At 37.1% G+C, this 108609-nt stretch overlaps 1 protein-coding gene across 9 annotated transcripts; it reads right to left on the bottom strand.

Annotated features, from left to right (window-relative positions):
• Positions 1-7540: 7540 nt before the first annotated feature.
• pcbp3 (poly(rC) binding protein 3) lies at positions 7541-102105 on the bottom strand. Of its 9 annotated transcripts, none has more exons than XM_053496926.1 (16): positions 101841-102105; positions 69493-69566; positions 69299-69409; positions 64755-64886; positions 34826-34999; positions 34482-34505; positions 34345-34377; positions 33903-34019; positions 30159-30290; positions 26486-26614; positions 24127-24201; positions 21789-21830; positions 17678-17753; positions 13108-13160; positions 11489-11658; positions 7541-8913 (listed from the first exon to the last, which is right to left on the bottom strand). In XM_053496926.1, exons 5-16 carry the CDS (start codon positions 34898-34900, stop codon positions 8877-8879), a joined length of 963 nt encoding a protein of 320 aa, XP_053352901.1. In that variant the 5' UTR covers positions 34901-34999; positions 64755-64886; positions 69299-69409; positions 69493-69566; positions 101841-102105; the 3' UTR covers positions 7541-8876. The 9 variants fall into 9 exon arrangements, with proteins under 9 accessions (XP_053352901.1, XP_053352900.1, XP_053352897.1 ...); XM_053496925.1 differs by having other exon boundaries at positions 17678-17756; XM_053496922.1 differs by having other exon boundaries at positions 24058-24201.
• Between the last annotated feature and the right edge of the window lie 6504 nt (positions 102106-108609).

Here is a 108609-nt window from a genome sequence, read left to right on the forward strand (position 1 = left end):
GGGACAGGCTCCAGGTCCCCACGACCCTGAATCCTGACCTGTCCGATGTCTGTCCTGACCTGTCATACGTCTGATGTTAATGCAAAAAGGTAGTCTTCAGAAACCATGAAATGTGGGTGCCATCTTTTATGAGATCATGTTCTGTGATGTAAACAATAGCTTTGATCTTATCAGGACCTGTAGCAGTACTTCACTACTCACATGAAAGTGTCATAAAATGACTCTTCTTTTGAGAAAGTTTCAAATTGTGTGACTAAATTCTCTGGAATACCATCTCCAGTCTGTCAAGGGAATCTATTTATCAGGGGTGAAAACACGGACGTCATCAAGATAACACAGCATGGTCATAAAATTCTAAACACCTAATATGCTTATTATCATCCTCATGAATGTTGCAGGGATGTTGCATAGTCCTTGAGGAAGCCTGTTATGGGTAAAAAGACCAAATGGTGTAGTACAATCCATGAATCTCTTGTCATCCTCATGCACCTCCACGTTATAATATCTTGATGTTAACTCCATAGTGGAAAAAAATGCATTACAAAAGAGGGTGTCATCCTTAACAGTATGCGCAATTACCAAGTGGAAGTCTGTGCACAGCCTCAGATCACTATTCCTTTTCCAGATTAACACCAGAGGCGATGCATAGTCAATTAGTTGACTTAGTTGACTTTCTGATTATATCACGCTCCTCCTTGTCATCCAGGGCCTCACGCAGTTTGTCGTAGAGTGATAGTGACAATCGTCTGTAGGGAAGTCTGAAAGCTATATTATTGCTTGATTTTATGAACAAAGCCTTCAGCTATGCCACAGTCCAGTCCTTGACATGAAAATATCGATTTATACTTAAACAACACTTCTGCTAACCTTCCTTTTCAGTAAGGTGTCAAAAAGTTTAAGCCGATGTCAATATCCTCGAGCCTCAGGCTAGAGAGTGCTGAGCTAGTAGGACCTTGTGGCATGCAGTTTTGCCATGTCTCGCACAGTTCACTGCTACAATTTGTCTGGCTTTTAGTGTTTACTTCATTATTCTGAAAATCTTTTGTTTAATGCAAAGACATGACAAGACAGTCAACATCAAAGTCTCCAAAGGTATACACAAGTGTACACATCAGCTAGCGTACAGTTGAATTTTAGACAGACATCCTTGCTTGATGAGTTGATGACTCTTACTGGTGTACTTCTGCCCCCCAACAAGGACACAACTATCCTATTCACCAACACATTTCTTGGTGCAGTATGTGGTGTTCTGGTCTCCAGACTTTTGTTACTGTCCAGCTTTTTCCCCCCAGTAGATGTTCTTTCATGGGCTCCAAAGTTACAGTGTGCCTAAGTTTTACTGTACCTATTTTAAAGGGTGGATCTGTCCCTTACATAATTTAACATCACACAAAAATTGGTTTAAAGCTTCTGTATTAGAATTCTTGTCTACTGAATTTGATGATCTCCTCCAAAAGTCACTTAATATTTTCATGTCATAAATGAGATGTGTTATTTACATTACTTCCTAGGATTAGGTCAGCATCCTGTCCATTAACAATTAAGATAGGTACACAAAAAGAATAGTTATACACTTTCATATGTACTGTACATCACCCATTCCCATTGGGCTTGTGCTCCAATCACCACAGTCAATCAGTGTGAGCATTGCTGGGACTATTTCGTTTGAGGTGAGTCCTTTCACATCCATTGTGTAGTCATAGTACAGTACAGGCCACAGAACTGCATGCCTTGAAGTAAAACAATATTCTATACTATAATCATTTGTGTTAAGTTTCTGCACATTCAAAAAAAACACTTTTGTTTTGTTTTCAACATTATTGCAAAACTAGATAAAACTAGATACATAGATGCCACACTGATATCTTCACTAAGTTAGGTTAATCCTTTTTTAATTTAAGCCTTTCACTACTGAAATAGTGAAAGTGAAATTCTTTATTCTTCGCATATCCCAGCTTATTGTTAGTAGGCAGGGGTCAAAGCAAAGGGTCAGCCATTGTACGGCACCCCTGGAGCAGGCAGGGTTAAGGGCCTTGCTCAAGGGCCCAACAGCGGCAACCTGGCAGAGCTGGGGCTCGAACCCTCGATCCTCTGATTTATAAGCCCTAACACGCTGAGCCACCACTGCTCCAAACTACTAGGGGGCAATACACAAAAAACCTTGACTAAGCATGGCATACAATGCCACTCACATGTGCATTAGACTTAGACACTGTTACTGACTTGGACCCTTACTGAGGTCAATCAGTGGGTTACTTCTCAGCCCAACCTTCACTACATCACATGCTCACATTCTTATTGAAAGTTGAATCACTTTCTCTGTTTTAGCCAAAAATCCCAGATTCAAGACAAGTGACAATGTTCTTGCCAATTACATCTCATAGCATTCAATGTTACACAACAATATACCAGATTCTGTAAATGAATAAATAAATGAACTTAAGGTGTTTGGAATAGATTCGTATTAGCTAAGGCCCGCTATTTTGTTACACGTTTACTTCACTTTGCCATTTTAGGACCTAAAAAGGGAAACCACAAACCTAGAGAAGATGAACTAAGAAACATAAAAAAAAAAAAAAACAACATTATATCTAATTAGTGGGGTTGTGTGTGTGTGTGTGTGTGTGTGTGTGTGTGTGTGAACTCATACTATAAACAGAAAGCTTTATGCTGTTTATGCTATATCCATGTCAGTTGGAAGAGATAATACAATAAACCCTGCTACATTGGCATGTTTATCTTGCTTTTTAGTTTATTTTTGTTTTTTCATATGTAATCTATTTATTTTTTCTGGTGGAAGGGATTCAGACAAGCAAATGCTTTTGGGGACTTTTGGAAAGCAATCAGTGGCTGCCTTATCTTATTTCCAGCCAAGAGCAAACTCGATTGGAGAAGGAACAGAGGCAGGCTGGTTGTGACCTCAGCTCTCCCTGGAGCAATGGTGCTAATTTGAAAACACAATGGTTCACTGGGACTGTTACTCCAAGCACAGTGCTATTCCCTGTGGATATGAGATTTGGTCAAGCAAGGAAACCACAATCTGATTGAACTGAAAATGCTGACATTCTAAATGTAGCTCTTCTAATGCAACAATATCATCTAATCTTATAAGATATGACACTGTCCTAAGATAACTACGTTCATACTTTTCCACAAATGAATTACATTTAATAAAATTTTATTTGTTTAGTGTTTATGATAAACATTATGACAATACAATGTAGCTGTATATTAAAATCAGCGGCAAGGGGAATCTCGCCTTAAAATAAAAGGGGTATGAACCTTGAAGGGAACCCGACTCTAAAGGGTATCCATATTCTTTTGTATGACACTGGATAGTGGAATTATAAAACATTATAAAGGCTGTCTGATAGAGCCGTGTGTGTGAGCGCGACTGTCTGTCTGTGTGTGTATCTTTGCCTTGCTGACAAGCAAAATAATACCCACTGCCCCATACTGATAAACTGCTTGACTGTTGGGTTCAGCTCATTTTTATTCAATGCTGGATTCACATGCTGCCTATTTAGATGTTACAATAACGTCATCCATAGTAATGATAGGCAGTGGCATGTACAATACATCAGGGCTCTCCTGAGGTTGCTGAGGCAGGTGGGATTTAAAAAATATCTTTGGCTGGTTGGAAATATGTTTTTTGGATTTCCACTTGGGACATGTGCAGGTGCATCCGCAAACTAAAAGACCAGGTGATTTTAACAGGTAAAAGCAGTTTTATGTGGGGGCCTGGACCTATGATTACCCTTACCAATAACATCTTACTGCCATGCAGCCTAAACATAATTACTGAAGAAGAATTAAAGAAATCTACAGTACAGATCAGCCATCAATAGCAAGAGCATGCAAAAAGCATGCTGATCAATAACAAAATCAAAAGCATATAAAAACAGTCAGGTTAGTGAATTCTCCATAGAGAATTCTATATACTGTAGATCTTGACTATCAATATATTCTGAATGTGGTATCAAGGCTACAGTACATAGCACAGGAGGAGAGCAAGAGACGGAAATCGTCGTTATAGCAGCTCAATACTAGATACTGAATACTCATTACAATCAGCGAGCAATTTTGAAACAAAACTTTGACGGCATGTGTGGAACAGTGCCACCAGCATGAGGAGCACTTGAGGTGAATAATTGCAGGGTGCCCTGTGCCTGCACTGACAAAATACAAACATGACACAACACAAGAAGACTGCCAGCTACCTGCAGTGGCCAGTGCTGAGAGAGCAAAGATTGAAACCATTTAAGAAGTGGTAAAAGCATGAGCCAGGGAAACACTGACAACTTTATTATCATGTGTGACATGACAGCTCAAATGAAACATACAACTGGGGTAAATTGTACAGACATAATTTTCAACAAATGACTCAAAAGCAGTGTCTGTAGGGTTGGGTATGTTTATGTTTTTACGATACTAGTGCCAAATCTATACTTTTAAAACAGTACTGGTGCCTAAACTGTGCCTGATAAGTATATATAAATATAAGTAAATACAAATCTACCCAATCCGACCACAATAATTTAACAGCAGTAACAGCAAAGTGTTTTGCTTGGAATTCATGGTACTGAATGCTACAAAACGGCTTCAAATTTCAGCAGTTATTTTGCAGAAATATGACCACAATTGTCTTATCTGTCATTAATCTTAATGTCAATAATAATAATAATAATAATAATAATAAAGGATTAAATGATGGAATGCATTATGTAATAACAGCTGGGGCTACTATATAATCATGGAGTTATAGCTCTGAGTTTAGATATGGGTTTTAAGTTGAATGAGAAAATTGAGGATTTGATTTTTCTGAGGCTGTGGCAGTAAAGTAATTTGGATGACTTTAGACCTAAGATAACCTTAACTTATGGGTGTAAGTATCAGAACCTAATAGTTCAGACGAACAATTTAACAAGTACCATATACTACAGTAAGAGGAAATTATACATTGGTTTCTATTTGTTTACCATACAGTAGTCATAGCCATTGTTTTGTGCGTTGATTTAATCGCTACAAAAAGCACATGATGGTTCAAGGGCGCCCATGACTATGTATAGTCCAAAGCATCATAGAACTTTCACCTTTAGAAATCCAATACGCTTCATCTCTCGCCCTGACCTAGAGAAAAAAAATCCAGCTATTTATTTTGAAGTGCTTTTTTAATTACCCTTTTCTATGCTGGCCCAGGGCCATTACTGGTACTGAGTTTCAGGGAGATGCAATCAATTAGTTAATATTGTGAGGTAATTACTGCAATTTGATTACATTGTACAAGTGCAGCCATGTTAGACTGGGTTCATTAAGCTGCTGTGTAACATTCAGAGCCCTCTAGTGGAAGGGAAGGGTTGATCACATATACTTTACTTGCTGCATATAGCAGTTTTACGAAAAGAAACCTGTTTATTGAACAAAAGCATTAAGTGTATAGATACTGTATGCGGACAAGATTAGTAAAAAAGATAAGAAAATATAATAGAGGTAAAGTTTTACACCTACAGCATTAGTTAACATTTTAAATGAGAAGTCTAGCATTAATAAATCTATGATACAAAGTAACATTGTAATTAATATATTATAATAACTATATTAATACTGTAATTAATATAGTATAGTTTTAATACACATTGGTTTATATGTTAAATAAACTCACCAGGTGCCCTGAGCTAGAGTGGCTTATATAAATAAAATCACATGCACGGAAGACTAGAAATATTTACAGTCTAATTGGCCGTATATATTAGTTTTAGCACATTTGAGATCCTCGTACAACTCCAGTTGCATAAAAGACAAATACAAAATCGTCATATTTTAATTCTGTGCACCTCTAGCTGACCAGTTTAAACAGAGGTTCTTTAAGAAGTCTACAATTTGTCATAGAACCCAACTATAGTCTGTAGGTAAAATAATCTTTATATTAGTGATTATGCCAATATCATCACTAAAGTAAAGAGACACACACACATAGAATATCAAGGGGAAAAAAAACTAAACTTTATTTCTTTTACAAAACATTTCAAAGGTAACCTAACCTCAATCTTTTAAAACTAATACAGACCTGCAAGCAGCGAATTATGCAATGTTAAATTACTTCAAACAGCATAATTTACAGAAGCACAAAGAGGAAAACGGCCCTTGTTTTTTTTGTTTTTTTTTTGTTTTTTGGCTGCTCTAGTACAACAAAACCTTTGTATGGCAAATGATAAATGACTGAAGACAGATTTGTCTGTTACATTTGACTATCATTTAAGTTAATAAGTCAGTAGGTGTCACAAAACATACCATCCAGTGATTTTAATGAAAACATGAAAATGCAATGTGATAAAAAAAAAAAGAAAAAACATGATGGTAGTGTATGACTTATTGATTTAATAAATCATGGAATACTGATTTATTGCATTTTTGTTAGAGGTTGTGATAATAATAACAATAATAATCATGATGCAATGTCTAAAACGTAAGAATATTATGCTTGTGTATAATGAGCTACAGCACGGCACATTATATACTCAAAACATAAAGAACATTCCATATGAATAATACAAGACACAGTCTTGCTGAAACTTACAATCTAAATAAATGTTTAAATACAGCCTAAGACACTCACAAAAACATTTCAACTCAGTGCAAAATATAATGTATGTGACATTTAATAAAATAATCTCTAACATACTATTACTGACACAAACATTAATAAAACTTTTATGAAATTTCATTTAATGTAACTAAATTAAAGCAACAACATTACATTATCTCAGTCATGTGTAGCATGCCGCTGGCCCCAGATGACTGTGTGCATACTTTTTTTGTGTCACAGCTATAAATAATTTGCGAATAAACTTCAGATTTTTGTATAATTACATTTGAGAATGTTGCAAAGTGGTATAACATTCAGTTGCATATACTGTAACCAGGTTGTTTAATTGTCTTCCTCACACCAAATGTGACATATGAGTACTTTTCTGTTTTAAACATGATCACAATTGCTTTTATGGTTTCATAAGTGTTCTTTCCAGACTCAGATTAAGTCTTTTCAATAGGGAATGTCCACAAATTCTTATCTACTTTACTGTCCTTAATCTGAGTCTTGAAAATGTAGTCAGGTTGTGGTCCTTTTGATTTGAAGAACATTTTTTTGGGGAAAGAAGAAGACTGTGTAGAAGTGAGTGCGAAGCCTCCTTTTAAAAATTGTTGATACAAGATCTACATTCAACGCAGCCTCAGGATCAAATCTTTTAGCTTGTCACTGAGACACACGTGTTTCATTTGAGATTTAAACACCAAGTTGAAAAATCTGTAAAGTAACCACAAAATAGTTTGTTTTTATCAACTGAAGTTATGTGCGCATGACAGGGCTTTATGGTTCAGAATTGTCTTTTTTTTTTTTTTTCTTTTAAAGAAGAAGAATGACCAGAGCTCAGAGCGGCCAAATGAAGTCAAAGATTTAGCAAATTGCTACACATTTGGCTTTGAAAGGGTCTCAAAATAACTCCAGATTACACACACAGAGTAGCACAGAAGAATACTGGAGGTTACAGGCTTTTTTAACACTAATGGTAATTATGCTAAGAAATAGCCAAAACAAATGGAAAACAAAGCGCCAGAAAATGAAAGAAAGAAAATAGAGGTCTGGACTGCACTCAGGGAACCATGGGAAGCCTATTTATGGTGGTTTAAATTAAAGCTGAATGCCAAAAATGACTTCTTGATGAATTGTAAAGGTAGACACCCAGGGCCAAATCTGTGCCTAAGGATTATTTTATTTTTCTTGCTACAATACTTTGCTTTACCTCAGGCCAGACTTATCCTAAAACCTTTCCTTTTATACAAACCTATTAAAACGATCATTAATTATCTTCACACAATGTTCCTGAATCTTGCTGATATCAGACCTGAGAAACATATTGCTGTGTATAAACTGCAGATTGGGTGGCTACATGTTTAAAAAGCTCTGAGAAGACTGCAGGCTTTTTACCTGTATTAGCTACCCATGTACAGGTAAAAAGATGTTTGCTGTCCATTAAACTCGATTTCGCTAAAAAGCCTAAAAAACTAATTGTAAATGAAATCAGTTTTATACTTGCAAAGATATTAGCAAACCACTTTTTCTTGTAAGATACTGACTACGTTATACAGTATATACACACTATAGTACTATAGAGGCTGTGTATGAAAATGTGCTATAGAGTAATGGTCTTACTTGATGTGAGTACTTTAAATACACTGGCTCATTTCCATGTAACTCCTTTGTGTGCTGTTACTATTTCTATGTGTTTATTTATGTTTTCAGCAGCATTGTGTCTGAGTGTGATTGCAGAAATCAGGCTTGTAACGGACAATGTGTGTTTTGTCATGTTGAAAAGAAAGAATTTAAAAAACACAGCATTTTCTTGATCTCTAGGTCTGTTCCTGGTATTAGCTGGTGTGTGAGGTGAACGTCGGAGTACTTGTGAGCTACTGACTATTTATTCATTTTTAAATACATGAATTTTTTAAACCAGCGGTGCAGATCCAGCAGCACAGCAGAATTTGATTTGAAACAAACAAACAAACAAAAAAACAACATGAATGACTCACAGTGGAAATATATGATGACATGGCAGGTACTAGAGTGTCAAAAAAGTGAAGTGTACTTTAAAATCAAGAGGTTAGGGGGAAAAGGGAGCATTTAGATAACAAAGCAGGTGCGGTAGGAGCAACACTGAACTGGAGATTTTGAATAAATACAGATTATAGAATCTAAAATTGTTCTAATAATTTAAAATTCAGGGTGGACTAGTACAGAGGAAGAGGATAAAAATAATAACCAAGGTGTAATGCCATTGGCTTAAGGGTCATGTGATGCAGTGAAGGATGATGGGTAGAAATTAGAGAGTGCCCATTCCAGTGACTTCAGACGTCAGCCTAAAACAGTCAGGGGAAAAGGGACAGGAGAGGACAGGGGTAGGGTGGTGAGGAGAGACAGAAAAGTAGAGAAAATAAAATAATTTTGAATTATTTCGAAACTTTATTTTACTACTAGTGCGCAGCATTAAAAAGAAAATTATAATTACCTGCATAAGAGTCATGCATTTCTATTTAGTGTGGCAATCAACAAGAAAAACTGCAAAGCACATGATTAAATGGAAATTAAATCTTCTTCTGCATACAATTTTTTTCTTTTTTAATTAAATGAAAAGAATGGCCACATCTGTCTCATGGTATTTGACAACAGCAAGTGATCAAATATCAGAGCTACTGAATCTGAGAGAAACAGACTGTATTCAAATCTTGCTTAGCAAAATGTGCTGCCAAATACCACCTTCTTATCGTTTCCGTTCTCTCTCTTTCTCTCTCTGTGGCCCTTTCTGCATTTTTAACTACATGACTGAATACATAACTATAATTTATGGAAGCCCTGAACTGCAACATGCTATGTTATTGTGAAATTATTTTACTCTACCATACCATTATTTCCATCTTTTACTTATTATTATTTAATATCTGAAATTGTCATTATTTTAACATATTATTTCAATATTTTGATTTAGTGTAATATCTTATTATTTTGACTTAACCTATTGTGAGATATTATGCTCTTATTTAAAAATATGTTGCCTACATTTAACTGCATTATATCATCACAAGATGTGACACAGAAACAAAGACTATGTTATGCCATATCGTATTATTATAAAATAATGAGCTTAAAATAATGAGTGTAAGTATTCAAGATAATACTGAAAATAACAAGGATGCATTGAAGTATCCTGAAATTTCAACATGAAGAAATTGTAATATTAAATTCATGTAGCAACTAAAATACAAGCGGGGGGTTAAGTGAACTAGGAACTTTGCAAAATAACAGAATGCAGTAATCAGAGTAAAAACTATCTTAACTTCTATACAGTATATAATCTCCTGCTACACTAAAGCACTTATGTATACTACTACTGTATGAGTCTTATCACTGTCCTTAAAGTTGTTTTTACACCTTTAATCACAAGAACTTTGACTTGAACATCCTATGTATTAAGATCTTTAAATATCTGAAAGATCAAGACTGTGAAATAACCAAAAAAGATCAATATCCTAAAATAAGGAGACACTAATTACATAAATGATCAAAATCTTCAGCTAAAAAGACCATATTAACAAAAAGATAAAAAGAGTAATTTAGTCAAATTTAAGTTGTAGGCTCCGGCATGATGCAGTCCAGGGATTTCATAATATTTGACTAATTTATTAACCAAAAAGAAAAAAAAAGACAATCCAGAAGAATTATTCATCATGCTAAAAACACTACTGAAAACACAAAATAGCATAGGATGTTCCTGTTCTGTAACAGGTAGAGGCTTGGGGAAGGCTGGGAAAGTTAGGGAAGTCTGGTATGTAAAGTTAATAGGGGAAAAGACTGCTGTTTGCTTCAGATAATGAGAGCAGATTTGGGGCTTCAGGATGTAGTCATTGATGAGGGGTCAATCCACATGGCTGCCACATCTCTGAACCTGTCAGCGGAATTATGGGAAAGCAATATCCATTAGTACATCCCGCACTGCTAACCTGCAAGGCCTACCGTCACTCACACATATATACAGTTAAGCATGCTCATGCATGACACGATATTCTGTGGTGGGCAAAAGTATTACGACAACATATGCCATGTACAGTATTATAGTTCTCCTTGTGCACAAAGCAGGTGATGTAGTTAAATATTTCTTGCCTACAGTATGTGGCAGAACTTTTACTTTCTAAAGGCCGAGTGTCCACCTATGCAGAAAAATGGCTAAAACTAGCGCATTTTCATGTGAGTTGTGAACTTATATGATATATTTCTGTAAATGAATTTGTAAATGTTCAGGGTGTACCCCGCCTTCTGCCCTAAGTCTCCTGGGATAGGCCCCAGATGCCCGCCAACCCTGAAAACAGGATAAAATGGTATAGACGATGAGTGAGTGAATGAGTGAGTGAGTGATCAAGCAGACATGGATTGAGTAAGTGACACCAGTCTATTGCAGACTTTTTAGCCTGATCCAACAGGTCTTGAAAAATAGAGGACTTTTGGGTATCAATTTCATTGCATAAAATAACAAATAATTTTTCTTATTTCTGATTTTATTGGGAACATCATTAAAGCACTGAGTTTCACTTTCTTCTTAACACTTTTGCCCACCACCATGTACACTTCTTAAAAGCTTCTGGTCTTTTAATTCCTTTTAAGGCCTTGATAACTGACACAATGAATTTGTCAAAGAATTTTAAAATATCTGATATCAAATGCATCTTCTTCTAAAATATTTGAAAGACGTAAATACATTGACCTTTTGGAAGCACATACCCTACCACATACCTTTTTAGCTTAGGTTCAAGTCCTGCGGCTTACACTGTAACAAATAGGTTTTGTGCAATTGTTGTTGGTTTTTTTTTTTTGCTTTATAAGACTGAAGGAGAGCTTTGATACTTTGACTCAGCATGGTCTTGGCAGGGCCTAGTTGATTACCTTGCATTAATGAGGTACTGGGCAAGGCTGATGTTGGCGGGGGTTCCTGTGATGGTGATCTGGCGCTCTGATGACCCTTCCATGGCATTAGCAATTTTTATCTGTGCTCCAGACATCTGACGGATCTCGTTGATTTTGGTTCCCTGGCGCCCAATTATACAGCCTATTAGCTGGGGAAAAACAATTGCAAAGGCTATTAAAATGCAAAATCATGTTCTGAGATAAAGACCTGGAGAGTTCTCTAGTGGACAAAAAATTATTTGGTTGAAATGCTATGCAAATTTGTCTTGATAAAAAGAAAAATTTAATAATATAGACTCGCCTCCACTTCATTAAGTACACCTGTTCAACTTCTTGTTAGCGCAAATCACATGGCAGCAACTCAATTCATTTAGGTATGCAGACATGAATAGAAAAAAAGATCTGATTTAAGTGACTTTGTATGTGGCATGATTTTGGTTCTGATGGGGGGACCTAAGTATCTTCGAAATTGTTGATTATCTAGGATTTTCATGCACAACCATCGCTAGGGTTTATAGAAAATCGTCTAAAAAAGAAAAAATGTCTAATAAGCAGCAGTTCTCTGGGCAAAAATGCCTTGTTGATGACAGAAGTCAGAGGAGAATGGCCAAACTCGTTCAAGCTGTTGGAAAGATAACCGTAACTCAAATAATACTCCATTACAACTGAGGTATGCCGAAGAGCATCTCTGAACACACAACATATTGAACCATAAAGGACATGAGCTACAGCAGCAGAAGACCACACTGGATGCCTCTTCTGTTAGCTAAGAACAGGAAACTAAGGCTACAATTTGTTTGGGCTCAATAAAATTGCACAATATGAGATAGGAAAAACGTTTTCTGGTCTAATGAGTGTCAATTTCTGCTGTGAGATTCAGATGGTAGGGTCAAAATTTGGCATAAAATCATGAAACCATGAAGGCAAGTTCAGGCTGATGTCAATATAAACCAAAATGTCTAATAAATGTTTCCAACACCATGTTGAATTTATACCATGAAGAAATAAGGCAGTTCTGAAGGCAAAAGGGGGACCAGTACATTACTAATAAAGTGGTATAGAGTGTATATCTCAAATATTTCCACAGTGTTGCAGAATATTACATATTTCCAGTATTTACAAGTCTGCACACTCTTAGTGGTATAATTTACTCTTACATCAGTAATACTAGAGGTTCTCTCTATCGATCTAATCTATCCATACATATTGTATATGCACCAACCCATCTATCTACACTGTCAGTCTAATTCAACTATCACATAAATAATAAGACACGTATATCTCTTAGACTAGCCTCATGAAAATCTCAATACTTACCTCAATGCTTGGTACCAAAATAATCTACATAGTACAGATTTATTCCCTTTAGGCCACAGCAATTTGCTTACACTGAATAACTGTAAAGCTGGAAAGTCATTAGTCCTCAAGACATTCCTGAATTGAACAACTTAAAGCTATAGCATTATATCTGACAGGTATAAAGCAATCACCCTGGAGAATCCTTCCAAAATTCCTAAACAAATGTGCCCTTGCACATATTTTACTTAATATATCAAATATCCATAAGACTAGTGTATTGTGTGTCTGTTTGTACTCACATCATTGGGAATGGTGAGTTCATGAGTACTGGCCGGGGGACTGGCATCCAGACCTGAGACAGAGAGCAGGTGAGGGTTTGGGGAGAGGCCACAATAAAACACCTCACACACACAAATCTGCTGGCAATTCAGGGAAATATCGACAACAAGTTCAAAATGTAAATCCGTACTTCATTCCAAGTATCTAATTTTCTTAACAGTGTTATCTTTTTTTCCAAAAATAAAAAATGACATGCATAAGTGACCATGACCATAACAGTTTGAGTGATCATGCCATAATCTCTCTCTCTCTCTCTCACTCATATATATACACACACACACACACACACACACACACACACACGGCAGACAAAATTTTATTTTTACGCTGCCTAATGTATCACCCACCCACTAATTGTATGGCCTTATGTTTTCTTTTGAGGCAATAGGGGAGTTTGCAACTGCAGTTTCCTGGAGTGTTGCATTAGACATATTTTTAGAGATGCCAGTTTTTAAAAATGTGACCTTTGAAGGATACAGGGAATGATGTATGATAATGTTCCTTTTTTTCAAAAAGTTCCTTTTATCTTTGTCAGTGCTTGGAAGTCTAACTAGCCCTTCTCTTTCTTTGCCCAGAGTAAGGTACACAGTGGTGCTAAATGAAGTATTGTGCAACAGAGCTAAATATATTTCTTTCTCTATCAGGTAAACGCAGGGCCTTATTGAGGAAATGTTGCATGGATTGCAGAAAAACAAAGAATTGAACGTGACGCCCAAACAAACCAGTCAGATCTGCACACATGTGCCAGGGTTAACTCCCACTTAGCTTGCCCATTAATCTCCCTTCCTTTAGATACTGTAATGGTTTATTAATACACCCACATGCATAGGAGTTTGGGAAAACCTGTCAAATGTCACTGTGGATAAAATCTGTTGTGGCAATTATATACTTTGACATCGCTATTTTAAGAAATCAAATATATTTTACCATAACATGAAGTACTTTTTTTAATTTAGGCTTCAATCTAACCTTGCTTCTGCTGTCTGCCTGCAAGATTACATTATACTGTATAAGGAGCCAATTTATAATGCAGTGGTAAAAACAGTCAGTCTCTTACTGTATGATCCTAATACTAGTGCTAGTAAAGCTAGCTATGCTATGCTAGTTAAGTGTGTTTTTATCAAGTAATAAATGTTGCGATTTTAATTAGCTATATGCTGTAGTGAAATAGGTATAAGCCTAATGACATCAGTTTATACTTATATTGGCATCAAATCTCTGCGATGCTTCAGCACTGCCACATCAACAGAAAAGAATGTCTATATGTCAGATAAACAAAGAGCACATCGTAATGGTATTGTATGGATTTTGCATATTCATTTTCATCTAATCAATTTTCATTTTAAAATGACAAGCTAAAACAGATGAATCACCCAGAACTGAGGCAATACAGTCATGTTAAAAAGTTAATACTTCTTATTTTGATTAAAAGTTTTTTTGTGTAAAAACATACTAAAAACCATCTGATTGTAGCAGGTCTAAATATTAGGCAAACACAATCTTAGATAATCAATGACATAACTTTTTTCACCTTCACTAAAAAAAAAAAAAAAAAAAAAACGTACATGTACAGTAAGTACCCAGATGATTCAATATCTTGTAAATCCACCTTTAACAACAATAACTTGAAGTAAACATTTCCTGTTTCTCTCACATCATTACGGATAAATTCTGGACCATTCATCTTCACATTGCCTTAGTTCATTAAGATTGTTGGGCATTTGCTTATTCACAGTTCTCATTATGGCATTCCAGGTCTGGACTTTGACTAGACCATTCCAAAGCCGCAATTCTTTCATTTTTCAGCCATTAAGTAGTAGTAGTAGTAGTAGTAGTAGTAGAAGTAGTACAGTAGTATTAGTATAACACATGGTTTCCACACCTTGAATAGTGCAATAGCTGTCCATTGTTATTTAGCTGAGACTATTCTATAGTGCAATAAGTGTAGACATAAAAAAAATATTTACAGGTCTGTTAATTCTTGCACCTGCAAGAACTTGAAACTTCTTTTACCTCTTATTACATGCCCTAAAGTATGCCATCTGGTCAGTCTATCTGGCTTGCAACTACTTGCATCTAATTCTCCAACATACTGTACTTATTACTTATATATGTAAAGGCATTGATTGAATCCATTTTAAATTTCATTTGATTAATTCCCTCATATACATTTAATTGGGATTGAACCAAAAGTTTTTTTTCTGTGAGTTTTAAGCATCCATTTTATGCAATACTCCCAATTTATTTCCCTAAACACACAAGAAAGGGCCTAATGACAAAAAAAATATGCTTTGATTGTTCTGCTTTTATCATGTTTAGAGAAGATGATAAAAAGCAACCTTTAAAGCACTACCTCAAGAGTATAAGTGGACCAGATCTAAAATCATACACATGGCCATATCAAATTTATTTATTAAATTTTTTAAAATACCAATGTATGTATGGAAAATGACATGGTTACGCTGAGTATTTTAAGATGTGTTTTGTCTTAAAATTAAAAACATTTTTATAAATGAGACCTCAGGTTACTAAAAGATTAATTTTAAAGCTTTGTTGTGCTCACTGCCGTCAGAAAGATTAAACTTTTAGTTATTTATTTCCCAATTTTTATGATTAAACCAACAATCACACATGCACACACACACACTGCACACTCATGCGCACACACACATTTTTTTTTTTAATGGGTGATGCTAAAATTTCATTTCCCATCTGTACTGTATTATTTTCTTTTTGCTAGTAGTAAGCTACAGTCTTATGTAAAAGTTTGGACACCCCTTGATAAATAACAGATTTTGGTGCTTTTTTAATTGTTGTTAACACAGTCTCTCTTAGAAATGAAAAACATGTATAATGGTTACTTCTTATGCCATAACTAAAACAAAAATAAAAAATAAAAGCATTATTATGGCACTGTGCAAAGGTTTGGGCACCCTAAGAGTTCCAGTGTCTCAGTTTCTTTTTATAAGGTTTCAGACACTAATCAGCTCGTTAGATCTGATGCATGGCAACAGTTGTCATTAGTAAATGCCAATTTTAAAGTTTTACAAATACTTTGACTCTTCAAACCTTGTGCACACACTTGCGGACACTAAACAATTGTGGGTTTCTCTAAGCAGTTGTGTAAGATTTTGAAAATTAAAGTTATTGATGCCCACAATGCAGGAGAAGGCTACAAGAAGATAGCAATTTCATTGCTGTCAGCTTGCAGTTTCCATAGTGAGAAATGTTATTAAGAGATGGTACTGTAGTTTAGGGGAACTGTGGAGGTCAAGATGAGATCTGGAAGACCCAAAAAACTCCCAGAGAGAACTGCTCATATGCTGGTCAGAAAGACAAATCAAAACATCCATTTGATTGCAAAAAACCTGCAGGAAGATTTAGCAAACTCAGGAGTGGTGGTGCACCGTTCCACAAGATCTTCATGGAAGAGTCAGCAGAAGAAAACCATACCTGCATTCCCATCATAAAATTCAATGTCAGAAGTATGCAACAGAAAATTTACAGAAGCCTTGTCTTGAAAACAAGTGCTGTGGACTGATGAAGTTAAAATAGAATTTTTGGGCTATAAGCATCAAAGGCATGTTTGGAGAAAACAAAGAAGCGGGCATTGAACATGACAAAAACACCTTGCCAAGCATGGGGGTGGATCTATCATGCTTTTGTGTTGTGTTGCAGCCAGTGGCACTGGAAACATTGCACAGGTAAGAATGGATTCCACTAAATACCATCAAATTCTGAAAGAAAACATCACACCATCTGTAAAAAAGGTGAAGCTGTAAAGAGGATAACTTCTACAACAAAACAATGATTCTAAACATACAGTACCTCGAAATCCACTAGGGAATACCTCAAGAGACACAAGCTGAAGTTTCACTTCAGAAAGTCCCCTGATTTAAACATATTAAGAGTTTGTGGGTAGATCTTAAAAGAGCTGTGCATGCAAGACGACCGAAGAATATTACAGAACTAGAAGCCTTTTGCAAGGAAGAATGGGAGAAAATCCCAAGTACAAGAATTGAAAAACTTTTATTTGGCTATAAAAAGTATTTGCAAGCTGTGCTATCTGCCAGAGGAGGTGTTACCAAGTACTGATTATGTAGGGTGTCCAAACAATGCACAGTGCCACAATAATATTTTTATTTTTTATCTTTGTTTAATTTATGACATAAAAATGTTTGCGGAAAATACTGTGCATTTTATTCCCATTTTCAAGAGAGACTGTTACCATCTTTTTAATAAAAAATAAAAAAAATCACCAAAATCAGTTATTTATCAAGGGGTGCCCAAACCTTTGCATAAGACTATAATAGTAAAGGCAGTATTCAAGCAAATAAAATACAAATATATATAAAAGCAAAAAAAAAAAAAAAAGTCCCAGCAAAGAGAAGAGCAACCACCAGGGGCATGTCAAGAAGCGTGACATTAAGAGAAGAGGAAACATAAAACAGAGTGAAAAAAAATGACAAAAAAGAGTGTTTCTACAGGTACAAAGAGAAGGAGACTCTGAAAGGGCTTGTGGGTACGTACCGGGGAAAGCAGGGGTGGTCTGTCCGAGGGGGGTAAAGGGGGTTTGCTGCATAGCCAACTGGTGGAGCTTGGTCAACTGCTGAGGGGTAGGAGGGACAGTAGAACTAAGAGGTTATTATTATAACACAGGTCACATTGAGAAAATCAAGAAACAGAAACTAGCATAAAGAGAAAACAAGGAGAAGAAGCTTTGACACGGTGGTGAAACCAAAGCGCAAGAAAGTGAGAAAGAGAGCAAAAAGTGAGATCAACTTGAGGAGGACTTGGCCTGACACTGTGAGAGAAAGTCTCAGGCTTGGTTTAAACTGTGTGTGTTTGTGCGTCCATGTTTGTTTAGAGGAGCAGAGGCCTTACAAGTGGCATTGTTTACATACTTGCCTGAATACTTTATGTACATCAGTAAGATTTAAAGCAATGTCCATGTGATGGTATGCCAAGGCCAGAACAGACCTGTTGTTCTGAAAATTCAGCTGTTGTCATGAGAAGTTATTATTTTTCTCTTATATTTTAAAGCATTTATAAATCTAGAAGTTTTTTTTTTATTATTATTCTAACAATAACCATTATGGATAAACTGATTGTTACTGTAGTAACAATCAGTTGGCATTCATCAAATGGCTACAACTGTACATAAAAATATAAGGTATGGTTATGACTCCGCCGTTCCTCATAATCCGAGATTGATGCTTAATGTTGCATTTGTCCTCTAAATTTGGGTTTTAAAGCAGGTAGTATTTTAGCTTGAGTTTCGTTTGAGTGATTGTAATGTCCTCCACTTTCTCCCTAAGCATCCATCAGTGCCTAAGTGCACTGAGAAGGACTGACACACACTGATGTCACTGCATGTGATTACTATTGAGACGGATTCATTCTGATTATAAATGAAGACGATGATGAGGCTCAAGGGGACAGAGGAGGCGTCGGCTGTTTGCTTATGTAACTCGGTCTGTTTAATCAGTTTTATATTGTTTATCTTGAGAGTCATTGACAGATCATTAGCATTTATAAAGAGCTAGTTCAGTGACAGATAATAATATGGGTAACAATGAAATGATTAAAATGAATAAACTACAGCAATTGCCTAGCTTGTTTTTTTTTTTATTACAGGGCTAAATCAAATGTAATATAAAAATAGCATTGTGAAAATGGTAATACTATAGTGGTGCTATGCTATGGTTTAAATTGTTTCTTAGATTCAAAATTCATCCCCAAGCTCAGTTTAAAGTCTGTGTGGAGATCATGAACAAGTAAGTTATGATCGTACATTTGTGTACCTGTAATACACCATGACACCACTACAATTTAATGTTCTACTATAGGTATGCACAATATGAACAAAAACTTGATTATATTGTAAATATTTCAATGCCACAGCTTGTAAAGAAAAATCCATTTGAAATTAGAGTGCACCAAACCACCACATCATTGATAATTTTTCTATAACAGCATTTCCTCAGGTGTTTTATTCCTTAAATAACAAAGTAACTCTAACCATCCATCCATCTAGGAGCCAACAACCGTGGTAGGACCTCCTGTCAACATTCACATGCACATTCACACACTACGGGCAATTTGGGAGCGACAAGTAGCCAAATAAGCATGTCTTTTCACTGTGGAAGGAAACTGGAGCACCTGGAGGAAATCCACCAAGCAAGGGGAGAACATGCAAACTACATGCAAATACATATTTTAGATATTTGTTTTAATGCTAACTATTTGCATCAGTTATAATTTATGCATATAATAAAAAAAAAAATTAAAGTTAATGTGTCTGTACATTGAATATAATTTTGGAATTTTTGTCAGTCTGTTTATCTGTTTGTTTGTGCATGCATTACATTAAACCTATCAAATGGATTTTAATATGGTTGTCACAGGTGTATTTTATCAAGCTTGAGGTAACATATAGGCTTTGTTTCATCGCAATCGGCTGATGGGAAGAGAAAACACTGTATGCTCATTTAAAATTTAAATGGAAAACAGCCCTCATACTGTATATGTAATCTTACACCTTTATTCTGCACAATTCATGATAACACATAAGAAATTTTAGTTGTACATTTAAATTCCACATCAACAAAATCGTGGGCACATCTAGTCAAGAATAATTTTATATAAATTAAATTGTATCCAATTAAAGCATGGGCAGATTTTTGAACAACATCCCTGGGTGTAAAGAGAAACAGGACTAAGCATTTGACCTCGCAAACATTGCCGATTAAACACTGAAAGCATATTAAATAAAAGATTTGCTCATGGGCCTGTTATTTATTTAAGGATGGAATTTATTTTATATAATATATATAATTCCACAGCTCAGCATTTATTGCCATCATTTCCTCCACACTCACCAACAAGCTGGAGCACCTGGGACTCATCTCTATGCCAGTGGATCTCTAATTTCCTACCTGGCAGACCACAGGCAGTAAAGATGGGTGGACATGTCTCAGCCTCCCTCACTCTTAGCACTGGAGCCCCCCATGGTTGTGTTCTAAGCCCTCTGCTGTACCTTTTATACACGCATGACTTTGTACACGCATGACTGTGTGGCCACTACCAACTCCACCAACATCATTAAGTTGAGACACCGCTGTGGTGGGCCTGATCTCTGACAACAATGAGTCAGCCTACTTGAAGGAGATTGGGAATCTGGAGAACTGGAAACAACCTTTTTCTAAACATCAGTAAGACAAAGGAGTTAATAGTGGACTTCAGCACTAAGCAGGTGAGGAACTACCAGACGCCCATCATCAACGAGAGCCCAGTGGAGAGAGTGAACAGCTTCAGATACATTGGTGTTCACATCACGCAGGACCTGTCATGGTCCTGTCACATCAACACCGTGGTAAAAAAGGCCTGGTTGCGTCTCTACCACCTCAGGCACTTGAGAGACTTTAGACTGCCCTCCAAGGTGCTCAGAAACTTTTACTCCTGCACCATAGAGAGCATCCTGACAGAAACATCACAACCTGGTTCGGGAACAGCACCATGCAGGACAGATGAGCATCTTTCGCATCAAGCTCCCTGACCTGCACTTGATCTACAGCAAGCGGTGCTGGACCAAGGCCAGGAAGGTCGTGAAGGACCTCAGCCACCCCAGCAATGAACTGTTCTCTTTGTTGCGGTCAGGAAAGCGCTTCCTCCCCCTGAAGGCCAATACATACAGTAGAGAATGAGGAGGAGCTTCTTCCCGCATGCCATACGGTCTCTAAACCAGATCAATACACTGGACTAATCATCTCTGCGTTTTTGCACACGCACAGAAATGGACACTTATGGACATAATGTATCTGTTCATTCATGCACAAATGCACATACCCTGTTACGCTGTAGACCGGACACTCATGGACATTGCACATTTGCACATACATTGCCCATTTGCACACTTTCTGCACATTTCCATTTATTTCCATTTTTATTTTCATTTAACTTGGTATCTTGTTCTTTGTACAGATAGGTTTTTATATTTCTTATATATTATTTGTTATATATATTTTTAAAAATATATATATTTTTGATATATTTTAAAAAAAAAATAATATTTTGTTCTATTTTCTTAAAGTTTTAGCTATTTATATTCCTATTACTTGTTAATTGTTTTTAACATTTTTAAGGTCACGGGCAGTTGTGTAAGCATTTTACTGCATATCGTACTGTGTATGACTGTATGTGAGAAAAATTCATTAGAGAGATGTTTATACAAACAACAAGCTTATGTGAAATCAGTATCGCAAAGGATTAATATCCCAATAACAACTGACTAACAATGTATTGTTTAGCCATACTCCATATTTAATATTCTGCTTAGAGGCTAATAAAAACTCGATTACAAAACCCAGAATGTAAAAAAGACCTCTAAAAAATGACAAGTCCTGTGATTGTATCATTTTCAATGTGACAGGCCAAGTCCTAATAAGTCAGGCCCACACCTCGGAGGGCTCATGTCGTGAACAATTTCAGATTGTAATGCAACAAAAATTACACATCAGAAATGTCATATTAATATTATTTCTTAATATTAATAGAAATGCATGTTGCAAAGCTAAAGAACCATGCGGATAGAAAGATAGGAAGTGGGGACAGGGGAACAGGAGAGCTGTTAGGAACTCACATCTGGATGTGGAATAGCATACTGTCCCTGAATAGTGTAAGCCTGTGAGAGAAGAGGAGAAAATGGAAAGAGGGGAAAATAAATTAAAAATGAACCCTTTGAAAAAATGTAAAAAAAGCAACAAATTAAACAACAAACAACTGATGCATAATCACTAAAGCTCTTGTTAACACCCAATACTTTCATGTCTAGGCTTGAAATATGCATCCAAGCAAAAATACTTTAAAAGTAAATCAGATTAGACCTTTCTCATCTTATGATCACACACATTATCTTTGTCAGTCAGACATTTTTCTTTTATTTATTTATTTTTAAATATAACTGTCTTTAAAATTTGTTATTTATTTATTGTGACTTGTATTTGGGATTAATTGGCATTAATGGTTCCTGCTTTGAGTTCAGACTCCATCCAAAAGGCCAGTTATAATTAATTAACAGTTGTACACAATGGGCATTAATAAGGTTTAAGTAAGTGGAATGTTAAGAAGGCAAATTTGTCCTCATTTAGCTTTCAATAGAACACTATTGAGAATACATTAAAAGCACACTGCACTGTGAGTCATGTTAAGAAATGAGTTGGAATGACTGTTAAACTTGCCTAATAAAATATCCCTTTAATATTTCTGCCTTCATTGGTGCTTAGTATATTTCAGATCACATGTCAATTTTGATTACAGCCTATAACATTTTTAACCCTTAACTTATTGTGGAAACTATTTGTTTATGATTGATGTAATGATTTAAGGCATATTAAAAGGATATCTTATTTAAAGGGAGAGAAGAGAAGCACTTGACAGAAGCGTCAGATGTTAAAATCAATCTTGAGATGTTATGTCAAGTACAACACATTTTTGTTCTCTAAACTGTAGACTGACATGTTGAATATATGCTAGGGGTTGCATAGAATATTTAACTATAACAGCGTTCAGGGCATTGATGGCTTAATGGTAGGCTTCTTGTCTGCCATGTGGTTTCTCAGGCCCTGGGGCTCCATCCACATCCCGGGTAAAAATGGGAGGGTTGTGTCAGAAAACCTGTCCTGAATATGTGGATTAAATGATCCACTGTGGTGACTTCTGAAGGAAGCAACGAAAAGAACAACTACCTCATATGCACAACATTTTTCCCATAGAGAAGGCTACAGCTAGTCAGGGTGGTGGGAAAGAATTGAGGAAATTGCAATAAATATATTTTGACTACTGTATATAAAGCAAGTTCTACAGTTAACTGCACTTTATGGAAAAGGGTTTTCAATTGTTTTGTGATCAAACGTTAACATAATTTTGTAGTATAGTGGTGTGTGTTTTTTCCCCCATCTTTCTATAGTTATTTATATTTTTCCAGTAAATTCCATGATACTGTACCTCACACTTTGTGAAAGGGAACAACACCCTCCAAGTTGGACATCACTATACTTTACTTGCTAGTTTGTTAAACATGGAGGTTCAATGCCTGCATCATTCTTAACCTAATAAAATATTCCAGATTTTTATTTTTCGAGTCTATAAGAGCTATAAGCTATATCTCAGACCCTAAAAAGGTTAAATACAATGTAAGACAGATTTATTATTTTCCCCATTTATTTCATTACAGGGAGTAGAGGTGGATCACATGGTTGAGGCTCTGGGTCGTTGACTGGAGAGTCAGGGGTTCGGGTCCCGGCACTGTCAGGCTGGTACTGTTGGGCCCTTAACAAACCCCTTAACCCTATGCCCCGTAGAAAATTGCTGGTCCCAATGCCCGGTGAGAACGGAGCAGGGTAGAGCATCGGGCTAGCAAAAACCACCATTACTACAGAAACAACAAAACTCATGACCCAATGTGCTCAACAGCATGGGGGAAAAATACATTAGGGATTTTGTTGTTTTTGTGTTATTGTGGCCTAAAGAAGCATAAAAAGCTAAAAAGGTATTTTTTACCTTGTAATTTGTATGACTCTTAACTAAAATTCTTTTCAGCACTTGAATTGAAAAATGTTGAATATGGCAAATATAGCTAGCGGACTAGTGTATTAAAATACCGGTTGACTAGTAAAAATGAATAATCATGCAACCCCTAACATAAAGAACCAGATAATATAACACATCCATCTAAATATTATAAGACTGTAATAACCAGTGCCATCATGCTCAGGACATATCTATCAGCAAGTCCTGTTTCTCGTGCTCTCTCTCTTTCTCTCCCTCACATAGTATCTGTCCCTGGGCAGTAGGGACTATAGCCGTAGGTAGCATGCATGTGAAAAGGTGAGAAACCTGAGTGCACTAACAGGCAGTGGCTGGTGCTGCAGTAAAAGGCTGAGATTGGCTGCGGACGCCGCCAGCGGGTCGGCTCTTACCTGGCCACCTGAAAAAATGACCGGGGTGGAGGCAGGCTTTGGGCGATAGGGGATGGTGGCACCTTTCGGTGGGGACTAGCAGAGGGAAAAGGGGAAGAGGTGGAGACAGTGTTAGACCTGGGAAAACACAGTGTGTACACAGGTTTGTGTGCAAACATATGAGTATGTACATCATTGTGAAAGTTTGTGCTTGGTGTGTGTGTTATATGTGCTTGTGTTGTGACAATTTATATTAAAATAAAATAAACAAATAAATAACTGAGATGTGGAAGCAAAATATTTCCATGCCACAAGTATCATCCATGAGAGTGCATCTTCTAAACAGATATAAACAGGACTCCTGTCGCTACCACTTTCTCTCTTTGCCTTTTCATCTTTCCCTCCTATTTTCCAGTCACTCTGTCTCTTCAACTCTTGTCGAGCCATCTGTGATGTATGATGTGTTGTTGGCTGTAAAAATGACCATTGTATGTTTAGATTTTAATTTGGTCATGTCATGAATTTTTTGTCAATTGAATGTATAATCAGAACTGCATACAGTTCCTAAAAAAATAAAAAATAAAAACATACCACAGTCCCAGTTATAATTGAGGCACAGATTACGTTCATGAATATAAATTGATAATTTTTTTAATAGGCACATTATGCAAATATTGTCATAATGTGTGGTGCTCTGGGAAAAACCTGTTGTATATCGCTGTGGACAAACTTCTTCCACAGGACAGAAAAACTTAAAAGAAAAAGTTTTTCGATCAAAATACCTAGAATTGAAATTTGCTCTTATCCAGAGTAATTTACATTTTTATTTTATAAATCTGAGCAGTTTAGGGGTTAAGAGCCTTGCTTAAGGGCCCAATGGTGGCAACTTGGTGGTGCTAGGGTTTGAACTGGAGATCTTCCAATCAGAAGTCCAACACCTTAACCACTAAGCTACCCATACCCAAAAAAATCATTTAAATACATTTACTTTACTTATGATTGAAATACATAAAAAAAAAACACACAGTATTTCAGTAAAGTCTGAAGAAGAAATTTATGTTGTTTTATACAACTTTGTTAGTTTTAGATTCAAGTGTCATAAAGTTTAGAACTATAACAAAATGACGAATTTAAGAATTCGAAGGTGAACAAAAGTTGCAATGCTTCCCCAAATTCCCCTTCATTTTCCCAGCTACCATTTCAGACTTAAATGTAGCTTATGTTGCATCACGCATTCTGAGGAAATCTCTACTTGCCCTACCTCATACACATGCTCACAGTTGCCTAGGATACTCTAGTATCACTTTGAATTGATAAGACTATACAATAACTCGCACCCAGAGACCATGGCTAGTTTTGTTCTTTTGTCGCTTCGGCACATTTGGCTGTGAACATTTTGAATAGATGATATCCCCAAAATAGGTTTGTCTACGGTCTGTTCCATCATGGGTTAAGCCCAAACTGGACAAAAAAAAAAATAGCAAACAACTTTAACTATGCTTTATGGTATACATGGGGACTCTATGAAATAATTTTTCATCATATTATCACTACTTCTCTGTATATTTGATTTTATTAAATAAATACACCACTAAGCTGGCCATCAAAATCCAGACTGCACACAACAGTGCTGCTTTGAAAAACTGAAATCCATTTGTACCTTTTTAATTCTTGACCTGTACAAAAAACAAACAAACAAAAAAACCCAGCATGATTCCTGAGCTCATGGGATCCCAAGGGAGTAATCGCATATGTACATTTGTTTGTTTGTTTTAGCAATATTTTTGTCACGAATCACATAAATATCGTTATGGTACTTCTTTCGCTTCATGGTTATTATGAACTGAAGATAATTTTTTGTTAGTAATTTTAATGGATAGGAACATTGCATGGTAATGTCTATTTGCACTATTTAGGTGCTGAAGTGTGTAGTTTATGTGCTTTATTATCAGGTTTTATCACATGAAAAATATCAACTGAAAAACAAAAGAGGGCTAGAAAGAGTGAACTTGATTAGAGAGCAATAGAGCATGTGCATCAAAGAAAAAACAAAGCTGTACTTCTGCCAGGGAACTAAAAATGGTGGCAGAAGAGGAGCAGAGAATTAAAGTATTTCAGTTCTGTCCTATAAAAGCAAAGAGAAAGCCATGTGTGTGTCTCATCAAAGGGAAGGTAAATGAAAAAAATATTGCAAGGCTTTCTCTCTCTCTCTCTCTCTCTCTCTCTGTCTTAAAGTTTTGTGTGACAGGAAAGTTTCTAAGCAAATGTGCTCTACTCGAAGGTAGGGTGTGTTTAGCTGAGTTTGTGCTGCATATACTATATTGGTGTGTTTGAGTTTTCTCATGGCCTTGGTTCAAGCTCACTGCTCACTGCATTGTACCTCCAGCATGACCACACATATTTGTTTGACACACTGGATGATGGCGTCCGGGGTGCCAGAGATTGTCACAGCGCGCTCTGTGGAGTTGGGCAGCATGTCCCCGGCCACTTGCACCTGAGCTCCTGTGGACTGGAGAGAGACTGAGAATATAACACATGCACAAACAAATTAAAGAAAAAAACAAATGATGACAGATCTTTTCATTTTTTCATAGAATGAAAAAAACACACATTAGTAATGTGCTCTAAAGTACAGTTAAAGATAGATAGATATAAATTTATAAGACAGTTTTATATATAATTAGTGTGTATACAGTTTATATGCACCTATGCTAAAAATTGTCTACAATTGGTCTACAATTTTCAGCAAAGGTGCATATATATACTGTATACAGTATATATATTATGGCAAGCTGTTCAGGAAAATATTCATAAGAGAATCTAATGAAAACTCTATATACTGTATATTGAATGAAAAGTCTGAATATATTGAATGGATTCTTAATATATTGAATGGATTCTGAATATATTTAATGAAACTCGATATATATTGAATGAAACTTGATATATATTGAATGGATTCTGAATATATTAAATGAAAAGTCTGAATATATTAAATAAAACTCGATATATATTGAATGGTTTCTAAATATATTGAATAAAACTCGATATATATTGAATGAAACATGACGTCATCGAAACACAGCGCCATCTTTACCAGGAATAAACGAGTCAGCGAGAAACTTGGTTGCTGCGATTCTGAGAAATGAAGAGATGGTCAACACGTTAGTGAGTGCGTATACGGCCCAAAGTCCATTTCCTTCTTCTTTCCCCGTCCGAGTACTTACACTAGTGTTGTATAAGTGATGTTTGGTAGCGAGAGTGAAGATGGTTACACTCACTGATTCGTATTCAAGCCAAAAACAAAGGCAATCAAGCCGAAGCAGTTAAGAGTCCAGTTGATGTGCAAACAACAGAATTAGGCATAAGGCGAGCTCGTAGCCAAGAACATTCACAGAGGGCGAAATTAATTAGAGCAAGCCACAAAGAAACTGAGCGTAACAGCCTACTTCACGACGAAACTCTGGGCTTAAATACAACGCAAATTAACTGGGAAAACCAAACGCAGCTGTGACACATTAGGGAGGAAAAAGTAATAAAAACTCATGTCGTTTAAACATATTCGAATGTGGAAATCTGATATTGAGTGCGGCTTACAGCACCACTTTGGGCCGTACACGCACTCACTAACGTGTTGACCATCTCTTCATTCAATTCTCTCATGAATATTTTCCTAAACGGCTTGCCATTTTATATATATATATATATATATATATATATATATATATATATATATATATACACACAGTGAGGTCTGTGATTTTGCAAGTTCTCTTACTTTTTTTTAAATTTTTTTACAATTTTCAGCATAGGTGCATTTCCACTGTAAGAGACAGAATCCAGAAAAATCCGGAAATCACGTTGTATGATTTTTTAACAATTTATTTGTGAATTACTGTGTCAAATAAGTATTTGATCACTTGAGTCAAAAATAATATTTGGTACAGAAGTCTTTAACAATTGCAGAGGTCAAACATTTCCTGTAGTTCTTCACCAGGTTTGCACACACTGCAGGAGGGATTTTGGCCCACTCCTCCATACAGATCTGTCAACACGGAGTTTCAGCTCCCTCCAAAGATTTTCTATTGGATTTAGGTCTGGAAACTGGCTAGGCCACTCCAGAACCTTGATATGCTTTTTACGGAGCCACTCCTTGGTTTTCCTGGCTGTGTGCTTTGGGTCATTGTCATGTTGGAAGACCCAGCCACGACCCATCTTCAATGCTCTGACTGAGGAAAGGAGGTTTTTGCCCAATATGTCACAATAGTTGGCCCCGTTCATACTCTCCTTAATATAGTGCAGTCGTCCTGTCCACTGTGCAGAAAAACACCCCCAGAGCATAATGCTTCCAGCCCCATGCTTCACTGTAGGTATGGTATTATTGGGATGATACTCTTCGTTCTTCTTCCTCCAAACACGGCAAATGGAGTTAAGACCAAAAAGTTCCTGACCAAAACAAATCTGACCACAGAACTTTCTCCCATTTATCTTTATCCAGATGGTCCCTGGCAAACTTCAGACAGGCCTGGACATGGGCTGACTTAAGCAGGGAACCTTTCCGTGCAATAAAAGATGTTCAACCATGACGTCTTAGTGTATTACTGATGGTAGCCTTGGAAACAATGGTCCCAGCTCTCTTCACGGCATTGACCAGCTCCTCCTGTGTAGTTCTGGGCTGATTATTCACCATTCTTAGCATCATTGATACCCTATGAGAAGAGACTGGGGCCCCAGTCTGATGGACATTGACAGTCATTATTAGCCTACTCCATTTTCTGACATTTTCTCCAACAGTTGTTCTTTTTCACAAAGCTGCTTGGCAATTGCCCCGTAGCCATTTCCAGCTTTGTGAAGGTCTACAGTTTTGTCTCTTGTGTCTTTTGACAGCTCTTTGGTTTTGTCCATGTATCTACTTAGACTTTGACTGATTGTGGGGTGCACAGGTGTCTTTATGACAGCTAACGACCTCAAACAGATGCTACTAATTTAGAATCATGAGCAGCGTGTAGCTGGACTATTTAAAAGCAAAATAACAGGTCTTTGAGGGTCAGAAATCTGGCTGATAAGCAAGTGATCAAATACTAATTTGACACAGTAATTCACAAATAAATTGTTAAAAAATCATACAATGTGATTTCCGGATGTTTCTGTTTAGGTTCTGTCTCTCACAGTGGAAATGCTCCACTATTTCCTCCATGATTTCTAAGTAAGAGAATGTGCAAAATCACAGGGTGATCAAATACTTATTGACCTTACTGTGTGTGTATATATATATATATATATATATATATATATATATATATATATATATATATATAAAGAGATAGATAAATAGATATATAGATAGATAGATAGATAGATAGATAGATAGATAGATAGATAAAATCTGTTAAAATAGGTTAAAGCCTTAGAACTCTTGTACTATTCAATAATACACTTTACATCCTGTCAAATAGGGGACGAGTAGGGGTCACATCTCTCCTCATCCCACAGTGCTACTGCATTCTTGGTGGTCGTGAGGCAAATAACAGGTTTATATCAATGTGATTTTCACTGCACTTTACCATTTTCTAAGTAATGACTCACACAGAGACTTGTATGATAAACATACACTAATCCTGATAATAAATGGATTTCAAAATGTTGCTTAAAAAAATTATATAATACTTGATGTAATGCGGCCCATAAGTAGACATTTATATAACATTAACAGAATGAGACTGCTGTGTGAAAGGTCAGTAAGATTTTCACCACAGGGAAAAAAACTTTACATAATATTCTTTAATTAATTCAAATTTGTAATTGTCAAAGGTTTGTGATAAGAGGCTTTAAACACTTTAGGACTTGTACAACTTCAATTTTAGAGTAGGAATAGTAAGTCTGCTTTGTGGCAGTCTGCTTCACACCACTCCACCAGCTTTATTCTTTCATCATTTCTGGTTGTGTTTATCCACATGAGAGTAAAACTGTCAGCAGGGGGGCAGAACTGACTGGCCATGCTGGCCGTTTACTCATTTTCAATCTCTCAGCAGGATTGGAAAAACACACTCTACCTCTCTCATTTCCTTGATCTTAGAGCCTCCTTTGCCAATGAGAGAGCCACACTGGCTGGCTGGGACGACCAGCCGCAAGGTGACAGGGGGCTTGCTGGTGGCTGGGCTGTTGCTCATGGAGTTAATTATATCCTGAGAAAGCATGTAAAAGAGAACCAGAGTCAAAACTTTAAACAGCTGCAAAACTCTAATTCATACATTTTAACGTCTTAGAATACTGTCTGATTATCTTATAAAGAGTATCTTGAAGGATGTTCTTCAATAACTATGATAAATTATTCAGTATCTACTGTACAGGTAAACTGAAAAATAAATATACAGTCATAGTTAAAAGTCTATAGTCATAATTCTACTTGTGCACAAAGCAGATTATGTCACTAATTATTTCTAGCCTATCTAGTTAAAGAGTTGTGCTATTTAGCTAAAAGACTAATGAAACATTGGCTATGTGACTATGGTATTTAGCTTCTGGAGCCATGGCCTCAATACCTACTGTAAAACCACTGAAAAACTGTTGTACAATAGTGAAGAAGGCAGCAGCAGTCAATAACCTGTCCTCTGTACCCGATGTTCAAGAATCAAATAGGCATGAATTGAGAGAGTGATGCCAGAGTACTTAAAGGCATCTTTTTGACTCTATGCTCAGAAGGATCCAGCAGGTTTTGAAGAAAATAAGACTTCATAGTAAATATTGATTGATGTATAGCAATTTCACTGCATAAAATTACAAATAATTCTTATCTAATAATATTATCTATAATTGTCATTGTTTAAAAAAAATAAGAATGTCATTAAAACACTGAATTTCCCTTTTGTCACAGTACATTTGGCCACCACTATAGATATAAGAATGAGTAATTTAAGATGCTAATTAGTCGGCAACCCGATTTTTCTTGGTAATTGTAAAATAAACTTAAAATGCTCCATAATTTTTTCGATCATATACATAATAATATTAACAAAACATTGTCTCTCACTCACTCCTTTTCAGTCTATACCGCTTAGGAGACTTAGGGCATGAGGCAGGGTAGACCCTGGACAGTGTGCCAATCCATCACAGGGCACATACACACACAAAAACACACTATGGGCAGTTAAATAGAACCTTGCCGGGAATCGAACCTGGACCCTGGAGATGCAAGACGACAGTGCTAACTGCTACACCCCGTGCCATCCTAACAAAACATTGTGCTTTTGTGAAATAAAGGAAATAAATAGGGCGCGCTTTCAGCCGTCTCAGTCTTTGCTAATATATTTACGCGTCATTGAAATGAACTGAAACTCTGCAAATAATTTACACCAAGAAATGGAAAATATATCTACAGTATATAATGCTTAGAGTGTCCACTTAAATGAGTAAAGTGTTTACTTAAATAAAGCAAAAATAAAATATACTGAGTTTATGTAATTTATATAAATCCAACGAGAAGTTGCAGGCATTCCGTCTTACTTTATTATCTAATAATGACCTCAGACAGGACACGGCCATGCGCTATTTACAGGGAAACAGTCGCACACACAGATTCAGTAAGTTTTCTGTGCATGTGAAAGATGTCATGTGTTGTACAGGTTTCTAAAGCTCTTGGACAGTGGGAAAAGTTTAGCCTAAGAATAAGAGACTCACTGAGACTCTGACAGAGAATGGATGTGTTTTGAAAAGTGAATTACTGCAGCCAAGAAGAAGAATCCACCAAGTTGTTACCATGGGTAAAATAATAAGTCTTATATAATCCTTAGTGTGAGAATATAAAAACTAATATAATTTTGGCTAGCTTTGGCCAGCTTATATAAAACATTGCCTTTCATTGTCCCTTACATAGTTTAATTAAGTTAACATGTAGATAACACTGCTAATCATGCTAATAATCTTGCTTAATTTAGCTTCGCAAAAACATGTTAGCTCACGGTGGCTAAGCTATGCCTTATGTAGCTTACAGATGTTCATGAATATCAGCTGTGGTGTAAATGTTATAATGTATTTGACCCTATACCTTTTTATTTTTATAAACATTTGTGAGAGTAAAAATGATCAGCCACCTGCTCAATAGAAATTAAATCTGTCCACACCTGTGACTGCATTCAACCAGCGCATAGACTGACCTCGGGTGACAGAAAAGTTGCCACTGCTGGTCACAGGGTCTGTGCATTGCAAAGCAGTGTATGGTGAGCAGCAAAAAACACCATGGAAATACAAGTGTTCACTTATATCTTTACTGTAGGTACTAAACAGGAACTGCTTTTTAAGAGTGTAAGAGTGGGATTTTACAAATCTAACACCCTTTTTTCATCATGCACTGTTTCTGTTTGCACTTATTTATCCTGAATGTCTGTTTTTTCATGGCCATACTTAATTATGCCATAAATGTGCCTTCTGTGTACGATATCATCTGTGTCCCTCTTCACTTCTGGACATTGTCTTTGCACTATGTGAGTAAGTAGGTTATGGACAGGGTGTAAGAGTGAGCTTTTTTGCCCGAGTTATTTTGCCTGTCAGTTAACTGTAGTCTAAATAAACTACAAAAGAAAATGTTTTTTTGTCCCCAAATTCTTTTTTTGTAGTGCTTCACTCTGTCACAAACCTGACTGAAAGGCTCATTATGCTGGTCTTTGTCTTCTCTGGTGTGAATTACAGCATTATTCATGATCATTTACATCTTCTCGCATATGGCTTTTTTAAACGAAAAGTGTCTTAGAAAAATTAAATGAATATTGTTTTCCGTGAACAGAACAGAAAAGTGAGCAGGATGATTGTCACATCATTTTCAAGCAAAAACTCTAGGCTACAAGATCCAGTTTACAAAAGTCTTGTACACAAATGTGATGAATGTGGTTTGTGGCCATATTTCAGTGACTTATTTTTAGTTGTTTTCAATATCCATGAATAACTGTTATTTTCGCCAAAATACAAACTTGTACATATATGCTGCCCACATATTACTGTAGCACAGTTTGTGCTAAATACTGTACAGTGTAATCAGACTTTTGCCTTTTATATGTTTATACTGTAAGTAACTAAAAAATACACTGTCTGGCCATAATGCTAGAACTACTTTAGCGCCCCAAAACACCTGCAGATCTCTAAGGAATAAATCTGAATAGAAGTGATAGTAGTTTTCAGTCTAATCTTTTGTATAGTGCTTTCAGCAATAGACTTTGTCACAAATCAGCTTAACAGAAAATATTTAGCCTTGTAATCAGATTCCTAATAAGCTAATCAGAGGCAAGAGCAAACTCCTGATGATGACATAGGGGAGAAATCCTGCGAGGAAAAGCACACCAAAGGTGCAAACCTCCAGTATCTATGTTAGCGTAACCATTGAATTAAGGGTGAATCACGTCTAGTCATTTTAAAGACCTTCCCAGAAAATGCAAACCATCTTTAAAGAATAAAGCAGCCATCTGAATGAATCTCTGCGCTGTTATTGAAGTACCAGCTGCAGTGATTGCTGACTGGAGCTTTAATTTCGATGAGATTTTACAGCTTGAGAAGCCGCTAGCACTTATCACTGACATGACTCAGTTCTGCTCAGGACAAGCTAAGTGCAATGTAATGTACAGTACAGTATTTTAAAAAGGGTTGTCTGATCTTGACTTCATCAATCCAGATATATCTATTCAAAATCATAAAATGAAACATACTTAGGACATATGACCAATGTTTGCTGAAGATTGTGATGGATGATATAGAGAGATAATTATATTTTTATTTAAGACTCTGCATGGTCAGTAGCTAAAAGCGTGTACCTCTTCAAATTTGTAGGCGATCATGGCAAAAGCCTTAAAGATGGCGTCTGTGGGTCCTGTTATGGTGACGATTCTCTCTGGACAGTTCCCCTCCGAGATGTTGATGCGAGCAGCACTCTGTAGATCACAAATAACAAATAATATAATAATATAGTATAATATACAAATAATATAACTTTAGGTTCCATACAAGATGGTGGTTAAAATAATATTTTTGTATTTTTTCTTGTGTTACTAGCTCTGTCCAAGGTTTAGGAAGGTTACATGCTGCTGTTTTTTTTTTTTTTATTATTATTGAAACCTGCGTAAGAGAAGCTGTCACTTTAAAATCCCTGACTGTGGATTTAATCCTGGTACTAGGCCTCTGTCATTCCTGGAGGATAAAGACACAAAAAAAATTGACTCAGACTCTTCTCAGAGAGGTTTTTTTTTATTTACTTACCTCTTCACGCATTTTCTTTACAGTTTCTCCTTTCTGAGAAAAAAATCATACCATCATAAATTACGAAAAAATATTAAAATGCTTTCAAAGTTTTTAAGTTAAGACCTAGAGAAAGAATGGGGATATTCTTAACATACCTTTCCAATGATGCTTCCAACTTCCTGAAAAAAAAAGATTACATAAAATTGACCAACATATTATTCTTATCAGAACATTCCAAAAAAATCATTAATAGCTCAGCATGATAGTGAAAAGGAGCAGTAGCTAGTTTGTTAGTTTGTTTGCTGGTTAAATGACAAATAATCCCAGTTTAATGTATAAATAATTCTTAAGTCATGTCTCACATCTCTTAGAACCTAGCTCTCCGTCTGTCTGTCTGTCTCTTCGCCTGTCTCTTTATGTGTATGGCTGTGTCTGTTTGTCCTTTAATCTGTCAGTTGAATCTTTCGTTCTCTTTAAATTTCTCTCTATCTGTACGTACTTTGCCATGCATGAGGAGGCGGATGGTCAGGGTGACGTTGAGGCCGCCCTCAGACTGCACTTTGCTGGATTCCATGGTGAGACTGGAGGAATTGGTGAAGTTGGTGTATGATCACGTGACAGGAAATCCCCAGGAGTAGAACGATAGAGATGATAATTACAGCCAACCAATCTCCTGCAAGGTATACATTTATATATACATATATATGTTAAACATTTTTGCATGTTAAAAGGAGGGATGACTTTCTATGCCAGCATGTTCATGAAATGATTAGGGATTAGGGATATATACATACAGTATACTATATGCATATTCTGAACACGAGGGGGAGCACTTCTCAACCTGTAAATTCCAGTCTCGGTTTTCCTCACAAACAGGACATCTTTAAACCCAAATGATTATTCAATACCTCATTCGGTGCCTAATTTCATATGGCATAAAACTTAAATAATGCAGATTAGACCATTTTTATTAAGCATAAAACATTGGTAGGATTGAATCTGTACTTGTAAATGTAAATTAATCTAAGCTTTAACATTACCTATAGGAAAAAAAAAATACATTATTGTTATTAAAAATATGTATATTCCGTATATTCCATATAAACTCAATACAATTCAATTCAGTTTTAATGATTGACATTCAAACATGCAATTTTACAGAAGGCTTCTATGCCAAAAGCTTGATTTAAAGGGCTCTTGACCACCGATAAGCAAAATCTGCTTTCTCTACCAGAAAATGAAACAAGACTAATTTCAATGTAGTAGATTACCACCAAACTGTTGAGAGAGAGAAAGAGTCAGTCAGGAAGAAAGAGAACGGAGAAAATCATTTCTCCCTTAATGATGTGGCAGATCAATTCCCACCCCCTCGGCATCTCTCTCTTATATCATGCCAGTCATTCAACAAACACTGAGAGATAAAAAAAAATATATATGCCATACTGCAGGACAGAAAGTTGAGTATGGTGGCCAAACAGACAAAGAGAGAAAAAACCCTGTATGTGGTAGATGATGGCACAGCAGAAGAATAACATGGTGTTCATGAGGATGTTTTTTTTTTCTACAGTATGTATACATAAGGTTAGTGACCTGAGATATTTTTTATAGGATAAAGCAGCAAGAGAAAGGCAACCAGAGAAATCATTAAACTGCCTGTGAATGTCTGTGTGTTTGTGAGAGAGAAGGTGGGATAAAAGAAAGCTGTATGGACAGATGAACTCTGAAGCCAGATGTCCAACAATTTCCCCAAAGAACTGTAGATTGGATAAAGCCTCTAATCCCCACTAAAACCATGAAGGAAAATAAAACCATCTCGCAAAAGATCCGAGTTTGGCCTGGGGAGATCTCTTCAGGATTCAGTGACCTGGTGAAACATGAATGGTATCGGCTAGTTAAGTTTTTGCTGGTGTAACAACGATGTACACATATTTTATTTATTTGGGTTTTAGTCAAGGGTTTTTGGTTTTTTTTGCATGAGAAAATAAAGTGCATATTAGTAGGCTTTAGTAGGGCATAATTACAGATAGATAAACTCGAATTAATGAGGATAAGGACCATAAAATATTTTAATTTATATTATTTTATATTTATGGTAATCCCGTGACAAAATAAAGAGAGATACAGTATGTGACCACAGCCAACGATGAATAGCGAGCGGTCTGAGAAGGCCCTCAAGGGGGCGATTCATGGCCTCATTCCTAGAACAAGTATGGCATGAAGATACAATACCTTTACCATCCTCCTTAATGGTTGGCCACCAGAAACGTTGCTCAATAAGAAAAAGAGTGCGGGCTACACCCGGATGGCATGCCAACTTGGAGCTGTGGACCCAGTCTAATACAGCAGAACATAGAGGGCTCGGGACAAAGAGACGGTTGGGGGGTACGTTACTTGCACCCGGCTCATGTTCGAGCGCTTGTAGCACCAGGTTTTCTATTTCTAGGCGAGTGTCAGCCACCAGACAATGTGAAGGAAGGATGGTTTCTTAAGGGGGGAATCCACAGGGAAGGAGTACTATCGAGAAAGGGCATCAGGCTTGGTGTTCTTAGAACCCGGGTGGTAGGAGAATGTAAAGTTGAACCAGGAAAAGAACAAAGACCATCGTACCTGACGAGAGTTAAGTCTCTTGGCTGTCCTTAAATACTCCAAGTTTCTATGGTCTGTCCAGACCAAGAAAGGATGTTCTGCCCCTCCAGCCAGTGTCTCCACTCCTCAAATGCAAGCTAACCACATACGGTCTCCGATACCATAATTGCGTTCAGACAGAGAGAATCGGCAGAAAGAAAGGAACAGGGGTGAAGTTTATTATTTTTGGAGGACCTTTGAGAGAGAAGGACTCCAACACCTGTTTCTGATGTGTCCACTTCGACCACAAACTGAAGGGACGGGTCAGGAAAGGTGAGGATAAGGGCAGAGGTGGAACAACCTTTGAGTTCCTAAAGGGCCTTGTCCGCCAGCAAATTCGACTAAAGCAATTTTGTGGATGTGAGAGCAGTGAGAGGTGCTGCAACAGAGCTAAAGTTCTGGATGAAACATATGTAAAAGTTGGCAAAACCCCCCCAAAAAAAATTACTCGAAGATGGTACCAGCCAATTTGTGACTGTCTTTACTTTAGTTGGGTCCATCTGAATATCCAATGGTGATATGGAAGGAAGGAGGTAGAGTCGCGATGGAATTCACATTTTTCAGCCTTGACGAAGAGCTCGTTCTCCATGAGCCTTTGTAAAACCTAACAGACATGGGATCAGTGTTTTTTCAGAGTGCGGGAGAAAATCAAAATGTTATCAAGGTAGACAAATATGAAGACACTCAGAAAGTCTCTCAATACATCATTAATGAGAGCCTGGAAGACAACTGGGGCGAGGTATTTATAGTCATATCCACTCGTCCCCCTCTCGTATCCTCACTAGGTTATAGGCATTTCAAAGATCCAATTTGGTGAAGACCTGTGCATTCTGAAGTAACTCGAAGGCCGAAGACATGAGAGGGAGTGGGTAACGTTTTTTAACGGTAAACTCGTTAAGCTCCCTATAATCAATACAGTATAGTCATCCCTTGGGCGTGGTTGTACCCGGGAGAAGGTCAACGGCACAATTGTATGAGCAGTGATGGGGGGGGGGAGGTTGGGGGGGGGGGGTAGTGAGACTTACTAAAAACTTTCAGGAGATTGTAGTATTCGGCTGAGCCGTTCAAAAGGTTGAAGCAGTCCTCAAGTGGAGAAAGCGGGGACCCAATTAGTGTGGGGATTGTGTAACTGTAACCATGGGAGAACCAAGACCTGTGGAGGATGGGAGCTCTTAACAATCAGGAAAGAGATCATTTCTGAGTGGTTTCCCAAGAAGTGCAAAGTGACTGGTACTGTGCGGTGGGTGATGTGTGCCAGAAAACAATCATTGAGGGCCTGGACAGTAAGCGAGTGACTCAGAGGTGTGGAGGAAATACCAAGGAGGTTCACCAGTAAAGAGCAGATTAGGTTTTGGTCGGCCCCAGAATAAAACAGGGCATACGTGCCATGGGGCTGATTCTTGTGGGTCAGGGTTACTGGGAAACAGGACCGATGGTTGGGAAATTTTTTAAGATTCGAGCCCCGCCGTGCACCCAAAATTACAGAGGGGCCTGGCCTTTTAACGGGCAGTTACGTGAGAAATGACCCAACTGACCACAGTAGAAGCATGTCCCTTTGTCCCATCTCCGTTGGCATTTCTCAGGTAAGATACATGTCCGGCTCACCTGCATTGGTTTGGGAGGGCTCTTCAGGGAGCTGATGGAGGCTGAGGGTGGCGGTGACCAGAGGTTCAGGCAACGCTTCTGCTGCCTGAGGCACTTACGAGCGTCGATACGTGCTGCTAGATCGATGAGGTCTTGTAGGTTGGATGGTGGTTCGCACGCCGACAGCTCGTCTTTGACTGTGTCTGAGAGCCCATGAAGAATCGTGTCAAAGAGATCTTGATCATCCCAACCACATGAAGCCGCCAAACTCTATGGCATAGTCATGAAGAGATAGATCCCATCGGTGAAGAGCTAATATCTGGGGGGGACACGTAGATCCAGTTGCAAAGAGAGAGAGAGAGATCAGGAAAGGGGCACTTATGGCCAGCAGAGGGCGTCTCGGTCAGGGAGAACCAGGAAGTGCCGTTGTAAGGAGACTGCACATAACTCCACGTTAGTGAGTCCAATAACTGTGTAAATTCAGTAATTCAATCTCGTAATCAAAAATGGAAACTGAGTTTAAAACCAGTAAATCCAATTGTGAGTACAAATTGTGAGGAACTTGTGTTGTGGGCGAGATCTGGTGTCTTGTGACAGACCAATCATAAAAGTACTTTTTTAATATTAAAATACTGTATATAAAATATGTGGACATGCACAAATTATTTGTATTTATAATTTAAATGTATACGTATATATGTATATACTATTGAATCTACAACCTGCTGTTACACAACTTTACTTGCACACTCTACATGGATTTGGCAGCAAAACAGCTGAATAAAGTCACTTTTCAGTTTAAAAAAAAGCTACTTATATTTACAATAAGCTCAGAGCTATGGTGAAATGTTTGTCCTTGTCATGAGATTCAGCATTTTCAAAGTGGCACTTTGTTCCCTTTACTCAGCACACACCCGAGGGAGGCTCATTGTTTAAAAGCTAATTAATACAATTAGTAAACAGCAGGGAAAAAACAAATCAAACACACAACATGGCATAATTAATGTACACTATAATGGATAGCAGGCATTGCATAACTGTTGAAGAGATGCACCTGTTATACAGTACTACATTATACAGTATATATATTTTTTAACCACAAGGTGTTTATATTTCACGATTACAGTCATGTCATGTCCTGATGGTGTAAAATAAAGGTGGTCAGAGGTAAATGCTTAAATGGTACCGGTGCTATTTTAAGAATCCTAAGCATGAAATAATACAATAGCAAACAAACAAACAAACAAACAAAAAAAGCTGGGCACTTAGGCATGCTCAGAAAACCTGTCCTTTTAAACCTTTTAAACCTGTCCCCCTTGTTTGTGTCGGTGCTGTTCAGTCGCATAAACATAATGCACATCAAGTTAAAAACCACATGTGCTTTAAAACTCTGTCAGAATAAATACAGGTAATATTTTTTTTATGACAAAAGTCTAACTTTAACATTATTCTGTTATGGCTATTAAAAGCCATTTGTTGTATATACCATGTGATGTTGTAAGTGGGTCATGCTTTTCTGTAAAGAGCTCCTGCCCCCTTCCTCTGAGCTTGCTATCGAATTAATCACGCTTTATGCTTGGTCAAGCAGAGCACCCCCAAAAAACTGCTCTGCCCTTTTTTTGTGTTGTTCAAGCATACAAAAATTTCATTTTCCAAAAAATTATTTGCATTGTATATCTGGTAATATGTGACTATTATGTCCATAAATAAAATACTGTACATATTAATGCTTAACTAATGAATCAATAATACCGAATAATGCAATAATAATAAAGAATAAATGCACTTATTTTTAGCAGATCTGGAAGTAATTTGCAATATACGTTAAGTACATAAACATATGAGTAAAAAAATTCATCAATATTAATCAAAAGATGTTAGTATCTTGTTAGTATCTTGTTTATTAATTAGCAGATTAAGTAAAGACTATTTGCTTTATATAAGGTGTGTATAAAGGTTAATGCAAATGCCTCATTATGCATTATAAAGAAAATAATAATAATGTAATATTTGTTTTTTAGGGTTGCAATAATAGAATGTGCTGAATTGTTCAAAACAAAGTTCTTAATTCAGTACGCCTAAAGAGGAGCACCACACCCTGGTGCTAATGCTACAAACACATTCAACATCATGTGTCAGTCTCTGACACTAAATGAAACATGAAGCAACACCCACATTCATGCATACAGAGCAAATTATCTTCAATCCGATAAAAAAATAAAAATCAGTTCAGCGATTTAGAATTCATATTCAATTGTGGAGAAGGCAAAATTCAAGCAAAACACAGAGCTATCTAACTCTCTGCACTTCTTTAAACGTTAAGTGACACATTAACCATACAAACACGGTAATTCTATATTAGTTATAGAATAAATGCTTTAATAATATCTTTATTTGGATTAAAAAAATGCTTGGGGGGGGGGGGGGACGATGATTAGTGGGAATATTGCGATTCTTTTATGCTACGGGGAATAATGGCTCAGACAGCCAAGGCTCTAGATTGTTGATTTGGGGATCTGAGGATCTGGGTTCGAGCCCTGCCATTGCTGGGTTGCCACACCCCATACCACCCAGCTACTGCACACAGTGTCAGTCCCATGACTCGTTTGGAGTAATACATACCCTAATGAAAGTTACAAAATTTTATCCTCAGCTTGTCAAACCATACATGATCACATAATTTCCCACACTCCCTCTAAGCACCATGGCGTTATGCAATAGCACCACCACTAAAAACATTATACTTGATCAATACTCTAATGCTGACTACTAGTGCTTTGCCCCTACTGCATTAACTGTATTAACTGTAACACCAATCTTTAGACACACTCAAATAAGAAGTGTTTAGGTATGCAAAAGTTGAGGTGATACAGCATTCTGTTCGTATTAAGCCTACATCAATAGACTATACAGTACTTGGGCTAAATGTGCATTAGCAGTAAATGTATTAAAAGATACTGCAAAGGAATATGAAGAAATTGCTGAGCGACCTCCAGACAAACCTGGCTGCTTTTTTAAGCTCCCTCATAAAAGAGCAGATGAAAGAAGTGTTTTCTCAGACATGAAGAAAAGTCTCACATGCACAAATATGTCTCACCTTCACAAGGGCAGCAGGGTGCAATCTAGTTTCCCCACATTTAGATCATCAGAAAGAAATAACTACATAAACTAGGAAATCTTTAGTTTTATAAAATGGAACTTAAAACTGGTAGAATAATGTACGAGATAAAAAAAAACTATGTACATTTTAAAATAATAAGAAATCAACTGAAATTAAATGATATTAAAAGAAGACATCTAATGAGGTTCTACAGTACATGGCAAAAACATTCCTAATTTTGCAAAGTTAAATTCCATCTTTCTTAATGCAATATTACTATACATTTAAGTTTCAAATGGCCTAATTTATGGCGTAGTGGTTAGCACTGTCGCCTTGCACCCCCAGGGTCGGGGTTCAATTCCCACCGAGTGTGCAGAGTTTTGTATGTGTTGTATGAGTGAGTGATCTAATTTATGGTCACATTTGCATGTTACATAAGTGTAAAAACCTAAGAAATATTGTTTTAGAGAATATTAAAGACTTAAAAGATTAAATAACTTGGTTTTTTTGTTTGTTTTTGGTTTGCATGGTTCACTTTTACTTAAACATTGTTCATTACTGTTTTTTTATTACTAAAACCTAAAACTAATTTATTAAACTAGATATGAATAAAGTTATTTATAAATATTTGACAAGACTTAAACAGGAAACAAAAATACAATTTATTTTGCTTAATGTTCATATCTCATGAGATCTCCTACTGTACTGTAAATGTGTTTTTAAATTTACACTCAGTTTGGCAGCTTTCTGTACAAACTGTAATTTTCATTTTAAACAGTGGATTTATTTTAAGTATGTAAATTTAATAAAATATTTTGTTATTATGAGACAATTTATAATAATAACTAGGCAATACAAAACAAATGCATACAGTATGTTAAAACAAATAAAGCTATTTAATTAAGAGAAAGGAAATGTGACCCTATAAAAGGAGTACAAATGACTTTGAGATGGACCTGCATTACTGCAAGATTCGTCACATGCACAGTATATTTTCTTATTTATGCCTTATTAGGATTTATCAAAATATGCACATACTAATTAAAAATGCATTCACGGAATGCTGTGGCAATGTTGGGCTTAGATTGGCCTCCAAAACCTTTACAAACAATGTCTTTAAAAGAGTAATACATCTGGCACAAAAAAAGATAAAAAAAGATTATAAATTTTAGTTTTTTTTAAATAGATGATATTTGTAGAAAAGATTTCTAGACAAAGAAGCAAACAGAGAGTGAAAGAGAAGACAGTGGGTGTAGCCCTTGCTCTAGGCTGTGGAGACCTGGCGGAGGAGGAAGAGGAGAAAGAGGAGGACTGGAGCTGGAGGGGAGCTGGCAGAGCGGCCTGTGCAAATCGGCAGCCATGATTTATTGTATTAAACACATCGCTAGGCCTGTCAGTGTGTCACAGGCCTGAGTATAACGTGACATGGCAGTGTTTATTGGAGACACCATGGCTTATACAGTACTATGTTTCAGGGCAAATTACTGCCCAGGGCAACACATCTTATTTTTTTGTTCATTCTTGTTCCACACTGTAGCTTCAGCCTAATACAGGCAGAACAAGAAAAAAAGCACAAGAATATAAGAGGAGAGGTTTGTTACTGCCAATGTAATAACAGCCCACAAATGAAATACATATATACAGCTTTTAAATTAATAATCAGTAATAAACGTTCCACAAACATAATAACAGTTGCTTTTACATTTGCCGGTGTTTGTTAAATTTGTGGGAAGGTAAAAATCTTCATGCTTTTAAAATAGATTTTTTTTAGATTATTGTGTTAAAAGTGTTGAATTTGTATTACATTTGTGGTTTATTACATTTCTGGGATGTTATTATGCTGTTACAGTAGGTGTAACAGATATGACAAAGCAAGACAAAAGAAGTTAAAATAAAAAGTTAAAGTTAATTTTAAAAGGTCAGTTTATATCTGTAAAATAACTGTAGCATAGATTTCCGCAATAAATATTTAGTTAGTTATAGAGGTATCGCTGGGCTGAAATGCCTGTACACACAGCAGTATAAAACAATACATATAGCATTATAATACAATAATCAACCAGACTAACTCTTGCGTGAGAATCAGTCAATTGACAGATTCTTGAAAGAGGTGGCAGATTCTGGATCGTCACTAGCACTTAACATGAACACTGCACTAGTAATACACACAATGACATATTACCTGTATGTGACAAATACTGTTCTCATTATGTAATGTAAAAAAGAACTACTGTAACAGTGTTGTATGGCTGGATGTGTATGGTTATCTGGCCTTGCTCAGATGTCTCCTGTCAAGTCCATGAAAATGAATGTGAATAAAGTACAATGTTCTTAAAATGGTGCCCACTTATTGTTCACATTATACAGTAGTTCTAATTAGAACAAGTTCACAAAAGCTAAAGAAGCAAAAAAAAAAAAAATTCTATTTCTATTCATCCGTCTACATATATCTATATCTAACTTACTGTTAAACTGTTCCACAAAAATTCACAATGCATGCCCTTGTTCTAACGAAAAGCAGTTTTCCCACAAATGTCGATATCTACTGTCTATCCTTCACCATCATATGTCTCCTATAGCAGTCAAATCATCTCTTTGTGTTACTCTGTGGTGGAAGGCATGATTCTATGCAAATCGCTAAATAAGAAAATTTCCTATTTAGAATTTCCTATTCAAACCACCAGGCAATGAATATTATTAATTATTCATGATCAGTAGAAAGACTATAACACTATCACAACTTATAATAATAATATTAATAATAATAATAATAATAATAACATTTTTGTATGGTGTTGTGGTCAATCTTCATTCTTGGGTACCTGCATGAATATGTGTGTGTGTGTGAGTTACCTGTTGGTTGACTGTTATGGTATAGGGCTGTATGCTTATGGACACTCGGATCTAAGAGCTTTAGACGATGGATTTTGCTGCAGTGCTCGTGTCAGCATAGGCACCGTTCTTCCCTCTCATTCCCACTGCTCCAATCCAACCCCTCCCTTACCCTCGCCTTTTCTCAGACAACCGCCTCCAAAGCTGTCAGCACAGATCAGTCGCCCTCGCTCAGATCTCACCCTGAATTATAATCACAAATCCAGCCACACATACCCACTAAATCAGTGGATCATATAATAAGTTATTAGAATCGCTGCTGGAGAAATGGTGACAAGAGTCCAACTGCAAAGCAGACGCCTCTAGTTTTTTTGACTGGCACACAGAAAAAGCAATGTCTAAAGATGCGACCATTGATATGCAGACTGTTGTGAATTATATCATTTCTCGTGCAATGTCTATGAATTCAGATTGATTCATTTTGTCAGCTTGCTAACACGGTTTCCCTGATAACATTAAGGCAAAGGAAGTGCAGCCATTCCCTCGGAATTACTGGTTAGCGACCATTTTGAGATCGCAACAAATGCGCAGACACATCTGCAGCAGTCTACAGCACTAAATTCAGACCTCAAATCTTCAAGTTAGCTGATGTAGCTTCATCACAAATGCTTCAATCCCATCAGAAATGACAACCAGACCCCCAACACCAAAACGTGAACCTTTTTCTTATTTTGATGATGTGTATTGATAGAGCCATTGAAGAAATTTACAGAGCAATGATGCTATAATCCTTTTAATATAATGCGGAATCTGCGATATATGTATAGGTTAATACCATAGCACATTTGACTGATTACGTTGCGCAAAATCATTTGTCTAATTCACCATGGCAGATAATGGATCCATGATGGTCATCAAACTAATGACATTGCCAAAGACCACATAGTGGATTTCATAAGGATGCTGTACATAAGAAGGCTGACAAACATGCCGGATTGTTTAATATAACAGTATTTACCATTATGAGTCACTCCAGCTGTTAAAAGTTAAGACAAAAAATTACTGCATTCTGCATTACCCCTCCTCAGAAACTAGCAAGACAATGAGTGGACTAGCTATAACGACATTATTCTCCTTTCACTGACCACAGGACTTTATACACCGCTTCCTTTGGCAAGCCCAAGACAGGCAAGAAGTTAAAAAATTTCAAAATATTTAAAAATCTTGTCCAACTTGGGATTCATAAGGCAATTTAAATTAAACAAGAGAGCAATGCTAACACACAAGCAAGCAACAAGAAGATCGATCCTTACTCACGTCTTCATGGGAGAAATATTTGTTTGCGTATCCAATCCGATGTAAAAGTCAGTATTTGGTATACCTAATCTGTATAAATGTTCAGCCATTAGACGATTACATATTAGATTAAATATTTAATGAAGAAAATAAAAGGAAGGAACCTTTTTCAGGAAGTTTTTTTTTTTTTTTTACCTTTGTGCAGCTCCGAAGAGATGGCCACAAATTAGGATGGCTGGAAACGAGTAAAAATATTCAAATAATTGCACGAAGAAAGGATTTCTCCACTGTCCGTCCTTGCTCAGAGCCCTGACGGAGGCTGGGGTTTCATTGGTCCGCATAAGGGGTCACGTGGGCGAGGCTCATGACACGTGACCTTCGTGGCAAAAGTAAAGCACGAAAAAATCCTTACATTAAAATTTCGCTTTTGTTTGTGCTACTCTTTCAGATTGAGGTTAATTCTTGCTGTAGAGGACACGAGGTGGTTTCTGTGTGCCAATCGAGTAGCCCCAGGGGTATTCGGTGCGAACAGGAGGGGTGGATGGCACCCATGACATCCGGGATAGTCATCAGGATTCTTTAGTGGGTCAACACATCAATGCTTAGGACTGCATAGTTTTATTTATATAAGTACATCCACTTTTACTGCTTCATTTGTCCATTGAAAGAGAGACAGTTTGTTGTGACAACTGGACATCAACCAGACCATCGCTTCAACACTGCTCACCAACATGTCTTCATTTTTCCAGTCAAATGACTAAAACATGGTGTAAAGTCCCAATGTTGTAACCTGGCTCTCCTGATCCTAACCATGATGTCTGATCTGCACCATGTATTCTCTACCCCCATTTAATCTCATGGCATTTGGGATTGCAAAATCATCACAGACTCAGAAGGGATTATAAACCCCACAGACTAATCCACTTCAGCTGGACAGTAAAACAGGAATTAATCAACAACAGTTAAGCTTTATTGCTTTTACCAAAATAGGACTGGACCTACAAAATGGGTGATGATGGCGTTATGAACTCAGCAGTGAATTTGTAAAAAAAAAAAAAAAAAATAATAATAATAATCCCTCACAAAATGTATAAAATCTTTTAAAAAACCCTCTACTGTAATGCAATTTTAGCAACATCCCACATCTCCTATAAAACACATAGGGCTTCTGGACTGTGGTCTAAAATTTTGCCCCTGGGACGTCAACTCAAACGGAATATTACTGCGTTGAATTAAATGAGGGCGCAGCAGCCCAGGCTTTCTGTGCATTCAAACAAAATTAGGGTCATGAGCAATTTGTTTTCCATACAAATAGACACGCAGATTTGGGCCTGTAATAAGGACACAACTAGATTCAAATTTATCCAAACAACAAAAAAATAGCTTTTTTCACTAAACAGTCTTATTGCAGATAAAAAAAAAAAGAAATAACACCTGGAAGGACACAATGTAATTTAAAGTTTTTATAGTTACGTTTAATGTTATGGAACATTTGTGTTACAAGTTATTACCAGCAATTACTTTATATTATCTAATATAAACTGTCGCTTCACTATCATATAGAACTTAGAAAGCAGAAAGTTTTCTTTTTGGCCTGAAGATTAAAAATCAGCCATGCAGTTTTATTTGTTACAAGATTACTATTAGTCGTTATTAAAGAAACAGTAACCTATTAGACCTAGCGCATTACTGTAAAACTCTGACTTTTTTCATTACTTTCTGACCAACAATATTTAATAATATAAACGGAACTGTGCTTTAAGATGCTCTAAGTGATGCCTTGAGCAATGCTTTTAAGTTTATTTTAAAAGTACACTGAATATGCAAAAAATATTGAAAGTGCAAACAGCATGTAATAAACTATAATCGAGTCTGTCGGATATCGGTCTTACCAGACGGACTGTAGGAAATGTTCCTGAGGCTGACTCAGGACCAAAGGTGGTAAAGAATGGGCACAATGAGGGTTGAGAGTGACATCCTGGCTCTATAAGTAAACTGCCCTATCGCCTCTAGCAAGGACACAAATCAGACAACTTGCATGGAGTGGAATATGATTGGCCATTGGGTTGTTCGGGCACAGCAGTAGCTTCACATCCACATGTCAACTGAGCAAGTTAATCGGCCCAGACGAGCGTGAAGGATGGAGCGATCGGTGTGATCAAAAAGACATGTGGTGCAACATAGTAGTTAGACGGTAGATATAGTTTCACACATACTAATGGTATGTACAGTAGAGTACACTTTTGTCATTGAGAGATGTGATGCCTACACCAACACTATATGTGTGTTTTTTTTCTCCAAGTTGTCTTTTATGATTGGCCGTTTAGTTATGCAGTGCTAAAGCACTTCCACCATCGATTGGTTGAACAAGCCTCAGTGTCAAATTGAGCTGTGAACCTACAGGCTGTAATCAAGCAGCTCATTATTGGGTTGGAACATAACCATGGCTTATCTGGCTTGGTCCTCTGAACTCTGAGCAGTGATGGGCCTGACAAAATCTATACAAAACTTAGTGCTGATGGAGTGTGTGGGAGCCTGCTGCAGATACTGTATTGACATAATTCAGGACATTTGAACATCTTTTAATGTTCACTTTAGTGACAATGTGTTTCCATTATAAAGTCAAATCTACTCCCTTCCCCAGCCCGCTACCCCTCCTTTCCTCAGTCTTCCATTCTCTAAAGGGTGAAAGAAGCACATGATGCTTTGGATGAATTACTTAAGAAGCCTGCTTGGAGGGAGTTTGTGTGTAAAAATACTTACACATGAGTAGAATGGACAATTCTTAAGCTCTTAGATTGCATTGTACCAGCTCAAAAGGGTATGTTTCTATATTTAATTCTATAAGCTTTTATGCCCCCTATCCACATTCAACCCAGATATAACTGACTAATGGAAAATTTTGCCTGACCTTCCACTTTGCCATATTCAGTGCTGAGAATGCTTGCAGCTAAAACCAATAACCAATGAAAAACAAAAGAACTGCAAAAAAATATATATATATAATAATAATAATAATAATAATAATAATAATAATAATTATTATTATTATTATTATTATTATTATTATTATTATTATTATTATTATTTTGATGTGATGCCACTTAGAGTGTATATTTTGTATGTTTCACTAAAAAATAACTTAATCCATGATGGTGAGAATAATCATGTCTTTAAGACATATTGCTTAAGTTTAAATTTGTTTTTAAATAAGCTAATTCTCTATTAGACTTTGATTGGATAATTAATTGAAGTGATTTAAATGTTTTAGCTGGTGTCAGTTTCTTTAACCCTAACGGATGCAGTAAGCTTTAAATTTCCTAATCATACCAGTAGATATACTACCTCATGGTCAAATTATTGGCCTGCGTAAAAAATAAAAAATAAAAAAACAACTAAGAAAATTACTGCAATTGTTAAAAACTGAGTTAACTGAGTTAATAAATTAAAAACTGTCCAACACATTATTAAACCCTGGAAAGATTGTTAACCACTAAGCCACCATACCGCCTAGGTAGCTATTATAGAAAAACAAACTGATGAAAGGTGAACCTTGCTTTGACCATACAGTATCCCCGTTTGAACCTGTTTTAAATCCTAATAATTTTATCTACTGATTACTTCTGTTAAAGCACTGTGTAACTTAATACTGTACATCTAGTTTAGGCTTCTTTCTTTTCAGAGCATTACTTTGCTCTGCAAATTGATATTAAAGCCAGAAGCTGATTTCAGGTGCAGACCTGCAAGCTGCAGATTTCCTGGCCACTCTTTTGTTGTTCATAAATATTTGCTGATGTACTCTTTCCATTAGTCATGCACATGCAGAACTGACAAGCAATACAAGGCTATTAAGACACTTTGATTAACTTAATGCTTTTATCCCCCTTCCCACTTTCTTCTCTCTCTTTCAAAAAATCCATATTAGAATTTTGATGCTGCTTTTTAAAATACATTTCTTCTCAGTAGGAAAGGCCTAGGCATATATTAACTAAAATATAATATAAATATTGAGCTTGGTCAGACAATTTTGAGCAGCCATATGACGGGAATTATTAATTAAAATAACTTCAAAAACGGATCTGTGTATTGTAGTTCAAAAGAACCTGGTCAACACACACACACACACACACACACACACACACACACACACACACACACACACACACACACACACAGACAGAGAGAGAGAGAGAGAGAGAGAGAGAGACCCCTACTGAAGTGTTACCAAAATTATATTTCCATGCTGTGCATATATGAACCTTGGCTTACTTTAATTTCGTGTTCCAGGACATTTCTTTCCAAGATCATAATCTTCAAAAACTCCCCCTGAGGTGCAGCTTTCACACCCTTAGCTTTGATTATTTACTGAAAATAATAATGCCATGAAGGAGTACAGACCCTCCCACCACCAGCAACACCTTTCGGCATTACATCTTAATCTCTTGGCTCAGTATACTCTTAGAATGTTCAGTGTTTATTATAGAAAACAGGATTAAAACCAAAGCGGAACACTGTGGAGTTTGGAGATGATCTTTTAAAGATAAGCAACTAGACATCCTGGTTTATTAAAAAAAAAAATATCCTGAAGGATGTGAAGTTACTATTTAAAATCTAAACAGCACATCATCCTTTGGACTAGGACATTTTGATTTAAAAAAATGCTGTATGTCTTTGTATGTATGCTTGATTTAACGATTGCTGTATGCATATTAATTGAACCACCTAGGAGATTAAAACACGTACAAATCCAAGTAAGAATAATAAGTGTTAGTGTAGTATGTAAGAAATTAGTATTAGAGAAATCATTGCTGAACATAAAAGCTGAAGGTTTAACACGCTCGTACTCTGAGTAAAATAATGGGAATGGAATTATATGGACTACTAATGGTTAACAATACATAAATAAACCTGTTTAATATTTACAGATTGTTAACAGTATACTAGTAAGAAGGTATTCTGACATAGATATTTGAGTAATGAAAACTTGATTGAAATGTATTAATAATTACATAATTAAAGTTATTAGGGTTTTTGCTTATTTAAATCAAAATGGTGACCTCTTTTTTGGTCAGGCAGCATACCTGAGGTTATTTAGTGATCATAAGGGAATCAATTCTTCCCTAGTTGTCAATTTCAACACTATCACTACCTTCAAAATGGCCATCATCATATTCAATTAAATTCAATTTAGCTTCATTTATATAGCCCTGTTAAAAATAATCCTTGTCGCAAAGCAGCTTTACCAAATAAAAAAAAAGATATATATGTAATTGAGTTTAAAAAGTGTAAAGTATTAAATATAAATCATACTTATCAGATTGTCCCTGAAAATAAGTTATATTGATCACTCCATCCAGCTAGGATCCTTTCTAATCCAGCTAGGGACATTTCAGGTCAGTGGTGACTACTAATACAATATATTTATTCTCATTTTACGCAGCCAAGTTATACTAATAACTTTATCTTAAAATTGTGCTCATGGAGCCCTGCCAGTATATCCAAGCAAATAAATCACATTTAATATAGTTACCACCACCATAAAACTTTACACCACTACACTACTGTGGCACTTGCACCCATGCCTCCATCCCAACTCAATAACCCAGCTCATCCTGCAGTGAGAGGTCCAGTTAGGTCAGAACGCTGTGCTTTTCCTCAAAGGGAAGCCACATCTTGCCCTAAACAGACTCAGTGATTCAGAGAGTTTTCTCTTCATGGGCTATTATTTACACTTCTGTGCTTCTATACAAGCCATCTCTAATCTTTCGAGAGACAACCATTCAAAAAGACAGCATGGCTAGCAGCAACCCAGAGAGAGAGGAAAAAGAAAGGGCAAGGGAAAAGTGTGTGTGCATATCTTCAATGTATTATATATGAAGATGGCTGTATAGACCAGGATGGAGGAAAGAGTGATAGAAGTCAAGGATGTTACAGAGGCTAATGGAGTAATCCTCCTCAACCTCATGAATGTGACCTAAACGCAAACATGCCCACCCCAGGAATCTACAGTACATTACTCATATTTAACAGTAAAACTAAAGACAGATCTTTCACAATATAGATACAGAAGCAACATACTGTACCTTGACATATCTTGACATTCATGCAGCTCTGATAACTCAGTCTGCTAATGGTGTTCTGTAAAAAGAGGCTAAGCCATTCGTCCTATGCAAGAAGAACATGCTGGCCAATATTGTTAAAACTAGAGCAGCTACAGGATCTACAAAGTTTTCTATCAAGGTCATTGAGTTGCTCCAGAAAGGCCTGAGAGTTGTAGTTCTTGGTAGTTCTGACAGCATGGTGGCTTTGTTACCTCACACCTCCAGTCTGTGTGAAATTTAAATGTTCTCTTAGTGCTTGGTCTCCTTGAGGTTTCCCTCACAGTCCACAGATGTGCAACTGATTTGTGTTCCCAACTTTCCCACAAGTATATGATTTGATGTGCTTGTATGGATTTGGCTTGGCAGAGGTTGAAGTCCTCAGCCACATCTATTCCATTAATTTACAGTTATAGACCGTTAAAGGCAACCATCACTTTCTGGTATTGGCTTAATTGGATTAGAGTGAATACTTTTAATCCAAAATTATCACTGCACCATATTTTTTCTAAATTACTACTGACACTTTTTTATTTCTATTATCTTCTTATTGAATTTACTTACTCTTAACTAGGCACTGTAACCACTTAGTGATTAACACTGTGGCCTTGCACATCAAGTGTCCGCATCAGGGTATATGTGCATGGAGTTTGCATGTTCTTCCTGTGTTTGGTGGGTTTCCACTGGGTACTCGATTTTCCTCTCACCATGCAGATTAGGCTAACTGGGTTTTCCAACTTGGAAGTGGAAGAAGTAGCCTGCCCAGAATCCTGACTTCAACACTACTAACAACCTCTGAGATAAACTGGGATGCTGACTGCACCCCAGGCCTCTTAACCCAACATATCAAATTAACATTAAGGCATTTGGGAGAGACTTTCATCCAGTGTCACTTACAAAAGTGCTTTGAAGTTTCTGTCATTGGCTAGATCCTTACACTGGGTTATTAGGTTACTAACTAAGTACCATCAGTCAAACACTGTTGGGAAGGGTTTTGGGGGGAGGGGGAGGGAAGATTAACCCAAATATTGACAAGAGAGATAGGTCTTTGTTTAAAGATTAACCAAAGACTTAACAGCATGGACATCTAGAGGAAGTTAATTTCATCACCTAGGTACCAGAACAGTCTAGATCCATGTCTTCCTTGATCACTGAGAGATGGTGAGGCCAGCCAAGCAGTGCTGGCGGATCAGAGGTAATGTAGTGTCGTGAATGAGTGTTGTGTGAAGTTTTGAATTTATTGCCGGCAGCCACAGGAAGCCAGTGTAGAAAGCGGAGAAGTAGTGTCCACAGTACTCCGTAGAAGTATTACTCTGGTTCCTTCCAAAGTGTGAGAGAACTAGGGAAGTCTGAAAATGAGACGTGCAGTTGCATTCTGGATCAGCTGCCGAGGATGAATAGTGGACAGAGGCAGACCTGCCAGGAGTGAGTTGCAGTAGTCCAGTCTTGAAATAACAAAGTATGTACAAGTACAAGCACCTGGAAAGCCAACATCAGTGCCTGACCTTGCTGAAGGTCTTGTGGGTGAACGTGTACAAATCCCCATAGTCACACCCCAAAATCTAGTTTATTATAACATTAATACAAATTGTGATTTAAAAATAGGAGTTGAGTTTATATTTGTACGCACTCTAAAACAAACCGCTCGGAAATTAGAACGAAAATTTCGTCAAACTAAATTTTTAGTTTTCCAAATAGCATGGAAGGAGAGCATCATGAACTATAGAAGAGCTCTCAGTGCTGCTAGGCCAATGTATCTCTCCACTCTTATAGAAAATAACAAAAATAATCCTAGATTTATATTTAATACCATAGCTAAATTAACTAAAAACAAGACCACTGCGGAAATCTCCATAACAACAACATACAGTATGAGGACTTCATGAACTTTTTCAATAACAAAATCATAAATTCTAGGCAAAAAATTCAGGCTTTAAAACCAGACAATTTAAGTGATACAGATGATAAATTAATCACATCACATCAGAACCTAGAATACTTCCCTTGAAGCGAGTAAACTAATTTCACTCATCTTCTCTTCAAAATCGTCAACCTGTGAATTAGATCCTATACCGACACATTTTCTCAAGCAGATAGTTCCAGCAATAACAGAACGCCTGTTAAAAGTAATTAACTGTTCACTCAGCAGTGGGTATGTTCCTAAATCCCTTAAATTAGCAGTTATTAAGCCACTAATCAAAAAACCTGACCTTGACCCCTGTCAGCTTTCCAATTACAGGCCGATATCAAACATCCCGTTTATCTCTAAAATTCTGGAAAAGGTAGTATCACAGCAGCTATGTTCATATCTACATAGGAATAGCATACATGAACTGTATCAGTCAGGATTTAGGCCTTATCACAGCACAGAGACAGCACTCGTTAAAGTAGTAAATGACCTCCTAATGGCCTCTGATCAGGGTTGTGTCACTATACTTGTGTTACTCGACCTCAGTGCAGCTTTTGACACTATTGATCATAGTATTCTCCTTTACAGATTAGAAAATGTAGTAGGAATTAAGGGAACAGCCCTCTTATGGCTCAGATCCTATTTGACTGATCGTTATCAGTTTGTAGATTTAGATGGTGACCATTCCTCATGTTCTCAAGTTGAGTTTGGTGTTCCACAGGGTTCTGTTTTAGGCCCACTGCTTTTTTCCCTTTACATGCTTCCTCTAGGCAACATAATTCGTAAACATGGTATTAGTTTTCATTGGTATGCTGATGACACACAAGTATACGTTTCAGCAAAACCAGATGAGAAAAACCAGCTTACTAAAGTTGAGCAATGTGTGCAGGACATAAGAGATTGGATGTTAATTAATTTCCTTCTGCTTAATCCTGATAAGACAGAAGTTCTAGTCACAGGACCAGGAGCAGCTAGAAGTAAGCTTTCTGATCACACTGTGATTTTAAATGGCCTTTCTGTTCCATCAAGTGCAACAGTAAAAGACCTCGGTGTGATTATAGATTCAAGCCTTTCATTTGAAGCACATGTAGATAATATTACCAGGATAGCATTCTTTCACCTCAGAAATATTGCCAAGATAAGAAATATATTGTCACCAAATGATGCAGAAAAACTAGTTCATGCTTTTATCACGTCTAGGTTGGATTATTGTAACACCTTACTGTCTGGTTGTTCAACTAGGTGCTTAAACAAGCTTCAATTAGTTCAGAATGCAGCAGCGAGAGTTCTCACTCGAACCAGAAGATATGAGCACATCACCCCTATCTTATCCAGATTGCATTGGCTTCCTGTGAAATTTCGTATAAAGCATTAAATGGTCTTGCGCCGCAGTATCTGAGTGAACTGCTAGTGTCTTACAATCCGCCACGCCTACTTCGATCAAAGGATGCAGGCTGCTTGTCAGTACCGCGTATTATTAAAACTACAGCAGGGGGCAGAGCTTTTCTTTACAAAGCCCCAAAGTTATGGAATAGTCTTCCAAATAGTGTTCGGGACTCAGACACAGTCTCAGTCCAGGCTAAAATCCTATTTATTTAGCCAAGCATTTTTATAAGTAGATTTGCCTTAGGTAAAGGAGCAGATCTAGGGGACTCATGGACGTAGAGTATTAGGTGAACTGGTATGTTTGGATGCTGTCTTCCCCACTCTCATTGATCACAAAGGTTTGTTGACGGTGAGGTGATTGGTTGCCTTACATCTCTGGAAGCCCTCATGTCTGTGTTTCCTTCTGGCTCTCCCTTTTCAGTTATGCTGTCATAGTTAGTCCTGCCGGAGTCTCTGCTTGCACTCTGCACTAAATATACATTCACTTTTTACATTGTTCGACTGTGACCATACCTAACTGTTATTTCTCCATCTCTTTTGCTCTCTCCTTTTCTGCTCTCTCCTCTCTCTCTATCCCTCTCTCCTTTTTTCTCTACCTATCTCTCTGTCGAGCTATACATGTTGCTCCTGAGCTGCCAGTGATCCCGACCCCCTCTGCCCGCTGGACCTCTCTAACTCATCCTGGAGTCCTGCTTCTGGTTGGAGATCTCGTCACATGGATGCCCCGTGTGGTCTGCCTGGAATGCTTGTGGTGACTGGGGTTGGTTCCACTTGACTGGGGTGGTCCTGTCCTCGACTGATGCAGACAGCTGTTCTCTGAGGACCTGTGACTTCAGTCGCTCAATAGTTCAGGACTGGAATTTCTCACAGTCTACAGTACCTGAGCCTCCAGGAACAAACTGGACTTTAATCTTACACATCTCCTCTTATACTGAACTTCCAGTCTTGCATATTATTATGCACATCAATCCCTGCTATCTGTTTTCACCCAGATGAGGATGGGTTCCCTGTTGAGTCTGGTTCCTCTCAAGGTTTCTTCCTATTACCATCTCAGGGAGTTTGTCCTTGCCACTGTCGCCGTCGTCCTAGGCTTGCTCATCAGGGACAATCATATAATTTTGATTCACACACATTCACATTTCATACAAACTTAATTCTTTTGATTGTGTAAAGCTGCTTTGTGATGATGTAAATCGTTAAAAGCGCTATACAAATAAAATTGAATTGAATTGAATTGAATATTTAACTGGTTAAACAGTGTTGCATTGCCACTCAGTTTGAACTCTCTTCTCCTTGCAGAACTCATAAAAACCTACATGAATCTGCATAGTGTGCATTAATATGTAATTTACAATGCATAATCATACACTCTTGAATATGTTCTCCCTATTTCTGGATGTGATTCTTTAAAATAATACAATAGTATGGTTGATGCACCCGCATTAGCTCATATTACTATTGTAATTTTATTGCAGTATATAAGATGAAAAAAGGCAAAATAATGTAACAATGGTAGGTTGGGGAGAGGGGCGGGAAGGAAATGACAACTTAGTAAACAAATATTAAAAATTATCTAGATTTTACTATTATAGCATTACCTTAAACCAAGTATTATTTCTAGACTTTTATAAAAATGTGATTGACGTTCAAGTCAAACCAGGACTTTTAACAGAAGACAGTTATGGGAGTATTAAATCAAATCTCCTTTTTATGTCTATATAATTCCCTGCTGCATTGATGTACTTATCCTAGCATTTTACTAGTGCTTTACAACTGAAATGCTGGAACTCTTCTAATGGCATAAATTTGGTAATGGCTTGGACCGCGGTCAGGACTGCAAGTGGTGTTCATGAGTAATTGTGTATACCGTTTCTACAAACAGATGCATCTCTTCTGCAAGCTGGCAACATTATCTGTCTATTTTTTTAGGGACAAAATCAAGCATTTTAGTTTCAGAATGTTTACAGGAAAGGCTGCAGTGGGCTCTCAGCCACCTCAGACAGGTCATCATTCATGGAGATTAGGCTAATTGGCCCTCCCAAGTTGTCCATAGTGTGTGAATAGGAGTGTGTGTGTACACTTCAGTGGATTGGCACCCCATGTACTGTACCATACTAGGCTTAAAATCGTCTCTAAACGTCAATCAGTTTTATACATTTATTCTTGAGAAATTTCATTATAAGTCCCATGTTTGACCTAAACACTTTCAAGCTTGAAATTGTCTTGTTCTATTGATAGATAGTTAAGCTTATTTTAAGCATGTATTTCCTGAAAGACACAAGAAAAAAATTCTTAATATAATAAGAAACTTTACAATGCTAGATAAATTTATTACTTGCAGCACTGGAAAGCATTACAAAATTTTCTAAGGCCACAAAAGATAAGTCTTCCTTGTTTAACCAGAAGCAGACCAACTCTGATTACTGAACAATGTCCAAAACTTCTGTAAATCTCAAATGGAGAGATTCCACTCATCTACACCACTCCGAGGCATCTCTGGAACAAATATCTGAAATAATTTAGTAAGGGGAAAGCCTGAAAGCAAAATCCATTGGCCACAATGGATCAAGGCGCTTTAGGCCTAACAAACCCCACAGGGAGTTCTAGTCCTGAATTTGGGGAAATGAAAAGAAGCTTGGTAAGAAAAGAAACATCTGCCTTTTTTCTCTCTACAGATGGTTGAAATCCTGGACAAATCTTTTGACCATGTGTTCATACATTTCTCTTTCATCTCTGAAGTAGATGCCACTCAATATCTTACCATGAAAAACATTTTTAAACACAGTGTTTTAGAATAAAAATGCTATTGTAAACACAAAAAATAACTTATGGAAAGTGATAAGAATTGTAGACTAAAAATAGTAGTTTTATTGATTTTAACCATTTAAAAATGTTTTTAACAAAAACAAAAAAACTTTGACCAGATTAGCAAAATAAATTAGGTCACGATCTTTGGATCGGAAGGATTGCATTTTGTGTCTTTCTTATTTATCATGGTGACGCTAGCCAATTATGGGCATCTGTCATTCCTTGTATGTAGAAGATTGTGTACAATGACACTTCATGTGTCTCAGAGCAAGCATGAATTTATCCTTAACGTTCCTGGATGGTGAATATTGTATTATACAAATTATAGAAAACATGGGGGTGGGGGGTGAAGTACTTTCATCTGTTTTAACTTAGTATACTTCAGCTTGTTTATTTCCTTGTTCACTTCATATAAAACATAAAAATAGCGCATGATCGCATGCTACATACTACAATGTATTATACAAGAATAATTAATATGTGTTATATATTCCATGTGAGTACAAAGGCATTTGAAGTATCTAGAAAATGTAATTGTGTATATTCTTTGTGTTCTAGGAATATTGCAGTGTTTCAGTTAATGCATATCTAATGCATATTTCAGGACTGAAATATATTTGCGGTGGCCAGCGGAACGGGCTGGCATTACCTGCAAGCTTGAAAGTGTCCTATCTGTATCTGATATTTCTATTATTATTATATATAAAGAGTAAGATAAAGTGAAAAATAAAACAGTTTTTCAGAGCACATAGCCCTTAAAATTTTTAGTATTATTTAAAAAAAAAATTTCCATTACTATGTTTTAATAAATAATTTATATGGGGCGCCAGGATTGTGCAGTATAGAGTGGCATATCCTTTTTTTCAGCACAGCCTAGGCAATATGATGAACTGAATTTTATCCAACTATACAAACTAGGGTTGGGAACTACCAGTAACTTCCCGGTACAATATTATCAGGATACCTAGGTGCCGATTCGATTAGAATTATGATTCTATAAGTATTATGATTTTTATAAAGATCCTTATTCAATATGACATTCTCCACCAATTTTGTAAAAAAAAATAATAATATTTAAAAACTCATTAATTAAATGTAGGCAAAAAAAAGAAATGCAAGATGGTTTGCTTCCCCTCATGACCCTCTCACCACTGATGCACTTACTTTGACACACAAACCATTATGGAGACTGATGATGTGTTACGTATTCCCTCATCTCTCTGACACAGGCATTGCCATTATTGTAAGCACATGTGACAAGTGCATTATTCAAGTCAAGGTACTCGAGCAGCAGAAATCAGTTGGCTTAATCACAGAAGACTGAGGCAGAGTAAGATGCTGTGCGTAAACTCCTAGCTGCTCCCACAGATCTTCTCTTGATCCATGTCTCTCAATCAGAAGTCCTTCCATGTAACTTTGACTTTTGCATGTTGAGATTTGCAATAAAAAAATGAATCAGGCATGTGGATTATGTCTGTACTGACATGTATTTTAGGGAGATTCTTACTTTATGTAGCTAATATACTAAAATATGGCCTCTAATATACTTTTTAACATTAGGACATATTGAAAGCCAAATTAAGATTTTAGAATATGCCCTTGGTTAAGAATCCTTAAAGTAGAAAGAACTTGAGTGTGCATGGGGATGCCACTTTTTCATTTTGGAGGTGCCTCAAAAAACAGGCCAGGTTGCTGGAAGAAAACTAAAATGGCACTCGGCAGTATAAATCAATTGATGAGTCACTGAACAATCTCTGCAAAGACTTTCCTGCAGTCTTTAAAAGCCTCTGTGATAAATTTGGGCTTAGGAAGGACATTAGGAAATAAACAAGTGTATAGCTCTTTTACATTTCAATGACCCATATCCTTGTTAACTCTTCTATAAGCTTTAAAATGTCTGGTGCTATTCATAATGAATCAAACTATGTAAGAACTTGGTGCTGAAGTATTTGCCATTTTATGGTTAATATACGGTACGAGTCAAAAATGTATCCACACTCTAGCTGCAGAATTAATTTTAATTAACCTTTTAAACTTCAGTATGTACAGTAAGAACTTGGTGCTAAAGAATTAATTTTAATTAACTTTTAGAAAAGTCATGACTGCACTGTTGTCTTCATTTTTCATCAGAACTGAATCTTTTTTTATAGGGGGGTTTCCCCGATTTTTTTCTCCTGAATTTAGGTGTATCCTATCCTCCACCCCCTTGTAATTTTCATCATAGGTATACCTCAACCTTAACTATAAGCGACAACATAAAAAAAATCCAGAAAATAACATTGTAGGACTTTTTATTCATTTATTTGCTAATAATGGTGGAAAATCAGTATTTGGTCAATAACAAAATTTAATCTCAATACTTTTATAAGGTTGTATACCTTATAATACTTTGTTGGCAATGACAGAGGTCAAACATTTTCTTTCTTCACAAGTCTTCACAAGGTTTTCAAACACTGTTGGTGGTACAGTATTTTGGCCTCTAGAGCAGTGATGTTTTGGGGCTGTCGCTGGGCAACTTTCAACTCCCTCCAAAGATTTTCTTCGGGGTTGAGATCTGGAGACTGGCTAGGCCACTCCAGGACCATGAAATCCTTCTTACGAACCACTCCTTCGTTGCCCGGGCGAGGTGTTTGGGATCATTGTCATGCTGAAAAACCCAACCATGTTTCATCTTTAATGCCCTTGCTGATGGAAGGAGGTTTTCACTCAAAATTTCACAATACATGGCCCTATTTATTCTTTCCTTTAGACGGATCAGTTGTTCTGGTCCCTTTGCAGAAAAACAGCCCCAAAGGATGATGTTTCCACCCCCATGCTTCACGGTAGGTATGTTGTTCTTTTGATACAACTCAGCAACAAGTTGAGTTTTTACCAAAAAGTTCTATTTTGGTTTTATCTGACCATATGACATTCTCCCAATCCTTTTCTGGATCATCCAAATGCTGTTTAGCAAACTTCAAACGGGCCAGGACATGTACTGGCTTAAGCAGGGGGACACGCTGGATTTGAGTCCCTGTCGGCGCAGTGTGTTACTGATGGTCACCTTTATTACTTTCGTCCCAGCTCACTGCAAGTCATTCACTAGGTTCCCCCGTGTGCTTCTGGGATTTTTGCTCACAGTTCTTGTGATCTTGTTGACCCCACGGGGTGAGATCTTGCATGGAGCCCCAAATGGAGGGAGATTATCAGTGGTCTTGTATGTCTTCCATTTTCTAATAATTGCTCCCACAGTTGATTTCTTCACACCAAGCTGCTTACCTATTGCAGATTTGGTCTTCTCAGCCTGCTGCTGGTCTACAATTTTGTTTCTGGTGTCCTTTGACAGCTCTTTGGTTTTGGCCATAGTGGAGTTTGGAGTGTGACTGTTTAAGGTTGTGGACAGTTGTGTCTTTTATACTGATAACGAGTTCAAACAGATGCCATTAATACAGGTAATGAGTGGAGGACAGAGGAGCCTTTTAAAGATGAAGTTACAAGTCTGTGAGAGGCAAAAATCGTGCTTGTTTGTAGGTGACCAAATACTTATTTTACCAAGGAGTTTACCAATTAATTAATTAAAAATCCTCCAATGGGATTTTTTTTATTTTATTTTGTTTCTTATAGTTGAGGTATACCCACTGTATGATGAAAATTACTGGCCCCTTATCTTTTTAAGTGGGAGAACTTGCACAGTTGTTGGCTGACTTAATACTTTTTTTGCCCCACTGTAACTGTGTAAGTGTGGATCATTTTTTACTCAAACCCTTGTAGGTTAAAACAAATTAACTTGGAGTATTCATAACAGTGAACCTCAGTACACTATAATATAGTACATTAGTCTAGAAATACTGTATACTGCTTTCTTGCATATAATAGTATTAGTCTGAACTTATATTTAAATTTAATCTATAATATATGTCATCAGTCAGCCTAGTATTCTTTATACCTGGGATCTACCGTTCAAAAGTTTTAGAACACTTGCAAATTTCTTTTTTTTTGTTTAGTGATTTATTTTCTACATTCTACAACAATACTGGGGATTTCAATACTATAAAATAACACATATGGAATTAGGTAATTACGTAACAACAAGAAAAGCAACAGTTAGTTGTTATTTTAAGACACAGCGGTCAGCCTTTCTGTAATAGTTCTTGCAAGAACAGTATTGTCAAGTGCATTTGCAAAATCAGTCAAGCACCATAATGAAACTGGCTCTCATGAAGGCCATCCCAGGAGGGCGAGACCAAAACCTACCTCTGCCGCAGATGAGAAGTTCATTTAGAGTTATCAGCCTGAAAAATGACCAACTAACAGCACCTCAGATTAGAGGCGTTATGAAGTCTTTACAGAGCATAAGTAGCAGACACATCTCAATATCAACTGTTCAAAGGAGATTAATGCATTCCTTTACAATGTAGAAAGAAATAAAAATCAGGAACCATCATGGAGTTAGATAGTGTTCTAAAACTTTTGAACGGTAGAGTATAGGTTTTAGTGCTTGTTCTAACGAGTTTGGGCTGGTAATGAAGCTAAAAATTTGTGTCACACAAACTCTACTCAAGAAATATCTGGTAAAACATTTATGTATAAACCACAAACAGGTCATTAAAAATCACTTATGTGGTCCTTAAATGTCAATGAATTAGACTAATCTTAACTACAGAAATACTTCTTAGTGCATGAACGTGTCCTTTGATCTTAAAATGCCATAAGCTGCAGTTAACAACTCGAAAGCAATTTAGTACTTATGACTTCTCAGAATCTATTCACATCACTCAGCTGCTTTGCTTCGCATGTTCACTAACCTTAGAGTTAAACACATTCAATTTCTCTTTGTGTCTGGAAGTGGACCAGAGGTGATCTGAATGACCTTCTCAACCTTTCATGAACCAACGTGTGGACAAAATGCTAATGGCTCCGTGAAAGTTATTTTTAATGCCCATTCGGCACGTCATGTGTGGATTACCCTTCAGTGAAAGCTGCCTATGTGGGGAAGACATCCACAATGACAAAGGACAACAGCTCCCTTGAGAGTTTTCTCAGAGGTGTCTGATGAGGAAGTGATGTGCTGCAGCATCAGCACAGAGAACAAGGAGCAAAAGAAAATGTTGGGGAAATAGGAGACTCGAGAAGTTTCATGTTTGAACCCTCTCTGAATTCTTTTTGATAGTTTGTGAATGGTTACCGTCACACATCACAGCTGATTATATACACAGTACCAGACAAAAGTTTAGACACAAGTTCTAGAACAATGCAGTTTTTTTTTCAAAACAATAAAATAACACACGTCATTAGGTGATTATAAGTAACAGCAAAAACAGTCAGCTGTTATTTTAAGTCACAAATGTCAGCTGTTCTGGAATAATTTTTGCAAGAACAGTTTTGTCAAGGGCTTTTGCAAAACCCTTAAACCACCATGATGAAACTGGCTCTCATGAAGACCTTCCCAGGAAAGCAAGACCAAAACTTACCATTGCTGCAGAGGAGAAGTTCGTTAAAGTTACCAGCCTCAGGAATCACCACTTAACAAACATCACTTCAGATTGGATCCGTTATGAAGACGTTTTAGAACAGACGCAGCAGACGAATCTTAATATAAACCGTTCAAAGGAGAAATACATTTTAGAAAAGACCATGTGGTTATCAATGTCACCTTGCACCTTGAGAGTCAGGGTTTGTTTTCCACCTCATGTCTTGTGTTCATGGAGTTTGCATGTTCTCCTTGTGCTTGCTGGGTTCTCTCCAGGTACTCTAGTTTCCTCCCATAGTCCAAAGACATGCAGACTAGGCTAAGTGGCGTTCCCAAAATATCCATTGTAGTGTGTGTGGTTTGCAATATATAGGCACCCCGTCATATAAATCACCTTTCGTCTGCTTTCACACTAAGAGAAAATAAACTCTGAGGTTAGTAAAACTGTGAAGCAGCTGAGTGATCTGAATGAAGTGTGAGAAGCTCTGAGAAGTCATAAGCTCCAAAATGCTTTTAAGTTGTTAACTGCAGTTTATGTCAAAGGACACGTCCATGCACTAAGAAGAAATTCTGTAGTTAATTGTAAGTCATTGAATTTTATTTAAGACACTCATTAACCCAACCTCATTTGAACCAACCTCAACCTCATTAACCCAACCTCATTTTCCTTACGTATAAATCCAAAGAAATAATTTGTTACATCACACATCACAGCTGTTTATATTTATATAGCCTTTTAATGCCTACCAGACCCTATGGTGAGAAACAGGAGTATTCGATTATCCATTTTTGGATAATCGAAAAATGGAGCAACACTCTTAGCACAGAGAATATCAAAATGACAGCTGACGAAGACATCATGCCCCTGTTTATACTAGCATGTAGTTTTAACCTTTTTCAATTTTAAAATATCATAAATGCAATGAACAATATACATTTCCTATAATTTGTGTGGCCTGCTTATTTACCCCTTTGAGAAGACAACCTTATGCAGTAGATTTTAGACAAATCTTAAGCCGACTTTTTTTATATTGTTTTGTTTTCAGTAAAGCAAACAGTTTCTCCTTTAAGTTAAAAGCTAATATTACATTATACAGGGTAGGAGTCAGGGAGTGCAAAACTATACCCAGTTCTCGAGTTTAAGACATCAAAACTCATATTTTTACAAAATAAAAACATCAGTTATGAGGAGTGAGGAATTTCAGCATGAAAACATTACAGATCCCAGCAGATGGTGAACCTCAGGCATGATGCCAGATTAACAGAGCATCATGCAGGGCTCTGGGACATAAAGGAACAGCAAGAAGAACAGAAACAATCAGAGGAAAGCAAAGACCTCACCAGAGTAAGTGCAGGGTCGGGGCACTCAGGTCATAAATGGCCTGATCGGGCCGACAGAGGACACAGCTATGTCGCGAGGTGGATCAGCGCATCAGCCTTTAGACTTCTTTCCAGGTTGATAACCAGCCCATTCTGCAAAAAAAATCATACTAACTCACTAGAAGTGATGCATAAATGAGTCCTAGCCAGGGCCTGGCTTCATGACCACACACAGGAACCATATGAGCACCGAATTCCTTATCATACGCTTAGATGGCTATGCTAAAAAGCCAGATAAGAAACATCTTAAAACTCTGTATGCTTCGTTCTACTAAATCTTGACATTAAACAATTACTTAATTATCAATCAACCATAATATTATTAGATTAGATTCAATTCAATTGGGTTAGATTAGATTAGATACAACTTTATTGTCATTGTGCAGAGTACACATGCAGAGCCAATGAAATACAGTTAGCATCTAACGAGAAGTGCATACAGTAAGTTCCCTATTTACAATTAATAAATACAATGTGATTATACAAACAGAAGATGCATTTGGTAATAGAGTTATGGTATTTATATAGTTATATAGTAATGTACCGTATAACTGTGCAACACTGTACAGTAAATGTGCTATAGTAAACAGAAGGAGCATTAGGTAATAAAGATGTGTAATATATATGTATATAATTGGTGTAACTGTGCAAACATTGCAGTGGATTAGCATATCTGGAAAATTACATGTCTAAAAGGAACAGGATATATAGACTGTATGTACATGTGTGAATTTGTATTTGTACAGTATATACAGAATAAACAGGGGTTGAATATACAGTAGTGCAATTAAGTGCATAATTATTGATGGTGCAAAGATGCATAGTAAGAGTATCCTATCAAAGTTTAGAAGTGAAGACTTTTTTAATGAAAAAATCAATGGTATCAGAAAGAAAATAACGGAGGTTCAACCTCTAATAGTATCTCATGATCCAGTTCAGCCTAAAGCTTCACATTTAGATTTTCAATGCTTTACAGGTATAGGACAGGGAGAGCTGTATAAACTTATCACCTTAGCTAAATCAACAACGTGCCTTTAAACATTAATAATTCTTCATTATATCTAGGTCAAGTCCATAAACCTTTCAAGTTGGTAGTTATTAAGCCGCTTCTTAAAAAATATAATTTGAACGCGAATAAAATAACAAATTACAGACCGATTTCAAACCTTCCGTTCATGTAAAAAATATAAGAAAAAGTAGTATCAGCTCAAATATGCACATTCTTGCAGGAAAATGCCATCCTTGAAGAATTTCAGTCAGGTTTCAGGCCCCATCATAATACATAAACTGCACTACTTAAGGTAGCCTACTGTACTACCAAGGCTGCATCTCAATACTAGTCTTACAGTACTTGATCTTAGTGCTGCATTCGACACTATAGATTATAATATTCTCATAGATCGTCTACAAAATCATATAGGTATTCAGGGGCAGGCATTAAAATGGTTTAGATCATACCTGTCTGATCGATACCACTTTGTAGATCTGAATGGAAAACCGTGTGGTGTAATGCCAGTGAAATATGGGGTCCCACAAGGGTCAGTTTTAGGACCTCTGCTGTTCTCAATATACATACATACATATATATATACAATATACACATTTCTTTGGGTAATATCATTAGAAGACATGGGATTAGTTTCCATTGTTATGCTGATGATACCCAATTATATATCTCAACAAAACCAGACGAAATACCCAAGTTGTCTAGATTAACTGAGTGTGTCCAGGACATAAAAGATTGGATGACCAATAACTTTCTTTTACTAAATTCAGATAAGACGGAGATATTACTTATCGGCCCAAAAACCAGCACACACAGCTTTCACAATTCAGCCTGCGTTTATAAGGATGTACTGTTACTACCAGCTCAACAGTAAAAGACCTGGCCGTAATATTAGACAGTAACTTGCCTTTTAAAAATCATATTTTCAATATCACAAAAACAGCCTTTTCCCATCTTAGAAATATTGCCAAACTTAGGAGCATCTTATCCGGATCTGATGCAGAAAAGCTAGTTCATGCATTCATGACCTCCAGACTGGACTATTGTAATGCATTACTAGGTGGTTGTCCTGCATCCTCAATAAACAAGCTACAGTAAGTCCAAAATGCAGCCGCCGAGGTTCTCACTAGATCCAGAAAATATGATCATATAACCCCAATATTATCATCCCTGCACTGGCTACCTGTTCAGTTTAGAATTAATTACAAAATAGTATTACTTACATACAAGGCTTTAAATGGTTTAGCTCCCACATACCGTCTTCTGATACGCTATAATCCACCACGCTCCTTAAGATCACAAAACTCCGGACTTCTGGTAGTTCCCAGAATTTTAAAATCTACAAAAGGGGGCAGGGCATTTTCATATTTAGCTCCAAAGCTTTGAAATAGCCTTCCAGACAGTGTTCGGGGAGCAGACACGGTTTCCCAATTCAAAAGTAGACTCAAGATACATCTCTTTAATCTGGCATACACGTAACTCATCCCATAACCTCATACTTCAGTACACCTATCCTGAATGGCAACTACGCTAATTCTCTCCATCTGTTCGACCCATCCTGAGACATCGGGAGATTGTGCCAGCTTTAGTAGACAAAGGCCAACCCTGCGAGGTTCCTGTGGCATCCAGAGAAGGACCTGCTCCAGCTAGATTCTGCTTTATGATGGTTGGAGCTTCACATGCTGCTCCTGTGCTCCAAGTGACCCAGACCCCATCTGCCCTCTGCACCTACTGACTCCCTGTGCTGAACTGGACTTCATGCTCATTTAAATAACTTCTGTTATATTAGACCTTCACCTGCACAATGATGTTATTTCTATCTGTTATCACCCAGATTAGGATGGGTTCCCTGTTGAGTCTGGTTCCTCTCAAGGTTTCTTCCTATTGCCATCTCAGGTTTTTCCTTGCCACTGTCGCCGTCACCCTTGGCTTGCTCATCAGAGACATTTCATTCATCATTCATTCATCTCATTATTATCTAGACACAAATTTTTTTTCACACATATACACTTCCAAACATTTTCTTTTCTAAAAAAAATCATTCATTTTTGTGAAGCTGCTTTGAGATAATCTTTTTTTATTAGAAAGTGAAAGTGGAAAGATGACCACTGGAAGGTAAAGTAAACAACACAGATTACTATCTATACACCAGCAAACTAGTGACAGGATCAACGGCACCCAAGGCTCAACCATAAACATGGGGAATTATGCCAGCCTCTCTAGTCTCTTCCCACAGGTAGGGACTGCACTACAAATTGCGGAAAAAAAATAGGTCGCAACGATAAAAAGGCACCTGAACACCCAATGCACCACTGCCCACTTAGCAAAGGGCCCAGCAGGCAGTCAGCCCAAGGCTGCTGACCCAGACATTGCAACCCACGGCATCCAAAGGATCTACTGTGTCCTGGTGGCAGACACCACTAACACCCACCCCCAGAGGACCTGAACAACATTTTTCCAGTGTCAGTAGGTCACTGGCTGGGTGCAGTTATTGCAAACCAAGCACAAAAGTCATATGAAAAATACCAGAGGTAATTTTGTTTTTATGCAGCTCTGACAATAAGTAAACACGCACGCACACACACACACACACACACACACACACACACATATGAACCAAAAAAAAATAAAAACTCTTCCCAGTTGTGTAATGGCACTTAGTTATTAACCTAGTTAACCCAGTGTAGGTATGTATCCAATGATGTAAACTTTAAAGCACTTTTTGTAAGTCGCTTTGGATAAGAGCGTCTGCCAAATGCCTAAATGTAAATGTAAATGTAATTAGATCTCTTAGTTGACTAGCTGGTTCCGGCAAAGTGTGTTGTTAATTTATGGTGTTGCATGTAGGTACTGTAGCACCTTGGTCCTGGAGGAACGTTGTTTCGGTTCACTGTGTAATGAACTGTATATGGTTGGAATGACAATAAAATCCTACTTGACTTGACAGTCGTCTGAGGTTATTATACAGAGTTTAATGCTTATTTTGGAACTTAACTTGGGCTGATGTTGATCAGTCCACTTTACTTACACATTGATGTGTGAACAAGGTCAACTATTTATTCTTTCATTTTTCTGAAAATGCATTTAAAGAAGAAACTACAAGGACTAAGCACACATCACCAAAGGACAAATGAGAGAACTGTAAGCTAGGTCTTTTGCTGTGAATGAGAATTTAGTTTGCTCTACATCATTCTTATTACCTCATTTATATGGTACTGTATCTACGTTTATTGTATAAATTCCTTACTTAACCTTAATGCTTTCATTCAAGTAATGAAACTTAAGAATGAAAGCATTAAGCTACTTTGATTTCAGCCCTACATTACTGTCTTTACGTTTATTATACAGTGACCGTACTGTATCTTTACTTTTTATTAACTTTAAATATGTATTTGCCATGAAGCACAAACACACACACACACACACGCACACGCACACGCACACACACACACACAGCCCCATGAGTCAAACAGATGAATAAATATAATTACAATCTAACCAGAAAGGGATCCAAAATGGCTCCTGGCTTTTCTCTTCCAGGTCATGTGACCAGGTGCTGTCACACTTCCAGAAGACTGAGGAGAGATCAGTCTGTTCAGTACAGTTCTACCTGTGGAGCAAAAAGAAAAAAAAAATGTTAATTACAAGCCAAAATCAATTTACAGTATTCACAATTTGTGAAATTTACATTACCTAAATCTTCTTTTAAAGGGATTTGTATATATAAACAATGGTTTCCTTCTTTTTTCTCTTCGCAATAGGCAGTTCTGTAAAAAGAAAAATAAATAAAAAGATCAAACAGTACATTACTTCATCTGTAAATATAAAACTCATCTCCATTTTAAATGAATGATAATCAATGATAAAGTGCAGCATAAAACATCAAAGAAAATTTTTCTTTTAAGTAAAAAAAGGATATTTATATGCTACAAAGATTAATTTGTTGTGTTATGCTACATTTGTATTTCGATGGTACAGTATTGTGAGCTGTTATTCTGTTATTCTGCCTTTTTCTCTTCCAGCATCTCTGCATTGCACGACTTTCCTTGTGCAAATCAGGAGAAACAACTGTTAATTCGAAATTCCTTTTTAATAAAAGCGTTAAGGCAGTGATTGGATTTTGTCAGTAAACTTTTTTGCTCTTTTAGTTAGGATATTAAAATGAGAGTAAAGCAGTTTTATCCAAATTTCCGAAATGGGTCGATCGATAGATAGATAGATACTTTATTGATGCTAAAGGAAAATCTAGAATATTACATAATATTACAGCAATACAGAGGTACAATATACATTTTTCCCAAGGATTTTGCCGTTTTTATGTAAAATATACACAGATCAGCCACAACATCATAAGCACTGACAGGTGAAGTGAACATTGACGATCTCTCTGGAGCAGCACGTGGAAGGGTGTGGGATATATGAAGCTACCTACCCACAGCACCCAAAGGATCCATCACTGACACTCAGAGGTCCTGTGGTATTTATTTATTTATTTATTTATTCATACACCGGTTAGACATAACAATGACACCTGATGTGTGTGGGATACATTTGGCAGTTGATCTGCTGGAGGCAGAAAAATGTGCAAGAGTAAGGAATTGAGCAAATTTGACGGGCCAAATTGTGATGGCTGGAGAACTGGGTCAGAGCAACTTCAAAACTTTAGCTCTTGTAGGATGTCCCCAGGTTGCAATGGCCAGGACCTACCAAAATTAGTTTAAGGAAGGAAAGCTGGTATACCGGCCATAGGGTCATGGGTGGCCATGGCTCCAATCAAAGCTCATTTTAATCAAAGTGACACTGTAGCTAAAAATTGCTGAAGAAGTTTATTCTAGTTGTCATAAAAGAGTCTCAGAATCCAATGTGTCTCACAGTTTGCTACGTATGGGGCTGCATAGCAGAACTGAACAACAAAGCAATAGATTAAGGGGGCCTTGTCTGATAAATCTTTCTTTTTTTTTTCTTTTTTACATCATTTGCATCACTTACCTAGGGAGAAGATGCCACTAGGATATACTATGAGAATAATTTAAGCTGACGAAGGCAATGTGATATTTTGGCAAATGTTGTGTACAAAACCTTATGTTCTGATGTTCATGTCCTGAAATGTGTTGTTTACCACCATCTAACCACACTGTAAAAAGGGTTCAAGAATGGTTTGAAGAACATAGCAGCAAGTTTAAGGTGTTGCCTTGGCCTCTAAATTCTCAAAATTTCAAGAAAAATAATTAAGATCCATGCCAGGCTCCCATTCTCTTACTTACAGGACTTAAAGGATCAGATACTGACAACTTTGTGCCAGATACCACAGGACATCATCAGAGGTCTAGTGGATTCTATTTCACAACAGGTCAGGGCTGTTTTAGTGACAAAATATTTAGGATGGCCATAATGTACGGGCTAATCAGTCTATGCTAGTGCTAGTAATACACAACTTAATCATAAACTAAAATAATACATTATTTAAATTTGTCGAAAGATGTTTAATGATGCAATACATTTCATTAACTGCCCTTGCATTTAAAATTTATATATGAAATTTGAAAACCACTGAAATTGCACTGATAGTACAAATGTGGTAAATGTAAATTATGTTGAGGGTTCAACTTCAATACTTCAGTAGCAAGTCTTGTTCTTGTTACTAATTTGTACTGTGGGCCAGAATTACCCTTTAAACCAAATTCTACACTTGAATAAAAGTAATGATACGCTAGCCAAAATATTACAGTATTAAAAGAAGTCTTCAATTCAAATTTCCACTTAAGTAATGTTTCAGAAATACCTGCCATCAAATGTATTCAGGTATCAAATGTGATGAGCTTGCATTAGTTCACTGTAGTCTTAAAGTCATGGCAAAAGTATGTAAATCTAAATGTACGATTACGTGTAGTAGTCTGCAGATGGTGATATTGCCACATCCAAAAAAAAATGTACTTGCACTTTTTTAAATGTGCCAAATTTAAGATGGTGTTCACGTTTTTAGTCAATAGAAAATTTGGAACTTTTAACAGCTGTGTGGCCATAAGAAGTCACTTGTAAGTGAGAAAAAGGGCTTCAATTTGCTAGAAAGTATAATAATCTGACTTTGGAGCAATGGAAAAAAGTATACTGTATGTGGTTTGTTCAGACTGATCCTATTTCAGAGCGTAAGCAAAGGAAGCACACGTTGCAATGCACCATCATGCATAGTGTCCAATGTACAAGCCTCTGGAGGCAGTGTTATGATCCGAGGTTGATTCATTTGATCAGGTCTAGACTTAGCAACGTTATGGCAATAAAATAAAGTCAACTGACTATGTGAATATACTGAATAAGTTAATGTGAATGGCACAGCTGTGCTTTCTGTCTCTGTTATCCCATCCATGGATGTTTTTTTGTTTTTTTTTTTCATGATGGCACAGGCATATTCCATGACTCAGACTGTAAAAGAGTGGTTCTGGGAGCATGAGGAATCATTTTCACACATGAATTTGCCACCAAATTTGCAGGGTCATCCATGATACAGTGCCGCTGGAGCAGATAGGGTTAAAGGCCCAACAATGGCAACTTGGTGGAGCTGTGTCTTCCAATCAGTAACTCAGAGCTAACACTGCTCTCCTACCACTGCTCCTGTGCTGAAAACCTGCTCTCCTAACCAAACGGATGGTTACATAAAATATTTAAAAGGGATTCAGACAGAGAGCAATAATGAGTGCACACTATCAGCTGGATGAGTGTGAGAAATGACACGTCAGTCCTGCCTCTGATAGCACACTGCCATCTAATGCTGCTATTTTTATATAGTGAATTTCAACTGTTAAGCTAAAATTAGGTATCTTTTAGCTCTAGTTCATTTTAGGCACAGTTCTGGTTCTTGGCTGTTTGTAAAGTAATAGTGCAATTACTAAAAAAAAAAGTAATGAAAAAGTATTTGCCCCCTTCCTGATTTATTTATTTATTTTTTGCATGTTTGTCACACTTAAATGATTTAGATAATTAAACAATTGTTTATATTACACAAGCATAGCCCAGGTAAATACAAGATGCAGTTTTTAAATGGTGATTTCAAATATTAAGAGAAAAAAGCCTCAAACCTACCTGGCCCAATTTGAAAAAGTAATTGCCCCATACTAAGTGACAAATAAACAGTGATGAAAAGCTGAGTTAAATTTTACATGCCACACCAAGGCCAGACCTTTTAAATGAAGAACTCACTTAAATAAAAACCTGTCTGAAAAGTGATGTGTTCTAAAAGATCTAAAAATGCAACATTATTTAAAGAAATTTAAAAACAGATGTGAAACAAAGTAACTGACGTATCAATCTGAAAAGAGGTAACCACGGCATTTTAAGGCTTTGGGACTCAACAGTGAGAGCCATTATTCACAAATGAAGGAAATTTGGAACCTTTCTAGGAGTGACGGCCTACCAAAATTACTCCAAGAGCACGACAACTCATCCAGAAGCTCATAAAAGAACCCAGAACAACATACGAAGAAGGGAGAAATCATTATTTTAAAGCTGCATTTACTCTGGTAACCTTTGTGTAATATTACAATGTATTTGATGACCTTAAACATTTAAGTGTAACAAATACAGTATGGAAAAAAGGGGGCAAAAAAAAAAAGCATTTCCTCCTTTTTTTCATACTGTATTACTTACACAGCACTGTACATGTATATTTTTTAAATCAATATTGTGGATGGAATACATTTTGGAGTCAGATTTTATGAAGACACATTAAACCTTGCTTAATCAATTCCTTTATATTTTTGTTTAATCCCAAGATTAGAAAGTTCTGCACTTTGATGTCTTCCTGGTCATTCTTCTCCTGTGCACCATCGGAACCCTGGAACCGATTCAAACTGCAGCTAAACCATTTGTGTTCCATCTATGCAAGTTCTTATTACATAGTTCAGTGCACTGGCATCTTTCAAGTGCCTGTATCAGATTTAAAATACTGATGCTTGCCTAAAAAAACAACCCGGCCCATAACAACCTGCAGCATTTATCACACCCGGCTCTATATCACTTTTACTTCTAAAACAGTTCTGCTTGACTCACCATCCATCAAGATACAAGAGAGACGTGCACCATGACTCTTCTGTGTACTGTATCTGCATGCAGGAAGGGGATTCAACCTGTGAAGAGCTGAGTCACTGGCTGTCTTCAAAAAAGACTGAACACCTTTTTACTGAACACTTAAGCAAGCAATACATCTAAAAAGAATTACTAAAATATGTATATAACTGTGTTTTAAATTTATGGTATTTGTTTAACTCCGGCCTACTGTTACTAGTTTGAGGATAAAGGTTTCTGTAAGATTCTGTATATTTGTATATATGCATATATATTAAGCAGCTATTGAACACTTCTTCTTCCAACAACTTTCTATAAGACTATAGACTATATGAATTCTGTATTTATCCCATCGATTTGTATAGACTATGCGAATCCAGTCCGAATGTACATTTAACTACCTAATAAGCAAACCAAGAGCAACCAGTCTTAATATAGAGCCCATCATAATTTTAGGTAGTATGATCATAAAAGTATACAGTGTTAAGACAAACATTAGAGCAGGCCTGGGATTTGTACAAATATGTATTGAATTTGGTAAGCTGCACCAGAATGCTTAAAATGGGGATAGACTGCCCTCTATTGGCCAAAAATAAAGAGTAAACCATTTATATAGAAACCTAAGCTCTGGTTCTGGGGACCAACTGTCCTACATAGTATGATCACGCTTTTGAACTGCTTGATAAGGAGTTTACGACGCGTATAAGGTGAATGTATTTGGTTACATTGTGCATGAGGAGCTAAGCTTACTTTACTTTGGTACAGTGGTTTCCACTGCCAGGCTTGTAGATGACATTGTGTGGTAACTTAGTTTTTCTGTTAATATACTAGAACACCTACTTTAGTTTAACAGCCCCTTCCATCCATCCATCCATATAGGAACCTCTGTAGTCCAACTAGGGACCGTGGAGGCCAATGGTGAACATTTATTTCTCACTTGTCCGACTATGGTAGGACCTCCGGTCAACATTCACATGCAGTGTCATCCCCTTATTAAGCTATTTACCAGATTTCCCAATGACATGACTGCCTTTTCTACAAATCAGTTTTTTAAAACTAAACCAAAGAATATACTCATTTATAATCTATACCGCTTGTATTGTACAAAGTCACAGGAGGGCTGAAGACTATCCAAGGGCACTCAGGGCTACAAGGCAGGGTAAACCCTGGAAGAGGTTCCAATCTATTACATAAGCAAATACTCAACAGATACTACATGCAATTTGAAAATTTCACTGAGCCTAATCTGCATGTCTTTGGATTGTTGGAGGAAACCGGAGTACCAAGAGGAAACCCACCAAGCATGAGGAGAACATGCAAACTCCACGCACACAGAACAGACCCAAAGGTGGGACTTAAACCCTCGACCCTGGACATGCAAGACCTTAAACTTAAGACATACAGTATAAACACTAACGTCAGGCCAAAGTTACTTTAGTTTCTAATGTAACTAAAATCTATATAGAGTGGTTTGGCAATACTGGTCCTTTCTGATACATAAAAAATCAGGGGCAGGAACATATGGGAAGCACTTGACATACGATTTGGCATTTCATCTGCACCCCAAATGCAAACCACATCCCTGAGAGCTATTTTACTGTAGAATCCATGCAGAGCTAATAAATCATATGTAGCTCATCTTCAGTAAGAGCTTTATGCGGGCTGGGGTTGTGATAGATCTGGAGCCTACCTCATGGAGAAATTTGCGGATACAGCCTGGATGAGATATAAAGCCATGCACACATATTTGCACACTCATTCACAGCCATTACTAGCCAATTCATCTAAGAGGTTTAAGTAACATTTTATGGTTTTGGGAGATGGGAGGAAACCCATATTATTTAAACACAAAATGCAGACAATAACTAGAGATCATGATCAATCCTGAACCCTTGAACTGTGAAGCAGCAAAGTTACTTACTTACTTACTTACTTCATATTTTGGTGAATAATCATCAACGCATCTAAGCTTTTTTTTTAAAACAGTTCACTAATTAAAATGTACAAGGGGAGTTCAAATCAAACTGGGACTTTTGACTGTACAGAATAACAGAAAACAGTTAAATCCTTTGCCACACTAATGCACTTATCCCAGTGTTTTACTAGTGCTTCAATACCATATTATTGGGTTTATCCCGCGTACTCCGGTTTTCTCTCAAAGTCCAAACACCTGCAGATTAGGCTAATTGGAATTCCCAAATTGCCCATAGTATGCGCGCGAGTATGTATATGGGCACCTGAGCGAGTGAGTGAGTGAGTGAGTGAGTGAGTGAGTAAGTGCGAAATTCTTCTCATTTAGTGTTCATGGGAATGACTGCAGTGGGCTCTGAAACACCTCAGGGGGATCAGCCAAGAAATTTTATTACTAGTCCCAGGTTGGTTTAAACGGCCCTCTTAGTAAAAAGTAACTTAAATGGAGGTACAGAGCAAATAGACATCAAACACATTCCTGTCTTATACATACTGTAGTGTAACTCCTAAAGCTGGCTTCAAATAAAGAGGAAAAAAACAAAAGCTTCTTTCAGAAAACATCTTTTGAGAATTGGAGTTCGTACACAAACAACAAAGCTCCTGTTCTGAAACCATCCTCTGCCTGTAAATAGAGCAAATATCACAGAGGTGCTTGCATCAGAGTACCGGGGTCATCTGTTTGATTTGAGTTCCTTTGTTTGCTTGATGTATTTCGCTGTAAAAGCAGTAGCATGAACATATCAGAAGGAGGTGAACATGCTACTCCTGTACTCAGAGTCTCTTTAAAACCACTCAATGCCTCCAGGGTGCTAGAAAGACTATTGGGAATTTATTAATTATATTTATGAACTTTGTGATCGTTTTCTTCGTTCTAGTTACCTCTCTTTTTTCATTTGAAATATACAGTAAAGCATACATGTAATATGTTCTGACCTTGTTTGCACTCCCATTCTAAAACCCTGGGCACGCTACATTCTCAGGGTCTGTGTTCTAGCTGGGGAACCACAAATCTGTCCAAAACACGCATCATAATCAGAACTATCTATTAAATGCTTATAAATCTGGATGCCAGTTCACACAGAGACATTTGATATTTGTCATCACTGATCTGCAAAACAACACGACACACGCCACGAGACAAGTGTAGTCATTAAGGAATCTGAGAGACAGTCACAGCACACATCCATCATGTCTTTTGCTCCTTTGAGAACATGCTCATTACAAACAATAAAATTCCACTCAAAATCGAGTACTGCATTCCATCTATTTCATAATCTACAGACGAAATGTGTGATCAAACACTTGGTGTGTGTTCCTCAGTGCTCGGATTGTCAGACAGAGTGTACAGAGAGCAGCAGAACGAATTGTTTCCTCCAAGACAGCCACAGATCTGAGATCTTATTTTACACGAGGCTACATCAGAGAGACGCACAGATGAAGATCTGTTAGGACACAGTGTGAAGTTCAGCAAAAGGAGACTCAGCACATATATCTCGCCTCATAAATGTTTAATGGTATCTAAAAGCTTATACTTCTTGCATGGATTTCTCTGGCTGTAAAAGTCTAACCTCTATACACTCCGTCCTGCACTTTGTTCACACAGCCAGGTCATGAAGAGACACTGAAGAGACGTGTGTGAGAGGTGTGTGAATGTGGATCTGTGAATTACTTAACAATAAAACAATTTGTTTAAAAGAGGGGGAGAATAAAGTGCTTTTATTTATAGCCAAATGGAGTATGGAGGCAATCATCCTATGTGAATCAATAGGTGATAGCGAGAGAGAGAAAATGCAAGGGTAAGCGAAAAGTTCTTCATTAAATTATATGCTTTAAAAACACTTTGCGTTAGATATTTTCATTATACACTACACTTAACAATCGGACTGTCTGATTTATGTCTGAAACGCTGGCCTCCCAGGAACTCCTTTAATAGCCCAAACATGTGTGAATGTTAAAAATGGATGCATCTCTTACATCAAGGAAAGTCCCAGTTTGACTTGAACGCTCTTTTTATAAATGTGACATATCCACACTATATTAAGTTACTGAGCTAGCACAAGGACACAATTTTTAAATCTTCTTCACAGGGTAGTGTAACACACTCGGATGAAAATGCTGTCCGTTCAGTTCTGCATATGTGAGTGTACAGACATCCATGATTGGCTTGTGCACTGTGATTGACAGAGGAGCGTGCATGCAATCCTGCCCACCCACAGAACATGGTCAGTTTTACTGCCTTCGATTTGGCCCATGGATAGTTGTGCATTAGGAGGACTTGCGATCTTCCGTTGCTAGACGAAAATTTTTTTTCTTGCATCACTGGGGAGTCTGACATTTATAAAAATAATCTGGGGAAAATTAACACATTCACTACCTAGTGAGATGGTGACAAAGTGTAACTATAAATAACATTAATCTTTGTGTTAGAAAAGTATTTCAGATGCACCATAAAAATATAGTGACTCACACTCACTCATTCTCTGTATCACTGTCCCTGTACAGGGTCGTGGGAGGCCTGCAGCCTATCCCAGGGGACTCGGGCCCTGGATGTGGTGCTCTCTGGTACAGACTATAAGCAATTAAAAAATTTGCATGTTTGGATTGTTGTAGAAAACTGGAGTACCTCGAGGAAACCCATCAAGCATGAAGAGAACATGCAAACTGTATGCACACAGAACTAAAGTGAGACTTGAATCCTACTCAACAGTATGGTTTGGATTTCAGTATGATTTGCATTTTTCCTTGTGGAAAAGGAAACACGCTGGAAAATACATTAAGAATGTTTTTTAAAAAAATGTTTAATGTGTGCAATACACTTGCCTATGAATTATGCAAAAATTAAATGTTTAGTTAATGCAGATTTTTTTATGCAAGAAACAAAACTATCGCATTTACTGAGTGTTTCGAGTTTTCGTTATGAATTTATAGTTATGTTTAATGTCGTGGAACATCTCGTTATGACTCATTATAAAGCAGCTACTATAATCAGTGATTCAGTAATATTTTTTCCTTTATTGAAATAAGACAAAAAATAAAAAATGGGTAACCTGTTCTTTTTTACGTTACAAAAAAGCTGTATGTGTTCTTTCTCAATGAGAGAAACCTTAAGGAACACGTTTATCTGTCTGTTAAAGCACTGACTCTTGACACAATGCATAAATGTATAAATCAATGTCTCCATACTGACAGCTTCATCTGTATGTAAAGTGTCGTACAACTCCTTGTGTAAGCTGTTACTAGAGAAATCCTTCTTCTTCTTTGTCTTTCGGCTGTTTCCTTTCAGGGGTCGCCACAGCAAATCATCTGCCTCCATCTAACCCTATCCTCTGTCTCCTCTTCTTCCACACCAACTAACTTCATGTCCTCTCTCACTGCATCCATAAATCTCCTCTTTGGTCTTCCTCTGATACTCTTTTATCGCACAACACACCTGACACTTTTCTCCACCCATTCCAACCTGCCTGTACCCGCCTCTTCACCTCCTTTGAACACTCTCCGTTGCTCTGGACCGTTGACCCTAAGTACTTACTAGAGAAATCCTAACATATTAGAATTAGCGTATTAATATACTGTACATCAGTGATTTACTTACTGCACTACTGTCAGAGCTGCTATTATAAAAAACTAATCAACACTAAGCAGATTTGAGAATTCAACAGCACTGAGCTATAAACATAGTGATGTTCAGTACACAAATTGCAACACATAATCTTAGTAATTTCAATATTTTAAATATAATTTCTGTAAACGTTAACACATGAATGCATCCTACAATTCCGATACACTGTATATACTGAACATACTGCATTGTTGTCAAACACAACAAATACATAACATTCTCATATTTACAGTATGTATAAATATTACAAGCAGTGTGTTAGCCTCAAGAAACTGTCATCAAGCAATCACTCAAATGCTTTGCCTTGCGGTCATAAAATATTAATAATACCTAAACTATTTATATAGTGACTATTAATAGTAAATAGTAAGGTTTTAAAATGTGTGCTTTAAATCAGAAGACAGTTACTGTATTCATATCTGTTGAGCCACGGATACTATAGAGCTGTTATTTTACATATAACGTATAACATACTACTAAAGAAAGTAAGTTATAATAAATAGAATATATTATAGTAAAACTAAAGAAATTGGAACAAATGTTTTACTGTGAGAAGCTGCAAAGTGCCTGAAGATACAATTAAAAAAAATTTTTTATGTAACAACCTCCGAGCAACCTCATTTCCTCTCTCGTCTGTTCCAACCACTCAGCATTCAGCCTCACCAGTATACTAAACATCTGTCATCATCTGCACCTGATTCTTACTGGTTCATGTCTTAAGTTAGATTATTTTTTAAATCTAAAATGATTGATAAATCACCATGTGGCTTAACAAACAAAAAACATCAGCAAGCCTGGAGAATTATTTCTCAAGACTACATTAAAATCATTACAAGAATGAATTATGAATTATGACGATATGAGTGGGGACTGTAAACTCTTTTACAATACTAAAATAAAGATGTATCTTTATATGTAATTAAGTCTAAATAAACAGACTATAAAATAGAATTTTAAAGGATGATTTTCATGTAGAAATGTAAAAACATGGTTGTTTCTACACTGTGGATATTCATGCAAGTATCCTTGCATTATCCAAAAAATGTCATTAACAGTATGATAAAAAAAAAAAAGGCAAAACTGGACAATTCAAAGGTTTACCAGTACTGACATTTAATTTTATTGTTCAATTTTAAATGTTTGCTGGAAAAAAAATACACATAGTATTTCTTCCTGTCCAGTTCTTCCTTAAGTGAACAACAAACAGTTTTTATGCATCATAATGAATAAAAATGCTACAGGCAGGGCTTATCGCATCTTTACATAAACAAGGTGAAAATGCTATGGGCAAACTAATGCTAATAGTTTTTTTGCAACCTTATAAACTGTATGCTTTATAGGACCTAAAGCAATAAATAACTGAATTAAAATCGGTTATTTATGCAATTTTTTTCCCGATTCTCTGAAACATTACCAAAAGTGCTTAAAGGAAAAAAAGCCCTCTAGGTATGTACAAATCATGCATTATTGCCTTACAAATGAAAACATTAGCAGTAGGCTGGTGAAGACGTGTGTAGCATTGGCCCCTTACAGCTCCAGGGTCTCTTGTTTGATCGTGAGCTCAAGTTACTATCTTTGTGGAGTTTTGCACGTTGCTTCATTCCTCCCAGACATATGCATGTAGGTGGATCAAACATGCTAGATTGTCCCTAGGTGTAAAACTGTACACAAAACAGTGTGTATGGATGTGTTTTCCATTCAGGGTGTATTTCCAGTTTCTAGGCCTTCATTTAAGTCAAACATGAGTTTTTACAGATATCCTGCACATGACATCGCAGCTCCAGAATGCACTGTGGTTTTCTGTTTGGGTCACTATCTTGGCGGGCAAGCTTTTACAGTTGCTGGTAAAGGACATCAATAATTGATTCACAATGGCTTTTTCATGTTTGGAGGTTGGATGTTATTGTAGAGCGCACAAGAATGAATGGGCATCCTATAGGCTTATGCTTAGCAAAAGAAATGGGAGCATATTGATTGCATGCAGGTTCTGTGTATTACTTTTAATTTTATATGATAAGCAAATAATAAGTAACATGATTAAATTCATTACACTTAACTGCCAAGGGTTATGATCGTTGCTATAGATTATACTCATCATTAAATAGCTTTAATAGTGTTGTAGATAGAGGGAGGAGGTGAGTGGAAAGAATATAGACCCGTGCGGAATTTGTTTAATGAGTGTTCTGTAAGCAGCGAAAAAGATAAAGATGGGTGATTGTAAGAGCTGAGAGAGAGAGAGAGAGAGAGAGAGAGAGAGAGATGTGAGCAATACAAAGCTGAGAAAGTGTGTGTGTTTGTAGATGTGCAAAGTCGAATAAAATCGCTGGCTCCCCAGTCTCCACATTTCCGGACCAATTTGTAGAAATGTCACAGTATTAAAATACACTGTGTTCTATTTAATCAATAACTCCACCTCATATAACGGAACAGCGGTGTGAGCAAACTGACATTTTCTGTCTCTATTTTATATAGAAATGTCAGATCAGATCAGCATTATGTCCAGGTATGTAGCTCTTCTTAACCTTGCAGTGATTACTCACAAACCCAGATACCTTCAGTTTGTACGCCTCTAAAATCTTACATGCATGCGATTTCTCCATTGAAAAAAACTGATGGACATTTTCCATGTAACAATCGTGGCACAGGTACAACTACAATCGTAGTTGTCTGAAATGCAGAGGAAAAATCATTTTAACACAACTAATAACTTGAAGTTTAACGTTCACGGTAGCCATTTTGACTCTTGACGCCAAAGTTAACCTTGAACACCAATACGGCATTTGCTTACAATCTGGATCAGTGTACAGTAGGTCATGTGACTGCAGGATCTCTGTTTTGATTTTAAGAGCCAAATAAACACACACAATATAAAATAGTGTCTACACAGCAAAGCCTACAGTATATGCACAGTGTGTACATTATTAAATGCTGAGAATGCTTCATTAACATAAGGGGGGAAAAACATTTTTTGTGTCAACAGCAAAGCTGAATGCTGAAAATCATCACTGGTGATCATCAATGAATCTCTCAGCATTGCAGGTCCTAATCAATTAAACATTATCCTGCATTCTGTTCAGTTTGATTAACATGGAGGCAAAAATATTAAGTGCCCGATGAGCACGTTTATGGAACAAAATGAGCTGCTGTATTTTGCTGATTCGAACTGATCCACAGAAAGGAAACTAGTGAGGCTGTCACTGATGCTGAAATGACAAAATATTATCGCAAATAAATAATCCCTGAAATATTACTGCTAACATTGTGCAACCTAGACAGAGAAACCAGGGATGAAAGCAAAATTTCTAAGCAGCAGTTGCTACAATCGGGGTGAGGCAGGTGTGTGTGTGTGTGTGTGCATGTTTTGGGTGCTCGTGACTTAAACCTTTGAAAATCCCTTTTAAGACGTTGGAAGTATTCAGCAGTGGAACTGAGCTTTCAGCAGGCCGGAACGCAAACACAAGGAGCAGCGGGATCACAATCACACACACACAAAACAGCTCAGAAAAAGTAAGCAGAATGTCAGCAAAGTGCTTATGTGCAGAAACAGCAAGCAGGACACCAGGGGTCTATCTCTGCCACACAAACATACAGAAACCCCTTAGAGCTTAGAAATACTTTATTTGGAACTTTTAGGAAGAATAAGAAAACTAGGCTACATGCTGCAATGGGACAATAATCAAGGACAAGGTGGTGTAATTCAGCCCAAAGTGAAGCTTTAGTTACCAACCTGAATGTACTGAATTGTTAAATTGTTTAGTTTATTACTTTAATAATTCTGATCCTTTTATACAAAGGCCATTCAAGTCAAACTATGAAATGCCTCATAAATGAAGACGTTAAACTGGCTGACATTTGCAGAAAACTTCAAGCACAGTACTGTGATAAGATTCTTTCGGGTAGCTGCAGTAAAACATTAGATTGAATGGTGCAAACATTTTAAAGAAGGCCGTATGTCCGGAAATGATGATCTAGGCCGAGGTGCCTTACAGTGTAGGCCGAGATGCCTAACATTCTCATAGATTCTTAAAAAATTAATGGGTAAAATGTTGTCAACTTGCGAAAGAGACACAACTGTCTGTGGGAGCTGCACATACAGTACAATAACTCATGCACACCATTTGCACATTACGAGAACTCAGCGGGAGTTATTGCGCAATCCTCCATACTGTCATAACAAGCTATTTTCAAATGTTGACACCATTAAAGGGGTTCCTGAAAGGCCAACACTTCATACATGAAGCAGACAGTACAATCAAGTCCCAGGCGTGCATACTGAAAAAACTTTCTAACTTGATGATGTCCAAGCACTAGTGAAACACTGGTATAAGTGATTTAGTGTTGCAGGGGATTATATAGAGAAATAAAGAGTGTTCTTACCCACTTATAACTGTGGTTAGTTATTCTGCAAAATCAAAAGTCCTGGTTTGACTTGAACACCCCTCATTCAAATTCTAATTCAAATTCAAATTTTATTTGTCACATACACCGTCATACACAGTATGATATGCAGTGAAATTCTTTTACGACTGCCAGTGACCTTAAAAAAAATAAAAGCTTATTCATAAGAAAATAAATATGAATAAAAGAAATACGTTAAGAACAAAAATTTACGAGTAAAATATGCTGTACAAAAATATATACAGTAATAAAAGAAACATGTTAGTAAATAAGATTACCTAGTGATTTGCGCAGTGGTCCATAGATGAAAATATGAAAATACAAAAATATGAAAATATAAATATGAACATATGAATGAAAATATAAATGAGAATATTAATATGTAGTGCAAAGTGTGCTAAATGTGTCCAGAGTGGCCATGGACGCCCAGTCAGTGTTGGATGTTGCAAAAAGATGTTATTAGTTCTGTGTTGTGTTGTGGTTGAGAGACCTTATCGCCTGCGGGAAGAAGCTCCTCCTCAGTTTCTCATAGGTATGTTTATGTTGTGAAGAGGCAATAAAACAAGTTCACTACTGTTATCACTTACTTTATAGCAGCTTTAAACAGTTATTCCTTCACCATCAACTATTTTTGTGGCTTAAAGTAAAGACAAAAGTTACAGCTGGGTATATGATAGAGAAAATGCAAAGCCTTCGGTCCTAAAAATAACCCTGTGTCTGAAAACGTCCTGCCCATTATAAAATGCTGACCCTAACTTCCGTAAGTTCTAAATGTTTCCTTATGAGGTTTCATTTTATCAAACACACCACATTTTTGAATGCAGTTATGCTTAGCCTTAGATTATATCATGCAAGTCGTTAGTATAGGAACAATAACCTATTAACTTAACAACAAACTTATTATTATAAACCTGTGATCTGCACTACTGTTATAGCTGCTGTTTTATTTATTTATTTTTAGGTTACAGTAATGACCTCATTTTAAAAGATTTTACTCGGTGGACATTTGGATAAATGTTAGAAAATACTTTTTGCCTGAACAAACTCCTCATTGAAAAGACCACGCTTTTATCACTTTATTTAGGCACCCTACTTATTTATGTTTTGCTATTAGCATTTTGAAGGAGTCTTTTATCTGTATGTTTAATGGTTTTTACACTTTTTTTTAAGTGTCTTGTCTTCAATGCAGGACTTATTTCGACTCACATTATTATCTAAAAGAAGACGAAAAGTCTCACAAAGGTCTCACCTTTTCTATCTGATAATCTGCAACATTTGTTTACTCTTTGGCAATATTATTACTTAAATTGCATAAATTCTTATGCTACTACTAGTCCATAAAAAATAACACCAAACATATTCAACACCTAGATGGACACCAACAATTCTTCAGTACCTGGAGTAATACTTGCCTGAAATTCCGTACTTGCTTTGTGTCTTAGTGTGGGCCTCAGAGAAAAACAAAGCCAGCATTGTTTTTATTTTTTTAGGCTTTTGCCCATGGCACAGAAGTCTGTCAGTAACGTACTAGCATTTAACGCAAATACCTTTGCAGCTTTCCAGTTCTCTTACTGTTTTCTGATTTTTTTTATGTAGCTCATGGCTACATTGACACAACACAGTTTTACTAAGTAAAGACTGCTTACATTATTTTATGGGGAAAACAATGTTTAAAAAAAAACTGGACAAACCCTCTTTGACATCACTCACAGATTTTTTTTGAAGCGCGGATTTGAAACCAAACTGTAGGATCTCTGTTCAACTCTGGTTAGTCCAGAAATAGGGAACGGGGTGGAACAAACAGAGTCTGGCTGTTGATTGAAACATGCTTACTTACCTCATTTACCACAAGCTAGCTAGCTTAGCTTTAGCTTAGCTATAATGCTAAGGTAGGTCGCTAACATTAAATTATATGCTCATGGTACTTTGCATTTCAATGATCTCTGTAACCCATACCCTACATGTCGCCCATGTCAACTCCTACATTTCCTGTGGTAAGTTAAACTACAACATTCTAAATATATAGTTCATTGATTCGAGTTAGCCGGTTAGCTAAAGAGATGAATAGTAGACATCATACTTGCACAATGCAGAGGTCACTCAAATTGACCACGCCCTACTTTTTAATGAAATTTTATTTACTTATACATATACTTTTATGGCTTTATATAATTTTTAACTGATGAGTTACATAAAAATACTTTTTTTGTATTAGGCTGTAAAGTTGGACATTTTAACATAAAAGCCTATGGGGACTGGTTCATTTTTAGAACCTAGTGGTCAATCAAGAATCTACAGATATTGGCATTTCTGTCATTTGGATGATTTTTTTTTTTTTTTAGAACTAGAGGTTGTCTCTTGGCTTTTGCCACCCTGCCAGTGTTGTGCCATGCTAAGCCATGCCCCTACCTCCTACACTTATGTGTTTCTATCCAATCTTTACAAATATATGTTATGCCAAAAGCTGTCAAGAAAGGGACTAGTTCCATGATGTATCTCTTGCCAGGCATACAATTTTTGACAGCTGGCTACTTTTGAAACAAAGGCATACTTCTCTAGATTGGATCATGGGAAAATGGTTTAGGCACAGAATTTAAAATTTTAAAATTATAATAGTAGAAAACCACACACCCATTACTACAGTATGGCCTTTTCTCAGTTTTGACTCAGTTTTTATAACCAAAAAATATCTAAATCTTACAGTATGTCTCTTTGTATCATTCTATTTTTCCTAAGGTCGTTTTCCTCCATCTGTGACAAAGTTAATATCTAAACAAAGCACAAGTAAAAATTCCACCTGAACATCTAAGCTAATACATTTTGTTATAAGAGCATGCCCTGTTGTGTGTAGTTCCTTTTTCATACTTTTCACGTACTGTACCAGCACCATTTCAGTAACAGTAAAATGGGACTGTAAAAGAGCTGTTCGTAATGACTTTGTTTTATTAAAAAGAAAAAAAAAACATTTTGAACAGAGGTGATTTCTATGCAAAATACAAACACAGTCCATGCTCAAGTCACACAATTCCTGACCTAATTTCACTTGGCATAATGTGCCTGAAGCAATTAAGATCAGTGCCATATTGTTAGCAGGCATGCTGGGCTGTGATCAATATTGTTCCCCTTGGAATCGATTTAGTGCTTTTTGTGGCAAGTTGTTAGACAGAAGTCTTGACATATCTTTGGCCACCTACAATGACTGTCTGTGCAAACATATGGATTTAAAGATAATTTGTACAAATTGTGTTCCAGAAAGACAAATTAAACCCTTCTGCAAAATATCACATGTGATTAAATAATAAAATGAAATGAAATGAAATGAAATGCAATTAAATTAACCATAATTTGGAATATTAAGACCAGTTATAGTTCACCTGAGCACCACGTGTCAAACACAAAAACGTTTTGATTATGCTTTGATTTTCACAAAGGCATCTCTTTGCTTGATTGTGTGTTTGATTCAGGGAAGGTGATACGCCCTCATTTTCATCACTGGGTTCATGTAATACTGAGCATTCTGTAGTTATATAAAAAAAGATTATTAAATGAATACCACAGAATGGCATATAAATATATAAATATGAATATAATCATTATTTTAAAAACCTTCTTCAAATAAAAGACTGGGGTTAGTTTGGTGATGCAATAATGCTGTCTTCTGAGAAACGAGTGTGAACACACAAAAAACAGATTAAACACCAGAGACTAACAACAGCTCGTTTAAGCATTCTTATCTCGGAAAGACTGATTGCTTATTGCAAAACATGGTTTAATAAATAAGAACATTTACAAAGTTATTGTTCTTTTATTCATCTGCATGATAAATTACCAAACACAAGACATGCAACCCATATGAAAATTATCTATGACTGAGATTCTTTAATTTAGAAACTTGCCTAAGGGAAACCTGCGAAATATTAGGATCTGATGACTTATGCAGCCTCATAAAACAATAGAGAGATGTCTTTTAAATGGACATTGTTTACATCCAGCAAATCAAATCATGAAATTATTTAAAGTGATTTTTTTCTTGTGCATCTCATAGAGATGGCATTATAACATAATGCAATAATATGGGCTTGTCAGTGCTTTTATTCAATCAATTGCACTTTCATAACATCCTTTTATATGGCATCCATTAACTTCATAAAAATATTTAAGTATTTTTGTAAATATCTAACTATTCCTGGAAATATTACAAATGATTAGATTATGTTAACTTCTGCAGGTTGTTTGAATACCACAGCCATATGTTATCTTTTAACCATTTAACTTGTCTTTGCTAATATAATTTATTAATTTGTTTTGAATCAATTACTTTTAAGTTACTTTAAATTTTAAAATGAATAGACTGAGCATAACCCATTGACACTATCCACGGTCATATTAGAGTGTCTTTATATTCACTGCCTGACCAAAACAAAAGTCGTGCATGCTAATATTTCAATCAATCACCTTTAGCTTTGATTACAGTGTGGCCTGTTTATGTGTGCAAATGATTCACAATGTTCCCAGAACCACTCTTTTACAATTTGAGTCCTGTCTCATAAGGAAAGAAAAACTCCATAGATGTGACCAGTGAGAAACTGGTCATTCAGTACGTTCAGGTCATCTGCTGACTTAATTTCATTGCCACATCATGTTGCTGAGCCTACAGTAGATCTGTCACTATGCATGATATGTTATTTTATGCACTTCCCTTCATCAGACCACATGACCTTTTTCTGTTGCTCCAATCTTTATCCTAACTAGGAAATTCAAGCATTCCTTCAGATCAGTCTCAAACTATATACTCATAAATTTACCACTGTTGGTAAAGTTGCCACTGTTGGGCCCTTAAGCAAGGCAAGGCCCTTAACCCTCGACTGCTCAGATGTGAAATAAGATAAAAATGTAAGTCGCTCTGGATAAGATCGTCTGCCAAATGCCTAAATGTAAATGTAAATAAATTAGGCCACACAGATGTTTAGTCCCTATCCTGCCTGTGTGTGTCAAATCTCAATAATTTTCAATCTTGTTTTGGATCTCATTTTTGGCAAAGTTTTGACTCCCATTCTCAGTCCAGTCATTTGTTAAGCCGCACAGTGATCTATAAATCATTCAAGCATTAAAAAATTTCTAACTAAAGGCATGAAACAGTGAGAAACAGGTGCAGATGGTGACAAATGATCAGGCCTGTGATTAGTTTACTGGTGATGCTGAATGCTGAGCGGTTGGAACAGACGAGAGGGGAAATGAGGTTGTTGCTGTGGTTGTTACATAAATAAACGAACAGTTTAAATTGTAAATCTTTAGGCATTTTTCAGCCTGGTACAGTAAAACAATTGTTTTTATTTCTTCTACATAACTTAAATTAATTCAGCATGAAGCAATAAGGGGTGGCTCAAGATTTTTGCACAGTACAATACGTAACATCAAACTTATCCGCAGACATTGAAAACCATGATAAAACTCCCTAAAGCACACCAACCAACCAAAAACTGAATTTGTGAAGACAACATCAAATCCTTATGTAAACATTATGAGTAACTAATTGAATTACAGCATGATACTCATGCTTATTGATTTCAGGTTAAGTGTTTATAGAGGATATAGATACATATTGACAACATTTCAGAAGTAAACATTTTCTAAAACAGTAAATGATTTAGATATGTTTTCTAATGCAAAACATTACCAATGTTATATTCAAATGTTTATATGCACTTTATACTAATTATATGTATCAATATGTATAATAAACTACAATATCTACCTTTTCTGGGACTGATTTCTGTTATGTTTTGCATTTGGTCTATTGGATTTTTATTTGTATTATTTATAGCTTTTTCTATTCGATGTTGTGTTCTCCTTTTTTTTTTTTGTTCCCTTCTAGTTTTACACTTCAAGGGCTCGACGAAAAACACGGCTTTAACCATACCATAGGTCACATACGACGAGACAGCGTACACAAACACAATAGCAGCCCATTCTTAGAATCCCTTATACAATACATGTGCATTATCCTAATACTGTACATCAGTGTTATTTTACATGCCCTTGGTTTTAATTAAGTGTTAATTGGATTCCATAGATACCCTTCACATGCTCCATCTTACTGTGTCTCTAAATATTATACTGCTACACATTGTCTACATTCTGCTTCTAAATCCCTAGAGATGCCACACAGTTCCCCTCCAGCCTCCAGAGAGAGACAAAGCTTTGTGCCACATTTCCCATAGTCCCCTTGTGCTGCCTGAATCGTTCAATTCTGAAGTCCTTCATGGTCAAGATGGAGCGAGACAGCTGGCTTTGAAAATTATGAGCAATATAAAGCAACACTATGCCAACATATTTCATAGTGCACAGTGCTGTATATTAATGAAGCTCTCAGGTAACTAAACCTAAAGAAAAGTTGTTTTAACACAAAAGGCAAGATAAAAAAGTACATTTCTGTAAAAATGCATGTGCCATGTGAAGCTGCTTTTTAACATGTTGAAATTGTAAGTCAGAACCCAAGTAGATGCTACAACATGCCAATAATATGTGATCATGTGGTGGAAAACATTACATTAATCAATGAATTATGTAAAAGACTTGTGTGGAAATTAATTAATTATATGCAGGAAAGGAATTACATGAACATAATCGTAAAAAAAAAAATCACATGAGAAAACAAATCAAGTGGAGACAATAAACAAACATCCAGAAAAATCACAGGTGAAGTCAATAACTGAGAAAATAACTAAATTATTTATGAAAAGGAAATCATGTAGGGGAAAAACTAATTAAAACAAATTAATTATGTGAAAAAAAAGTCTAAATCTAAATGTAAAAATATAAAAACATAAAATTTCTGTGAAAAATCCTGGATTTAAAAAAATAATGTGAAAATAAAAAACATGAGGTACATGTGAAAAATTTGTGAAACATAACGCAAATTATTTAAAACCACATAATTCACATTTTGCGATGAATTGGCACCCTGTCCAGGGTGTACCCTGCCTCGTGCCCTAAGTCTCCTGGGATAGGCTCCAGGCCCCCCGCATCTATAAAGCAGTATAGATGATGAGTGAGTGAGTGAGTGAGTGATTCCCATTTCTCATGAGAATCATTTATTTGTACGTGGGTTACTCCCATGAATCATGGGAATCTCTGTGGGCGTAGTCACGTCAGGTTCAATTAAAATCAATGCAAAATCATCACAGCTGTGATCTAATTTAGTCCTCAGACTTCATCGTTTATACTCTCACAACTGAAACCTATTTTTTCTGAACAGTTACATAGATTATGTAATTAATTATGTACTCAGAAGATGTAAACTGGCAGAATAAGCATAAATTCAAAGAGCAGAAAAATGCCTCTGTCAGGAATATTTGTATGCTAAGAATGGAAAAGGAAGGCAGAAGCAATTAGACTGCATGGCTCAATGATAACGCACATATGAAAAGATAGCAAATAGGTCTTTAAATTAGTACGGGAAGGTGGTGTGTTGTGATGGTTAGCAAACCACTTGACACACTCACCCCCTTACAGAGCAGTGACATTAAAACACTTTGATGATTTGGAGCCTTTAAAGTCTTAATCCTACAAACAGCTCCTTTACAAAATTCAAAGCCTCATCCGAGATTAAAATAATGCTCGTACCAACCTCTTCCCAACACACACACACACACACACATGCACATACACAAACACATGCACATACACAAACACATAGGTTTTCCCTCTATCCAGGAAAGTAGACACGGTCCTCAACAGTGTCTTCAGACTTACCTTCCCTACTGTAAGTAATAGGAAGGATTGTGTTATGATCTAACTGACAGCTCTTCTCTAGGTAATCATCAAGGAGAATTAGCCGCTGGATAAAACACCAAGTTGTGTGGGAGAAGTCTTGCCTTTCAACCAAGTAATCTGACACCCAAATTTGCCTGCAAGAAGCAGATTACTCTTTAAAAGTGTCAGAAATTAAAGCTCTTATTAATGACAAGCACTAAAGACTCAGGCACTTTCCACTGTCCACTGCCGAGCTTAATCTCAAAATTACTCACATTTAGAACCTATTCCTCAAAACTGAAGTGAATAATAAACTGGGAAGATAATATCAATAACATATCAACAGCATATCAGAAGCAGAAGTAAAACATCTGTAGAATTTGATGATAATATGATGTTCATGATGATACCGATGCGACTGTAATTGTTGTTATTGATTGGCTCTTCGAATAAGTCGATATCATTTTTTAAGGCAATATCCCCCGAAATGTATTAATATTTATGTGGAAGAAAAAATATTGGCCTTTAATCGTACTTAGTATTTTTAATTAGTACATTTTATTACCACTGATATTGTATACAAAATGACATTAAATCATGTAGGGGAAAACCAAATACCATAATAACATCATTATATATATATATTAACCTTACCAAACCAAAGGTTCTGCTGGTTTTCACAGCAAATGTTACACATTCAATAAATGATTTTAGCCTCATGTATCTTTCACATATTTATATCACAAGGGGGCGTTCAAGTCAACCCGCTACTTTACGAAAATCTTCAAGCTTGGTACGGTGATGAGACTCTTTGTCGCAGTAAAACATTTGAATGATGCAACCGTTTTAAAGAAGACCGTTCGTGAGTGACGATCCCAGCTGAGGTGGCTCAGAGCCCACTGCAGTTGTTTCCATGAACATTCAGTGAGTGGAACACCAGATCTTTGAAAATTAATGACTAACTTCTCGCCAACTTGCAGAGGAGATGCATCTGTCTGTGGAATCTTCACACACAATCATTCACAAACATCACTTGCACATTGCAGGAACTTGACTGGCAGTTATTGTCACATTCCCCATACAGTCAAAGCCATTTGCACATTTTTGGCCAATTTATAGAGATCCTGGAAGGCCAACATTTCAGACATGAATCAGGCAACATAATAATGGCTCCGGAGTACTGAGAAAACATCCTACCTTGATGGTATCCAGGCACTGGTACAGTAAAATGCTTGGATAAGTGCATTAGTGAAGCAGGGAATTATATAGAGAAATAAAGGGAGTTTTTACACTCATAACTGCGTTCTGTTATTCTGCACAATCAAAGTTCCCGGTTTGACTTGAATGCCTCTCGTATTTTTTATTATTCCTCTATAAATGAGGTTTTTATGTGTTTCTAATTCTTTTTTTTTTCTTCGGCTTACATATCATGCTTGAGTGGATATTCTGCCCTTAATTTAAATATGTTGATAAATGAATCATTTTTTCAGCGTACTGAAAGTGAAGCAGTTAGAATAAAGCAAGCTGTTAAATCTTTCTGTGTAGATGATTCACAGTTCTGTATTTATAATGTGAGAAACCAGCTGTCTGGCTGGAGACGTTGGAACAGGAACAGAAAGGAAACACCCGGATATGCGCTTTTACATTTAAAAAAAATCAGCCACAGGACTATGTGATGCACCTTGATGTAAAATCCAGTATTGACTATTATACATTAATAAGCAATACATCATGCTTTTTTTAACCATTTACAGACACATTTAACATTGTGGAATGTGTATAAAACAGCCTGTCAGCATAATCAGCATAAGGAAAAATCCTGAAAACTCTCCTGTGTGAGTAAACCACTACAGAACACACTCCCAAGTATATCAGCGAAATGGTTTCATAGCACAACAAAGCCACCAAATTCCATGACAAGTAGTGAAATCTTAAATGTGCATTCATGTTTGCAATGAAATCTTTGTGCAATGCAATGCTACTGCTACTTTTTTTGATTGGAGATCAAGGTAAACTAGGACCTGCTCAGCTTTTCTATCCATGTCACACAGCATGTTAGGATGTTAATTGCAGTATTGTGCAATACACACCTGTCTGAAAGCTTCTGCATTTATTATGCTTCTTCACTCATCCAACATTTAATTTATCAGCTGCATGTGTATGTATGTGTGCTTCCATTAGATCCTGGTGTGTCTTTGTACCTGGTGTGTACTTTATTCCTTTTATTGTTGCACAAAAAAGCTAATCACGTAAGAATCGCATCTTCAGAACCACTTAAAAATGACTGAGTAAGTAAACACTTACTCACTTAGTCACTCAATTCACTGAGTTGGAGAAAAAAAACTATTGTAATTGAGTCTATGTGTTAGTGAGAATTGAATGAATGAGTGGGTGAATAAATGAACGAGTTATTGAGCACATCTGAGTGTGGGTCACTGGTGAGTGAGTGAGTGAGTTATTGAGAATGAATACTAAATAAACTTTATTTAAATGAGTTAAAAAGCAAGAATAGGTAAGTAAAATAAATAAATGAATCAATGTATGATTTAGAGTGACTAATTAGGTAATTAAATAAGTAAGTGAGTTATTGAGAATGATTGGATAAGTTACATAGAGTGATGGCGCAGCCTGTTAAATGAGCGAGAAAGCGAGAATACATAAGTTATTGATAATGAATGAATGAATGAATGAATTATTTAGAGTGATGGCACATGCTGTTAAATGAGTGAGTGAGCAAGAATACATAAGTTATTGATAATGAATGAATTAGTGAATTATTTATTTATTTATTCATGTAGAGTGACTGAGTAAGTCATTAAATGAGTGAGTGAGTGAATGAGTGATTGAATACATATTTTATTGAAAATAAATGAATGACTTATTTATTTAGAGAGACTGAGCAGGTTGTTAAATTAATGGGTTAATAAGAATACATACTGTAAGTTATTGACAATGAATAAATGAATAATTTAAAGTAACTGTGTATATCATTAAATGAATGAGTGAGGGATTGAGTGAGAATACATTTGTTACATTAATAAACAAATTAATAAACTAGTGAAAAAGGGAGTGAGAGAGAATGCAAAAGTTATTGAAAATAATTGAATGAATAAATATATGAATAAATAAGCTAAGAAGAGTGACTGAATATGTCATTAAATGATTGAATGAATGAATAAATGAATGAAAAAAAGAAAGAAAGGAAGAAAGAAAGAAAGAAAGAAAGAAAGAAAGAATGATGTATGTCATTAAATGAATGAGTGGGGGTAAATAAATTATTTAGGACGAGTGAGTGGGTTATTTCATGAGTGAGTAAATAAGTGGGTGTGTGGACAAGTAGAAGAACACGTGTGTACATGTCTGAATCAAGGGTGCGAATTATTAAAAGAGGGAGAGAGTGAGTACTTGAGGAAGATTTTAATTAAGTCAGTTTTTGCACAGTGTTTTTACATCTTAAACAAAAAAAAAATGACACACCAACTGGCCTTCACTGAGAGATTGGAGGCTACCAGTCTACAGAGACCCTGCCATGAACACAACAGCTTTGTGTGCTAGTCTAGCTAGTAGATGGACAGCAGTTCCACAGCCGTGTGATTTTGAGCTCAGTGGTTTGCCACCACACATGCTGTTCATCTCTGTTCAGAGAGCTAATCTGGAGAGCAATGGCTCTGGCTCATAGAACAGCAAACTGTGCTGCATAGGGATGAAGTGTTCTCTCCTCTTCCATCTGCTACCTTACACAGTGCACTTACTGCTGACTTAGCTGGGCAGATGCTTCGGGAGCGCCAACACAAACCACTCGAAAGTGTGTCAAGCAAGCATAATTGTTACAGGGAAAATGTGCAAAGGACCAAGGCAGAAGATAAGAGCAAGAAAAACAATAACGGAAAAGAGGCAAGCAAAACATGAGAAGGTCATGGAAAAGAAAGAAATGCAAAGAAAAACTACCATTTTAAATTGGAGGGTTGAGTGTCGGGGTTAGAAGAACCTAAATGGGTCTCTTGAGCAGGACACGACATGTTTCCTCCTCTCTTCCTCCCACCTCTTCGCCTGCTGAGGCCAATCTGCCCATTACTGCAGTCCCACACTGCCTGGATGGTGATCTTGCCAAGGAGCAGGTGGAAGCGTAGCAGCAGCTCTTCAATGTAAAAAGCCCCGGCCAAAATCTCTGGAGAGGAATCCGTTAGTGCCACCCTGTCGCTTTTTATCCACGCCACCCACGATGGATAAAGCTCAGAGGACCGAGGCAGCTGGGAATCTCGTCCATCACTTTGTGTGCAGTGTTTCGTCACCATTCTTCCCCTGATATCAGGGTCATGTAACCCACTGACACAGTCACACCATTGGGAAGGGTGAGGAGCGTGTGTGCGGTTAAGGGCCAGTCGAGCACAGTCTCACGCTTCTCGTGACGCTCAGCGGATTATGCCTAAATAAAGCTTCTGCACTGTGTGATTCACACAACCAGTGATCCCAAACATGAAGACACGACATTGCTTCAGCTCCACAAAGAGAGAAATGTAGAAGCCGCTCATCAGTGAAGTGCCACGGCTTAGCAAGAGCCTTGAATAATCAGTGGTTAAGCTGTCAGCCCTGCATTTGCACCTAACACAAACTCTTTTACTTACTAATCAAGCAAAACCTCACACATCCCCGAAGCAGCAAAAGCAGGCAAGAAGACAGGCCTCTGTATTAACTCTTTTGCCTCAATTTAAGTGACATGTTGCTAATTGTTACTGAAACTATAATTTTTTTTAAAATGGTAATTACATTACTATTACTCCAGAGCTTTTACACACAGTAAATATTGACATTTTCTTATATATACTTTTAAATGTTGCATGTTCTAACTGTGTTTGATGGGTTTTCTCCAAGTACTTCAGTTTCCTCCCACAGCCCAAAGACATGCAGATTAGACTAACTGGCATTCCTAAATAACTGGTATTGCCCTTTGTGTGTGCGTGTGTGTGTGTGTATGTGTGTGTTTGCGCCCTGCAATTCATTAGCACCCTGTCCTTGGTGTAACAACCCCCCCCCAACCCCCCATGCCCCCCCCCATTTCATTACACGAATATACAAATATACATATATTCAACTTATTTTATTCCTTGCTATTATTTATTGCATTATTATAGGTTCATATTATAACTATATATATATAGTTATATATAGTTATAATTATGACTATTTTATGTTTAATTGAATTTTGTTTGTTTATGTCTTTTTTACTGTGCTTTACTGTGTAAAGGAAAATAAGAGAGGGACCAAAACAAATTTGAAGTTTATGCATTAGATGTTAATTCTAAACAGTATAAATAATGCTTTTTATTATTATCCTTCCATCATCCATTATCTATACTTCTTATCCTGTTTTTGGGCCATGGGGGCCTGGAGTTCTTCACCAGCTGTACTAAAAGGAAAAAAAAATTATATATATATACAGTATAGAAAAAAGAGAGAGAGAAATGAGTTAGAAAAATTAAATGAACCATGTGTAACTTATAATTGTCAGTTTGTCCCGGATAAGCAAATCGAGGGTGACAAGGGCCCAAAGCAGAGCATACCCTGAATAGAGTGCCAACTCCTTGCAGAGCAATAATAATAATAATTATTATTGTTATTATTATTATAATATTAATAACATGATTAGTAATGTATAACACTTATTAATATATAATTATTATATATACAATATTATCAGGCAGACTTCAGGCGTGGTACACCCTGGGCAGAGTGCCAATCCTTTGCAGGCCACACACACTCACACACACTCACACACTATAGGCAATTTGGATTTCTCTAACAATTTGGACTGCGGGAGGAAACCGAAGTACCAGAAGAAACCCACCAAGCCTGGGGAGAACATGCACACAGATCAGAGGGAGAAATCAAACCCTTGACCCTGGAGGTGCCAGGCCACAATGCTAACCACAGTGCCGCTTTACCACATTATCATTATTATTATTATTATTATTATTATTATTATTATCAGCTTCTCCATGCTCACTCATGCAAACCCATCACAAGGTCATTTTGTGTCGCAGGCTTGAACTACAATACAAACTGGCGTAATTAAACTGGATCACAGACAAATCAACACCTTGGGAGATTCTACTTAATTACACATCCGGCGCCAACTGACCTTCGTGACCTGTGATTGAGAGGAATGAGTTGAGGAGTATGTGCGCCATTTTCTCCTGATCATCCCTGGGAATCATAAAAGCCCTGAGCTTTAAGGCCGACCCCACCCCCTCTCCTGCTCTCAGGCCCTGATTGATCTCACGGCCCATCGGCGGGTTAAATTACACTGCAGAGTGGCTCTGCACAATCGGCTCCTGGATTTCACAAGCCATAATTCTGTACTGCCAACTTCGTAAAGGTGCAGCATTTCAACCTGAGCTCCACCAACCCACCACACACACACACACACACACACACAGCTCCAGGCAGCTCTTTGGATCGTCTTATGAGTTATGTCATGAGCCAAATGCTGAGAGCTTTGTAGAAGGAGGCGGATAATCACCTTTGCGAGTTCACCCTTAGTATCAAGCAAGTGCGCACTACGTAAAGCATGACTTTCCCTACAGCAAGTGTTGAATGAACACAGGAAACAAGAACTACAAATAAATCAAGCTAATTCCCACAGCCTTAAGACAACACACATCCAGTTTATGTGAAACTTCAGCACAGACAGGTCTCCATATAGCGTTGACAGTGAAATGGATCTGACCCTGAGGGCCAGGCTTCCACTGCGTCCTGGCACAGAGGGTGAGAAAGAGAAGAGAAATGGCACGACCCATTCATACTGCAGCTCTGCCTATCCAACAGCACGGAAGCAAAAGCAACATGGGATCCGGAGGAATAAAAGAAACAGCCAAAAGCACAAAAAGACCAGCTGCTTCAAGAGCACGGCTGTCAGTAGGGGGAAAAAATGTCTGTTTAGAAAGAACATTATAATAAGAAGTCATCTTGCAAGTAATAACTTTTGCCTAAAACTTTCAGTCACGCATCCCACATCTGTCTTAAGCTGACGGAAGTATACACAGAAAGATACAGTAAATATATAAGCGAAACAAATCTGGTGTGGTTAGGCGCATTTCCAGACCCTCATCGATGACATTTTAATTTAGAGCAGCTTAAATATGGTGCGTGTATATGAGATAAGCTGGGTTCATTTTTAACGCCACACTCTTTGCGAAATAAATTCACCACGGGGTTGAAACAGTAGCACCGCTGGAGTCAGCAGATGAAATGCAAATCCATGCTGACTGACAGGCAAACTTTACAAGATGGAAAGACAGGTCTTAAAAAAAAATGAACAGAAATGATTTTGCTTCGCAAAGCATACTTGATGTGATGAATGTCGCCATAGCGGAATTTCCCCCAAAAGCAAGGAATATCAAACGTTCACCAGCATCTCTATTGTGCCTTCCCTATTTGAAGAATAAAAAAATGCAATTCACTAACCAACAGGAGTGTTTCTATTTATGCTACCTTCAAACCTCGCCTTGACGTCTGCCTGTAAAGCCCACATTGTGTAAATATGTCCAAAACCTTCCTAACCAAGTGCAAATTTCTTAAGCACTGAATGCCACAACATGATCGTATTGTTGCTGTAGCAAAACAAGCATAAGCTTAATCAATTCAGTCTGTAATCAGATACTGACTCTCAAAACGTCTGCAATGGCTCTGCACCATATCTTCAAAACAGATAAGAGCACTTATGCACTCTATACAGATGATCGTCAACCAAAGTAAAATAATCATCCATTATTCAATTGAATCTTTAAAATGTGTTCGTAGTGTTGTTCTGCTTTAAATAGATACATTAAGTTCTAAGTGAACAGAAGGCTGGAGTCTTTTGGTGGAGTTGGAATTAAAATCGCACAGGTTTGAAGATATCTGGATTTTAGAATGTCGGTAGTGTGTTTCTTTAGAAACATGCCAAAAAAATCTAATATAAATCAGGAATTTATATTTAATGTATAGAAGATGAAATAATCACAGGCATTTCTGTTGAAGCATGGCTGTCTTCCACATGTGCACCTTTTTTTTAATAACTTTATACACGTTTGACGATTTGTGATTGCAACTACATTTCTATTGTTACTGTCATTGATAAACTGTCTATCTATCTATCTATCTATCTATCTATCTATCTATCTATCACAGAGTTGAGAGTTTCGCAATTCTGACACACATATGGTACTCATTCACTTCCACAGGATGGTCTTTATTGAGAACCGACAACTGATATTAAATCCCTGAAACTGATAGAAATTAGTGTTGATGCATGGTTGTTTCTAGAGGTTGAAAGGGAAAGAGCAAGGGGGAAGGGAAGAAAAGGAGAAGCTCATGAATTACTCATTCAACATTGGATGTGATCTATGCTTCTTAAAAAAATCTTTTAGGCAAATACACAACATTCCACACGACTCATAATACAGGACTATAATGCAGGCCATAAACCCGGTTTTGGCCCGACAGTTGATTTTGTGTTGATTCCTTTTTTAAATAAATAAATCAAAGAGAAGTTGCAAAGAAAAAGCACTCATTATATAATAGACTCACAGGGTGCACAACTAAATTTTCCTCAATATGAGGCTGATATCACCACACTTGCACAAACAAACGCTGAACCGAATCAAATGCGCCATAGGAATTCCCATTTAACTCGCTAGGATTTAATCCTGCAAGGGGGTTTTTAATGTGTACGTGCTAAAACGCGTCACCCCGCTAAGTTCCAGCTCCACTTCCTGCTTGGATCTGTCGACTGCCTGCGATGAAATAAAGCAGCTTTTTAATTTGAATAATCACTTGTTCTTTATCTCGCCGCTGGAAACAGGCCAGGGTGGCTGCAAAGGGATACTGGTGTTAATTAAGACACCTGTTCTTCTCTCAGTTTACTTGCCTAATCAATGCCTCCGCACTTCCAACATCCCCAGACGATTCGAGGTCTACGCTGCAAAACAAGCCTGCAGTCTCAGCATGATCATGATGAATAAAGCCTCCCATAGCTACACCCGACAAAGCACTTAGTGAAATTCAGCTTTTCTTTCAAAACGCAAGATAAAGCGAACGTGCAAGAGAAACCAGAAAAACAACAACAACAACAAAAAAAAAAAAAACAGCCCATTATGATGATGAGTGGGCTATGGCAGAGTGCTGATTCCTCTTCAGTGTCCACATAATGTAAAATCAAGACAAACTACACTCAGTGGTCACAGCTTCAAGCAATCCTTTAACAGAGACCAATGCAGGCCCAAGGTGGACTAGATCTAGGGTATAACAAAGCGTTGAAGAAGCACTTGAAGATCTCAAGTGAAATATGTTCAGCCAGTATTGATAGATCAATCACTTCTTCAGGAAACATCTAACCTTTTTTTTTTTTTTGGTGCTGTGGCTGCACTGATGCGTAGACCATGTTAATGCTTGAACTGCCCATCTTGATTAGATCAGTCCTGGTCCTAAAGTAATTACAGTTTCTGCTACGTCATCCTGTTCGTCTTGTCTTTCTCTGAAAAGCTCATGCAGTATCAGGTTTACCGTACAGTATTTGCTTTTACACGGAGGCATTTAGCTGATGATTTTGCCCAAAGGAACTTTTAATAAACAGCCACAATAAGTTTTTACCTGGAGCAAATTAGGGTTGCAGTAAGTGTCTAACTCGGAGGCACTTCAGCAGCAGATGGAAATCAATAAACATAAGCAGAAAAGTAATGATACCAATAAAACCACCCCAGCAGAACAAAACAGAACTGAAGCACACACTTAATAGAATTTCTTTTTTCTTCTTCTTCTTTGTTTCCTTTTTTTTATTTTTTTTATTCGCCCAATAAGGCTATAGAATGCTTCTAAAAGTGGTGCAGGTGAAGTCACAGCTTGACAAGAGAAAGTTGTACAAAGCGCTCAGCATGGGCTGAATTTGGGCTCAAAAGCCATGACAACAAACATCCTAATCCCTCATGTCTCTACCCACTTCCTCATGGGAGGAACTGCCAGAGGGAGAACTTAAAAAGCCAGAATAGAAAGAGATGATGGGAGTGTTAATATGTTTGTTAGAGAGTGTAATATGCAGGAAAAGTGGGACAAAAACATCATGCAAAATGAAATCCGAGTTAAAAGAAGAAAAAAAAAAAGAAGAAAAAAAAAAGCCCAAAGGAGAGAAAAGCTATTATACCTTGTGAACAGCTGGAGCAGCTGGAGCAGCTCTGCAGCCGGTCATGTTAGTGCGGCTCCTTACCTGCGGCGGCTAAGACGGGATGGTGAAGAGAGGAGAGTCAAAGGGGCTGATGGGTACGGGGTCCAGGCCAGTGCAGTCCGGGAGGGAGGAAGGACGGAGTGACAGGGAGCAGGGAGACGGGGAGGCCAGAGGGGGGAGAGGAAACGCTGCTCCTCTTCCTCTTGCTCTGTCTGCTACAGACACACACACATTGAGACACACGCACACACAGAGAAGCACGCGTGGGCGCGCACAGAAGAGGCAGACACCAATACCTGCAGCCAGTCACATAAGAGGAGAGTAAAGAGTCCCCTGCATACACGCGCGCTTCAGCACTAGAAGGAAAGACACGGCTCACCTCCCACTCTCTCCCGGTAGCCAATCACGTGCCAGCAAGCTGCTTGTCTTACGACCAATAGGAGCGCATGCAGCCCTTAGCTCAGACCAGCCAATAAGTGCAACAGCTCATATCCAATCGGAATAATGAATCTGAGAGCAGTGTGAGGCTTCCCTTTCTGAAGGACAGACTGAGCAGTGCACTCAGCCGGCGAGTGTGATTTAAGACTGCAGCTGACATTAGAGTAATTAGATTGTGAGGCACTTAACCCACCACAATAACACCGCATGCTCCACTGCAGAACTGGCAGACAAGCTTCTCCACATACACGCAAAGTGTGCAAACTTAAAGCAACAGAGACAGAGATGATGCACGAATCATAATAACAACAATAATCTGACCTGTTACATTCATAACCCAGAGTGTAATGATGTATTTATTAGACAAACCTTCCCCCATCATAGCTAAAAGAGACATGAGATCCCATACTGTATGTGTCACTAAAGCCACCAAAAACCTAAAAGTCTAAAGACACAAAGTGAGCTGATTTCATAAAGACTTATGATTATTATTATTTTCCAGATCGATAGCATGGCTGAGCTCCCAGCGTGATACATGATCAATGGCAGACTCTCAGAATGATAAATGAAGAGCACATCAAGCTACAGTTCCTCTGCACTGCAGGAAGCAGAGCTCCAGAGACAGAAGAGCAATAAATGTCCCGTTATTAACAAGGCGAAAAGATCACGGCTGGCTCTCCCCGCCTCTCCTTCAGGTAAGCTTCTGGGAGATACTGAGATTGAAGAAGTGGAAAAAAGTGCAAGGACTGTTCTTCCTGCTGAAGCCACAGCTTTATCCCAGACCACAAGGCTCCGGGAAGTAGTGAAGTCCGAAAGCAGAAAAAATCAATGAGGCTGTCAATACGGGAGTGCATCATATTATGGGCCAATACCACACGGCATCATTGTGAGAAACACCCAATCATGACTCAGCAAGGTTGTGGCTGGAGTGCATCCTCGGTCCTTCTGTCTCAATAACTTTTGTCAGCAAAGACCAGACTACCTAAGCAAGGTGTTGCGAGGACGAACTGTGTGTCTGGCAGACAAAAAGCAGTGGCATTCTTGATGGAGTTTGTTCACTTTGTACCGCTGTTTCTGGGAGGGAGAAAGTCCAATAAAAAATGCATGAGAGATGGGAGCAGATGTCACATTGAATATGCTTCCAGCTGCAGAGATATTAGTGCACAGAAGCCTCAGAGAGGGCTAGGTACATTTCAGTGAACTTAAATCTAAGAGCGTGTGAGTGGGAGTAGTGTGTGTTTTAAGGAGCGAGGGGTTTGGGGAGTAGGAGGAGCACTTAAGAGTCTCTGAAATGCTACTTCTATGGGACATTCCAGGACCTAGAAACAGTGAGTAAAAATAAATACTTAGGAGATAAACCAAATAACATTTAACAAGTTTGTCATCCTTTACAATTCCACTGTCACAAGTTTCTTTAATGCAGACTATGTTAACATGCAGTAGGTAATATGCAAAATCTCAGTCCTCATGGGTGACTGCTGCCATATTGGATGATGACAGGAGAAGATCTCATTAAAAATGCATGAATCCAGGGGTAGTCATGCTTTAAATGTCATTCCTACAGTATCAGCGAGAAAAGCCACTGTACAGTACATAGCCACCATGTGTTATAGTAAGTAAAATATTTCCATGATTCCATTCCTCTATGGTTTTTACAGTATGTCCAGTATGAGCACATTGATAAAGCAGATCCATCTGAGAGACAGGTTTTTGTTTTGTTTTTTTCAGATCACATTCTCCTCACTGTGACATTTTAAAATCTGTATGCATGTGCCGATTCGGGAATACCCTTCATCAGGTACAATTTTGACATTTGCTGTATTTTATTGAGTTGCAAACATTTTGTTAACTCCTATCTAAATATATTAGGATTATGCATAGTTTACTGTCACATAGTGATCAAATAGTTTGATCAAAGGCTGACATTTTTTAAATGTATTTATTTACTTATTTATTTTCATTTTTTGGCATTTACTACTACAGTAAATGTAGGTTTTATTAAGTTTTTATCTTACTTTTATTGCTAGCATGACGATTGCATGCAGAAAGCCAGATTCTTTAAGGTTGAGGTGTCAAAATATATTATTTATTTATTTAATTATTTATTTATATTTTTGCATTCTGTTTGCCAGAATCTGGCTGCCTATTTGCCTGGATTGGATGGGGCCAGGGGTAGCTCAGTGGTTAAGGCATTGGACTACGGCTCGGAAGATTCCAGGTTCAAACCCCACAACCACCAAGTTGCCACTGTTGGGCCCTTGAGCAAGGCCCTTAACCCTCAACTGCTCAGATGTGTATTGAAATAAAAAATGTAAGTCACTCTGGATAAGAGAGTCTGCCAAATGCCTAAATGGATTGCTGGATTTGTCCAATCACCAAATACAATAATTACTTTTTTTGGGGGGGGTCTAAAGTCTAAAATTAATTTAAAAAAAAAATAAGAACAAACACTGTACTGAATAAACAAAATAAATACAGTAGTCTCTGCATCAACTGTGATGCATTTGGACTGATCAAGGTGGATCCAGACTTTTGGACCACCCTGTATATGCAATATTTGTGTTTGATGTCAATGATTTTAAAAAGCATGTGAACCTAAAAAAATCTGGTTTCTTCTAAATAATTATCAGATTAACATTCAAGTGTAATCTGCCTTAGTCATAAGATATTTTGACTTATTAACCTGTCTCCATCCTAAAACAAACTGTTTTTCTAATAGTAAATGTTAAATCAAACCTTTTTTTTAATCATGAGTTATTCCAATAACTTGTGATCATTTAATAAGCCATTAAAAAACCATCTGCAAACTCTTTAGAGTTAAGATATTCTTGGAGTAGGGAGCAGGGTTTTTTAATTAAAAATGCAGATCTTTCTGCCATCAGCAGATGGCTCTAAATGTGACAAACTGCTCCTTTAACTCACAGATCATGTACATAATTACTGTAAAAAATTATATCAACCATAGAATTACAAAATATTTTCTGTATCCCCTTTTTCTTTTATTCCAGAGTAAACATATTTTAAAAGGTCAAAATACTTTTACAAGCTTTGCTCTTGCTTTTATACACTGCCAAGCCAAAAGAGTCACAATCTCAAAAGCATCCACATCAAACAGAAGGAGATTTAGACTAAGGAGATTGCTGTTATTACTTGAATAGCTTAAGAACCGTCCAATGCATTATGAAAAGCTTTTAGAGCAGGTGTCCTGAATTTAGTGTCCGGTCAATAACATTTTCTTAGAGCTCAGGTCCAAATTTCATGATTTTTATATAGTATATGCAGTGATCGTAAGTCCATAAAAAAGAAGCAATTTAAGCAAGTCCATAGCATTTTAAAAATATTTATTGTACATTTTAAGTAACATAATGGACTTGTATATTTTCTGTATTTTGTATATTAAAACTTTAAAGAATCTATATTTTCACACTGCTGGGCTGTAAATGAATGCGAAATGACTCTGGTTGCTCTGTTATACTGGGCTCTATATTTTACACGCCCTCACCTCAGACTGCTGCGGATATTTTTTACTTCTGGACTACTATTTTTATTACTCATATGAAACATATAAGACAAACATACATTGATCCGTCCATTCATCTTTGAAGGTTCAGTTTTCATATTCTACTTTCCTTATGTTGGAGTAAGCCCACATACTTTGTCTATACACAGTAAACTATCGTGTTGATTGGCTCTGTTGAGGGACACGTACAGCCACGTCCAACTAAAAGAAAAAGAAAGTCCTAGACTAATAGTATATTAATTATTCTTAATAAGCAAAAAAGCTCCAAGCTCTGGATAGAACTTTTAGTGATTTGTCCGCCGTTAACAAACTTTTATGGTCTTTAGTTTGTTAGGTGTTATGCGGCAATAAATCGAAGTCTGCTGATGACCTGAATGTACTGAATGACCAAGTTATGCCATCTATGCATTTCTTTCTTTCTTAATGGTTTGGCAATATTTTATAACTTCAGATTCCAGAGTGGTTCCGAAATTATAAAGTATCACTTGGACACATGAGTTTGTCACTACACTACATGTCATAATTAAAGCTAAAGGTGGTCAAGTGAACTATGCAACATTTTTTTGGCCAGGCAAAGTAAACACTATACTATTTTTCTCAGCCTTTTTCCCTTCCTCGAGCTCGCCACACATTAGATCATTTAATGTGCAAGTTATTGGCACAGGTTTTATGGCAGATGCCCTTCCTGCTGAACCCAAACATTTCTCCAGGCTTGCGGCTGGCACTTAAAATCCCCTTTATTTTCTGTGGCAGGGTATTATACAGTATATACTGTAGGCATAGGGTTAAGTGACAAACCAGCAGAGGCAGTGCTCGAAGCACTGACCTTTTGATCAGCAATCTAGAGCCTCAACTCCCTTGAGCCACTGTTGCCCCACAGTATAATTCAATTACATTTTATTTGTATAGCGCTTTTAACAATTGACATTGTCGCAAAGCAGCTTAACACAATCAAAAGAATTATTTAAGTTTGTATAAAATGTGAATGTGTTTAAACGTAAATAATAAATATGGTAAATACCGTAGGGGTTGTACTGTATTATATTGTACTGTATGTTAAAAACTGAAACTGATAACTATGCAGACAGCCCTATACTATGACATTTCAAAACCAATTAACCAACATTGAAATACACACATACACACACACACACACACACACACGCGCGCAACATAAAGGAAAAAAATATATAGAAATAAAATATCAGGTATCCATGTTTCAGCATGAATGTGCCAATATTAAAATCTTTGACACTGCTTTTATGACACGTCAGTAATTACATCAGTATCACTTATTAAAGCACGAGAGCAACCCAGCAAAAGAAAAATCAGATTCATGACTTGCCACAGCCTTGGATTGCACCACTTGTTAAAATTACACAAGCATGAGACTAATAAATTCACAAGCAGTCATAAAGCCAACCATATGTCATGTCCTCACTTACCAGCTGCTTGGAATGGACTTTGTTAAAAAGGCAGCACGGATATTTTAGCAGGTGAGCCTTTAAAGCAAACTAAAAAAAGATACATCGCCTTTACAGTTACCCCACAGAAACATGTCCATTTTAGTGACTGGTAAGGACAGCATAAACACAGCACGTCTAGCACACATGGCTTCCACATGAGCACCAATGTAATTAAAGTCCTCATTCTGTCTCGCTATTGTATCATTACTGTCTGTAAGCCACTTAAATGTGATTACTTATTACTCACCAGATACCAAAGTATAGCCTTGGTGGAACAGCGTAGAGATAACAGGCAGCTGAAGATGCACCGCCTGTAAAACACAGAGTCTTAGGAGCATAATCTAGCACTCAGCAAATTATACTGTATACGAGTGCTGATTTACAGGCCAGGCACCGGTGATGCTGAATGCCAATCACAAAATAACAAGATTTCGTTTGGGGAATGGGGGAGGACGGACCAGAGGTGAACCGAATCAAATCGTTTGGCATCATGAAATTTGTTCTGACTGAACAAGTTGCTCTTTAACGCGCTACTGGCTGAAGAAGGGCTTTCCACAATGTGAGCAGCTCCTTTTACTCACTGATTTGTGCCTCAGAGGTCCTCTCAAGGCCGCATAACTAAATCCTATTGAAGGGGTTATAAAGCCCTAGAGGCGGACACTGAGCCAGTGCGAAAAGACACTATAGAGGAGAGTGCTGTCTCATCAGAGGGGCCTGGAGGGTGATTTAGGGTCATACATGAATCATAGCTTTGGGCATTCTTTGCCTTAGGGGTGAAGAGCAAGAGTCTGTGGTTCTGCCAGGCATGAACTGTATTTAGGCCACCGTTCACTCTGGAGTTATCTGTATGGATCATATTTGCTTGGCTGCACTTAAGAATTTGAAACAACATCAAGGGAATTTGTTTTTGTATTTTGAAACGCATAATTTTCTCATTTCCTTACATTGCTACATTGAACACGGACAAATAAACATACGGTTGAATTCTCATGACGACAGCAAACAGAAGCTCAGAGAGGTATGCTCCATATTCAGCATGATGCAACACCGCTGAAAGGCACAGCATTAACTTATTCAATCTCACTTTTCAGCCATATGAATACACAGGTTTCACTTTTTGGACAGTCTTGGTACACATACCACTTTTCAATATTGTTTGGGAGAAAATATAATTCTTAATAAAAGTCTTAGAAAGATACAGGCAAAATTTGCATCATCCAATCAGTTAGACCTAATAGTAAAACAAAACACAGAAGGCCAGGGAAATATAGATATTAATGGCCAACAAGTTTCACCACATATATATTTTTTTATTCTGGTGCATTACATTTTTATTTTTATATTATTTTAAGATATATATTTTAAGACTATACACCATATAGGTAAA

Source organism: Clarias gariepinus, chromosome 5 (genome assembly GCF_024256425.1).
Source record: "Clarias gariepinus isolate MV-2021 ecotype Netherlands chromosome 5, CGAR_prim_01v2, whole genome shotgun sequence".
Classification (NCBI taxonomy): Eukaryota; Metazoa; Chordata; class Actinopteri; order Siluriformes; family Clariidae; genus Clarias; species Clarias gariepinus.

Bases quoted from the DNA above. Each gene is read 5' to 3' on its own strand.
- pcbp3 (XM_053496917.1), bottom strand. From the start codon at position 34,900: ATGGAATCCAGCAAAGTGCAGTCTGAGGGCGGCCTCAACGTCACCCTG. The intron at 34,378-34,481 runs GTATGTTAAGAA...TTTTTTTCTCAG, and splicing joins TTGGAAGCATCATTGGAAAG to AAAGGAGAAACTGTAAAGAA. The intron at 24,202-26,485 runs GTACAATGCAGT...TCCCTCTGCTAG, and splicing joins TATGTGTGGTCATGCTGGAG to TCCCCACCGAAAGGTGCCAC.